Here is a 138,287-nt window from a genome sequence, read left to right on the forward strand (position 1 = left end):
TTTCTGGGCAGGTGCAAAGGCCTGGGGAGCTGCAAAGACAGAAATGAAGGTGCAACAGAAACCTGAGAAACCACTGGGATTTCTCAGTAGCTGAGTGAGGATGTTCTGAAACCATTCTGGATTCTGATTTACACACCCAGCTCTTTCTTTGGCCATAAGAGGACTTGTGTGGACTCACCCAGGTGTGTCGCCCTCACCCCAGCCACCAAAAACCCCTCCCACTCCTCAAACTTAATCCAGACTGACACCTTTAGGGCCTCAAAAAGAACAGCAGGAGCTGCCAGGGACAGACTGTGACTTTATTCTGTCTTTCAATATAGCAAATGGCATCTTCTCTACTATCACTGCAAAAATACTTTGCCTGGGTTAAAATAGTATGTATATACTGTACAAAGACATAAGTTTAATATCTCTTCCTATAAGTACATTTATACACATAAAACAGCATAAATTAGAAAAGGGACAAACGGGTATATAAAATTCTGGTTACATACAAATCTGATTAAATTAGCATTTACACTGTGGTTCTAACATAAGAGTTTGTTAAATAGAGCCATGTGCATACAGTACATTGACACCCCACCCAGACACAAATTAAAACAGGAGCTAACAGGGCCAGGTGTTCACTTACTCGGAGGAAAAAGTGTGGCCCGCCTTAATTTATATTTTTTTCTCATCTCGGGGACTCACAGATCTGTTCTTCGAAACTCCTGGCTTTTCCAAAGCACCTCCCAGCAGCTGTGCTAAGCGTGGAAGTTTTGCTTCTCCTCATGACCTCTTCGCCTTACCCGGCTGACCTCCACGGCACAAGATTATCTACCAAAATCAAAACAGAAGTGCCTTACTTTTCCCAGCACCAGGGAGTGCTTCCAGTTGGTTTTACTCACAAGGGAGGAGCAGGGGGAGGGATGTCCCGCAGTGTTTTACTTTCCATTCAAAGGCAGATTGGTCAGAGGTTTATTTATTTGCTCTCCCCCTCCCCAAATTTACAGTCCTGGGAACAGGAACCATCTGGCTCGGTGATAAGTGTGGCTGGGGCTGAGCAGAGCCAGGCTTTGGGGAGTGCAGCTCCTGGAGGTGAAGTGCATTTGCCTCACTCACACAGTGCTCCCAAAAAGCTCAGCTCTGGTGTGGCTGGAGGGAAAGGTTTGTGCTGGGCATCCCTGCATCACTCCAGGGTCTCCAGATGGATCCCAGAGTTAAACTCCAGCATGTTAGACAGGAAGGGAAAGCCCAGCCTAAACACCAGCAAAGCTTCTGAGTGAGAGAGTAAAGCAGGAGCAGAGAAGAACAGGCAGCAGCAGGACCCTGATTCACCTCCCATCAGCTACTCCTGCCACAGAGACCGTGGGTAAAATGTGCCCCTGCTCCTGGATGAGGCGTGGGCAGCCCTGGCACAGATCTGCCCCAGCTCTAGCCTTGTCAGACCTGACCTGGAAGGGATGTGAACCCCACAGCTCCTGCTGCAGAGGGTCTCTGCCAGCTCCTCCTCCCAGGTCAGTCTCTCCACGAACTGCAGGACCATCACTGGCCAGGTTTCCAGAAACAAGCACTGACACTGGATGGCACAATTCCCAAGGGACCTCAGATAATGTACTGATAAGCTGGGCTTAATCCTGCAAGCTCCAGCTGCCCAAAATGCCGATCTGAGCTACAAGGGCAGGAGCCAGGTTCTGCCAAATTCCCTCATCTCCTATGGAACATAGTTGCAAATAGAGTCTCACTGGAAAGTCTGTGGCCTTTCCTCTGCTACAATCCAGCAGTTAAAAAATAATCACTTAAAATAATTAAGTGTCCATATCCATGCAACAGAATGAGGGAAACACCATTCAGCAAACAGCCAGGAAGAATCTGGGCCAATATGAGTTCCACAGAGCCAGAGATGTATCTGCAACCTGGTTTCTTGTATCAAGATCTGTGGTCTGGAGCAGCAGAGGGGTGTGTGGACCATATGATAGGGCACTGATTTCTACCCTGTTGTAGACAGATCCCATGTATTTTTTCCCTCCTACAGGAGGGAGCAGCAGCAGCAGCAGCCTCCTTTGGCAGCACAGGAAACTGCCCAAACTGTTTTGGGCAGCCAAAAACTGATAGGAAAGAGATGGCTTTTAAATATGATGGAGTATCAGTGAGGGGAAGCTGCCTTTGAAGAGCTGATTGCAGTCCCACTTGACTTAATGAAATGGCTCTCCTGATAAAACCTTCACCTCTGGGCCCTTCAGCCAAATGCAGGATGCATCACCTATGCCTGGAAAGCACTGACCAATCTGCTGGAAGAAATCATCCTTCCTACTGAGTCCCAGAAGTTTTGGGAAGATCCTCTGCTTGCACTCCCAGTTGCACACAGGCTGTGCTGCTTGCAGAATCCTGTAGGATTTTTTTCCCCCAAACCTCACAACACTACCCCAAAACTGCAGTGCCCTGCCTGGCCCAAAACACACCCCAGGAGCTCCCAGCACCACTGGAAACCTCATTCCCTGCTACACCCACATAACAGGGGTGGCTGCTCGGGCAGGTGACCAGAAAACAGCCTGAATTGCCACAGTTTTGCAGTCAGAGCTGGATTTGTTCTTCCCACCCTGTAAAATCCCCTGATCCTGCAGGGTGAGGGTTCTACAGCCTCCTCCCTGCACATCCAGCACAGCACCCATGGCTTCAGCCCCCTGTCCCCCTCAGTAACACCTGAGTCCTTCCTGCCCCAGATCAGCAGTGATTTGGGAGTGCTTAATCCACCCCAACCATGCAGGAATTGCCACTGAACTGGTTTAACCTCCTTCTGCAATCCTGGCACCAGCAGCAGCAACATCCATGTTCCCTCTTGTGAGGCCACTTTTTACGAGTCCTCCTTGGGCTCCTCATCTCTGATCTGTCCCTCCTTCCACTTAATGAACAGGCAGTGTCTGATAGGTTTTATGTCAGGCTGAAGCTGGTTTTCCTCAGTCTTTAACAGCTGAGCCTCTGAAATCTTGCTTGAGGTCAAGGGAAGACAAGAGGTTTCAAAATGGGGAGAAACTGTGGGGTTTGAGCACTGCTGTTTCTCCAGAACCATGTCTGAGTTCAAAGCCAAACCGTGGGCTGCGGGTGAATATTCCATTTTGTCACAAGTTTTGAGGTTTTTAAAAGTCTTTTTGTTGCAAACTGGAAAACAAACAAAACCCTTCCCATGTTTCCGCAAAGCTGAACGCTGTCAAAACATTTTTGTTGGATAAGGTCAGGTTTTCTCTCCCTCCTTCTCTGCACAGGAGTGACCGATGCCTGAAACCCCCTTCACTGAGACTGGAGATCTCAAGTGCTGAGAAAACAGCCAAGTTCAGTGAAATCCAGAGCATCCAAACATCCTGAGTGCTCCCACTGTGAGGGGCAAACCCCAAACCCAAGAGTGGAGCCTTTATCTGGAAGCTCCATTTGCTCCCTGTCATCAAGGAGTATTTTTGGAAAGCACCTTCCCTTCCCACACCACCTCCTCCCTAACAATACACGTGTCACTGCTCTGTCAGGTTAATGACAGGATTTGGAGGGATCAAAGTTCATTTCATAAAGCACCTGCTGTGGTACAGCAGGGGTTTGGGGCTGCTTTCATCCAGCACAGTTCCAGCAGGAAGCCTCATTCAGGAGCAGCGTGATTCCTGCCTGCTGGCATTTGTTTGTCCCCAAACCACGAGTTCAAGAGCAGGTTTAGCAGAAGGAAACAAAGGATTTCTCTCTGTCCCTGCTGCTCCTTCCAGGGGCCTGGGCCATCACCTTCTTCATGGGCACACAGAGGGAGACATTTTAAATATCCTTCTTGAGTTATGGAGTTGGACAACTGGGAAATTCCTGCTCCCAGTTTGCAGCATGGAAAGCTGCAGGTAAGGAAAGAAATAATCTGAGGGTTGTGTGAGTTGAGCTGGGTTTAGGTGGTGCTGGCTCAAAGAGAGTCATGAGCCAACCTCCCTTTATCTAAGTAACACTTTGCCTCAGCTCAGAGGAAGGTGCCTCACAGAGGTCAGCTCAGCACATGGAACGAATCCTGGGTAAGGTTTGTACTTCCTCCTTTTCAGGCAAAACTCCAACAGCAGGATATGTAAAAATGAAGTAAGGAATTCCAAAAGCCTGCCAAGGCTGCAACCTGAAATCCATTACAATACTCTGCTGCATTATGGCTATGAAGACACCACTGATTACAACCAGATCATAGCACAGAGCAACATTTGTCCAATTAGGGGTCAGATAATTAATAAGCGTGGAATAGGAAAAGGAGCCAGAAAGACACTGCCAGGCTGAAGTTAGATTGAAAAATCTAGTAGCTCCTTCCAATGGGAACTGAGAAAGTGCCACATAAAAATCATAAAATGGTTTAAAACTCTTGTTATTCCTTTCATCTTTGTACTTGGAAAAGGAGTTTCCTTCTCAGTTACCTTGGAAATGAAGAGACTGCTGAGGTTCAGGTATGTTCCAGTTGCATTCCATGAACTAACACAACTGACTGAAAATGCAACGGAGTATTAAGTTTTTATTTCTAAATTGTTCCAATTAAAACTATTCCTGGTAATATCAGAAATCTGCTTAAGGCACAAAGGTTAGATCTGGATCTGAGCACCATTCAGCAGGTTTATTCAGATCTATCTCTGCTTAGGTTTGATCATTTTTGCCCCATCCCCAGCTGCTGTTTAGTGGGGCTGTCATTTTCCTGGCACTGTCCCTAGAACCCATTCAGTTATTTTAGGCTTCACAGTGAGCTAGGACAAGGAGGGGGCAATGGAATCTCTTCTGGGAGAGGTTACTATTTCCTTCTTAGCCTGAGGGCTGCACTGCAGGTTTAAGGGTCCCGAATGCTCACAGGAGGGAACTCATTCTCATCATCCAGACAGACTGGTCCAGTTGCAAACTCGTGCTCTGGGATAACCTCCCCCCGCAGGGCTCCGCCATCCTCCGAGTAACCTGGCCAGGGGAAAACACAAAACCACACAAAGTGTTACTGCAGGAAGGGATGGAAGCAGGCTGCAAACAAGCAGCAGACACTGTTACCACCTTTTTAGCAATGAGCTGCTTCCTCTGGCTTCATGAACTGAGGAAGAGAAAGGTGTCTCCATGGACACTAAGGATTATGGAGGAACTACATGGTCAGCTCCCGTGGCAGCAGCTTTCCCCCTGCTGCCATGAACCTAAGCACCAATTTCAGAGTAAGACCTGCATTTGTATGTGCATCTTACACCTGGGAGTATAATGACAGTCACCCAGTCCTTTTCTGCAGCAGTTTAGTGGAAGGTGCACCAGCTTCAGAGACTCTGAGGCAATCTCACCACAAAAACAGTGAGCCCTGACTTCTACACCCATGGTTACAGCTCCTGGAAACCATCTGGCAGCAGGTGCTGTCTGCCAAAGAGTGGTTCCTGCTCTGCCATGGGCCTGTCTGTGGCACAGCCTGGCACAGGGAGCAGAGCTGGCAGAGCAAAAAACTTGTGCCCTGTTTTTGTGGCTAGGGATGTACCAGGTGAGCTCCACAGTCCTGCTGCCCCAATGTGCAGCGCACATTTGGGGATCCTGGATGAATCCTTGGAATGTGGGACACTTTCCACTTTGCCCCAGGTGTTTTTCTGCCCAAGGAAGGGCAGATGTGGTGCTTACCTGGCATGGTTGAAGTTGAAGGCACTGTACTTTGTCTAGCTACAGTTGCTGCATAAGATTGAGGTACTGGAGGCTGAAGGTTGTTTTCTTTGTTCTCCTCCATCTTTCCTGAGCCAAGCAGACTAATTGTACGGATCAAGAGAGGGGACAACAGTTAGTTTTGATCCCAGCTGTTCCTCCCCAGCTCCTGCTAAGACAAGCCCATGCATCCACATCTCCTTGAAGCACATCACCCATTCCCATCACTGCATGCAGCAGCCCCAGCAGTGCTGTGGACAGGGGAGCATTGTGCTCCACAAGGAAAGCAGGGGGTGAAGAAGGAGATAGGGAAAGCACCACTTCGGCTGGAGGACAATGCTGGCATGGGAACAGAAGGGAACAGACTGACCACAAAAGCTTTAGGTTACAAAGACAAACAGCGTTTCTAATCACAGAGGGGGCTCCGAAGGGCTTCCAACAGGAGCAGACTAGATGGGAAAAGCAGCCCTGGCTAGTTTAGGACGGAGTTTGAGCGGAGATATCGTATGATGTAATGTAACTCATGACCCAAGGGCCCTTTTCAGCCCTCTGATGCTCAGAGGAGCCCACATGACAAGGCTGGGGGCTGTGGGCGGCGCGCGCTGGACAGCGCAGCTTTGAAGTGCCTTTGTTTTGTGGCTTTTCCAAAGGCTGCTGGCACTTTCCTGGCTGGCAGCCACCTCCCGGCCTGGAGCACATGTTACATCTCACCCCACCCCAAAGGCTTCACATCTGGAGCCAAGCAGCCCAGATGTGTGCGGGGGGGTGGGGTGGGGGGTTATGTGCTTAATGGGATTTGCATATGGACTGAGCAGCGGCGGGGAGGCTCTATTTTCACAGAATCCCAGAATGATTTTGGTTGGAAAAGACCTCTGAGATCACTGAGCACAACGTTTGACTGATCACCACCAGCTTGTCACCCAGACCAGAGCACTGAGGGACACATCCAGTCATTCCCTGAACAACTCCAAGAATGGTGACCCCCACCATCTCCCTGGGCAGCCCTTCCAATGCTTAACAACCCTTCCCATGAAGAAATTCCTCTGCTTTGGCACTGGGTTTTTGTTCACGGAAGCTCATGGTGTCACTCCACACCATCCTACCCCCAGCCAGCTCTCCAGCACCCACTCCAATCTGGAGAAGGTGCTCTGCTCTCCTGCCACCATGGTGGTCAGAGCTCTGCTGCTGGGGGCATGTCCTAAAGCACAGCTGCCTAGTTTAAGCTGGGATGTCCCACAGCTGCCAAGGCATCTGAGATCTCCCTGGTTTCTCCTGCAAGAAGCCCTGTGTCCCTGCCTGCTGATGTGCTTTCCAGCCACATATGTCAGATCAGGTAGCTCCTGACAAACTCAGTTCTAAATTTCTTGTTCCTACAGCTCCATTTTGTGCTGTCAGGTGAGATGTTTTAAAACACCAGCCTCTGTATGAGGTGTGAGTGGAGGCAGTTACCTGTGATTTTTAATTAAGACACACTCCCCTCCATCCTGCGGGTCCAGGTTATAGATGTAGAGATGTCCATCCGATGTCGTCACCAACAGCCGAGGCAGCTTCTGAATCCTGCTAGGAAAAGCATCCTGAGGCCAAAACACTCACACACACAGACACAGCAGCACCCACACCACGTTCTCTGCAGGCAGAGGAATGAGATAAGGCTGGCCTGGCCCAGGGGGCAGAGGCCAGTAGGGTCAGTACATACGTGGAGAGGGCACAGATGTTCCTCTGGCCGGAGATGTTCAGCCGGACGGTGGCAAAGGCTCGGTCCTGGCTCATCATACCCGACACCTGGGCAGGGAGGTAGTTGGTAGCAGCCTGGAACATCTTTCCCATGTAACCACTCCAAGTTGGAGGCTCCTCTGGCCGGCTGAGGGGGTCACAAAACAGCATCAGTAGGGTTACCATGATCAGCGTGACAGAACATCAGGAACAGACTTGATCCCACGCGGGTGAAGGGCTTTTGGAGCACCTGTACATTGTGCACCAGCCTGGCAGGAGAAGCCAGAGAGACCTGGAGGGCCTGACAGCAGGGGTGCAGTGTGTGGCTTTTCCAAGGAGTGAGCCCCTCAGGACACACTTTGCAGCTGGTATTGCTCATGGAGAGTATGTGGTGAGGACATGGAGAGTGGCTGTGCAAACACAGACCTTTGAAGCAGAGACAGCCCTGGGGCAGGCAGGTTCAGCCAGGCTAATCCCTCACCTGTCTGTGAGATGCTCCAGTTTGAAGATGTGCACAGTCTCCGTGTTGCTGGAAGCACAGAGGAACTGGGAATCCATGCTGAACACCAGGGAGCTGATGTTCACATACCTAGAGCCAAACAAGGACAGCACTGGTCACTCCACAGCAATCATTCAAGGGGAACTGCCAGGTCTGGCTCACAGAGGAGTGGATGGGCAGGAAGGAGACCCAACCATGGTGAGGATCACCCTGCACAGCTGCTGCTGAGCCTGTGGGCTCACTGATGAGCAATTCCCTAATCCCTTTGCTCAGCAGGGCTGGGAGTAGCCTCAAGCTAGTGACAACCAGCCAGAGACGTGGAAATGTCCTTGCTCACAGAGCTGCCTGTGGAGAGAACATCTGTGCCAGCCTCACTGCAGCTTCTGGTGCTGCAGAGACCAGGGAGGATATCCAAAGTGCTGAACAGTGGGATACAAACAGCATCTCCTGCACAGGTTCAGCAAGAATGAGGTCCCTGATAATTTTGGGGACTTCATTATTTCAAAGAAGAAAAAAGAAAGGACAGAGTAAGTGGAGTGACTCCATGTGTGTTCCCTGCCATCGCCCTGTTCTGTGACACACTGAAGGGAATCAATGAGCTGGGCACAGCCTGGCACAGTGACATTTTGAGCTGATACGTTTGCTCTTGTTTTCCTTCTGCAAAAGATGCCAAAGCCACCAGGATCTGACGTTGCCCTGTGTCCCTGTGTTTACATTTCGGCTCCGGGAGCCCTCCTGTCACTGCCAGAAGAATGAACTGACCTTTTCATCCCTCGCCGGAATTCATAGAGTTTTTGCCCCCCAGGAATGGAAAATACACGAATGACTGTGCCCTGCAAAAAATGCAAATGGAAATATCAAGTGGGAACAGGCCAAGGAGCCTGAGCCCTTTCCCTGACACACCCAGGAAACTCAGGACATGCAAAGGCTCCTCCTGTTTGCCAGCTGGGCTCAATCTGATCCTGATACACTGACCAGTCAGCAGCCCTTCGGCGCTGGCTGTGTTTAAGGGGCAGCTCAGGGGTGCTGATGCAGCCCTGGGCAGAGGGAGGGTACTTGCAGCCACACTCACTTTTTCAGAAGCACTGGCCAACTTGGAGCCAGTGGAGTTGAAGGCGAGAGCGGCCAGAGGCCCATCATGGGCAGGAATGGTGCAGGCTGTTTTCTGTAAGGCACAAGGGAACATGAGCGCAAAGGGACACGCTGCTCCTCGCACTGTGTGAGGGCAGGGCGTTCCTGCCTCGCACCCTATCCACACCTGCTGATATGGACTCACAGGATCGTCCTGTGCTGATGGTATTCTGTCAACATCCTCAGCAGTTTATCTCTGCCCTGCCTTGAGCTCATTCCCCACCTGTCACGGCCACTGTGATTACAGAAAGCTCACCTCAGGACAGAGAACCTCAGCTCCCCACCTCCCCAGGGTTCAGGACTGTGTGTGGCCCTTCTCTACCAGGATGAGAGCTGGCTTCTCTGCAATTCTCTGTGCTGCACAGCAAGTCCTGCTGCAGTGACACCACCCTGGTACCTGCAGGAAGCCCCAGCCCTTGCAGCACCTCTTGCAGCAGCAGCATTTTCCCTGTGCTCTGCTCCTCCCCTGCTGCAGATCCTCAGCTCTTGCTGCACGTACAGAGCCACCAGCCTTATGTAACCCAAAGCCCTGGCATAAACAGCAGATAATCATGACCCTGCATCCAGCCAGTGACAGATTTCCTAAGGGGACTCTGGACACTCTGCCCTCCCTGTGACTTTGGGTCTAGCATCCCTTCCAGCCCATGGTGTGGCAAAGTGGCTGCTCCAGGTCCTGTACTGTGCCTGGAGCAGCTCCAATGCCCCTGACCCACGCTGGTCAGATCATTCCCATGGGATACACTGCTGACGCTCCCACAGCAACCCCAGTGTCAGCCTGGCAGTGGCCCTGGGGCTGCAGGGCAGTGGGTCACGTTTCCCTGAATATCCTGTGCTGGGAGATGCATGTCCTGATCTCAGAGCTATCCGCTCCAAGCAAGGGGGGTACGTCCAGATGTGCCTCCCAGGCAATTCCCTGCACTCCAGCTCGGTGAAGTGTATTTATTCATCCTTTCCAAGGGCCCCGTTGGCTTTGCTGTGGCTCTGTTTGTTTTCAGCCCCTGCCGGTATCCAAAGGCTGAGCTTCGCACTTACCAAAGTATTTCCGTCGTAAAGCGCGATCTCTCCGCTGGTTGCGCTGCCGGGATAAGCCAAGTAGGAGTTGGCGTGGTTGATGGAGAGAGCACACAGACCTGGCAGGGGAACAGGGACACGGCTGAGGCTGTGACTGAAGTGGGGGAGACAGCACGGGGCACGGCGGGGGGTTCAGGCTCTGGCTCATTCTGGGACTGCTCGGCCGGGGAGCGCTGGGAACACCTCGGCCGTGGGGACATCTGCTGGTGCGGGACAGAACGGCGGCTCTGCCCTGCCACCCTCCCCGGTCCCCCAGCACAAGGAACCCTGGGCTTTTCCCCTGCAGTATCTCCCTGGAGAAGGCAGGAATAGGTGCATGAAACAGCAAAGGAAACGTGGGTCTGAGGGCTGGCAGCACTCCTGTCCGGCCACGTCTGGACACGTCCAGATGTGCACAGGGTGTGGGTACCGGGTAGGAAGCTCAGAGGAGCAGCTCAGTGTGGGTGCAGCCTGGCTGAAGGCAATACCATTTCCTTCTGCTCTGAATGGAAAAGGGAAGCACAGAAAGACAAAGGAAATGCGCCAGCTGTGCAGGGAGTTTCCGGCCGACAAGGAAATTGAACACAGCGAAATTTTAAGCAACAGGGGGAATTCTTCCCCGTAAGAGCTACATGGTTTTGTGCCAACATGAGCACAAAGGGTCCCAAACGCTCCTTTCAAAGCAGGCAGGAATTACAGGATGAGACAGGGATGGATGGATACGTGTGTGAGTACATCCACCCGCCTGTCCCCCAGGTGACCTCGGAAAAGAGCATCTCTTCCTGCCTCTGGCTCCTGCTGCTGCCTGAGGATGCAGCCCGGTGAATCCTGTCACACACAAAACGTGCCTTGCTCGCTTCCTGCCCCACATCCGTGTGCTCGCAGCCCTCCCAAACCCACCTCAAGGCTCCAGCACGACCTGAGCTTCCTGACCCGCGGCGGGGGTCCCACCAAACCCCGGGAGCAGAGGAAGCCGTGGGGTTAAAGGCAGCAGGACTGCTGCAGGACAGCCACACACCACACGTAGAGCTGGGACGTGCAGTGCCGTGCAAGCCCCGTGTCAGGACACGGCCCTGGCCCCTGCCCAGCAGCAGCGGGGAAGGATCGGCCAGAGTTCTCGTTTTAGGTCATTGTTTATAACCAAACAAAGAGACCGAAGTGGAGCCAGGAGCTGCAGGATCAGCTAGAGGCCCCAGGGATCCTCTCCCCATCCATCCAGAGGCGTGCATGTCGTGCCAGGGATGGCGCACTGGGGAGGCACGAGGAGCACGGCAGCAGCAAAGTGTGGGAAATAAAAAGGCAATTAAAGAGGGAGGGACAGGAGGAAGGTAAAGAGCCCAGAGAATGGTGCTGTGATGAGCATCCTGCCTTCTCCTGATAGTGATCCCCCCGGCCCAGGCAGCACGGGGGGATCAGCACAGCCCTTTCAGAGAGGATCAGGGAAGGCTGGAGCTGAACAAAGCGAGCTCTGAGCGCCGGGGTGAGTCACCCGCTCCCTCTGCTCCTCTGGCCGGGAGAGGCGGCCGCAGGGAAGCCAGGCCAGGGGAAAACACAGATGTGAGTGTACTGGGCTGACCTCAGGGACACACAAAGAACAAGGATCAAAGCCCCACGGGCAGCCTTGGAAGATGCTCCTCTGCCCTCAGCAGCCCCCCAGCCGTGGTGAGGGTTGGTGCTTGCAGTGGTGGGCTCAGGAGGAGGCAGGCTGGCACCGCGCAGATGGCACCTCTGGGAGTGCCACGTCACAGGTGGCTACCGTGTCCAGGAAGCCTGGCCTTGCCCTCAGGCAGGCAGGTCCAGGCACATCCAGGGCTTGGGGGGAGCCACATGAGGTGGTTTCCAAAGCTGCAGTTGGTCCCCCAGGATGTGCCCCCACAGCACACGTCACCCCAAGCACCGTGACCTCCTTGCTTCAAATCCTGCCACCGATGTGAATCACATGAAAACAACTGTCTTGGACACCATGGGCATTTTCCTCTCCTACGTGGAGGAGGCTGGATCAGGAGCCAGGTGCTGGCCAGGAACAGCCAGAGATCTCACTGTGACTGGCCAGTGTGGCTGCAGCAAGTCCTGGTCCTGCCTATGCTGGTGTCACTGTGCCCAGGGAACACACTTTAGGGGGGGTTGCACATTTTCCATGTGCTCCTACATCCCCACTCCCAAACAAGTTGCACAAAGAGCAGTGAGGCTGGACTGCCCTGACCTACTGGACACACTGTACTTGGGGTCAAGCTTGGGACCAGATGGCCCAGGGCCAAGAGGGGCACTGCATTTGTCACTCGGCTCATTTCAATGACAGCTGCTACAGTAAAACGGGTTTAAAACACTAAGTCCATACGAAGCCTGTGATCCCAGTCCTGCCCTGGCTGATTGCTGCTGCTCTTAAACCATGACCTGATCCTCCAGCCCCTCTGCAGAACAGCTCCAGGCCTGGGTATCCCTGCCCATCCTGCTGCTGGGCCTTCCCAGGAAGGTTTTAAAAAACTTTAATTATATTTACAGCATTTAGCATGTTTAATCCACACAGAAAGCCCATCTGGTGAGACCCAAAGTAGGTCAGGGGAGCTGCTGGAAGAGCATCCCTTGAAAGCCCTGAGGCCAAGCGTGAGCACATCAGCAACTTCCCAAGCACCCAGCCATGAAAGGATGCTGTGCTGAGCAGGACAGCACAGCAACGCGGGCACCCGGCCAAGCTTCTCTCTGCTGCTAAAAATAGCTCCTCTCCCAGCAGCAGGAAAGCCGGATTCACCCTGTGCCACACACACAGGATCTGTGCTGCAGCCACCTGCCCTGCCCCTTGGGTTTGCAGCCTGCATGGAATAATATCAGGTGGCAGCTCCTGGGAACTCCCTGGCAGGGACTGGTGCTGTGCCTGGCTGTGTGCTCTGTCCCCAGCGATCACTTTGGGAGGTGGAAAAGTCAGGAATAGTCAGACCCTTCTGCCTATCTCTGCTCTCCTCTGATGCATCTGCTCTGCACAGAACAGGGGTTTGCTCCAGGCTGGGCAGGGTTTTGCTCGGGACAGAGCTGGGTCACAGCATCAGGCCTGACAGAGGTCAAGGAGAGTTTGGACAATTCTCTGGGCAGAGCTGAATTGTTGGGACGGTTCTGTGCAGGGTAAGGAGCTGGATTCAGTGATCCTTGCAGGTCCCTTCCAACTCAGTTTATCCTGTGATTCTCCCAAGCCTGCCTGACTGCCTCCATGCATTTCTGACTTGCCAGTGCTGGATTAGTATGCACAGGCCACAGGCTGGTTCAAATTCTAACACAATGCTGGGGCTCTACAAAGCTCCCTCTCACACAGTTCTCCCATGCTCACCTGTTGTGTTGGGAGGTGTATCCAGAATAGTCTTCAAAAGCTTCATATCCTTGATGTTATGGATGTAAATGGACTCTTCCAGGCAGACCACCAGCCTCTGAAAGGACACAGGGCACATGAACAGAACTTCACCAGCAGTGCCTCTGGCTGCTGCTCCCACACTTCTCAAACCCAAACTTTTGCTGTCTGACAGACTCAACAGGAATTTCCCACACACTGAAATGTAACAGAATCGTGATCTCTTCTGCTTCTCCATCCCCTCTCACATTTGGGTTTGTAGGACTCCTGTTTTGAGAGTTCTTGCATCTGGTCTTGCTTTAGAGAGAAGACAAAACATCAGGTCTTCTCTGCTCCCCTACATCTTCCACATCCCCAGGAACAGGAGGACCCACCAGGGTTACAACCCACCACAGGCCTTGACTGCCATCTATCCCTATCCCAACTTTTCTTTGCAGTTTAAAACAAATTACTTTTTGATCCAAAGACCTGGCAGCAGAGAGGCTGCAATCCTGCTTGTCAATGTGCCTCCAGATGGGAATACAGGCCCTTTGCCCTGATTTCTTCCTGATTTGGAGACAACATGGTGGTGCTGGGTCTGCCACTGCTGCTAAACTTAATGAATCTTAACACATTAATGTTTCTTTTACCATTTGGTGTCAGCAGGGAAGACTCTGCTTTATGTGCCCTGCAGATCTGCATGAACACAGAGCTGAGATACATTTGTTCAGGGACAGTCACCCTTGCACCATCTTGGCTGAGGGGCTGGGAATTCCCAAGTTCAGGTGCTAGTACCTCTTCTGCAGACCCTGCCAGGAACATCCACCCAGCCACGAGGGGGCAAGGCAGAAAGGCAAAGGCAAGCCTGATGCTGTAACCTTTGCCCTGGGCCACTATCTCTGTGGCCACTCAGCTTTGTGTCTCAGCTTGGTCCAGATCCCTACGTGTCACCACGGAGGCTTTTTTTGGGACCAGGCTTTGGGTCTGGCTGAAGGGCTGAGCCCTGCAAGTCCAGCAAGTGCACAGCTTCACCTCCCTTAGTGCCAAGAGTCCAGAAGGACTAAAAACATCCCAATAAAAGCCTAAGCCCAGACCCCATCCATCCTGAAGTTGGAGCACCCGAATCCATGTCCAGGAAGCCTCCACCTCTTCAGAAATGAGGCCACTTATTTAGTATCTAAATGTGGAGCTTAGTCACTAACTTCAAACACCCACATTAAAAATCTCTGCCTTGCTCCACCATTACTCTCAGATCAAACTCTTTCCCACTTCTATTCCTGCTAACCACAGCATCTGGGGCTGTGTCAGAGCCATTTTGCATTTCCAGGAAGACTTTGTCTTTTCTACAGTAAGAGCCATCCACTTGCAAGCAGAGGAATATTTATACAGCTGATTTGGGCAAAGCCACCATGTGCTTTCCCAGAACGGGCTGCTCTTGATGTCCAGGTGAAGGGAGGTTTCCAGATGATGGCAAAGCAACAGCCAGAGATGCTAGCACCCACAGGGACAAAATCCAGGAAAGCTTGGGGGGTGAAGAGGCAGAGGAGGTCTGGACAAGCTCAGCAGGAACTGGAGGGGGCTGGTTCACCCCTCCTGGCCTCCATGCAGCCCTGTGGCCATGTGAGGGTCAGTGGGATGGGGTTTATCCTCACTGTGCACACAGACAAGAGCCTCAGAGAAGGTGCTGTGATTGCTACACAGGGTCAAGGCACTGCTAATTGTCCAAAATGTTACTGCTCACCAGCTTATTCTGTAGTTTGAATGGATCAGGTCAGATAACTGAGCTGCATTTGGGGGCTGAAATGGGTTTGGACACAGCCAGAGAAACACCTCAAACCTCTCCAAAGAGCTCAGCAGGGTTTCAGCAGTGAATGAAAACCCAGCAGTCCCAGAGCACAGCTTGATTCCCCACTTTGAGACAAATCAGAATTCATCTTCATACACTTCAGAGTTATCATGGAGCCTGGAACTAAGAATTCCCACAACAACAACTGAAGGATTTGCCTGTTTGCACAATGAGGACTTTTTCACAGAGAGATCAGATTGAAACATGCACCTTTTGTTTGAGACCTGATCTTGGTTAATTTGTCACCATCTTCCTAAGTTAATGCTTTGTCTGGGATTTGTCCTCCTGTGAACTTCCAATGGACTGCAGCTTTCCTACAGAAGCTCAGGCAAGAATTCAAGTGTCACATGCAGAATCTGATGGCCACCAGTTTAAATCCTGAATGTACACTGAAAAAATGATTTCTCTTCACCCTACTCAAAGTGGGAAGGTTTAGATGGGACTTGAGGAAAAATTTCTTTGTGGAAAGGGTTATTAAGCATTGAACAGGCTGTTCAAGGCAGTGCTGAGGTCACCATCACAGGAGGGATTTTAAAAATGTAGGGATGTGGCACTTTGGAGCAGGGTTTAGAAGTGGCTTTGTCAGTTCTGGGGAATGGTTGGACTTGATGCTCTTATTGGTCTTTTCCAACTTAAATAACTTCATGATTCTGTGTTTCTAAACATCTGTAGCATCTTCAAAGCCCTCCAGGTGTGCCCATGGCACAGCCAGAGGATGAGCTCAGCCCAGGATTTGAACCCCAGCTCATAATGCAGCCAAGAAATGTGGATGCAAGGCTGGGACTGTGCATCACCTTCAGGCAGCTCCAGAGCAGCACATGTGGAGTAGCCTGAACTTATTTTATTCATACCAATCTCCTACAGCTGCTCAGCAGAACCTCCCAGTTTATTTTTACACATACATCTATCTGCAATTCAAAGAAGTCTCTCCTTTGCCAGTTTCACTGTAAGCTTAAGTGAAAAAATCAATTTAGGACAGATTTAATTGTAGTACAATTGTCCTGGTCAAAGACAACTTTACTGGAAGCTCAGCCTAGACAGCCTCACTGCAGGTCTCACTGTTGCTAACTGAGGAGAGGCTGATTATATACAATTACCCAGACTGCTTATTTCTTCATTGTAAAATGTCCTCTGCTTCTAAGGGCATATACTTGGAAAATAATTATGGACAAAAAGAAAAGATGACTTAAAATCCTCCAGAAGAGCTCAGGCTGCATGAGGCTGTGTCACATCAGAAAATAACACTCTAAAAGTCTAAAAGCCTCACTGTAAAGTGGCCTGAGTGGGTTTTATACCTTTAAAGGTATTACAAGGCTGCTAGCAGTACTTGGAAAGCAGCTTTTTGCCTTATCCACAGAGTTCAAGTTACTCTTGGGTTTTTGTGACCAACTTTGAAGGTCTCATTTGCAACCAAGATGGCAGAGGTGAAGTCAGGATGTGGAATCGAAGGGAAGGAGGAACATGAAAAGGTGTTTTTTTGGCAGAGCTGTGTCCTGAACAGGCAAGAAGGCAGACAACAAAAAGCCTTCGTGTAAGTGCCACCAAAACAAAGCCTTGGCTTAATTTTCCTGAAGGAAAGAGAGGTGGCAGGTGATACCACAGCCCTGCAGCTCCTGTCACAGACCTCTCCTGTGGGGCTGGAAGGACAGCAGAGGCACCCACCCCTCCAATCCCACTCACAGCCACCCTGCAAACCTCCCCAGGCTGCTCCCAGCTGGAAAGGCAAAAGCAGCAAAGAGCCAGAGTGGGATAACTCTGGATAACCCCTCTCACCTGCCGGTTCAGCCGGATGGACAGGATTTTACTGGAATAGCTGTAGTTGCAGATCTCTGTCCCTTTCTTGAAGTGGTAGACATTCATTTGCTGTGGCTTGGTATGGCTGACCACAACCACAAGGCTGCTGGAGAACAGACGCTCCACGATGTAAACATCTGGGATTTCATCTGGGCACACATGGAGAGCAAAGCAGAGCCCTCAGCTTGGTCTGACTGCAGCAGCAAGACTCAGCTCAAGAGGGGATTGGGTTGGGACCCTCTGTGCTAAGGTGCTCAACATAATTTTTGTGGAAAAATTTCTCATTCCTGGCACAAAGCAACTAGGTCAGAGCAGGAAGGGGTTAAAGAACCTTCCCCTGAAGGCAGAAATTAAGCCAGTTCTCTTTGACAGTGCTGCTGTGCCTCTCTCTCCTGGGCATGGCCCAGCTGAAGCTAATGCTCAGGCCCTCCAGCTGCACTAGCTCCTTGGGAAAGGGAATATAAAGGGGGGAGCGCCCTTGCTTTATTCAGGGAGTTTCCTGTGGGGTTTGTTGTGGGAAGGCAGGAGCTGATGGTGTCTTCTGTGTGGTGCCTGGTTTCTCCCAGCCTCCCTGGGGAAGCAAACAGTGGCTGCTGTGTCTTGCAGTGCCTGCGTTTGGGATGGCTCCTGCTGTGTTGACAAGGCACCAGTGCAATGGTCCTGGTGGCTCTGCCACCAAAATCCCCAGGGATTGCAATTTCCAGTGTGCCCAGCCCTGACTGATGCTCAGTTTTGGGTGGCCTGTGTTGGAGGAACAAAGGTTGCCCCATGGCTGTCATGTGGGACTGGTTGTGCCTTAGCCCATCACCCTGAGTGTGTCACCAGCAGGGACCTGTTTCCCTCTGCCTGACTCTGGGAAAGGAGCCTGGACTCTGCTGCAGATGAGGCAGCTGTGTCTGATTGCTGAGACTCCTTCTGCAGCCACTAAAGAACATATCCAGCTGGGAAGTGTTATCTTCAGTGCATCTCATCTGAAGCACTTCTGGCCTGCAGCAGCCTGGAATCCCTGCTCCATGAGGCCAGGATTGTTTTGGGCTCTTCAGTGTGTGTTGCATGCTGCTGTGAGCACAGCTAAGAGCTGCAGGCCTGCTGGGAATGACCTTCGTTACATGGAAAACCTGTTAAAAACATCTTGCTTGTAAATACCACACTGGATTAAAAGCCTGGGAGTTATCCAGCAGCTGTGCTGGAAGCCTGCAGGCTGCTGCCCATGTACCTGAAACATTCTAGTGGGGAACTGCCTCTGAATGCTGGGCTGCAGCACAAACTGCTGCTGTCAGGATGACAGCAGAGGAAAAGAAGCTGGAGTCTAACAAAGGTGAAGGGCTCCCACAAATTTAAGGTACTGCTGGTCACTATTCCTCCCCAGGGTAACAGGACACTTACTGCTTTCATGGACCTGGTCCAGTTGTTCCACAGAACTTAAGGAGAAAAGTCTGTATCCAGTTGTGGTTCCAATTGCCAGGGAGCTGCAAAGACAAAGCAAAACCCTTCTGGTTCAGGGCTGAAGCCCTCCAGGTGACAGCAAGGGTCCCTGCAGGGATGGTGTACTGTTTTTGACTGGGATGGGAAATTTTTGCTCATATTAGCTTGTATGGGGGTGTCTTTCAGCTTTGTGCTGAACACAGGTTTGATAACCTAGGGATGTTTTTGTTATTGCTGAGCCGTGCTTGTACAGTCAAGGCTTTTTCTGCTCCTCATTCTTCCAGTGAGGAGGCTGGGGGGTGGGGCACAAGGAGCTGGGAAGGGGACACAGCCAGGACAGCTGACCCCAGGGACATCCCAGGCCATCCAGTGTTGGGCTCAGGGGATGAAGAAGGAAGAAGGGGAGGACATTTGGAGTGCTGGCCTTTGTTCTCCCTGTTGTGTGATGCAGCCCTGCTGTCCCGGAGATGGCTGAGCCCCTGCCTGCCATGGGAAGTGGGAAATGAATTCCTTGTTCTGCTTTGCTTGCATGTGTGGCTTTTGCTTTAATTATTAAACTGCCTTTATCTCAGTCTGTACATTTTCTCACTTTTACCCTTTTGGTTCTCTTTCCACCCGACTGAGCAAGGAGCTGGCTGGGGTTAAACCCTGACACAGAGGAAGAGTAGTTCCACAGTGGTCTGTGAAGGCAAAACTTCAGTGTCCAACCTAGATAATACAGAGTGACAAACTCAGGAATCCAGTTTTCCATCTGAGGCTGTTGCAGCCTACAGAAGGCAAGTATCCCTCTGAGAGAGCAAACTCATCCTCTCCTATGTTCCTGTGGCTACTGGAGGAGCCAATAGGTACAGCTCTACGTGGGAGGATGCAGGCAGGACCCGTGGGACACAGAAGGGGCTGCTTCCTCAGCCGGGGGCTGATCCACCTGTACTGACACAGTGACTTAACTGGGATGTGGAAGCTTTGCTCTCACTGTTTAGAGTAGTGGGCAGAGTCTTGTCAAGTGCTGTCTCTGCCCAGTTCTGATGTAGCAAGCAGCAAGATCTAGGTCTTAAACTAACAGCCAGCCCATAATAGCAATGCACAGGTTTGTACCGGTGCCGGTGGATCAGCAGGTTCACGTCAGCAGCACATCCACATCCCTCAAAGCGCCCTTTGTTCGGGCACACCAATGCAAAGCAGGGCTACAAAGGAAATGGCATTTCCAGGTGTGAGTGAGGCTGATATCTCTGATTGTTATCTCGATCCTCACGACCTGGGCCGATCCTGGGCTCCGGCTGCCACATCTGTGTGTGGCTCGCTGCTTCGGGAGGTTTTGGTTATCCCGCCTGGGAACGGTTCTTAAACTGGAGCAGGTAAACCACAGGTTAGCGAGAGAGCGAGGCTGAGAGGCTGCGAGGAACGCGGGTGTCCTCCCGAGCTGGGGCGGTGCTCTGGCACGGGCTGCTCGCCCACAGCCTCCGGGGGGGGGGGGGGTTTGGTGGCCCGGGGCAACGCCGCCACCTCCCAAGTGGCCACGTACCTCTCCGCAGACAAAGGCCTGGGAGAGCGCCGCTGTCCCGACCATGCCCGAGCTGCGGGGGAGGCGAAGCCCGGCGCTCGCTCCGAATTCCGCCTCGCCCGGGCTCGCAGAGCCCCCGCCGCGGCCTCGGTGGGTGGTGTCACGGGCAGGGGCCGGAGGAGCTGCGGTGGGGATGGAGCACCCCGAGCACGGCCCGTGTGTGCGCGCGGTGAAGGGGATTCCACCGGGGCCATCCCTGAGGGGACCTGTCGCGCTCCGGGGGCGCCGGGACCCGTCCCGCTCCGGGCCGCGGGACCGGACCAACCCCGCCCGGCGCGGCCCGGCCGCCGTCGCCCCCCGCCCCGCGGCGGCCGCCCCGCTTACGTGCAGTCCTGGTTGTAGGAGAAGCAGCTGAGCGCCGCGGGCGCCCCCGGGGCCTCGGCCGCGGCCTCCATGGAGCGGGCGCGGCGCCTCGGCCGCTGCGGCCCCCGCGCCCGCCCCGGCCCCGCTCCTCCGCCGCACGGGCGGTGCCGCCGCCCATTGGCTCGCTAGGCGTTGATGGACGCGCGGAGTGACCTGTCGGGCGAGGAGCGGGCGGGACGGGCCCGCCCCCGGAGTGGCGGAACCGCGTCCCATTGGCCGGCGGTGCGGAACAGCTGCGCGTGGCCACGTGGTGATGTTGTGGTTGCATCAGACGGGCGCGGGCAGATGTTGGGGAGCGCGGCGGCAGCGGTGCTGCGGGGGGGACGCGGCGACAAGGGCTGCTGGAGGGGCCGGGGGTGGCCTTAGGGAAGGCGTGAGCGAGGGGCTGGGGCGGGGAAAGGTGATGGTGACACCGTGGTGACACCGCTGACCGAAAAACAAGTCAGTCCGCCTCTCCACTTCCTTGGCTAAACAGTGCTTCGGAGAGTTGTTTTTCCCTCTTTACAGCGTTGACACCCTAAACCTAACGGCATTTGTGCATCATTCGTGTGCTTAACATCGCTGCTGTCAAATCTACCGGGGAAAACACAAAGGAAAACAAACCTCCGAGCCAGGCACTAAATGACAAATATTCCAGGAGCCAGTGCAATGACATTACCAGTGCACAGAAACGCCGGGGCAGAGCCTGCAAACCCCCTAATTAGATGAGTAAGCCTCATGTGAGCGCTGAAGTCACTGGCCCTGGATCACTTGACGTGCACCACAGGACTTTTGGAAAAAGAGCCACATGCAATACCATCTCCGTGAGACAGATTCCATGTGGACACGTGTATGTGCCTGGATTAATCCCCCTCTGCAGCACAGGGGCCTTGGAGTGCCCATAACGTTCCCCTACGAAGAAGTTTGAAGACTGTAGCAGTGAAGAGGATTGATTTTGGGAAGGAAGTAGGAAAACACGCATCTTCAAAACACCATTTTGGAGGGAGGTGGATGGTGGATCATTCCTAGCAGTCAAAGCACATGAGTGACACTTCAGGGGAATAATTTTAGAAGATATCATGTTTTGGGGGAAAAACATGTTTTCCAAGGGGCCTAGTGGGAAGTTCTAATAAAATCCAAATGTGAAATACAAAAGCTGTTTTTGTATGTCCTGAAACTGTCCCTGTGGATCAGCATAGTTTGATTTTGAAACAGGGATGTCAGACAGGAAGTGGAGTTGTGGAGCAGGAAAAAATTCAAAAACAAAACAAAGTCCTCCAACAACAACGACAACAACAACAACAAAACAACCAAATAGTAACAACACCAAAAAAACCCAAAACAACAACAACAACAAAAAATAAAACAAAACAAGGAGACAGTGCCTTGTGTTTAAAAAAAAAAAAACAACAAAAAAAACCCGTTTCTGAGCAACAGCAACAGCTGGATGTTTGCTGCTTGGGCAGTCACCATAGTTTTAAAATGAAACCTTGATAAAGCACCCGAGACTTGGGTAATACAATTATTTTTGCAGCTTGACTGATGCAACCATGTTGGTCAATCCTCCTTTGAGCTCACTGCCTGCAATGGCTGTTTGATCAGCAGAGGTGGGAGAAACAGGGAGTTCTTGTCCTCTGCTGTAGCGAGAAAAGCTGGTGGCCTTTGGAGCAGGTTTGGTACAGCCATATCACCACGATGGATGTAAGGTCAGGGCAAGCTTCCTCAGGCTGGAAGAGCTTCTGTGTGTTGGTGAAGCCCTTGGAAATCTCAGGATCTGTGCTCTGGAACGTTGGAGCAGTTGGGTGCTGGGTGTGAAATAGAAGCTGGGGTGCTCTGTGTGGAAATGGTGAATCTTTCTGGTAAAGAGATGAGGTATCTGGTGTCTCAAACATAAGGAAATAGCTGAAGTGATTTTTCAGGAATACAGCTTTGGAGGGAGGTGGTAATTATGGTAGTAGTCAAATCTCAAGATATTTCTTGAGATCTCAATATATGTCACACCTGGGGAAAATGGTCTGGCAAGGCCAGCAGAAAGCCCTGCCAGACACCAGAAGGACAGTCCTCGTGCTGATGCATGTTTGCTGGGAAGAATATATCAGGAATTGGCCTCCCTTTCCTGACAATCCTGTGACTGCAGTAACTATTGACAGTAACAACCTCAACTCAGTCATTAACTCTTAACCCAGTCCAGAGTGTGACCATTTGATCTGAAATGTTTTCCAGTGGAGAAAACATGGTGTGAGGGATGTTGGTTTGTGATCTCCACCCTGGGTGTTTGTACTGAAGTCTTAAAGAGGAAACAGAGGTGAAGAAGCTGGGAAACCAGTGCTGTGCCCAGAAGGGCCTCTCCCAGCCATGGCATCCTGTGTGCTGCCATTCCACATAGGAAGGCTTTAGTACTTTTTGAGAGCTTTTAGGCTTTTCCCTGGCTCAGAGTTGAAATTCCATCTAAGTTCTTGCCTCTCAGATAAAGCTTGCTCCCACTGAAAGGTCTTGTATTTTAAACTGGAAGATAAAAAGGTCTTGGTATAGCTAAATCTGTTAAATATCTTTATATCCTTCACTGGAATTCCTGATAACCAGAAGCCTGTTCAGGGACTACAGCCTTCCAGGGGAAAAACAGGCAAAAGGTGAATGTGTAATAAGGAGAGCAAGTGTTTCTAAGAGCAAAGGAAACCACTTTTTTCTGTGGAAGGGGTGGGAAGAGGTGGCACAGACATTGCTTTGCTCTTTTTTGTTACCCTTCTCGAGTGTATTGAACAGGTAAAGGAGTAAGGAGCTGCATCCCGACCTTTAGGAGCTTTAATACATGAAGTGTCGAGCACTGAAGGGCCAGTGTCAGCTGGTTTAAGATCTCAGACACAATAAATGCTGCCATCTGGTGCCCCGAGCAGGCTGCACACAGCGTCACCGGGCCAGCATCACATCACATCACATCACATCACATCACATCACATCACATCACATCACATCACATCACATCACATCACATCAGTCACACACAGCGGTGCCTCCACACCGGGCTTGTTACATCCTGCTCTTTGCATTATCCCACGGGTTATCTGCACCTCTGCCAGCAGGAGGAAGTGCTGGCATCAGAGAGAGTCGAGCAGCCCTGCTAATGGAATGCCGGAGAAGGGAAAGTGGGATTTATACCTGCACTCTCCTCGTGCTTTGATGAGTTACTTGCTGTTTCTGTTAGGGCAGATAAGGAGATTTTTCCTCTTGGGCAATGGAAAAGAGAATAAAACAGAGAGCTGGATTGATTGCCAGAGGCTGTTCTGAGTTTGGAAGAATCCTGATCACAAGATGCAGGTACCACAGAAGTCATCACTTCAAAGCCTTTTAAAAAATGATACTTGTATTAAATATAAAAACGTGGGAAAGTAAAAAGCAATGGACAGAACACATTTGTGAGAGTCACCAGCAGACTGGCATGTCTTGCTAAATTGTCTGGACAGGTTCTAACGTGGAGTGGGGACAGGAAGGGGAACACAGGGGAGATATGTGTGCCATGTGCACAGGGAAGTGTCATTGCCCTCTGTTTAAGGTACAGAAATTGGGAAAGATTCGTGGAGACCGAGAGCCATGTGCTGGCACTGGCATCAGTCAGGGCGAGGGAAGAACAGGAGCAGTCAGGGAAGACTCCACAGCCAGTCTGGATGTCATGGAGGCTTTGTGAGCTTTGCTTTTGGTACTTGTTCCTTTTCTGCTTTCAGTGCTGACCCTGTCCCAGATCCTGCCAGGGAGAGAACTGCTCAAGAGCAGCCCTTGCAGATGTGCTTGACGAGGTCAAGGGAGAGCTTGCAACTGGATCTTGCATTTCTTTGTAAGTTGGATTATTGTTCCTTATCTTATCCTCACTCTGGCAAATGCTCCATTTCCCTAAGTAGCATTAGGACATCACACTTGCCCTGGTCATGGATTATCTCAGTGGGGGCCTGAGACTTCTCACAGGAGTGACACAAGCCAAGGGTAGCTCATCTTCCTGGCTCTTTGGGGTGCACACTGGACTCTTTAAAGTCTTGGAGTGTTTTCAGCTGAGAATTACAAGACCTGTACCACAGAAAGCAAAGGGGTTAAAAGCGGAACTTTTGCTTTCCTTTAACTCTTGGATACAGCACTAATTGTAATTCCTCTGTAATTATCTGAAGATCAAGAAATGTTCTGACGTGAGAGATCAGAACAAATTTCATTGTGAGAGGGAGGCTGGGAACACACAGAGGTCCTGACAGCCAGAGGACGGTTGGGTTCCCACACAGCCTGGTGTGACCAGAGCAGGGAGCAGCTGGGAGGGAGCACTTTGGCAGAGGTAGGCTGACTGGCCAAGCTCTTAGCACGGAAGATTTATCACCTGGGGAACTTTCTTCTCTGCCATGCTAGAGGAGACAAGGGGAGGTTTGGAGAAGTGGCACAGAATGGTGGTGTAATAAGTGCATTAATAGCAGAGTTCAAACAGAGAATGCAGGGCAGCATCAACACTGCCCACAGCACTGTGGTGTCCACAGAGCCAAGGGAACCTCCATCCACCTGGATGCAATGTCCTGACTTCTTTTGCCAGTGACACTGGATCAGTCCTGTGTCTGGCTTGAAGCTTGTTCAAGTAGTTCAATTACTGATCCCCATTACTGGAGCATGCAAACCTCTCATGAGCTTGGATTCATGCTCAGCCCAGAAAGTGCTTTTATCCTCATTGTGCTGGAGATGGAGCGAGGCTAAATGACTTCCAAAGGAGTGGCTGGAAATCAGTAGGAGAGCAGGAATCTAGAGCTGTATCTCTTAATCATCTTGCTGCTTCAGATGTAAGTGTTACAGCTGGAGAATGAAAAAAGGCTCTATCATTTTCCTGTGGGTACAGAGCACGGGCCAAGCGAGCCTGAGCTGACATTTCAAAGACCTTTTGTTTTTCAAGTGGGTTCCTTCCATCTGGGAAAATGCTCTGTTATCTTGGGGGGAGGGAGGCAGAACTTGCCTCAGAAATGGCTCGATTCTGTAGCCAGTTTGTTAGATGTCAGTCCAGACATTGTTTGGATGTCAGTCCAGACCAAGGAGAGTGGATCTGACCAATGTGTTTACTTTGCCACCTGCTTTCACAGAAAAGCACATAAGCAAATTCAAATGTTTGGAATGCTTTTATGTGTGCATTTATCTTGCAGGAGAACTGTGTCCCAGATGATACCCAGAGAGCGAGCTCTCCCCAGACTGTGTTAAAAGCACAAGAACTGAGGATTCTTTTCAATGGGGGTATTTACATTATGTTACAAAAGAAACACTGGGAGTATTTCACAGGCATTCTCGGAAAAGAAGACGGCAGTAGCCGCACACTATCTCAGTGCTCTTTAATTTGGTTTGTGTCAGAGAGATCTCAAAGTCAGGAATCACATTTGCAGATGCTTGGGCAGTTCATGAACTGCTCGAGCTGCCCAGAGGTTGTATAAAGTTAATGATGCAGAACAAAGCCTGTTCACATCCAAACTGCAGGAGGCACAGACCTGCTGCTCTCCCATCTCCTTCCTTCTCTCTGGAGGCATGAGCCTTGCAGCAGCTTTTGTTGCCCCACTTCAGATGCTGTTTTCTATCCCCCAGGTCTTGTGGGGCAGCCTAACCCTGACCTGGAACCACTGCATTAATACCTGTCCTCATCTGGAGCTGAGGAGAGGGAGGGTCCTTGAAGTGCAGAGACACCTGAGCAAGGAGCTCCCAACAAGTATTGTCAGGACTGTGCTTAGAGATTTCTTGCCCTGCTGTTGAGGTGGAGGTTAATCACTGATCTAGGACAGAACCCCCTAAGCTAGAAAAGAGAATCCTGAGTTCAAGTTCAACACGGCTGGGTGGCAGGAAGAGCACCATTATCAATTAATTTAACTAGGGTATCCTGGCTTTTTCCAAATGCCATGGAACCTGTGGTTCAGCCAACACAGGAGAGCTGTGTGACATAGCTCTGATAATCACAGCCTCCCTCACGCTGAGCTCGTCAGCACTGACTCAAGAGGTAAAATGTTCCCAGTGCTGCCCCTTGGGTGTTGGGAGCCTTCCAGCTGGGAACCACGCTGGGAGTCTGAAAGGCTGTGCTGCAGCAGGCATGTCTGGCAGATGGATTCCCCAACTGGTCTATCTGTTAGATCTGGGCACTTCAGGGCATTTTTTTTCTTGGCACTTGCTTCCTCTGTTTTGAGTCTTACCAGTCATTTTCTTCTTCAAAGTAACATATGGAAATGGTTTGGGATGTGTCCATTGCAAACTGGTTCTGCACTGGGGACTATTTCACACAGCTGACGTCAGCCAGACCAAAACCTCCACACACCACCTCTCAGGATCCACAGGGGTTCTGAGCCCATGAGTCATGGTGGGGTTCGAGCAGGAAGTTCAAGCATTGTCAATACCAATTCCTTGTTCTGTTTATCACCTTTCATGTGGCAAAATTACAGATCTGACACTGTAAAACTTATCCAGAAGCTCAGACTCCCTGGCAAACACTGCATTGCTGAGGGATGAGTGTCCTTCTGTCCCTGCATGTCACATATTTCCCTGCATGTTTTCAGTGTCACACTGAAAGCTGTCAGGATCCAGAGTTTGACCTGGAACCCAGATGTCCTCAAATTGTTAAAAGAGAATATATTTTTATGTGTATTGGTTTCTAATCTATGGATCTTCCTATGAATCACTGTGGGGTGCTGTGAGCCAAGGTGTGCAGCAGTAAGAGAGGGTTATTTTCAGTGCTAGTTAAAGCTTAAGTGAAATAAAAGGAGCCATGCCCAAAGGATACAGTGTGAACTCTACCTCTGGCACCTCATGGTCCACAGTGAGTGCACAGGTTTTAATTGCACTGATTTTCTGGTGTAGATTTCAGGCTGTTTGGGATAACAGCAGCTTCTGTTTGTAGATGAAACATTTCTGTACCACTAAAACAACTTCTTTCCTCATTCACTGCACCCCAAGACAGCACACATGTTGCAGTCACTGTGATCAGGAGTGTTCCAGGTTGTGCTCTGCCCCTTTGAAACCCCATTTTTACCTCAAGGATGATGGGCATACACGATTTAACACCTAAAACTGTGTGTGTGTCTGTGTGTGTGTGTCAAAACAATCGGCTGCATCAATCTGCCACTCATTTGATTCATTTGGCTTCAACCCCAGAGGCTGTTCCAGGACTGTGGCACCTCACAGAACACGGTCCTAAGCTGGGTGGAACCTTCAGTGGAAGCCCCTGGCCCTCCAGCTCCTGTGCAGCACCCCAGCTCCCCACAGGCATGGTTAATTTGGCTGTCACTGTCAAGCAGCTCCTTCTGTTCCATGCACACAGCAGGGGTGGGTGACATCTGTGCTCTTATTTCCCACTTTGGCTCACACACTCTTTCCCGTGAGCTCTCCTCTGCTCTCCAGCAGCCACAGCCCTGGGCAGCAGATTGCTCCATGAAAAACTGATGCATAAAGCTGTTTGAAATGAAAGTTGTGGGAATAGCGCTGACGGTAATGCGAGTTACTTGCTCAGGAATGTTTAATTAGATGGTTAAGACCGGGATCTGACCATAATTCAAACCAGACCAAATGGAACAGGGCTTTGTTTTAATTTCCCTCACATCTTTGGTGCTGCAAGAATTAACACGTGGGGATGCAAGAGCATCGTCTTATGGGAGTGTGATTTAACTTTGAGAGATCAACCAGTGCTGACTCACTGTATCCAGTGAACCTGGGCTGGCTCCACAAGACTCCTCCTGAAAGCTGGTTCTGTTCCCCTCCTCGTTCTCCTGGCTCCAGGACTCCAGCAGGGATTGCATCAAGTACAATGGAATACTTGTTTCCCTAAGAAAGAGGAGTTGCAGAACAGGTTTTACACACTGGACCGAGCTTTGTTCCAGATGGGATCTATCCCAAAACACTGGGACTTGTCCAAACAAGGAGGAGCAAGATGTGACACTAGCAGGCAGCTTGTAAAGAAAAAAAGGGGAGGTAAAAAGCCCAAAAAGACATGCGTAGGTAGGAATGCAGATGACTTTTTGTGGTGTTCAGAAAGTCCCAGTAGTTTTGAGTTACAGAAGGAACTGTTCTATAACTGGATGAGCAACGCTTAATGCTGTACGCTGACAGTGTTTCACAAATACTAATTACTCTTATTCTTATTTTTCATAAAAGCACCAGCTTTGAGTTTAACGTAAGAAAATACCAGGTCCTGGTTTCTAATTAACCCAGATCAGACAGAAGTTATCAAAGATCTGGGGAATGTGAGCTCAGGGGTTGGACTGGGTTTGTTGGAATTGCAGGTCCAAGATCTACACCCAAGTTCTTATTCTTTATTTCTTTAATGTAAGAGCTAATAAACAAGAAACCCCACAGCAGGTAGGGCCTGATGGCTTGTGTGTCACTACACAAACACCACTATCTTCTTATATCAAAATCTACATTAAACTGTTGCTATTGAGAGTAATTTTCACTGTACATTATGTGATTCTCCCATATGCTTGAAGCAGGAATAAGTGCTGGCTGAAATGATGTAACACTGGACCAAAAAGCTGAGTTATGTTTTATGTTGCAAGATCAGCAAATGTACAATTCAGGGTTCATTTTTCGGGATAATTTCTCCTTCCCAAGCCCAGAGATGGGCTATGCTCGGATATTTGATGACTTCAAACTTTAAATGATTTCTTACAGCTTGGAGCAGACAAAGTGAAGGGAGTCAAAGGGCTCATCTCAGCTGGAAGGACACAATAAATAATCCACCACGTGCATTTACATTGATTATAGCAAAATCTTTGCCAAACTTAAATATCGATTCAACGATCTCTGATCTTTTAACCAGGTCCCTTCCAGCCCGGGGATCGCCAGCACCCGCAGCCGTGTGGAATTGATGACCTGGTGGGTCCTGCTCTCCTCAGGGTATCCCTCTCCTCCCGACCACTCCCGTTCTATTCTGAGGGATTCCATCTCCTCTCGGCCATCCCTGATCTCCTCAGGGTTTCCCACTCCTCTCTCCGTCCCCTTTGCCCTCAGGGTTTCCCACTCCTCTCTCCGTCCCCTTTCCCCTCAGGGTTCCCCACTCCTCTCTCCGTCCCCTTTCCCCTCAGGGTTCCCCACTCCTCTCTCCGTCCCCTTTCCCCTCAGGGTTCCGCACTCCTCTCACCTTTCCCTCTCCCCTCAAGGGATTCCCCCCAACCTCGTTCCCGCCAGCCCCGCGCGCCTTAAAGCCGCAGGCTCCTCCCGCTCTGCTCCCCCGCCCGTGCCCGCGCCGCGCCCACCGTTGCCCCTTTAAGGTTACCGCGGCGACGGGCCCGGGCGAGAGCGAGGCGCATTGACGTCACGGCGGGCGGGGCCCGTCCGGCCGGTCGGTTTCCGGTGCCGCCGCTGCAGCGAGGCCGGGGCCGGGCCGGGCCAGGCGGGGGTCCCGGCGGAGCCGCCGCAGGTGAGCGGGGCGGGGGCGGGGGCCGGGCGGCCCCGGGGCGGCGGCGGGGCCGAGGGCCATGAGAACCGGGTGGGACGGGCGCGGAGCGGGACGCTGCGGCCTTGGGGCGGGGCCGGCCCGGCCCGGCTGAGGGAGCGGAGCCGGGGCCGCGGCTCACGGGGCTGCTGCGGCGGCAGCGGCGCCTTCTCGGGCCAGCGTCCGAGGGGGCCCCGCGGGTTGTGGGGCCGCGCCCGGCGATGGTTCTGGGCCTTTGGGCCGGTTGTGCCCCCGCGGCTCCGTGTCCCCCGGCCCGGGGGTACCGGCTCCGTGCAGCCCCGGTGGCCCCGGCTCTGAAGCGGCCGCAGCCCCGCGCTGCGTGAGGGGCGGGCTGGGATGGGCTGGGCTGGGCTGGGCGGGGCAGCCACGCCTTGGGGAGCTGGGGAAAGCTTTGGGAACGAACAGAAAAAACGGCTCGTAGAAATACCGGAGTTTTCGTTTTGCCCGTGATATCGCATTTCCTGCACCGGTCTTGCCCTTTTCGCCTGGCCCGTGCCCGTGTCTGCTCACGGATTGTAATTTGCGGGCGGTCACGGAGCCGCCAGGGTTCTCCGGGGCTGCTTAATTAGCGCTGACCTTCACCGTGCGGGCTGGCAAAACAAAAGGAGTAACTGGAGAACTTCTCGGAGCTTTTTCAGCCCGTGGGAAGGCCACGCTTTGTGTTTATGCAATGCACAGTACACGTGTGTTTGTGTGTGCGTCCTTGAGCTGGGATTAAGTGTAATAAGAACGACACCTGGATGAAGCGTTAGTAACTCCATATTAACTCGAAGCCTTCTGTAATCTCCATCAGAAGAATTCAGATGGGCACGTTGTTGTGTTGTCTCTGTGCCCTGGGTTTTCCCGCTGCTGTCTCAGCAGGATAAAACCCATGATGTGACTTCAGTGACTTGTCATTTTTCAAAATTATTTTGACTGAATCCGTTTTTTCCCTTTCAAAAGCTGATCCTGGGATCAACATATCTTACTGAATATTAATAAGCTGTTGCCACACTCCCTGTACCAGGTAACTTTCTTTATATTTCATCCAAAAATGCCCTGAGAAATTATTTCCTGTTTCTTTACCTCTCACAATGTTAATTTTATAAGAAAAAAGTGGCATTAAATGTATGTCTATATACATGCATTCATAAAAATGTATTTAAAAATGGTTTTATAACCTTGTGGTGGGCTCAGCCAAGGTAGATGCTAAGCACCCACCAAAACTGCTCCATCACTGCCCTCCTCAACTTAACAACAGAAGGAAAATATAAGGAAAGGATCCTGGACTGAGATAAGGGAGAGATCACTTACCACTTGCCATCATGGGCAAAACAGACTCCACTCGGGGAAATTGGTGATAAATTAAACTAATTAAATTTGAATAGGATAATGAGAAATAAAGCCAAATCTTACAAGCATCTTCCTGGCCCTCTCCCTTCTTTCCAGCCTTAACTTTACTCTTGATTTTCTGTGCCTCCCCTCACCATAGAGGATGGGGGTTGCAGTTAGTTTGTTACATGTTGTCTCTGCTGCTCCATCCTGCTCAGGGGAAGACTCCTCTTCCTCACACCCTCCCCATGGGAAACAGTCCTCCATGGGCTTCTCCAGTATAGTCCTTCCTGCAGGCTGCTCTCCAGCCTGATTTCCCTTCCATGGCCACAACTCCTGCTAGAAAACCACTCCAGCATGGGATTCCCATGGGGTCACACTGTGCCTTGCCTTGCTCCAGTGTGGGGTCTTCCACAGGATGTAGGTGGATCTCTGCTTCCCCTTAGATCTCCAGGGGTTGCAGGTGGATCTCTGTTCCCCATGGATCTCCAGGGGTTGCAGGTGGATCTCTTCCCCATGGACCTCCCTGGGCTGCAGGGCAGAGCTGCCTCCCCATGGGCTGTATCACAGGCTGCCAGGGAATCCATGCTGCAAGGCTGGTGTCTCTCCTGCACTGACCCTGGCTGCAGGGCTGTTTTTCCCATATATTACCACTCCTCTGTCTGTCTGAAGTGGCCATTTCTCCTCCCTCCTTAAACACATTGTCCAAAAGGCTCTGTCACTGTCACCCATGAGCCCAGCCTTGGCCAGTGGCAGTTTTGTGTTGGAGCTGTCTGCCATGGGCTCCGTTGGACATGGAGGAAGCAGCCAGCAGCTTCTCACCCCATACCCCCTGCTACCAAAATCTGGAGGTGGAAACCCAGTACAAACTTGAAAGGGGAGAAAAAAATCTGCTTAAGAACATTTTGGAAGTGTTGTAGCTGAAGTATTTTGAAAACCTGGCATCATAACAGATGTTTAAAGCTGTGCTCTTCATTATTTACAGTTGAAGAGGTATTTTTGGGATTGCAGTGTATCCATGAAATAAGTGATGAGGTATGAACAGGTTTAAATTACACAGGAGCTTTTTAGGAGCGATGCCTGTAATCCATAACTTCCGTTAGCAGATGCTGCCTTGACATTTTGGCTTTGGCTTCAACCTGAACTTGTTTCCCTTCCGAATACTGGCCATGCTTGGCCTCTCACGTTTCCAGCTTCCACCCACCTCTCTCCTGGCCATCGTCCATCCCCATGACCCCGCACAGCTCCTGACGGGAGCCTCCAGTCCTACAAAACCCTCAGTTTAAGCAGCAGGAAGTTCAGGTGGAATCTTCCCTGACTTGGAGCACTCACAAGGGCTTGAGTTGCTGAAGCTTTTTCAGCCCAACCAAATGCTTTTCCTTTTCTGCCTGTGGCTGTAGAGCCCCCAGAGTTTTGATTTCTGATTTCTTTCCAGGTGCTAAATAAGTTCACAGCATTTTAGCTTAGTTAGTACTCTGGCAGGTAAAAGTTTTTATTTTTTTTTCTGTGTTATTGGTAAGATAATGCAGCATAACTTTGTTTTAGGCAGCAGCATCTTTGTTTTCAGTAGTTATTTTTTATTTAACCTTCTCCTCCTTCTCTTCCCTTCAGCAATGGCAGCTTCCAGCAGCAGCAGCAGCGAGGAGGAGCGGAGCCTCCGGGAATGTGAACTTTACATCCAAAAACACAACATCCAGCAGCTGCTGAAGGATTGCATTGTACAGTTATGCACAGTGAGACCTGAAAGACCCATGGGATTCATCAGAGAGTACTTCGAGAGATTGGAGAAGGTAAAAATACAGAATGGAAGGAGGGTGGAACAACTTATATTTAAATGTATCTTTGTCATTTAGGGGCTGAGCTGCAGATTTGACCAGTTGTGTTAACTGTTTGAGATTGGAAGTGGTGCTTTTGGAGAACAGATCCTGTTTTCCAGTAGTTTGTGCACCTGGGTCATACCAAAGCCTGTAGGACAGAACATAAGGTGATGAGGAGACTTACCCAGCTGGGATCCAGGTATGATCCCAGCCCAGTGCTGACCGTGGAAGCTGATACACAGCGTACATGGGTGGGTGTAGAGCTGGAGAGCTCTGGAGTTTGACCTTGCTGGATGCTGATGAAGACATTTGGATTCTTGTATTGATTTCCAGTCATATGGGCAGAGCACAGAAGTGGTCCAGTGGTATGATCCAGGCCTAGTTGAAGACAAATGGAAGTATTTACATTGCAGATCTCTGAAAGGGTGACCCTGTTTCTGCCTTCACTTGAGAGTTCAGTGTTGGTGTCCTCCTGTTTGTCCTGAGGTCCCTTTGGTGTTTTTGTTGTTGGCAGCATTCTGGGATCTTGGGAATGGAAAGCATTCAGAGTTGAACCAGTGATTTCATACTCTTCTACCCTGTTAATTTTGTATATTGATATCTATGCAGGTAGAAAAAGGAGCTGCAGTGGAAATGGGAAGATTAAAGGGTTGTGCAGAGGAAAGGTTGGATGCAACTGTACTCAGAACATGGAATTAGTAAATAATGCATCTGTGACCTTGTGCAGCAGTTGTTTGCAGGTGCTGCTCTCAGTACTTGTATTGGGCAGTTAGATATTTATCTTATTTTTTGTTCTAGTGGGTTACTAATTGCTGATATAAAGAAGAAGGAAATTAACACTGGACATCATAAATATGTCTGGTGGAAATTGTATTTTAATGGAAGTGTTCAGAGTAAATAGTAGAAAATGACCAAGGGGCGCAGACTACCTGCTATAACTCATAATTTATTTGGGGAACATTTTGCTTATTAAATGAAGAGATCTGACTTTTTTTTGGTGTGTGTATCAGCAACAAACCAGTGAATAATGAGGTTCTTAAAAATCCTTTGTCCCTGCCTGTTGCAAGGACTCTTTTCCCTTCTTGGATTCTGGAGTTTTGAAGTACTGCTAGGCTGGTAATTTTAAAATATCACCACAGGTATCTGTAGGCAAAATTTTACAGAGTAAACTGCATTACTGTGCTTAGAAAGAAATCCTTAATCAATCCAAAAGTGGGGATGTAAAATGGGATTATTTGGGTGCTTTGTGCATTGGATTTATGGTCAACATGCAACATTTAGGAACTTAATTTGTTTTTTAGCCAGGATAAGTCCAGCTCTGAATTTAATGACATGAATGTTGGAATTGAGTAAGTTGATGATTTTATTCTGGTGCACATTGGCTCTCTGTGTACTCGGTCAGCCTACACTGAAGCTGAAAATAAAACTGGTTAGGTAATGTTTTTTTCCACTTAAATTACTCTCACAGTTTTGGTCAGGGTCTTTTCTCATGGGTTCCAAGTGCCCTCTAGTGCAGCTGTAGCTACAAGTGAAACTGGAGCATTTTTTTCTTGCCTCCTAGGATTTAAAACTTGCTTCCTCTGTGTGGTTTCCGCAGTCAGCCTGGGCTGAGTTTACCCAGGTGATGTGCTACCTCCACAGCTCTCAGGTAACAGAGCAGTGAACATCCTGTGCTGGGCAGGAAACTCCTGATGTCCTTCTCTGGAGAGCTCAAATGCTCAGTAATGTTATTAACCAGCTCCAGCCCAGTCCTCAGCTCAGCTGCAGCAAATATGCCTGAAACTCACTGCTTCACCTCCCCAAAACCTGTCTTGTACTTCTCTAATAAAACAGAGCAACTTTTCAATGTGCTTTCTAAATTTTCCTCTCTCTGACTGTATCTCAACCTCAGGTTTTTTTTTATAAAAGATGGATTTTTGAAGGAAGGAACATCATTGAAAACTGAAGTGAGGTTGCTATTTTCTCTCTCATTCTCTTGACAAGTCATCTCTTCCACTGCACACAAACAGAGCTGATTCACTGGCATGTTATTAAAATATGTTGTAAAAATTTAAACATGCTTTAGAATTTCTGTTCAGAAACATCAAAATTGCTGCCTCCGAGATGTTACAGCTACTATAGGAATTCAAATGTCCTCCTCTGGGTTATGAAAGCTGTTAGATTAATCTAATTACTACTCATTGATTGTATAAATGGTTTTATTTTATCTGTTTGTGGTGTGCTAAGGCCTCTGTTCTCTTTGCTGTGCAAACATGTCTGATAATACCAATACCTGCTAAAAGCTGTAGTAGCTCTCCAGTGCTGGGCTGGGCTGTGTAATGCAGCTTGAGCTATGGAAATTTAATGTAGAGATCATTATTGCAGCCTGCCAGATGAATCCTGGCTGTTGGACATGACTGTCCTCTGGAGTAAGTGCGTGCTTGAAATACTGTGTGTGAGGCAGTTATTTTATAGAAAGCTGGAATGAGGAGGTGTGATGGACAGTAGTCACTGTCCCTGTTCCCCACCACCTACCCTGCTCAGATATTTTCCCATTTTCTTTAAGTGTTTCTTTTGCAAAACAAGCTAGTTTTATTTTATAGAAAGCTGGAATGAGGAGGTGTGATGGACAGTAGTCACTGTCCCTGTTCCCCACCACCTACCCTGCTCAGATATTTTCCCATTTTCTTTAAGTGTTTCTTTTGCAAAACAAGCTAGTTTTATTTTATAGAAAGCTGGAATGAGGAGGTGTGATGGACAGTAGTCACTGTCCCTGTTCCCCACCACCTACCCTGCTCAGATATTTTCCCATTTTCTTTAAGTGTTTCTTTTGCAAAACAAGCTAGTTTAGGAGGATATACTGTGGAATTGTGAACTCTTTAAAAAATGCTTTTATGGCTTCTGAATGTTTGGGGTTTTTAAAATACTATATAAATGATATACTAATTAACCAGAGGAAGTTGAGACTGTATCTGGTGCAATGACAATTAGCAGGTTTTACAGTGTACACCATAATTCTGAAATTGTGAAGGTCTTCTTCAGTAGCTGATAGACTTAAATCTGAATATGTGAAGTGTCATCACTTCAGTATTACTTGTAATAATTGAAATGGACTGAATAAATATTTGTTATTTGTCAGGGAAAATAAGACTTACAGTTCAAGACTGACCCTGAAAACTGTGAACTGCCTCGTCAGCTGGAAGACCAGGATCAACACTTGGGTGTAATAAATAGATTATTCCTAAATCTGTTTCAATTCCTGGGAATGTTTATACTGATGAGTACAGAGCAAACTGAGTGTCTTTACCCATTATACGTTTGATGTGAGGAGCTTCTAGGCTTGAACAAACATATTTTCCTCATAAACACTGGCTAAATTCAAAGGTGTCTGAGAATAGCAGCTGCCACTCTTTCTTTAGGTCCTACTGTAATTTTTCTCTGATCTATTGGTTTAATAAATGGGGTTGAAATTGTAAAAGGTGTCTATTAAAAAGATGGAAACCGATTATAGGATGTCATGGCACAGGATTGTCTGGCAGTGTGTAATATGAATATCTGGACATTTTTGGTTTAGCTGACACAGTGATGTTTGGAATTGATGATCTTGGAGGTCTTTTTTAACATCATTCTGTGGTTCTATTCTATGATTTGTCTCAGGCAGAATCTTGGTAAGTGTGTGTATGGACTATTTAGAATAACTGGTGTATTTTAAATTATTATTTTACCCACTTGTAACTTGTTTCTGTGTCCATCCCCTACCTTACTATACTATTAAAAAAAAAAGTTGATATTAAATTTTGAGTCAGACAGAAGTTACCAGTTACATTTTTTGTGTTATTACAGTTTCCTTCTCTCTGAGGTGGGGCATTGCCCTGAGGAGTCTCTTGAAGAGTGTTTTGATAACAACTCCCTCACTAAATGCTGTTGAAGTGCTTTAATCTCTGATCACGATATTTAATATTTTATGTGATACTGGAAAAACCCCAGCAGCTGGTGTTCACTTATTTAAAAAGTGTCTTTTTTAATGGGTTAAGTATTTTGTACATGAACAAGCATGTTCTGTGGTTGATGGTGAATTTACACCAAACGCTTATTACTGCTCAGACTATTTTTAATTTCATCTCTGTTGAGACTTGTTCCTCTAAAATCAGAGGACAGAAACGAGTTTTAAATACATTTTGCTCCCATGGCTGGGAAATGTGGCACCATTTTATCAATGGGCAGAGAGCAGGAAGTGAAATGTGAGGCAGTGGAGCTCCTTGGCTCTGGGAGAAGGGGAATGGAAACTCCCAGGAATGGTTATTCCATGGCCCTTCCCTCAGGCTGGTGTTGTTATCCAGAGCCTCCCTGCCCAGATGGGATCAAGGGCACTGGGACAAACCCAGCTTTTATAAGGGCTGGAGCTCTGGGAGAACAGATGAGTCCTTGTTCTTTTACAGAATGTCCCAAACCCGTTTCCTAATGCTGGGAAAGTCATTTGAGCTATTATGATGTCAATGTTCTGACTCCAGGGTGGGCTGTTTTGTTTTTAATCTGATTTTAGTTAATTGAGGTGAATCTTTCGAAGAATTGAATTTCTGTGTGTCAAGTTAATTAGAATTCGTGTTATTGTAAGTACCCTGGTCTTCTACAGTATCATTACAACACAGTAAGTAACTGAAGGAAATAAGGAAAACATGTAACCTTGTGCAAGGTTTGCATGTGGTTTGCATAAAAAAATCCCACTTTAGCCTCCAGCATCCTTCCTCCAGCTCTTTTGAAAGCAGTGTTCATGTTTCTTTCTCCTAAAATAAATGTTGGTAAATGAGTATCAAGTTGGGCCATGACTCAACCTCTTTCAAAAGCTTCTCATGTAACATGGATTTCTGAGGAATTGCTCCTGTGTCTTTCAACTCCAAAAAGGTTTTAACACCTCGCAGCTGAGGGGAGGAACTCCCTCCTTGCAGCTGGGGAAGCACCTTCAGCATTTGAAGAATGTCCTCATCACCTGTTGAATACACTGCAAAAACCAGAATCAACTTATTCACACCAACAGTTTAATAAATGAAAAATAACTCGATCAAAAAAACCACCACTGTGGTGTGACTGGTAGGAATGAAAGGCACATCTACCATGTGTTTTGAGAAGCCTTTGATCTCAGATGCTGCAGTCTCCTGTTTGCCTTAATGTGGGAATAATGGTACACAGGAAGCTCCCTGGTGTTGGCAGGCTGGGCTGGAACATGATGCATGACTGCTTTTTTTTTTTTTCCCTTTGGATTATGTGACACAAACATATCTTCCTTCCTGTTTAGGAGGAAACAAAGCAGTTGTTGAATCAGCTGAAGTCTGGTTCTCGCTCTGACTCCCGGGAGGATGAGATCTCCCCTCCTCCTCCCCTCAACCCTGTGGTTAAATATCGGTCACGACGAGGGGCCATCAGTGCAGAAGTCTACACAGAAGAGGATGCTGCCTCTTATGTTAGAAAGGTGCTCTGACTCTTCAACCTTGCTCAAAATTACATCCACAATCCAGGAGTTTATCTGAACCCACCTTCTGTCCAGGGTATTAAATAACACCCAGCTCCTGGAGCCTGTTATATCATAATTGCTGTAAAAAGCAGACCTGTGTGTGTGGCTGTTTAACTGAGAACAGAATAACCTGTCATGCAATTAAACCATTCATGCATTACTTAGACCTGTTCCCTTTGAAGTCATGTATATTTAAACGTGTATATATTTAGATATATTATTATATGTAACGTGCTTCCAGTTATTTGGCAGCTGCAACAACATTTGCCCTAATGGCAGAGCAGGCTTGCTGCTGTTCCCAGGAAAACACAGGTTGAACAGATATTTGTCCTCTTGCAAAAAAAAACTTATAACTGAGCATGGAATTATGCTTTTCAGTTGTATAAAGTAATGCAAGATTATATTTTCCTTGTGTTCAAACTGTCTGTAAACATTGACTGTATTTGGGGTTGTATTTATAGCGCTCGAAAGAAAATGGAAAAACTCAGCCAGTGTTTTGTAGCAATTTGAGTTATTTATTTACCATGGGAAATGCAGAAATTTTTCATGAGAAAAATTAACCATTTGCTTTCTCTGATTCTCTCCTAGGTTATTCCAAAAGATTATAAAACCATGGCTGCTTTGGCAAAAGCAATTGAGAAGAATGTGCTTTTTACCCATCTTGATGATAATGAGAGGAGGTAAGAGGAAATCTTTGTGGGGTTAAGGTTTGTGGAAGGGCAGAGTTCAGAACTAAATATGTCACAAATGTGCAGTGGTCAGTGGAAGCAGAGAGCTCCAGGAGCAGCATTGGTGGGCTGGGGGTACAGATGTGTGGAGTTGTGCAGGTTTTTATCTGATTTTGGTGTCCTGTCCTTCAGTGACATCTTCGATGCGATGTTCCCTGTCACTTACATCGCAGGAGAGACTGTCATCCAGCAAGGCAAGTGCCACTGTTTGCTCTGGGGAATCCTTTGGGATGGGGAGCTGGCTCTGCTCTAGTGCTCTCAGTTTGTGTTTATTTTTTAATGTAAAAGCAGGGTCACTGCAGCCACACAACTTCTTGTTGTGTTCCCTGAAGCACTTCATGCTGAAGTGGGGAGTCGGAGCCACGGGAGGAGGATGTGGCTTCCTTGAATAGATTGTCTGTTGGGAATATTGTCCTTTGATGACTCTGTAGAAATGATATGTCAGTTTATGGATTGAGTTTGATTTTCCAGTAATCCTGGAATTGCTGCTGCTCCCCTGGGTACCAGTAGATGTCCCCTTTCATGGGGCTGAGAGGAGTGTGAAAGCAGCAAAATGTGATGTTTCACCCTGCAAACTGCAAAAATTTGCCAGCCTTGTTGGAGTCTAAACATCGAAGTTGGCAGAGATGCCAGTTCTTTCTTAGTGTATTCAGTTTAGTGTATATTCAATTTCTTTTCCTCTTCTTCAGGTGATGAAGGTGATAACTTCTATGTTGTTGATCAAGGAGAAATGGATGTAAGCATTCCTGGTAGTTCATTGATGATATGTTCATTCCCAGCAGAAGAGTACTCTGATATTTGTAGGCCTCTTCTACAGACCCTGCCTTTAGCAGCTTTTCCCATTTTAAGTTCTTACTTATAGAAGTTTGTTTTGCTCCTTAACAGCTCAGTCTGGCTGCACAGACTGAGTTTCAGAATGAATGATTTGGACACAATACAGATGTTTTAGGCATGCAGGGTGGAGTTGAGGTGTGGGGCAGGCTTTAAGAACAGCCATACTTTTTGTTTTCCAGCCCAGCTCAGTCATAGCTTTTTATGACACAGACCTTGTTGAGATGTTATTTCTCAGGAGTCTCTGTGTGTAGAGTCTGTCCATGAGATGCAGAAGAGAATCCCTCTGTTAATGAAAATACAAATTGTGCTGAGGCTGGGAGCATTGATAAAACCCTGAAATGATCAACCTTAGTAGAGATGTGAGAATTTCCTGTTACTCCCAAGGGAACAGAGGGCAGCAGGAAGCTGAGGTGTGTCTGACCATGCTCTGCCTTCCAGGTTTACGTGAACAGTGAGTGGGCCACCAGTGTGGGTGAGGGTGGGAGCTTTGGAGAGCTCGCCCTCATCTACGGCACCCCCCGAGCTGCCACCGTCAAAGCCAAGACCAACGTCAAGTTGTGGGGCATTGACAGGGACAGCTACAGAAGGATCCTGATGGCAAGTATCCCCCAAAACCTGGGTATGTGCTTTGGGGGTTGTGTATCCTGGGTGTCTGTCCTTCCTCCTGTCCTTTGCTGGAGTTATTTATTCCAAATCCTGCTGTCTGCTCAGTGGTCAGAAAGCTGTTTACTCAACGTGCATCTCTCGGGCACAGGGCAAGGGGGAATCTTGCATTAGTGAGAAAAACAATCCCACCATTAAACTAAGCTGAGAGTGTAATAAGGCTGCAATAAATGCTGAGTGTTTTAGGAATGTTGCTCAACTGGAATATTACTGAGAGAACTCAGTTTCAAAACGTTTCATCTTGTGGGTTTGGGGTCTGTGAGACAGACCACTGTGTGTCTGGTTAAATTTGTTTGTGTCTGGAGTTTTATTTAGAGTAGAAGGAAAACTTACTTTGTGTCCTTTCCTTTTTTTTTAATAGGGAAATACTTTGAGAAAGAGAAATATGTATGAGAAATTCCTCAGTAAAGTATCTATATTGGGTAAGTGAGAAGATTTTTGTTCTGGAGTGGAATCAATTGCCACATTGTAATGAAGCTGTTACCCAGCATTATGGTGATTGCAGGCTGTTGTGGTAATTCATCACAACTGCTTCTCTGCATCAATCCAGAATAACTCTAATTCAAGCCTTGATCACTGATGCACAAATGCAGCCAGAAATACACTGACCTGTGTATAAATGCAGAGCAAAAGGTGGGATTTGTGCCTTGAGAGGACACTCCAGTAATGAGCTCTTAACTCTGTAGAATCTCTGGACAAGTGGGAGCGTCTCACTGTGGCTGATGCTTTGGAACCAGTACTGTTTGAGGATGGCCAGAAGATTGTGGTCCAGGGAGAGCCAGGAGATGAGTTCTTCATTATCTTGGAGGTAAGCAAGCTCAAAATTAAAAGCGCAGAACTTGACTTTTTTTTTTTTTTTTTTTTTTTACTTTTATGGTGTCCCTAAGCAGACACTTGGAGAAGAGCAAAACATAAGAATATACTTCCAGAGAATCCCTAAAAGAAGCATCATCTTTCTGGACATCCAGTAACTTGGATTTAATTTTGCTGTTTTCACAAATAACTTCCAGGAAAAATAAATAACAAGTTTTTGACTGAAAGGACTTTATGTTTTTGAGATTAGAGGCCTGTTCTAGATAGCTGGTAATGCCTTACTAGTGATGTCATTGACTTCTTTCTGGTGGTTTGTGTTTTTTCTGGGTATTTTGCTAGTCATACTGTAATATTGCTACTGTTATGAGGAAAACCAGGAAGAAATCACTGCTGTGGTTATGTAAATATTCAAGATGTTTAATGCTTGGAGAGGAGAGGAGCAGTTGTTCTTCTACAGCAGTTAGGTGAACTGTGCAAGGACTGTGAAGTGCTTTTTTAACTGAGGCATCATAACAGTTATTTCTGCAAAGCAGCTGATTCTGTGGAAATGCAGTGTTTGGAATGATGCTGGAAATTGTTTGACTGCTGTCATTTATTGAAGGGCACAGCTGCAGTGTTACAGCGCCGGTCAGAAAATGAGGAATTTGTTGAAGTGGGCAGACTGGGACCTTCTGATTACTTTGGTGAGTTATGTTGTGACAACTATGGCTACACCACTGTCACCATTTTGTCTGTGCTGTGTCAATGGTAGAGATAAACTGGATTTGTTTAATTACTGTTTTGGACTCCCGTGGTTGCTGTCAGCATCGGGTGAGTACCAGAGTCACTTGGCACTCAGGTGTGCACACAGGATGTGATTGTTCCACACTGCTTTACTGTAAAAGATGATTTGACCTGACCTCCCTGCTCTGAGTAGAGCTAAATTTGAAATGATTTCATATTCCTCAGGGCTGTGTCCAGTTGAGCTTCCCGTGTCTCCAGGGATGGAGATCAGACAGCCTCTCTGGGCAGTTTCTTTCTCTGTCTAACCAGCCTTGTTGTGGAGAGGTTTTTTCCTTCATGCCTGACAAGAATTTCCTGTTCTGCAGCCTGTTGCTTTCTCTCTGTCTTTCCCTGTGCAGCCTGGGTTTGTCTTTGTAGTCACTCATTACACAGCTGAAGAAAGCAGGAGGATAAGAAAATTCCTTCCTTGGCCTTCTGTTCTCCAGGTCAGAAAGGAACCTGGTCAGACCTTGCTGTTTAATGGTTAAATACAGCCCTCTCTGTCTCAAAATCCCTAACATTTTCCACATTTTTTAGGTAGTTCCTCTCTTTCCTCTTGCTAAAAGCTTTTGGTTGTCCAGGATTTCAGCTCTGTAGATGATGTAAGCAGCAAATCCTCTGTTGCAAGGCCTGAACTGGGATGGACTTGAGTGCCCAGGCTCTGCCCAAAGGCCTGCTTGGCTCAGGATCTAGGACTAGACTTCATTCTGTGTCATTTCATATTTTCTAGTATTTCCCTCAGTGTTCTCTTGAGTTTCCCACTCTAAAACTCAATATCACAGTCACTGTGTTTAGGTGCTGTAGACCTTTACTTCAGGGGTTTAACTCTCCCTTAAAACCTTATTCTTTAGCAAGCCTCTCTTTTGGGGGCTGCTCAGTTCACAAGCTTTAATTGGGCACAGAGGAAAAGTTTTCCTCATTTCTTTTGAACATGCAGGCAAAACTGTTCTCCAAGGAACACAGAGTTCTTTCCTCTGTCCTGAACATGGAAAGAACTCAAGTCCAAACCAAGCAAACAAAACCCCAGAGTTGCTGCTGTGGTTTCTTCCATGCTTGTTGTAGGAATGTTAGGGGGCTGTTTTCTGTTGGTGATAACAGGGGCTTGTTGAAAACTTCATTTCCAAATATCTTGTTGAGCAATTGACACAAAGCTTTTGACATGTTTATACAAAACTTAAGAAATGGGGATCCAGTGGGACTTCAAAATGCTCCTTTTCCACAGCCCCCATGACAAAGTCAGAGTCTTGATTCTGGCCAGCAATGGGTCAAAGGCTTCTGGCTGGTGCATGGACGTTTTATTTGTTTGTTTACTTCAAAACCATGCTCTTGTTGTCCTGAGTTTCCTAGAAACACCAGAATTGAGCAGTGCAATTAGAAAAATAACTCCTTGTTGGAGGAAAATTGCACAGTAAATTGAAACATGACCTTTCTTCAAACAGACAGAAGTACTGAGAATTTTTTGGGCTTTTTTTTTTTTTCAGAGGGATTTGACTGTGGACAGGGTTTTCAATTACAAAACCATCAAGTAGTTTTATTTTTTTTGAACTGTCTTCACCGTTGCTTTTAATGTAATTACTAGGTACAGGTTCTGAGCGGTGCTAAAGCCTGAATTACCTTCTCTGCAGTTTGAAGTGGAGGAGGGTCATTTCTTTGCCTCTTTTCCCCACTGATTGGTAACTCTGCTGCCTGTCTCTGCTGTCCCTCCCAGGTGAGATTGCTCTGCTGATGAACCGTCCTCGTGCTGCCACCGTCGTGGCTCGTGGTCCCTTGAAATGTGTGAAGCTGGACCGGCCCCGGTTCGAGCGTGTGCTGGGTCCCTGCTCTGATATCCTCAAGAGGAACATCCAGCAGTACAACAGTTTTGTATCACTGTCTGTCTGAAACCTTCCTTCCTGTCCAAGCCATGCTTTCACAAATGCAGACTGCTTTCTTCCCCTTGTGCAGAGCCACATTGCCACTGGCATTTGCAGCTTCCTGTCCAGTTAAAAAAAAAAAAAAACAAAAAAGAAAAAAAAAACCTGCTTATCATGGCACTGTCATTAATTTAGAGCATATTATTTCTGTGCTCTCTGTCCTATTAAATTAATAGAAAAAATTCAGTGGAGACATTTGCTTCTCTCTGTGCACCAGTGTCCAACTCAGGCCAGTGCAGCCTTGCTTCAGCAAGGGAGAGACCTCCTGGCAGCACACCATTGCCATAGGGTGAGGAGGTGACAGTAAAGGGGGAAAATTCTTTTAAAGGTGTTTCTCAAATTATTGGACAGATTTTTAAGGCTGTGGTCACCACCTGCTGTATTTCTTTTCACATGAGAGCTACCCTTGTAACTGAGCTTCTTGGGGCTTGGGGTTTTCTGGGTTTTGTTTCCATTTTTTGGGTACTGTAATCCTGGGTTCAATCGTGAGGCATCAGCTGCTAAGAAAGCCACAGTTGGAATTTACCAGTATAATTGTTCCTGTGTCTGCTGGTTTAAGATTGCATAGTTCTGTTCTTGTCAAGTGTGAATCAAAAGCTTTCCAGGTTAATAGTTCTGGTGAACTACTGCAGTTGTTGATCCATTTGCTGACTTGCTGCAACTGATCTTTTCCACTTGTTCTTTCTCCAGCCATAGATTTGCCATTTCAAACTCTTCCTGTTCCAAGTGGCAAGAACCAAATGCTACATGAAATAAATGCCTGACTTTGTTCTCTAGATTGGTGTAAGAATGGTGCAGCTGTCCAGCTGTTAGTACTGTTTGAGTGCTTACATTGGTGTAGAAGTGGAAAGCAAACATTTGATTTTCCCTGTGAATTGTTTTGTTAATCCTCAGTTGACTTGTAAGAAACCACCATCAGTTCAAGTGACCCATTGTTACCAGGGAAAATAAATGCTGAGTGTTTTGGCCAGTATCAGTTTCAGGTGACAAGATTGCTGGTCTGTAAAGCTCCATTATTCTTGGTAGAGAATGTGAGGCAGAAAAATGGAACATTTGAGCTTTCCTACAACACTCAGTTGTTTTTAAGTTTCTATGATCTTTTTAAAAATGGCTCACTGTAAATCTAGCTCAAAGCCAAAAGGTGCATTCTCTTTTCTTGCTTATGGAATTTCCACCACACTCATTTCATTCTTTATTTTTTTTCCCCCCCAAGTTCAATCTGTTGCGAAGTCTTAAATGTATTTCAGTATTTCCCAGCTTTGTGTTCCATTACTCTGTGCTCACCAAGACTTCCCAAAAGTTTTTACTGAATTCCACGGTTCAATAATTGTAGGCAATTTTTAAGGTTTCCTTTAAACTGTAATTTATATCAAGTAGCATAGGTTTGTATTTGGGAGTGACAGCAAGCAGTTTGGCATTTGTTGTGCAACTACTTTAATGATGGAGCCCTTGTTTTATTTCCTTTCTGAGGTGGAGTGGATGCAAATCCAACATTTTCGCAGGTATGGAGAGAATCAGGAAGAATCTGCTAATTCATGCAGGATAATACTGAAGGTATCAAGCCTTTACAAAAGGTTTCAGGGTATTTCTGAAACTGAAATCCCAAGAAGGGGATTGAAATAAATGCTTGTGGTTTGACTTCTCTATTCAAGAGATGTTGAATAGAGGATTTCTCCCAGAGTCCTTAAGGAATAAGCAAATGCTACCTTTTTTGGTCTTTTTTTCCTTACTTTTTTTTTTTTCGTAAAACTTTTTTCTTAAGTTTTGACTCCGCAGGTTTTTTTTTCTTCATATGTGTTCTTTGTGTTACATTAAAGCACCAAAAACTGTGTAAACCAGTTAGAGCTCCACAAAAAAAATGCACATTTTTTTTATATAAGGCTTTCTAATCAAGTTTCACTACTGCATCTTTTTAGCTTGCTGTTTACTCCCTTTTGTAGTTTTACCTACAAGATTTTAAGATAAATCAGCTAAGTCTGAGTTAAACACAGTTATAGCTTTACCTTTGTGTGCAATTTCAGTATGTTTGAAACTACAATTGGCATAGTTTTGCCTTAGCTAACATTCAGGGCTTTAGAAGTAATTTTTTGCTAGTCTATCTTCAGCAAATTGATGAAGTCTATTGCCCTAGGAAGCTATAGTCAACCAGAGGACCATTTTTGTATTGTTATCTGACTCTATAAGTCTGATTTACTGTATGTGCTAATATATTATATTATATTCCTTTTGTTATAGATTGTCCTAATGGCAGGTAAAGCAATAAAATGATTTAAATTCTTAAACGCAATCAGCCTCTTTTATTTTTATCTTGTGTTCTCCTTTGGCATTAGAGGATGTGTTATGAATGAGGCAGCAGAAAATAAGCAGCTTAATGAATTAGCTTGTTGTAAACTCCAGAGGGGTGAGTTCAGGTCCTGGGGAGAGCTTGGTCTCCACATGCCAGCCTGGGAATTCTTCTGCACTTGTGCCTGTGTCCTGTTTGGCTCCTGGCAACTTGTGCTGCTCTGATCTCTCCTAAGGTGTTAATTCCCAGTCCAGCCATGATTTTTTGGAGCTCAGTAGTTTTTCTAAGTTGGCTGCTCCCATCTCTGCAGCCCTTTAGTGAGCATGTGATGGATAATAGTGAATAAGTTGTGGTGGGAAATGGAAAAGGGGGATTTTCAGCTGTGATGAAGTAGGAAAAAAATTTGAAGAATGACCTGAAGCAGTTCAGACTTGGATGTGTTTTACACCCAGGTCCAAGAAAGCTGAACCACCCAGCTTTGAAGGTCCAGTAAAAGGTATTTATCATTTAAAGGAGGATAAAAGTGAGATGAATCCTGTTAGTATCCCAGCCATTTAAATACCTGTGGGTTAGTTTCCTTCACCCTGCCCTCCCCTTCCCAGTCCTCTCCAGGCTGAAACCAGAACTTTTGTTACCTAAAGTGAAACGTTAAACCCTCCACTTCCAGCCTTATAACTAGAAATACATTCTTTATAACTACAACTTTAATTTAAACTTATCTTCTGTTGCCATGTGCTTCCTGTTGAAGCAGCAGACACCATTCCATGACAAATGATGGAATTAATTCTGGGTTTGTCCTGTGTGGGGAGAGCACAAAAAGTCACCGGTAGAGGGAGATAAAACTTTGAGAATTCGTTGTCCTGGACAGAAATAACCAACAGAGTAAACACGCTGAGAGGGAGTCAAATCCTCTTATTTTCATCTGTTCTCTGTCCACAAGAGTAAAAAGGTCTATAAGTCCCAGGAGCAGAGAGATCAAGAATCTGCTTGAGACTGTTGAAAAGTTGGAAATGCAAGAATTTGTCTGAGCCACAATTTGGGAGAGACTAAAGGAGCCTGGAGTGGGGTTTTGGTGGCGTTTGCTGGGTTTATGCTCACCTTTGTGGCCTCAGAATACTGGAGGAATTTCTTCACTAAGAAACACTCCAAACTTCCTCAAACACACAAATGGGCACCTGTAGGACACACTCAGATTAGAGCTGTGCCTCTCTTGTGGTCTTGCAGTTTGGAGCCAAGTGCGTTGTCAGATTTTTGTGGAATTCAATTAAGCACCAGCACAATCCCCTGTGTAAAACAGCTGTGGCCAAATGAACCTGGTTCCTTCCTTACATCATCCAGACACTTGGTGTCCCTGAGCTCTCTGTAGGTCAGACAAATCTCCCCAAAATGTGAAAATGAGCTGCTGGTGGTGCAGCAGCCTGCTGGGATCCTGTTAAAATGCTGCCTGGCAGCTTTGTACAGGGATTTGGGGATCCTCTGGCAGGTCTGCAGTGCTGTAGGTGGGTTTTATTTAACTTAAATGTTAATTAAATGTTTAGAATGAGTTCCTGGTAGATTGGTTGTGGTGTGGGGTTTTTTGTTGGCTTTTTAAAAAAAATTATTAGTTTTTATTTTATTCATTTTTTTAACTTATCCCCTTAAGGATGATAAGTTATCCACAGAGTTCTTAACTACTTTCCCCAAGGTGCCAAAAAGACTCAGTGTAATAATTCCTAATAGTTAAAGGAAAAGCTATTAAAAGAGAGCTTCACTAATCCAGTTATTCTTAAACCTTGTTGTTGGGAGGTGAAGGGTGAACTGGGAATTTAAATACCCACGATAACTCCCTCCCCAAGCCTTTTTGGTCTCCAGTTTCTGTTGCATCTCCTCAAAATGCACAGACATGGAGAGGGGGGAGAGACTGGGATACCATTTCTATTTTCCAGCTAATTATGACAACCTAAATGATTTTTAAAAGATAGGAGGAAATGACCTGAAATAGGTTCCCCCCACTCTGGCAAAATGTTTTCCCCAGAAATGGGTGGGTTCTTGAGTTGTAAATACAATCCTGTGTTTATTGTGTTAATGTCTCAGCGTGGCTTCATTTTCAGGGTGTTTTTTTAGTTTGTGTTTTTTGTCTTGGAGTCTAAGGCAGCACTGACCTGCCTGTGCTCTGTATCCAAACTGGCTCTTCAGGCAGGGAAGAGAAGTGGTTTTCCTGGCTGTGAGGCTTTGTGTGAGGTGCACAGGTCAGTGTGGGCTGGGGTGACACTGCTGCAGCACAGCCCTGACAGGGAGCACGTGTAGGTGCCCTCTGCTCTGACCAAGCTGGACCAATGTCCTGTCCTGTGCCAGTGGCAGGTGCTGCTCTTGTGAAGTAGGATATTTTATTAGATATTTTCTCAAATATCCACTCCTGACAGCAGAACAAAGACTTACCAAGAAGAAAATGCTCTTGGCATCTCTTTATTCAACCCTTATCCTCGGGTCGAGTTCATGTCCTTCTCTAGCAAGACCAAGCCCTGTGGAGGTTGAGCAAACCAAGGTCAGGTGTTCCCTCACCCTCCCAACTCCAGATGTGGAGATCACAGCTTTTCCACCCCAGAGCTGTGCTTGGGGTGTAAAGATCTGCTGCAGTCACACCAGCACAGGGGCCGAGCACAGGAGCTCTGGTTAACCACCAGCAGAGGAACCCAGTGTGATTCTCAATCTTCTGACAATTCCCCTCTGATTTTGGGGAGTGTTTGTAGGTGGCACTGAGCAGGAGCTGCCACTTGCCCTGCAGGGCTGTCCCTGGCCCTGAGCTCTGTTTAGGTGTCCAGCCTGGCTCTGTGCTCCGCAGGGCTCTGGGGCTGCGTGGTGTCGTTGGCCACCACCGTGGCTTCTCCAAAGGTGTCAATGCACTTCCCCACGGCGTCCAGGATGAGCTGGAGCCTCCTGTCCAGGGCCAGGAGGTGAGGCTCGGTGAGCACAGGGGCCAGGGGGTCCTGCAGGAGGGATTCCCTCATCACCTCGCTGAGCCGGTACTCGGGCTCCGCCAAGAGCTGCAGCCGCAGCAAGGTCGTTCTCTTTATTCTGGGAAAAAATAAAAAACAAATCAGCAACTTAATGCCTCCCAGCAAGAGCAGCTGGGCTCCTTGACAGCAGGAGGGCAGAGATGGGTGAAGAAATTTAAAGAAGTTTGGAAGAAAAGTTCTTTAATGTTAATTTTGGAGGGTAATGATTTTTTATTTTTTTCTGAAAAACCCCTAATTCTTCCTTTGTTTTTCCAGACTATTTGTACTGCAAGTTTTTGTCGGCAGAGAGACAGACATGACTGAAGTTCTCAGTAGTGAGTGAGTCAGAGATGACCCAGTTCCCCAGGTTCCTGCAGGGTGGTGCCATCTCCCCAAGGATGACATTCATGAGATGGGAGCAGAGGGGGAGGAAAATGAAAAGGCATGAATGAGAAAATATGTTCTGTCAAAACTGAGCAAAAAGAGGGGATATTTCCTGGAACTGATGTAACTGTGACTTTTCACCTTAAGGGGTACTGAGATTCAAAAATTATTTGCTTTGACAGAAAATGGGATGAAGAGCTGCAATCTTGGAATTCTTCTGGGCATGAAATAAAGTATTCTGAAATCATTTGTTTAATCCTCGTCAGAAACGTGTTGACTTCAGCACTTATAATACTGAAATGAAACAGTGGTTGTAGTTACTGCCCTTTAAATCTTGGAAACAACGTGGTCCATGTTTATGGAACCATTTGGAATTAGCAAAGATGGAATTTTCAGGTGGAAAAAAGCATAGTCAGATCTATTTTTGACAGCTCAAGAATTTGTATTTGTAGGCTGTTGTTTACCCAAGGCATCCATTGGGAATGTCAGTCTGGATCTCTGCAGCTCCAACAGGCCAAGTGCTGTTTGGGAAAGGGCTGTTCCAGGTGCTGGGGACAATCACTCAGGTTAGAAAACACCTTTAGGATCATGAATTAACTGCTGCCCCAGCACCATCAAACCATGTCCTCAAGTGCCACATCTGCACATTCTTTGAAGTGTTCCAGGGATGATGACTCCATGATTTCCCTGGGCAGCCTGTGTCAGTGTTTTCCAACCCTTTCCAGGAAACAGTTTTGCTAATACCCAGTCTAAATCAGGAGTGCACATGGAGTGAGGTGTGTGTGGGCAGTGTGCCTGTGGCACAAGGGAAGGAGGATGCTGCTGCCACAGGGGCAGGCATCACCTTCCTGCATTAATATTCCTAAAAAAAAAAAAAAATAATAAAATAAGCAATTGATGGAGTGTGAGGGCTGACAAGGAGGCTCTAAACCCCAGCTGTGAGCTGCTGCTGCTGCTGCCAGGGAAAGCTGTGCCCAGAGCAGATGTGAACGAGCATCTGTGCGCTGTCCTTCGAGGCAGGGCTGGCCCAGGAGCTGCTGTGGGTAAACACCAGCTGTGTTTGCTCTGGTCCCAACAGTGCTTGGAGGTGGAGAGTGGGCTGGTGTGACCCGTGGGGAGCAGCTGATTGAGTGCTGGAACAGTTCCACAACAAACAGGCAGAGCACAGAGAGGCTGGGATGGAAACGCTGCCACCAGCCCTGCTCCGGTCCCATGGGGGGCTGTGACCCCAGGACTGTGCTGAACTGCTGAACATTTCACCCTGAGCCTCCCAGGACTTCAGCAGGCTGACTGGAGCTGCTTTCAGGCCTGGCTGTGCCTCCAGGAGGGTTTTGGTGTTTTCAGGACCATCTCATGGCACGGCTGTATTTGTGCCACTCGCTGTTTGGGAGAGGACAACTGCAGGCTTCAGTGTGTGGGTCAGGGGCTGGGCTGTGAAAGGCAGCTAAAACCAGACTCAAGGCTGCTGGAAGCCAGACTTGGAGCAGAGCTCAGCTGGGAAGGAGGTGGATGTGTTGAACAGGGAAGGAAGCAGCCTGCTCTCAGCATCCCTGTGGCTGCAGGAGCTTTCCTGCTCACATGGCTCAGCTTGGAGCAAGGAGGTGACTTGGTGGACTGAGCCCAGGTTGTTGGCCAGGGTAGGCTGAAATTCGTGACCTCTGTGTGCTCACTCAAGTAAAACCTCTTCCCTTCCTTCCAAGTGGTTTTAGATGCTCTCCCACTCTAAATGGATCAGCTCTTGTGGGAAATGAGGGTTTGTGTGTCTCCCTCAGGCAGCACAGGTTGTTTTTATGCTGTTTCTGGCCCTAGTTTGCTTATGACAAGGTGTTCAGGCCCTCTTCCCATTGCCTTTCACAAGAATTAAATTAAAAGGAGTTTCTGGGAGGGTGATCTGGAAGAATAGGAATGATGTGACCTGAGTTAATTTCAAACTGCACGAAATTTCAACAGAAGGATTCCCTGTGTGGCTGCAATTAGAAATGAAAATACTTGCTGAGTGCAAGTAACAGTTCTTGAAATTAAAGGTGGGTGTGGGGAGAGTGCAGTTACCACCCCAAGGGGGAGGAGGATCAAGTGGAGCAAGGAAAAAGGCTCCACTTCTCCTGAAGAGAAACCCTAGGAAAAAGCAGCTGCTTCTGCTTCTTAAATTTAACTTTCAGCTGCTGATTTATGCGGATTAATGAAGGGGGAACATAGGGTTACATTTATGAGCTTCTCCTCTGTGCCATGACAAGAGGAAACTTGATTAAATGCTTCAAAGTTCCACCAGGATTCTGGATGGAGATTTCTGTGCTTCCCTCATGTTGATGGGCTGGGAAAAGCTGTTAGGGCTTTCTGGAAGGGTTTGATCCATTGGACAGTGTCTGCTGGTCTATCAGGGAATGCTTTTCCTCTTATGATTCCCAGGCTGCAGCATCCAGCCCACCCCTTGGCTGGGATTAGCAGGGTGCTCCTTGAGCTGCAGGATGGAGACGTTCCTGGGAAGGAAGGTGAGCTGGAACTTACATGCAGCACTGGGAGAGTGGAGCCAGGATGGAGATTTCATCGTGGGAATGCCGCCCAAACCTGGGGGGTGAAGCAGATTTCAGAGCCTGCCCTCTCCTCCTGGCCCCCTCCCCACCTCCTCCCGGGGTCTCACCCTCTGGCATTGTCCAGGTGCAGGAGGAAGCCATCGTCCCCAAACTTGGTGAACATCTCGTAGTGATGCCGGTCCATGTTCCCTGGAAAAGGGCAGACAAGAGTTTCCCTTGCAGGGAATTTTCTAAATTATTCAAGCTTGCTTTCAGGTCTGCATGGAATGTTTGTTGCCATGCTGGAAGTGCCCAAGGTGCTGCTTTCCCCTTGCTGGGGTGAGCCTGGGGGCTCCCCTGTGTCCCCACACTGGAGGGGCTGTGCTGGCTGTGGGAGACAGCAGCTCTGAAATGTCTCGGGAAAAGGGAAAAAAAAGGGAAAAGGGAAAAGGACCCTTTCCCCTCCATCATTACCAATTAGGAAGTCGAATATGGCCATGTCCACGATGTTGAGCAGCCGGTTGCTGTTGCTGTAGGGGTAGATCTCCCTCACTGTGTTGCAGTAGTGTGGATTCACTTCCCACCTGTAGGAGATGGAGAAGGGGAGGCACCCTCAGCTGCTTCTGCCATATCCCAAAAGCTCCCCAAAACCCATCTTCCACGTGAACATGTACAGGAGGAGGAAATAAATCTCCTCTTGTGCATGCAGGAGACTGGAATTCAAATGCAGCCAATCAATGCTCAGGCTTTAAGGGTTATTACACTAATCATTCCACTAATTATGGACTCTCTGATTCCTCTGCCTGCCTTGTTCCTGCAGGTCTGTACCTTGCAGTGCAGACATGGGAAGCAGCTTCATTTCCCCACTTACTCCTCTTTTCCATCGAAGGAGTAGGAGCGGATCCACGGGTTGGGGATGGAGAGCCGTGGGGCCAGGTTGAGGGAGGGCAGGAAGGCAGAGAGGGAGCCCTCCAGGAGGTGAGGGTTCCCACACACGGCGTACTCTGTCTTGCACATGTACGGGCACTTGGCGAAGAAGCAGACGTTGCTGGCTGGGAGGAGAGCAGAACACAGGGAAAAAGGGGCTGTGATCTCCAGGAGGATGCAAGGTGGCCTGGGCTGAGCCCTTCCCCACCGTGGGACAGTGATTATTTCTTGTGGCAGGGAGAGTTAAGTGAGGGGAACAGATGGGAAGTCCCAGGGAGCTGCAGATGAATGCAGAGCAATTTAAATCCCCTTTTTGATGGCTGTTTCATGGAAACACTCTAGGGAATCCAAGGAAAAACAAGGTAAAACCCAAAACGCCCATGGCATGGATGTCAACCTGCCAAATCACAGGTCTGGGTCCTGTGCTAGAGGGAAGGTTAAGAAAAAAGGCCAAGTGAGTAGATCTGGTAGATGACTCCAGCTGGAGGCTGGGAGAGGGAGCCCCTGCTGTAACCACACCCTTGTGCACGTTCAACCCAAGAATTTCCTTTCTGCACCACAGCACGAGTCCTGCAGCCCCTTTTCCTTCAGCCCCTGCCCTTGCCCCCCCCCCCCCCCCCCCCCCATGGAACACCACAGGTTTGGGTTAGGTGTGAGGGAACCTTGAAGAGAACTGTGCCCATGATTTGCCTGATCCCCAGCCGAGCCCTCGCCCACCTGGCGACACGAAGAAGACACTCTGCAGGACCTCGTTCTTGGTGACCTCCAGGATCTCCTTGGTCACATTGATCAACCTCCCCACTGTGGGTGGCACCCTCCGGAAATCCAGGATCCTGCACAGAGGGGACAGGCCGTGGTGCCAAGGGATATTGCTGCCCACTGGGGTGGCAGGTGCTGCCCTTGCCCGTCCCATCAGTGAACCAGGAGCCTTTGGGTCACTGCACCCAGGCTCTTTCCAGCAAAAAGCCACTCTGGGCTAAAATGTGGCTCCGTTTGGGCTTTGTTTAAATAGCTGCTGCCTGGAACAATCTGGATGTTCTCCAGCATTCCTGTCTCTTTCCCTAACATTGCCTTGGTTTCTCCCATCCCCTTGCACACAAACAGGTTCTCCAAGGGCCAAGGCAGCCCTTCAGGCTCTTCTACAATGTTGGTTTGACACGGAGCAAAGATGTTGATCCTGGTACAAGGTGGCTGAGGAGGCACCCCCTCCTCTAGAGGCACTCATGCCCAACATTCCTCAAAAATACTCTTAAAAACCTCAGGGCCTGGGGCAGGAAAGCATTCTTGGCAGTCAATGGGAAGCTGCTGCTGATTGCTGAGTCAGTAACACGGGGTGAACTGGCTAATGCTCCTTGGGTAATGCCCTCTGCTCCTGGGAATTGGGCACAGAACAGGATTTAGCCTGTTACTTATTGAGCAATGTTTAGAGAGAAAAAAATACTTGCTTTTATCCAGCATCTTTCAGCTCTAAAAACCACAAAGCACTTCACAAAAGCAGTCTGGCCTCATTTTTGTGGCGGTGGAGCTGCAGGGGTGAGGTGGTGGTGGCTGAGTCAAGCAGTCACTGTGAAGATGTTGGGGCAGAACTGGGAAGGGAATTCAGCTCCCTTTGTTCCCTTTCTCAGAGTCTGAGCTACATGACTTAATTTAGTCCTGCTTATCCTATGGAAACTGGAGACCCTCACCCACCCTGACCATCAGGGATCACCTTCCCCTGGTGTTCAGTGTTCCTCCACCAAGGATAGAGAGGCCGCTGCCCTCATCTTCTGAGAACGGTATTTTTGATTTTATTAAACACACACCCTGCTGGGAAGAGGTGCCAGGTTAATTGCTCATTATCTGAGGGCTTAAAACTGCATTGCTGCAGTTTATCAACCCAAAGCACACCTTGATTGCTGATTGAGTGTGTGCCTCCCTCACCAGGAGGGCACCCAGGCTGTGCCCAGAGCTCAGCTCTGCACTTGGATGCAGGGGAGGGACGATGTGTGACAGCCAGGTGAGAATCTGACCTGTGCCAACCTGGATTTCACCTGTTCTCATGCAGTGCCCAAGGCAAAGCTGACTGTGGGGTGTAAGCTGAGATTCCTTCCCTGAATAACCCCTCAGCTCCTGGAGGATACTGCAGAGCAATCCCTTCTCTGAGCTCTGCAGAGCTCTGCTGCCTTTTCCCCAAGCTCTCGTGGGCAGAGGAGGAGGCAGGGCTGGGACAGGTCCTACCTGTCCAGGTGGAAGGCAGCGATCTCTGCGTTGTGCCGCTGGAAATCCACGAAGTAGAAAAAGTCCTCAGGAGTCTCCTCCTCACGTTTCTGCCTGGGAGAAGCAGGGGGTGAGCCTCACCAGGCTGCTGGGCAGCCTGGGCACTGGGGACAGTGCACCTGGGGACAGCAGCGGTGTGGCCACAGCGGGGACAAGGTCAGAGCCAAAGGGCTCAGTGCCGAGTTGGAGCCATCGCTGTGCCAAGGAGCAGCACCTGCACCCAGGTGGTGCCAGGTGGTTGAGGGAGGCAGAAGAGCTGCCTGGGGGCTTTAGATCTGCTTGAGCAAGAGCTTAGAACCCACTTAGGGCAAAGTCTCAGGTGGGTGTCTGTCACATCCCCCTGGAGGCAGAGGAGAGCTCAGGTCTGATGCTCTTCTATCCCTGAGGTGGGAGCTCCATTTAATTCGATTTTCTGGTTGTCACACAGTGCCCCAGTATGTGCAGAATGAGGATTTGGTGCTCAGCCTCCCAGGCAGCTGCAGGATATAGGAAAACCCTCCTGGCTCAGCATCCCTCATGGATGCTTTCCTTCCCCTCCAGGACCTGATGGACGCCTGGCAGAGGTGGACAGATGGCCATGGGAGAGGAGCTGGCTGCTTTCTGGGTGAGGATATTGTCTCAGTCCATGTGCTGCCAGCTGCTCAGCTCGCACATGGACAGTCAAGCAAGAGGAAATAGAGTGAAGAGTCCCAAGGGGCTGCAAATAAGTGCAGAAGCAATTTAAATTCCGTTTGATGGCTGTTTCTTGGGAACACTCTGGGAAATCCAAGGAAAAACAAGGTGAACCCCAAAGTCTGCTGGGGAAGAGGAGGCAATGAGCAGTCCCTCACGGCAAAGATCCCAGGAGAACAAGTGTCCCAAGGTCCTCCTCCACCTGGCACCCATGAACCAGGAAATTTCCAACATCAACAGCAGTGTGGGAATGCTGGTGTTTATCCACGTGTGCTCCTGGGGCGGTGTGAGCAGCCAAGAATAATGAAAAATAATGGAACCTTTTCAGCTGCCCAGGTAGCTGAGGGCAGGAGAGGGAAGGTGTGGCTGTGGCCAAGGAAGGGCACAGCCCTCCCTGCAGGGGCTCAGGGGGGGTTCTGCTGGCCTTACCTCATGGGCTTGAACATGGCTTTCCCAAAATCCTGGAACCTGAGGACCAGCTTCAGGTGCACACCGCTGGGCTTCACAACTTGGGGAGGAAAGGGGGTGTTAACTCTGGGAAATGGGATGTGTAACACCTGGGAAAGGGGGTGTTAACTCTGGGAAATGGGATGTGTAACACCTGGGAAAGGGGGTGTTAACTCTGGGAAATGGGATCATAACTGCCTGGAAACACCCCAGTTACACACCCCAGCACAACCTGGCTTTCCAACCCCATGAGTGCATCCCATCACTCCTTCCAGCTATGCCTCCTCTCTCTTTCCATTTATTTTCCTTCTCTCCCTTGTGCCATAGAGAAGATTTCCCTTCAGCCCCTCTCCCAAGAGCCCTCTTTTACATCCCTGTGGGGACTTTTTCCTCCCTCCCCAGTAGAAACCAGTGTTACTGGTGTCCTGATACCCACATTGAACAGGCTGCTCATGGAAGTGGTGGAATTATCACCCCTGGGTGTTAAAAAAAAAGTGTGGATGTGCCCCTTGGGTTGGACTCCCATAATTTTAGACTTTTCCAAATGAAATAATTTCATGCTCTATGACCCCAGCCTCTGCTGGGGTGGTGGGGGTTAAAGGGAGAGAGCAGAGCCTGGCTTGGCATTTCCCTGGCCGAGGTGAGGATGGAGGAGCTGGGGACTGGGGCCAGCCCAGGCGATGGCAGGTGGGGACCCCAAGTGCCACACTCACTCTGGCTGCAGTCACAGGCTCCCAGCAGCGCCTTCTCGTCCTGGCTGTAGTCTGCAAGGGCAGGAGGAGCAGTGAGACCCTGCCAGGCTCCATCTTTTGCTGCCGACCCCCCTCCCAGGCTGCAGGAAGGGAGGAGTGGAGCCTTGCAGCCCCACGCAGCTGCTCCCATCCCAGTATCCCATTATCCCAGTGTCCCATTATCCCAGTGTCCCATTATCCCAGTGTCCCAGTATCCCATTATCGCAGTATCCCATTGTCCCATTATCCCAGTATTCCAGTGTCCCAGTATCCCAGTGTCCCAGTATCCCATTATCCCATTGTCCCAGTATCCCATTGTCCCAGTGTCCCCGTATCCCATTGTCCCCGTATCCCATTGTCCCATTATCCCATTGTCCCAGTATCCCAGTGTCCCAGTATCCCATTGTCCCAGTATCCCAGTATCCCATTGTCCCAGTATCCCATTATCCCAGTGTCCCAGTATCCCATTGTCCCATTGTCCCAGTATCCCATTATCCCATTATCCCAGTGTCCCAGTATCCCATTATCCCATTGTCCCATTGTCCCAGTATCCCATTATCCCAGTGTCCCAGTATCCCAGTGTCCCAGTATCCCATTATCCCATTGTCCCAGTGTCCCAGTATCCCAGTATCCCATTATCCCATTGTCCCAGTGTCCCAGTATCCCATTATCCCATTGTCCCAGTGTCCCAGTATCCCATCCCCGCGGCAGGAGGATGCTCACCGGCGCTGATGGTGGGGAGTTCCCGCATGTCCCGGAGCAGGCGGGTGACGGCGGGGCTGGAGCGGGGGTAGAGCCCATCCCGGCTGATGCCCAGGTGGAATTGGAGCCAGCTGGCCTCGGGCCGCAGCGGCAGAGGTGCCGCAGGGGAGGTCAGGTTCAGCTCCTCCCGGTACAGCTTGTGTCTCCTGGAAGAGAGAGGTTCTGGGGATGAGGATGAGCCACGGTGTGGAAAAACTCCCTTCTCCAAGCCTGGAGTGTGCTGGGCAGTGCCAGGAGCAGAGCAAGGGGTGGATAAGGGGAAACTGAGGCAGGAGGAAATGACTGAGATGGTCAGAGTCCCTGACCGCACCTGAGAGAGTTTTTTGCCTGCAGCTGGAAGTCCCAGGAACTGGGGGGAGGGAAATCACTAAAAGCTACAAATTGCCTCTGTGATCAAATTCACAATGAGCAGGGATGCTATGAGGTCATCTGGCAGCATCCTGCCCATGATCTCTAAAAATCAAGATTCAACCCCATCCTTTTTTGGTAGGTGGAGCTGCAGGAGCCTCCCAAATTCAGTAATAACCCCAAACCATCCCCCCACTCAATCAGTATTTTCCTGCACCTCGAGACCCCCAAGGCTGGGACTGTGGAACTGAAAAGTCACTTATTCCAGCTAGCAGAGGACAGAGCTTTAGTTTCTCATTAACATTGTCCTGCCCATGTATGGAGCAGCCAGTCCTGATAAAGGGAAAATAAAGTTCAGTTTACACTGAAAGTGCCAGGATCCATCCACGAAAGCAAACAGGAGCTGGGGGCTGATAAGAAGTAGGGCATTAACTGAGGCTGGGATGGAGTGGCTGGAGAGGGGGAAGTGCCACATGCCCAACCAGACCCCATCCAGAGCCTGAACAAGTGAGTGCTCACCATGCACCGAGGCACTTATCAGCCAGTAGTGGCACTGGGGGCTGGAAAGGGCTCCTGGGTGGTGGTGGTGATGCTTTTCCATTTCCCTGCTCAGCCCAGCAGCTGAGCTTTGGGTGGGATTTTTCCATCACCCTTCTCCATCCAAGCAGGCTCATGAGCAGTGTGGTGAATCTGGCTGTGAGCAGGGCATGAACCCTCCCAGAGGTGTTCCAGTGGTATCCTGGGAGACATGTAGGAACTGGAGAGACAGGTTGGATGTGCAGCTCACGGGAGCCTGTTCCCTCTCCCAGTTTGTTTGTCTTTCCACTGGACTGGGTCAGCCACAGCGTGAAGTCCACGTGTGCATGGTCAGAGGAGCAATTCCCTCCCAGACCTGCTCTTTGCTCAGGCTGCCTGTAAAGGAGGCAGAAAATTCCCTGTGCACAAGGATGTGGGCCTGGAATGCTGTCAGCTCCAGCAGAAGTGCCTTGACCCCCAGCCTGCTGCCCTGCACCAGGTTTCCCATGGATAAGTGAGGCACAACCTGAACCCTGCCACAGCCAGGGACAAAAACCCCAGCTCAATGGACAGGAATGACTCAGGATTTTTCCCTAGGGAAGCTGCCCAAATATTTTACCATATTTGCTCTCCTGCCTGCCATACACACAGGCTGCTCCTCCGGGGTGGCAGCAAGCAAGGGATTACTGAGAGGGAAAAAACTGCAGTGGTTATGCAAGGGGAGGCAGATCCCAGCCCTGCATCCACATGGTCCCTGCCCAGGCTGAGCCAGTCCCTTCCCAACCTTTGAACCCAAAATACAGCTCTCTCTGCCTCCCTGCTTCCTTCAGGATTCCTGAAATATTTCCCTGGAAAAAAACAGATCTCTGCAAAAGGCATAATGATATAAAAACAGGGTTCATTTCTACCCTGCTATAAATAGCTCTGGGGTTGCCCTGGCTTTCAACTCTCTGCTGGGCTGGGAGGGAGGCACAGCATGGGGCGACACTGCTCAGGCCACCAGTATCCTGAGTTTGGGGTTTTGAAGCTGCTCCTTCAAGGATAATAATAAACTCTGGAGTTTTTAAAGTATTTTTTTCCTTTTCGTTTTGAAGAGGTGTGGATGTTTTGAATTTTTTTTCTGTTTCCTTCTTGCATCCCCATCAGTCTCTCCAGCTGGTTCTGCATCCTGTAATCAAACTGCTGGTCCTGACTGAAGTGCTGGGAGCAGACAGGGATGGGCAGCAGGCAGTTTGCAGGAGGAGGACACGCTCTGGCTTGGGTATCCCAACAGGACGTGTCCTGGGGCCGCTCCAGCTGGCAGAGTTCCTGTCCAGCTGATGTCCATCTGGCCACAGAAAGGAAGGCAGACACGCTGTGCTGGAGGAACGGGGTTAAACTGCAGCTTGTTCCACTCAAGAAGAGCGTCCTGCTGCTCCCAAAGCTGCTCTGCCTACAGTCACATCCACGATCGATGGAGAAATGTGCTGTCACCCTGTCGTGCTGAGGAGAGGATGTCCATGGACACCCAGCCCTGAGCCTCTGCTGCCTGGCTCTGGATGTGGAGCTGCTGTGGACTTTTTGCTCTTCAGTCTTTGACAGCAGCAGCAGCTTTGTTGAGAGAGAAAGCAGTGAGAAAAGAGCAGAGAGAAAGCCATGGACTGCTGAGTCCCACGAGGACCCTGCCCTGGCCACATCAGAGAGGACACGGGCTATGCAGTGCTCCTGGGGAGGCAGAAATTCCTCCGTGCCCCAGGCAAATCAACGATCTTATAAAATCCACCAGCTCTGGCAAGTGCCACCTGATTATACATTCAATTTGCAGCTCTGATGGTTGTTGGCAGGTTTTTGCAGGAGAGGTTGTGTCACCTCAGCCTGTGCTCTCTGGAGGTTTCACCCACTTATGAGCATCATATATTTTATTTCAGAGTGACTGAGGAATAATCAATACTCTGCCTTCCTTTCCTTCCTGGAGGTGCAAAGCGAAGTCAGTCAAGGACAAATGGCATCACTGTGTTCCTCCCAGTCACACCACAGCCAAACCTTGGGGCAGAAGGCAAAGTGCTTCATCACAAATTCCAATTTTTAACAGCATGGTGAATAAAAGTGGGGAGTGCAGACTTCTCACTGTCCTGCAAGTGAGGCTGCAGCAAGTGCTCAGGGCTTCTGATGGTGCCATCAAGCTGTGAGCTGCTTTGGTTTAAATCCCCTGTTCCCACAGGGACTTTTTTTGGGAAACATCCACCTTGGTACCCAAATCCTGATGTCTTCAGAAGGTGCTGCTCAGCTCTGAGAAAATGCACCCAAGGCAGGTCTATGGCACAGCCAGGGATACTCAAACCCACCATCCATGGATTTCAAGTGCTGTGACAAAGGATTCAACATCCAGACTGACTGGAGCAAGGGAACAGCCTTGCAGGGATGACCCTGGCTGGGCACAAAGGTGGTTCCAGACCCTGGTGCTGCTCCATGAAGGTCATTCTCTGTTCGCTCCCCATCATTTCCTCCAGCAAATCTTGCATGGAACCAGCACTGGGTGAGTCCCACAGAAACAGGAGGAATGGGCTTGGAAGTGGAGAGAGCAGGAACTTGGGAATCCTGCCTGTGCAGCTCAGCAAACACCACACAGGTGACAGGAGGAGTGGGGGCTGTCCAGTGCTGGAAACCAAACCTTGGCAGTGGGGAAGGGCCAGCACAGGGATCCCTGGGGTGGTCCCAGGACATGCTGTCACCCCCTTGCAGGTGTCCTATCCCACAGAGGGGACAATGAGGTGATGCCATGAGCTTAGCAGGCCGGGAGCTCTGTGCTCTGCGGTATCCGAGTTTGTGCAGGAATGGAAAAGTTCCTGGGGTGCAGGATGCAGCTGTGGGGTGCTGTATAATTCCAGCTCGGCCCCAGCCCTCGTGGAAGGGGGGGTTCGATCAGGGATTCAAGGTACAGATAATCGGTGCTTGCAGCTGGTGCAGAGGGTCCCTGTCCCCCCCAGGGCAGTGACCACAGGGCAGTGACAGTCCCACACCAGGAGCAGGGGACGAGGGAGTTTTCTTTTGCTGGGGCTGGGAGAGGGAGCAGGAAGAGGGTTCTGAGCTGGGGGCCCCTTTCTCTGGGGGTCTGTCAGTGGAGCAGGGTGGGGGACACCCCAGGAAGGAGCACCCCAGCAGAGCCCCCCAGCCCAGCCTGGCCTGCCCATGTGGGGCTGGGGGAGTGAGTGAGGGCACAGAGCCACAATGGGGTGAAAAGCTGGACTGGGGATGCCAGGGGACACCCCAGGGGGTGTTTAAGCAGGGCAGGGGTGCCCAGGAGAGCTGCCCACACAGGGAATACCTGTGGGGTACCTGAGAGAGGGTGCCCAGAGACAGGGTGCCCAGGAGATGCCCATGCAGGACGTGCACTCACAGAGGGTGCCTGGGAATGGGGTGATCTCCAATACATGAGGGGTCCAAAAAATGGGTGCCCAGGTGATGCCAGGGAAGGGGGTGACCATGCAGGGCGTGCCAGAAAAATGTGTCCCCATGCAAGGGGCACCCAGGAAAGAGGTGTCCAGGAGATATCCAGGAAAGGGGTGCCCATTCAGGGGGTGCTCCGAAGACACCCGGGAAGGGGGTGGCCAGGAGATGCCGGTGCAGTGGGTGCTCAAGAAATGGGTGCCCAGGAGATGCCCAGGAAGCCAGGGATCATGCAAAGGGTGCCCGGTAGGAGGGTGCCCAGAAACTGCCCGCACAGGGATTGTCCGGGAAGGGAGTACCCAGGACGTGCCCAGGAAAAGGGTATCCAGGAAATACCCGGGAATGGGGTGCCGGGGAAGGAGGTGCCCAGGAGATAACCGGGAATGGGGTGCCGGGAAAGGAGGTGCCCAGGAGATAACCAGGAGTGGGGTGCCGGGGAAGGAGGTGCCCAGGAGATAACCGGGAATGGGGTGCCGGGAAAGGAGGTGCCTAGGAGATACCCTTGAAGGGGGTGCCAGCAGACACTGGTGCACGGGTTACTCAGGAAAGAGACGCCCAGGAAATACCCAGGATAGGGGTGCCGGGGATGGAAGTGCGCCGGAGACGCCCGGAAAGGGCTGTCCAGGCGATGCGCGGTGCGGGGGTACCCAAGATCTGCCCTCTCGGGGGATGCGCGGTGCGGAGCGCGGGGCTGCGGGACGCACCTGTTCCAGCGAGCCGCCTTCCGCCGGTAGTAGCGCAGGGCTTCGCGGGCGCCCAGCAGCGGCTCGGCGGGGCCCGGCGGGGCGGTGCGGTACAGCGGGTGGGCGAAGAGGCGGCGCAGAGCGGGGGCGGCGCGGGGGGTGCGGGAGGGCGGCGGGCGCGGAGCAGCGAGGGGCGCGGGGCATGGGCAGCCCGGGGAGATCCTGCCCAGCTCCCGCCGCGCCCGCGGCCAGAGGTGGAAGTAGAGGTCGGCGGCCAGCAGCGCCCCGAGCAGCAGCAGAACGACCGGGCGGTCCCGCCGCGGGCCCGGCATGGCCGGTGCGGGGTGCGGGGTGCGGGGTGCGGGTGGGGACGGGGACGGGGACAGCGCCGGGCGCGCCGCCGGCGGCTCCCGGGGCAGAGCGCACGGGGGAGCTCGAGCGGCGGAGCCGGGGGGTGCGGGCACCTCGGGGCGGGGACCGGGCAGGGCGCTCGGGGCCCGGGGAGGGGGAGCGGGGCTGGGGGGACGGCAGAGTGCGTGGCAGCCTGTCCCGGACAGCGTCCCGGTGCCGGTGCCGGTGCCGGGCTCTGCCGCCCGCCCCCCGAGCGCCGCCCGCTCGCCCAGCGCAGCCCCCGCTCGGGTGGCGAGTCCCCCGCCCGCCCTCGTCGGCAGCTCCTTCGAGGGGCTTGTTCCCCTCTCCCGAAGGCGGAAAGTCGGCACGGCGAGCTGAGCAGGAGCTGAGGGGTGCTGGGTGCGGTGGGGCGGGGATGGGGTGCCGGGGAGAGGGTGCTCGAACCCCTCTGGGTGTCTGCGGGTGGGCTCTGTCCCCCCTCTGCTGGGCTGGCTGGCAGATGGTTCACACGCCGCTTCTGTTTTATTTAATTCCTAAAAAAAAAAAACCCAGTAGTTGAGGGAAGTCCTCCCTGCAGTTGGCTGGGAGCGGCTGGGCCGTGGGGATGTGCTGGGATCCATCGCGCTCATCCTGGGGGGATGCAGAGCCCAGATGGATGGGCAGGCAGCGGGGCGAGCAGCCCAGCCAGGCTCAGGTTGGAGAGCACCGGGCCAAGGGAGGGCAGCGGAGGAGAAACTGGCTGAGCACTGGGAAAGCGTGACCAGACTGGCCTGGCTCCGGCGCTGTGCTGAAGGGAGAACAGAAAATAAACTGCAGAAAGAGGGGAAAGTCGGGGGTGTTTTCAGCTGGCTGGAGCAGGGCGCGGTTCTGTGCGCAGCACGGAGAGGGGAGGCTCTGGGAAATGCGCTGGGATGGGGAGGTTGGACTGAGCAAAACGGCATCGCAGGGGCTGCTGGCAGAGCATCTGCCCTGAGCTCCGGGATGCTCCTTTGATCCAGAAGGAGAGAAAAAACCAAAGCCCTGGCTGGGCTGCGGCTGCGGGGAGCTGGGGCACACCAGTCCTCGTGGTCTTCTGATTTTTGGGAGACGGTTCTTTAGAAATGCAATTTCAAAATTCAGTCTTTTGATATTTGAAGAGTTTGGGTTTCAGGTTTGGGGTTTTTTTTCTCTGAACTTCCTTTTTCTGTAATGCCAAATTTTATGTGTTTTCTACAGAAGATTTATAAGCACAAACTGCAGCTGGAGCTGCTGTGGCCAGCAACGATCAGTAGGAGGAAAGGACGTGCTCCCCACAATGGTTGGCTTTTGGGGACAGCAAAATTGGTAAAATTATCGCACTTGGATCCCTTTAGGCTCTAGACCAAACATGAGGTACCAAGAAGGGAAATTTTATGGTGCTGTCTGTACTGGAAAGGCTTGAGGGGCATGGGGCTCTGCCCAGAGGTGCTGGGTTGGGGTCTGCAGGATGGGAAGACACAGAGCTGATCCTTCTCAGGAGGAGAGAAGGAGCTTTCAGGACATGAAATTGGATGTAAACAGGGGGAAATGAGTGCCAGCTCGCTGGTCAGGTGGCTTAGGGGGCAGCTAAGAGGAGTGTGCTGCAGCTGCAAATCTGCCTAGGGACACCCTGGTCCTCAGCCCCTCCAAGGCCAGGTGACCTGACAGCTCCCCCAGACAGTGACATCATGAACCCAATATGAAGGAACAGCCTGGGAATAACAATAGCATTTTTTTTTTAAAACATATTTTAAAAAAGATTGCCCAGATGATGTTAACCCCAGAATTCAGCAAACCTGGATGAATCCCCAGGAGCAAGCCCTGCTCTGTGGCTGCCAGCCCATTGAAGGACACTCATGGATTCACTTCAAACTCAAAGAGCAACTTTTGACAAACACTCCCTCAAAAACTGGCTGATACTTGCTTGGTTCCTAATCCTCTCTGAGCTGTTTCCCTGTTGCTAATCTCCCCCAGGAACCATTAATAAATCTTTGCTGGTTTGCAACGCTAATTCTGGACAAAGGCACCAGGAACCAGCAGTGCCTGGGCCTGTGTCCCTGTTGTTTGCATGTTCTGCAGGAAGATTGTTTGGCTTTTAATGTGGCTAATTAAAAAGAAACAAAAAAATAATAAATCAATCCCATTAATCTGTACTAAGTTGAAGTGCTACAATTCTTCCCACAGTAGTTGGGACTGCCAGCTCCCAACAGGCTGCAATGCAAAATCACTGTTGTTATTTAGAACAGCTCACTGGTGCTCCACAGTGCCAGAGTGATGCTTCCCTGCTCATCCATGGCTTGGAGTCCCTTGGAGCAGAGGGATCCTGCTGGACCTTGTCCCACACACATCCCTGGGTATCTCCTCGTGTTCTGCATTCTTGGTTTGTGGCTCTTTCTGCCCAGCCAGGGTCCCTGGGCTGCAGGTGAGCATCACTTCCCACCCCAGGGCTCAGCAGAACTCATCCCAGCCTGCTGGAAGGGGTGGATGTGTTCCTAAAATTAACCTGGAAACACTATTTTGATAGGCCACTGACAGCTCCAGCGGAACCAAATTACCATTTGGAATTACCATGAGATAATTGTCCTCATTTGCTATTTAAAGATGGGGGGGAGGGGGGGGAAGCTCCTTCTTCCAGACAACTGCAGTGGAGAAATGTTCAGGCGTAGATGATGTCCCAAAACATGTCATTAAAGCTTTAAATAAATGTATGATGACATCTCAGAGTAAGAAATACTTCCTTTGTATTTCAGATAGGAGCCAGCCAGGTCCTTTTCAAAGTCATTTTTTAATAAACAAAGGGTATTCCTCTTGTTTTTCCAGACATGTGACTTACAATATTTGGAGTTGAAAGTATGCAATTTAAATTCTTTCACACAGTATGGATTTAAAACCCATCTTCCTTAGAGATGCCTTTTACTTGCCAAAAGGTGAATGCCTCTGTCTGCTGCTTTTTGTCTTTTCAACTTGAAATGCTGCAGAGCTGCCCTGGTCCCACCCTGCAGATTGTAATGTTTGCAAAGAGGAGGAGATGAGAATTATCCCTTTCTCACTGCTGTTAATTACGAGGATTAAACACCAAGGCAGCTACACAACTCTACAAAGGAAAGTAAAATATGAGTTGGAGGAGCCAAGTTCTCCACTTGCTGCTTCCCTGACAGGAGCACAGACATTCCAGGAGCACATCCTGCAGCTCTGTCCTGCTCCTGCTGCAGCTGGGACTCAGAGCAGCAGGTGCAGGTTCTCCCTGCATCGTGCTGGTGGTGATGGGGATGGTGGTCATAGTGGTCATGGTGGTGATAGTGGTGGTTGTTTCGGTTGTCATCCTGGTGCCCAAAGAACATCTCCCACCCCGGGCACAGCCTGATACCAGGGCTGGGGTTGATTTCCCAGGAAGGTGGCACCTCTCTCAGGGGGGTTCCCCTGTGCCTGAACCCCCAGGACGGTGTGGGATCCCTTCCCAGTCTCTGCTGCTTTGGTGGGAGAAGCTCTCGCTGTTGCTCTGGGCTGTGTCACGCTCTGTCTCAGCTTGTAATTAAAAATGAAACATTTGGGCCAGGTGCTTAAATTAAGAGCACGTCTTTGATAGCTAACAGAACCGAGGAGGGCCCTGGAGACCCTGCCAGGGCAATAAGTGCCTCTCCACTCACATGGGAGACGAGCCTTGAGACAAGAAGCCTGTTCACTCCAGAGGGTTTTTTTGGTACAAAAATGAAATTATAGGGTATAAAAGGAAATGTTTAGAAACACGCAGAGTGGGAATGAATCAGGAACCTCCTTCACCACAGGATGGGGAGGCAGAAGGGAAGAGGTGCCCCAGGAATGACACTTCTAACACTTCCCCATCCCTGGCTGCAGCTCCCATCAGTGGTTTCATTTCCCTCCTCCCGTCTACCTCTCCTGGCTGCTGTTCCAGGAGAGGAACATCCCCTGGACTCAGCGAGCTCCCAGCTGCTCAGGGCTCGGGAATCTGGGTGGGTCCTCTCCCTCTTGGCAATGAACTTGCACAGCTAAGCACAAACAAGAGGAAAGCACCTTCACGGTCCAAGCGAGCAGCTCTTGTGTTGGGGCCTCCAGCACGGATTTACTTCCCCCTCCCTCCCTCCCTCTGAGCATCCCTGGAGCTGGCTTAGAGCAAAATCCTGGGGAGCTGTGGCAGCTTTCCATGGTCAATCCCAACCCCAAACCATCCTCTTCCAGGAAAGTGGGGTGGGTCATAATCCTTGTGTGGTGTGTGGGGGCTGAGACAGCTCCGCCACGCTCCCAGCGCTCCTGTCCCAAATCCAAGGGAGGGACGCCAGCCCTGGGAGCCTGCAGAAGCTCTGTGCAGGCAGAGCTGGTGGAGAAGGGTGACCTGCATGTCCCCGAAGAGCTGGGATGACACAGAGCCCAGCTGACACGGGCCTGTTTGTCTTGGACACGCTGGGATTGACCGGAAAACGGCGCCGACCTCTTGAGCAACACCAGGGGATTTTGGCCGGCCGGGCAGGGGCTCAGCCTGTGCTGAGTTTGTAGGATCTGATTGCCAAGATAGCAAAACCAAAACAATCCCTCTCCAGTGGACTGGCTGCCTGGAGCTACCCCTGCCATGGAGACAGGAACAGCCCGCTGGTGTCATTAAAGGTTAAATCACAGCAAATCACGTTCCTCGTCTGCGCACGCGTTATTTAATGAGTATTTAGTTTGTGGAATTGCTTTTATTGGTAGTTAACTGTGTAGTGGTCTCCGTGGGACATCTGGTGCACCGTTTGAAAGGAATATTCCTCAACCCTTGCTGAGTGAAATTGTTTTTGTAGACAAGTGGAGGCTTTGGGGCCATTAAGAAGATAAAATGCAGATTGTTAGCAGAGGGTTTTTATTTTATTTTAATGGCTTTCGAAGAGAGGAGCTTGTATTATTTTATTTGTCTATTGTTAGCAGGCAACAGGACTGGGAAGAGGCACAGATGTTCCCTTTGCTGTTGGCTGGGCCAGGCCCCAAACCCAGGGCAGAGGGTTTCAACCTCTCTCTGAAGCTGCCGTAGCATTTTCCAAATCTTGAAACAGCTCCTCTGCCCATCAGTTTCTCAGTAAAAGCACTGAGGGCTGGGGTGGGACTCCCTGTGTAACAATTTAAAAGCTGTACAGTGGATGAGACAAGGATTGTGTACAAACCAGAGAAAATGAAGGGCTTTGTGCTTCCTTCCAGTGATGGGAAAATCACAGATGGATCCCAAACTTCCAGCTCTCAGCCCAGCACCATTTCATGCAGACCACAAAAAAAAAAAAAAACCAGCCCATCTCCAGTTTTGGGGCATGGTAGGCTGTGATGGATGTTGGGACACCTTTGTCCTCAAAAGCAAATCCTCTAAAGAAAAGAGCAGGATTAATTTCCAGTAGCTAATGGGTTGCTTCAGGAATTAATTGAACGTTGTGTCCCTCCATGGAGGAGGCTGCCTGACTCCTCTGTGTCTGCAGGAACACTGATTCCAATTATTTAGAGGGAATTCTACAATCCTGGGTGCTGTTTGCCTTTACAATGGCACATCTGGTCCCAGGGAAACCCACAGGCACAGGCAGGCTGGGAAATGAGGGTTTTAGTGGGAAGAAAGAAAAGTGAACTGCTAAGGCTGGTAGGGAAGGATGCTTGTGTATCCTGGGGGAAAGTTATGGGTGAGATCAGGATTTGGGAAAGACCTTGGATGTGCCAAGGCGTCAGTTATGAGATGAAGGAAAAAACACTTTCCCTCTCCCTCTCCCTCTCCCTCTCCCTCTCCCTCTCCCTCTCCCTCTCCCTCTCCCTCTCCCTCTCCCTCTGCCTCTCCCTCTCCCTCTCCTTCCTCCTCCCCTTTCCCTTTCCCTTTCCCTTTCCCTTTCCCTTTCCCTTTCCCTTTCCCTTTCCCTTTCCCTTTCCCTTTCCCTTTCCCTTTCCCTTTCCCTCTTCCCCTTCTTCCTCCTCCTCCTATGCTGTTTTATTCCAGCTCCTTTCTACACCTTGATTTCTGGGAAATGCCCTCATGTATCAGAAGTGCCAGGGGAAGAAAAGGAAGGGGAATTAACGTGTCAATCCCAAAGTGTTTTTCAGTGTTTGTTGTACTGAGGGGAGGGGGGAAAGCCCTTTCATCCTCAATCCAGAGTGGAAATGGTTAATTAACAAGCACAGATAAATTGTGATGGTCAAAAGCAAACTGCAGAGGGGTCAGGTGTGTGAGAGCACAATGTCAGCCAGTGGGGAAGATCCTTCCACTTCCCAGGCAGCTTTTGGGATACCACTGCCCTGCTCAGCTTTTCCAGAGGTTTTTTTTTTTAGTGTGTTTGGTTTTCCCTTTCCTGATCATATTAATCTCTGCTGTCACCAGGGTCATTTTAACCTTGGCTCTGTGCTGGCCACAGAACTGGTGGCAATAACTCTTCTGGGGGATGTGTCTGTGGACACAGGATTGGGTAATAAAAGTAACGATTTTGGAACACAGCGCTCGTGTAGGGATTTGCTCAGTGGCTTATTCTGCAATAAATGTGGCATAAATTAAGAAAGAAAACAACAACAAAAAAATGGAGGAGCTGGGAAGGATCTCGAGAGAGCAACAGTTCCATTCCGAAGGGTGCCAGGCTGGATGTGGCTGCAGGATGGGAGTGATCACACCCAGACTGATCACCTGCCACCTCCTCTGGCTTTCTGACCACCAAACCGTTTAGACCTTAAGTGCTCATCAACTTTGCTTCCTGTTTTCTCACTTCACTGGAAAGCAGCACCAATATTGAGGGGTTTTTTTTACTAGTAGAACATAAACCAAGGAGAATCTGTGATTCCCTTGCAGTAACAGAGCTCCTGCTGAGCCTGGGAGTGTTCTCTATCTGTTTTCATCACAATCATGTGTCCAGACCAAATTAAAGTAGAATTATGGCCCTTGCACCCCATGTAGGTTCGAATATCTCAGTGTAAAATGCCCCCAGCATTTTAAACATGAATTCCTGTGCCAGAGCACTGATCTTGGACTGAAGCTGCTCTGCAGTGCTGCTGTAGGGGTCAGTTCCACTTGGTCCATCTCGTTTCACTCCAGAAAACTCCCTGTCCTGCTGAAGAACCAGCAGTAAGGTATTTTTTGAAGCAAGAAAATAGTCAGGATAATTTTAATGGGGCTCAGAAGGAGGAGGTCTCTTATCAGCAGAAAATTCAGCTGTTTTTAACCTCTGTCCTTCCTTGACTTCCTTACTGACCCTTTGCCACCAACGAGTGGGACCAGGGGGAACCTGGGCTGCAGGTTCTGGTGTCTAATTCCTGTTCTCCTCTCCTGGCACCTCCAGGAGTGGAAAACATCTCTGACCTTGTTTCTCTCCATATTTTCAAGCTGTATTTTCAAGCCAAACATGCTGGATGGAGAAAGCCTTGGAGAGAGCTGGTGCCAATTTTAGCACCAGTTCCTGCAGCAGAAATAGATCTTCCTGAGCTCGCATTTAAATCTTAGTAAGTTATATCTCAGGTTAAAGTATTTATCCAAGTGCCGTGGGGGAATTTCAGGCTGGCTGCGTGCCTCATCACAGGAGATGGGCTGGAAATTACAGTCATTTGGAAAGAACATGGATTTGAATCCCAGGCCCGTGGTGAAAGTCAGTGCACAGTGAATTATTCCACTCAATTCCTGTTCACACATGGATTCAGCTGGAGCCAAAGCCATTTCCAGAGAATCCCATTTCTGCAGTGATCCACAAGGGCTCTTGGGGGGTTTTGTGCTTGTCCTTGTGTTTTTCATTCCTCTGCCCTTGCTGCTGATCCAGAGGCAAATGCCAAGGAGGTGCATTTGTTCATCTGCTGTGTGCAATAACCACAGAGAAGGATTTTTTCGTGCTGCCCTTGATGGCTGGGCAGCAAACAGCTGAGGATCACTTGTGTCCTGCCTGGTGGAACCCTTGATGTGTGGGGCTGTCTAATATTATTTATACAAGAATCTGTCAGGGAAACTCTTTAATTGGCAGTGAGAGAAGGCCCAGCTGTTCCTGCAAACGGCTGGAATTGTCTCTTTGCTTTCTGTTGCTCCAGATGTTCCCCTAGGTCACCCTGCAGCCACCTCTGGAGGTCACAGAGCGGTGGCAGAGGGACACTTTGGGCTCACAGGGGTGAGGGACCTGCCCCTGGCAGGGTCACAATGAGGTCACCTCCCCTCGCTCTCTCCCGTGCTCCAAATCCCTTCAAGAAAGTGGGATCCTGTCCCTGACACAGAAAATGTCCCTTTGGGGTACAGAGGTTGCTCCGCACCTCCCTCATGGGATTTGCAGCTGCCTCAGCTCAGGGAAGGCACCAGCTGGCTCCATCACCTCGAGAGTCAAAAATAAATCCCAAAGGGAAGCAACTGATGAGCAAAAATCTGTTTGGTAGCTGGAAATTATCACCTTCTCCATCAGATCTGGGGGTACCAGAGGTGTTTGCTCTCCTCCTTCAACCTGGCACTGCCCTCTGTGTCTTGGATGGGGCCTCTTGCAGTTTCCAAATCACTATTTTCAGTGTTTTTCACTGCACAAAACATGACCATTCAGTCCATGAACCCAAAATGAGCTCAGGACAGCAAGTTTTCCCCTTAGCTGTGGTATGGGTGCCCTGTTGGCTTTGACTGCCACACTCTGAGAGTTCTTAAAAACATCTGTGAACCAAATGGCTCAAAGAACAGGAGGAGAAAACCTTCTATTTTAGTTGTGGTTCAAGTTTTATCTAATTTTCTGAATTACCCACCTTTCTTCCCAGCCCAGCTGATGAGTGCAGAAGTTTTGGGGGGTGCAGAAGAAAGGCCCTGCACTCCATCCCTCTTTATGTTGTGTGGGTTCTCCTCGGGACAAACGTGAAGGGTCTGTTGTCAGGAAAAGGTCAAAAATGAATATTCACCCAGCACTCAATGGCTGCCCATCTTCTCCATCAAACTGTGAGCAGTGATTGCAGCCCTTGCTGAATTCCCAGGTTGTTCATGACATGCAGATTGCAGGGCAGTAATTACAGCTGAGGTTGCTGTCACTCTGCAGGATCCCTGAGGATCCACATCTCCTAAGGGCTGGAACTCTTTGCTCATATGAACACGTTTGGTTTTAGCTGGAGGCACAGTTAAGTAGGGGAAGCTCAGCTGCAAAATGTCCTCGAACACAAGGTGACAACTGAGCTCTTTCTTTGCCTGGACTGAGTTTGTCCCATTATGTTCTGGATGTTCCTGTGGGAGCTGGCACAAGCATCAGCAATGCAAAAATAGCTCTGGGCTTGGCCACAGCCCTGTCGTTGTTTAGGAGCCTGCTGGAATGTGGGTGATGGTGGAGAGGAAGGGCTGGACATGGCCAGAGTGGGAGGCTGGGAATTCCTTCATTTCTACCCATTGTGGGAGCTCACATCAGCAGCTTCTCGTGTTAATAATGACAGGAAAGGCACAGTGCAGAACGGGACATTAGAAGGGCAGGACAAGAGGAAATGGCCTCGAGCTACACCAGGGGATGTTCAGCTGGACATCAGGAGGAATTTCTCCATGGAATGGGTGGTCAGGCATTGGAAGGGGCTGCCCATGGAGGTGATGGAGTCCAGTGTCTGGGGGTGCCCAAGGAAGGCCTGGACATGGCACTCAGTTCTTCCCTTCCCTTCCCTTCCCTTCCCTTCCCTTCCCTTCCCTTCCCTTCCCTTCCCTTCCCTTCCCTTCCCTTCCCTTCCCTTCCCTTCCCTTCCCTTCCCTTCCCTTCCCTTCCCTTCCCTTCCCTTCCCTTCCCTTCCCTTCCCTTCCCTTCCCTTCCCTTCCCTTCCCTTCCCTTCCCTTCCCTTCCCTTCCCTTCCCTTCCCTTCCCTTCCCTTCCCTTCCCTTCCCTTCCCTTCCCTTCCCTTCCCTTCCCTTCCCTTCCCTTCCCTTCCCTTCCCTTCCCTTCCCTTCCCTTCCCTTCCCTTCCCTTCCCCCAAAATCCCTTCCCTCTGTCCCTGCATTAATCAATTAAATATTTACACACCCTTTCAGAGTCAGATATTGCACACGAACTTGATTTTATCTGAAGTCATTAAATTCATACTTTGAAGCCCATTTTTAATGTGTCCCAGTGGGAACATTAAAAGAACATTTTGTGGAGCTGATGGAGTTGTAGCTCTGTGCTACAAGCAATAGAAGGGGGACTCAGGCCAGGAGCTGGGGACACAAACAGGCAGATTTTAAGCACAAAAAGGGTCAAAGTTAAAGGTTTAAGAAGAAAAGCAGCAGCTGTTTAAAAGGAATAAGGTGAATTTGACTCCAAATATAATTAAAAAAAAAAAAGCTTTGTCTTTCACATAAGCTATGACCCAGAATGATGGCTTCCCAGCCCCTAAGATGTTCCAAACAAGAAATATTAATCCCTGGCAAAAAAACCCCAAACCATTCCCCTTTCTCACAGGTGTCCTCTGCAAATTGAATTCACAGCCTTGAAAACCCAGAGCTGATGCCAAGCATTTTAATCCTACCAGAAGTAAACAGTGAGCAGGAATTTACATAAAAATCGATGTGTAAAATAATTTCAGAGTTAACATTGTGACAGTCTGAGTGGGCTGGGTGACTTTGGGGCTGCTCGGGGCTCTTCAGGTGGATGCTGCTGCCACAGGAGATCCCCATTGTGGTTCTTTTCAGAGGTCTGTAGGAAATTTCTTGGGGAGAAAAAAGCTCTGCTTCAGGAAAAACCCCAAAGGAAAATGGAATAGGAAGAAGGAGCAGATTCTCCAAAGAGAGCTCTGGAAGAGTTTGATTTGAGCAGGGTGGGAGGTTTGGGGAGTTTCCAGGTCCCAGTGAGTGACATTTGCTGGCCCTGAGGGTCCCCAGTGACTTTTCTTCACGCTGTCCTCCCTCAGCTCATCTTCCCAGTGTTGTCTGAGAAATCTCTGAGAAGAAAAATGGGAGTGGAACTCGTTTGTGAGGGCAGAGAGGCAATTAAAGAGCAGCCTTTGTGGGAAAGGGCCCTGGCAGCAGGAACAGCTGGAGCTCAGCTGGCCCTGGCCTGGGGAGTGCCACTCACTGCACAGCTCTGAATTATCAAACCTCCAACCCCCTCCAGCTATTGGATGAAATATTTTAGCTTGTGGTGAAAAGAAGCTCAGGGAAGATGCTTTAATGGCTGCTTCTGATCTGAAAACCAAATATTCCCTGAACTGCTGCCCACACTGAGGAAAACATCCCTGAGCTGTGCTGGCATTTACTGCATGAAGAGGTACTGAAGTTTATCCAAGCACAGAGTCTGCATTTTTCAGACCTTTGGAGATTACTTTTATCTTCTTTCCACTCTTAAATATAGCTCAGCTCTGCTGCATTTCCCCACGAATAAAGTTTGCTGGCGATTACTTCTAGGAATCATCCATGGAGCATTTTTAAGGAGCTGCTCAGCCGTGTGTTTGTGCTAGATGGGATCAGTGTTGTGTAATCCACAGTGTTCCCTCTGCACTGTGATTATTTTTTGGCTGGTTTATGTAGGAAGAAACCTTCCCTGCTTCATCACTTTGCCTGTCTTTTAAAGCTGAAACTGTGGATTTTTTGGAGAGGAGGTGGCTGTGTGGAGACTGCAGGCATTCTTCATCAGGAATTGCAGGGACAGCAATGGGCTCAAAGGGGGAATGGGCTCAAACTGAAAGGGATCATGTTTAGATGGGATATTAGGAATAAATTCTCCCTGTGAGGGTGGTGAGGGGCTGGAATGGAATTCCCAGAGCAGCTGTGGCTGTCCCTGGATCCCTGGCAGTGTCCCAGGCCAGGCTGGACAGGGCTGGGAGCAGCCTGGGACAGTGGGAGGTGTCCCTGCCATGGCAGGGGTAGCACTGGGTGAGCTTTGAGATCTCTTCCAACCCAAACCCTTCCATGACTCTTTGATTCTCTTATCTGGAGCTGTGGAGCTTTTCCCAGGGAGCATGGAGGGACGAGGTCAGAGGTGGGGAGAAGGGCTCACCTGGTGATGTGTCAGGTGCTGCTGGGTGCTGTCAAGTGTTGATTTGTGTCTGGGGGAGCTGATGGGGTTGGGGGAACAGCACCAGGTACCTGTACCAGCAGAGAAAAGGCAGGGGAAGGGGAGCAGCTCCTCATCCCTGCTGGGGGAAGGAGCTCAGCTCAGCTCAGCTCAGCTCGGCTCAGCTCAGCTCAGCTCATCTCCTCCCAAGGAAAACCACCAAGGGAGGAGGACTCACCCATACCCAGTGCCAAACAGCAGATGATGACTCAAGGGAAAAAAAAAAAAAATCACACTTCTTTATTACCCAGATTCATCTCCCTGTGCCTGACAAGCACCACCAGATGCTCCTCTTCTCAGTTGCTTTATTGGATTCTGGGACACCCTCTATTTGCTGTAAGTGGGAGATGATTCTCCAGTGTCTGGCATGTGTTCACACTGATCCTGGGCGCTTATCAATCCACTTAGTGGGAGCACAGACTTGCTCCCCGTGCTGTCAGAAGCAGCCTGGATGCTCTAAAGCATCATTTGATGCTATTTTTCTTCCTTTGGGTCACTGCTAAATGACTGAGGCCTCACCACTGGAGCTCCTGCAGTCTGGACAGCTGGAGGTGGGGAGGCATTGCCCAGATTTCACCTCTGTTTCCAAGGATGGGCAGGAAAAAGCAGTCCCAGTTCCCCCAGCTTTGCCCCAGGCTGTATTTTGGAATGTTATCCCAGCACAGGTTGTCCCTCAGCTCATGGAAGTGCATTTAAAAGTTAAAGCCCAATATAAAGATTTGAATAGATTAAAATTGCTTCTAATTTTTGGTTTAGGTTCAGAAGGTCTCCTGCTCCCTTTGGGACTGGTGGCAGATATTGAGGAGCAGCTCTTGGGGATCAGTTAATGGAGAAGGGAGTCCTGCCTGGTGGGTTTCCCAGGTGGGTGGGTTTCCTTGGTCAGCTCAGAGTGAGGAAAAGAGAGGAATAAAACCAGCTAAAAGCAAATATTTCAAGAATTGCTCCAAAGCTGCCATTTTCATTCCAGGTAGGAATGAAAAGATAGGATTTAGGCAGTTAAGAAAAAAAAAATTCTTCCCCACTTCTTTCCTCCAAGCAGCCTGGCAGGGCTTGGTCCAACAAGAGTTGATGCTGGCATGTGGCATAGCTTTGGAGCTGGAGCTTTTGGAGGGACACAATGCTGCAAAAGGGTCTGTCTCAATGAGGGAATGAAATATTTCCCAGCTTCAGGAATGCTGCTGGGTGTTGAATAGCAGGGAAAAGGGATTCTCCAGGCCTGCAGGGCTCCAGCAGTGTCTAGACTTGGTAATGCAGGGGTGCAAAACCCACCCTCCTTGAACTCCTGCCACGGCCTCTCAGCGTCCTGGAAATGGAACTGGAGAAAGTTCCTGGTGCCAAAGCCTCAGTCATGTTAATGAGCCCCCAGTTCCTGTCAGATCTGGCAACTCAGCCCTGCAAACCCGTGAACTTGCAGCAGGTGGGAGAAAAGCTCATTTCCTAAAGCCACATCCCTCTGGAAGCAAAAGGCCCCTCCTGGCTCTCCCTCCTGGGTCTCCTGGGTGTGGGGATGGATGTTCCCACAGGGAACACTCAGAACACCACTCCACAGAGGAGATTTGGGTCAGCACATTGCTCTTGGGTCAGTCACTGTCAAGTCATCTCAGAAAGGTGACACTCCCTGCCCAAAGTGCATTGGGTGTGGTGCTGACAGCACCAACATCAGTTTCCAGCCACCAAAATCCATTTTTTTGGTGTTTCTGTCCTCTCTGGCCCATGAGTCTGCTGGCAGAGCTTGGCTCTGCAGAGTTGGTTTGGGTCACCAAGCTGGTTTGGGTTTAGGATTAATTTCCTTCTGCACCCTCCCTTCTCCCCTTTTTGGGATGGAGTTTCTTGCAGCTAAGCACACCCCTGTCCCTCTGTTTCCCACTGAAGGCTCCAGCAGGGCTTGGTCACCTCTGTTTTCCTAAACCCAGCCCAAGTAAGGAGCATCTGCCAGGAGGCAGAGGTTTTCCTAAGCCTGGAATATTCCTGTGGCTGGAATAACTCCTCCTTTGCAGCTTGCTCTGCTCCCAGGCACAATCCCAGGCCAGGAGTGTGGGAAACACAATTCCAAGCCCTGGATGTTTTCTCCTGTGCACCCACAGCCCAGGCTGATGGGAAAGCAGAGCTGGCCAAGTTCAAACCCTCCTCATTTCACTCTTCCTGGAGCTGTGGTCTGACCTTTCCCACGGCATGAGGGGTGGAGAAATGTCCTCCCTGCTTTTACCAGCACAAGAATAATGGAGTGGCTGAGGCAGAAAATGACCCAGCACCTCCCAAATGCCAATTCCTACCTCCCCTGGCTTGCAGACACCTGTACCTGGCACAGCACTGAGCTCACCTGACCAGTTCCCCTCCTGCCAGCCCAGCACCACTGCTCCTCTCAGTAGGAAATTAGGGTCTCACATATATTTTGAAAGAGTCTGAAGTCTCCTGGAGTGTGTTGTGGTTCCCATGCTGGCAGTTTTGCTTGCCTGTGAAGACACTCCTTGGAAAGCATCATTTTCCAGAGGTGCAGGTCAGATCCCTGTTTCTCTGCTCATGGTATCATACCATCTCTGAGGTAGCTCAGATTTTTCATCCTTTTGGTGCAGGTTCCTGCCCTCCATCAAAAGACAGAACCCAGCTGTGCAGAGCTCTTGGCTCTAAGGGAGCAGGCAGGGCTGGAATCAGTGAAAAGCTGCCTGGATCCCAGTGGGAGCTTCATCCCCAGTGGGAATTTGAGTATGGGACTAACAAGGTTTTCAGATCTGCTGAAGCTTCGTGTTCATGGTGTTTTTGCCTCTTGGACTGACACACCATATGTGGGTTATGCATCAGAATAAAATGATCTTGTTTCCCATAGGGTTTCCCATAGGAATGTGCTCCTCTAATCCATCTGGTATTGTCTGTCATCCCAGGAATGGCAGAGGATGGTCAGTGAGGGCCTTGCACCCCGGAGGAAGAGTCACTTCTTAATTTACATGGAGGAAAATGGGCACAGAGACCTTCTGTGCTAAACTCCATAACAAAGGCTGAGAAAACCTGGAAAGTCCTGCTCCCATTTCCTGCTCCAAATCCACAACAGACCCTAATATCCAGGCTGGGAGCCAAACCCTCTTGAGTCAATGGAAAGATTCCCCTTGACTTTAATGGTCTTTGCATGAGTGCCTAATTCCTTCCTGTTCACAGCCTCTCTTGGACTTGGTTGTGGAAACAACTGCAGGTATAAAGTGCTGCAGTGAACTGTAAACCCTTCAAAGCAGCAGATTTCCCTGTCCTCCCAGCCACTTGGAATGGGATTTGTTTGACAAAAAGCCTGATCTGTGTTCTCCTGGCCAGGGCTGCAGTGTGAACGAGTGTTTTGACAAATCTATTCCTGCAGACAGGGTTTGTGGTCAGCCCAGCAGGGCTGGAGCCAAGCTCTTCCCAGCAGGATGGGGAAGGCAGGGAGCCCTGGCAGTGCTGGCTGAGGCTCATCCTCTGTGGCTCTCAGAGCTGTGCTCCTGGATATTCCAGCTTCCAGAGACTGTTTTCCCTGCAAGGACCCTTACACTGACGCTGCCCAAATTTGTCAGGCTGTTCGGAAATGTGTTTTGCCCCAGGTTGGGCCATCCTGGGCCACCTTTGTGCCTCCGTTCCACAAAATTCTGACTAAAAGCTTGAAAAATGCTTAACGTTAAGGATATAGAACTGTTTCACTGGGGGTTAAACACATTTGGCTGAGGAGGGGTCTTGGTGGATCTGACTGTGTGGTGCCAGCAAGAGGCACATGGAATTTTCTCCCAGCACCTGGGATTATCAACTGGCACCTCAAAGGATGAGATCTGCCTGCTCCAACCTCGTCATACAAGCAGAAGCAGCAGAACACAGAGTTTTGAGACTTTATCAAGCCCAGAGGCACACTGACTGTGACAGGGACAGTGATGTTCACAGGGCTCTGTCTGAGGGTCTCAGAATGTTTGACACTCTGGGAGGTTGCTCAGCTGGCTCTGGGGAAGAGGAGGCTGATGGTGACTGCTCTTTCTTCTTTTATGTCCTAAAAACTTCCTAGATCAAGGCTTTAGGTTGTTTTAGCTTCATTGTTCAAACAGATGGGTTTTGCTATTTTTTTTTCTTTTTTTGCCCCAAAGGCAGCTGGGTGTCTGCACCCCCCCATCTGCCCATTCCTCTCATCCTGTGCAACCTGAGTCCAAATGTGATCCCAGAATGTGATCCCAGAATGTGATCCCAGAATGTGATCCCAGAATGTGGCCTCCGTGGCTCGGGCACAAATCCCCACTTCTGGAGCCACGTCCTGCAAGGGGAGGCTCAGCCTCACTTTCACAGCTGTGCATTCCTGAGATGAAAAGGGCAGCTCAGGCCCGGGATGTTTCTCAGCAGAAAATCCAACTTGGGCAATCCATGGAAAAGTCTGGCAGCTGCTGGAGCTGTCTGGCTGCTGGAAAAATCTGGAGTGAGCTCCCTCCTGCCACCCTGGTTTAGGGAGCTCTGCCCTTCTGGGTTTTGGAGTTTTTGCCCATCAGTCTCCCTAGAAACGTGGCTGCTTGAGGACTCTCAGTCTGGCCATGTGGGAATTGTGCTGGCCTTTGGAAGGATTATTTGCTTTTTAAAGCCCTTGTCTGCAGCCCAAGCTGATTGTTCTTTTGCAGAGGAAAACAGGCAGAAGCCTGAGATGTGGATGAAGTAATGAGTTCATCTCTCTGCAGTCTAGCCAGGTACACATTTTTTTTTTTTGCTCCCAGGACTTAATTAAAATGCAGGCATCTTTCCTCACATTTTTATGAAGTTCAATGGCAAATAACAGTCACCCTCTTGTTACATCACCATTAACTTGTTTTCTTGTCTGGAGAGGACAGGTCCAAGGGTAATATCCCTGCTTGTCCTGCATTTGGTTACTCTGGGATGTGCTGTCTCCAGCAAGCAGCCAGAAACCCAGGGTTTGTGCCTGGACCAGAACTCCTGTGGGCTGGACTCTTCTGGGATTCATCCAGTGGAAAATACCTGCATTAACCTTGGATGGTTGATAAATCCTCACCTGGCTGATGCTCTCCATGCCCTGTTTTGTGGGCTTTGGCACTGACCCCGTGGACATCATCCTGACTGGGGTCTGGAGCCCACTGGCCCTCTCCTTCCTGGATTCCTCCCCAGGGCTCACTGGAGAAAGGGAAAATAAAAATCCAGGCAACCTTGATTTAATAATGAGTTTATTTACTTTACCCAGCCACAAAATAGGGCATATTCACCCAGAAGAAAGTGAAGCAGAGCCCCACTGGTGCAACAGAATCATCTGTCCTACTGGGGAAACCACCAGCTCCTTGTGGGAGGGGTGCAAAGCTGTTGATGGAAATGGTCATGCCATGATCCTGTGGCCTTGCAGTGCTCTGTGATTTTGGTCACTCCAGACTGTGATCAGCACAGCCAGACCAGATCTCATCCCAGCCCAGCTGGCCACTGGCCCCAGGAGCTGCTGGCTGCTGTTCCTCCTGGTTTCTGGGGGAGTTTATACAGTCCCAGAAATGTCTTTGTGCTGCTTTGTAACACCCACCCAGCCTGGTGGCAGCCTGCAGGGTTATTGCTTATGAAACAGCTGGGTCTACAAGGGCATTTTAAAAATTCAGCTCTTTTTAATAGAGAACTGGTGTCTCCTGGTATGAATATTGCAGTGTTCTTGAAATGATGCTGCTCCAACAGGCCAGAGCTCAGCTCTATCTGCTCCATTTTCCTGCCTGAACCTGACCAGTCCCATAAAATCAAAACCTATCCTAAAATACTGTAATTTCTCAGATTACACTTCATGCATGGGGAATGGATGCATTTAGATGATGCTGACATGATGGCTGCACTGGCAGAGAAGGTTTTGCATGTGGAGAGAAGGTTTTGCACTGTAGGTGACTCTGGTGTTCTGGATTTCATCCCAGGTGAGCAGTGAGGGATGCAGGTGGCTCTGGTGTTCTGGATTTTATCCCAGGTGAGCAGTGAGGGATGCAGGTGACTCTGGTGTTCTGGATTTCATCCCAGGTGAGCAGTGAGGGATGCAGGTGGCTCTGGTGTTCTGGATTTCATCCCAGGTGAGCAGTGAGGGATGCAGGTGGCTCTGGTGTTCTGGATTTTATCCCAGGTGAGCAGTGAGGGATGCAGGTGACTCTGGTGTTCTGGATCTCTCCCAGGTGAGCAGTGAGGGATGCAGGTGGCTCTGGTGTTCTGGATTTTATCCCAGGTGAGCAGTGAGGGATGCAGGTGGCTCTGGTGTTCTGGATTTTATCCCAGGTGAGCAGTGAGGGATGCAGGTGGCTCTGGTGTTCTGGATTTTATCCCAGGTGAGCAGTGAGGGATGCAGGTGACTCTGGTGTTCTGGATTTTATCCCAGGTGAGCAGTGAGGGATGCAGGTGACTCTGGTGTTCTGGATTTTATCCCAGGTGAGCAGTGAGGGATGCAGGTGGCTCTGGTGTTCTGGATTTCATCCCAGGTGAGCAGTGAGGGATGCAGGTGGCTCTGACCACCTGCAGGGAGGAGGAAGAGTTGAAGAGGTGCCATCCCTCAGCCACCCCCCAATTGCCCACGTGCCTGGGAAGGTTCTGGAAGGTGCTGTTGGTATAAAGTGGGATCAGGATGACAAATGGCTCATCCCTGGGGATTTCCTTTGTGGCTGGAGTGATGGGAGCAGCAGCAGAGGGTTCAGAGGGCTGAGCTCGTTCCAGGGCTGAGTCAATCAGCTGGAACACAGCAGGGCTGCACGAGCAGGAGCACGCCAAGGCTGTGGAGCTAGAAGAGCGATGGGGAAAGCACAGAAATCCTCCTGGCAATGTGATTTATTGAGCTGTGAGGGTGACTCTCACTTCCAGTGGCAGATGCCTCATCCTACGTGACATTTTAGCAGGGTGAGAGAGAGAGGTTTCATGCAGGAAACCAGGGGGGCACTGGGCTGAGCTGGTTTGTGGTGGCTGCTCTCGCAGCTGGGGAGGGAATTTTCTAAATCTGATTTTTATGAGGTGTCTAATTGACTCATCATCCCTGCCCCCCCCTCCATGCACAAACATTTGCTCTGCCCTGAAATGTGAGATGAGCAAGGCTGGCGAGAAACGTCTGAATACAGCAGGGGAGCAGAGGAGGGTGAGGAAAGAGCAAATTCCTCCCTTGCCAATCTTTAAAACAAGATTGTAAAAAATCCCGCATAAAAAAAAAATAAAATAACAACAACACAAAGATCTTGTGGTTTCCTATGCCAGTTTTCCTTTCCAGTTTTCAATTCTGGAAGTTGATGACCCCCTGGATTACTGTTGTTTTTTTTAGATGTCTTGCAATTTATTTTAGGATGGTTTGCCTGCAGTGTGGCTGTGTGTGGGTAGGGAACTGGAGAATATGCAGAGGAAAAGAAAAAAAAGCTAAAAATGGGCAGGAAAAGGAGGACTGCATATGTTTTTTTCCCTCCTTATATATATAAAAAAAGCTTTAAAAAGAGCTTGAAGTTGTTAAAGATTTGGGTTTGTAGGGGTGGAGCACAGGCAATTGAAGTTGATCCTGAAGACCATGTCCAATACAGGATTTTTTTGCGTCCCTCCTCGACTGCAGCGAGCTGCGTCTCAGTTTGCAGAATAACCTCTCCAAACTTCTGATTTCCGTCCCTTGGAAGCTGCAGAGAGCAGAGGGGATGCAGCCAAGCCATCCCAGGGAGCAGGATGCTGTGGTGGACCTGCAGGTCTTGTTCTGCTGCCACCAGGAAATTGGTTTCTTTTTTTTTTTTGCTGCTCAGTTTTTGGTGTCACACCTCATTTGGGTGTTTTTGCTCAGCAAACAGTCTGATCCTCCAGAAATATTTCTCTTTTCTCTGTGATGCTCGTGCACGTGCTGAGCTGAGCCCTGCTGGTCTCCGTGGGGTGTGGCTGCTTCGCAGGAATTCCAAAAAAAAGGAGTTCTGTCCCTGAGTGGGACAGAGGGAAAGTGGGATCTAAGGCCAAGGTCTGCTCCCACCTCTGTGAGCAGCAGCCAGAGCACGTCCTGCCCATTCTGCTGCTTTCCTGCTCTGGATTTTCATTGCTTGCACTGCAAGAGGGTCCAGAAGGGACCCGTGGAGGGAAATCAGAGCAAAAAACCAGTTGTTGCATCCTTGTGTGGAGGTGCTAAATGCCATTTCCCACCCTGGGGACATTGCTCTGTGCTGGCAGGCCTTGGCTCCAGTACCAGTGCCCATTAAATTTTCACTCCCAGCCCTTCTCCATCCCGAAGCTCTGGAGGCATGCCAACAAAGCATTTTTTTGTTTGTTTTATTTTTTCCCAGTTACCAAAGCAGAGCCTGCCATTTCCAGCCAGAGCATCCACCTGCTTTATTCTGTTCCCATTCTCCTTTCCAGCACAAAAAAAAGTTTTATTTGAAAAGTTCAGCTTAGCTCTCTCCCTTTGTTTCCCTCAGCTGGAAGCTTCCCTTTAAAACATTAATATCCCTATTATTTTTTTTCCCCCAGCAGGTTAATGAATACTTGATTCATCACCTTGAAATCTAATGGGTGTTTATGCAGATCCTGAAGGCAATGAATGCCTGCTATAAATAAATACCCACAGCACTGACAGCCCATCTTTATTTATTCTCCTTCAGGAAGCCATCTCTGTTTGGCTCTAAAGGAGTTAATCCCAAACTTCTCCCAGGCTTGTTTTTGGGATTGGCCTGGCTCCACGTTTTCCTGCCTGAGCTTTACTTTACAAACATGGCCTTTTAATGAGGGAAAGAAAACAGCAGCTTTTGTGGAGAGAGACCCAGACAGCTCAGCAGGATCCCTCCAGCCTGGGTCAGCAAAAGCCACTGGAGATTGTGGGTGTTTTTATGGGCTGCTCTCTCTGAATTTTTATTTAGTTTTGGCTCTTGGAGAGCCTTTTCCAAGTTCTCATCTGCTTCAAATAAATGTTGTTTATCATCTTTGTCTCCAGCCATTGTCATCGGTGACCTTAATTAGGTGCATATTAAACATAATGTTGATTTTGTCACTCATGCAAAATTTAAAAAATCATTATTTACTTCTGCTGTTAACTCACATGTTCCTCCTGGGTGCTGCTGTGTCCCCACGAGAGCTCCTGGCTGCTGTCACCTCAGCAGTGACACTTGTCCTGGGGCAGGATTAGAGGAGCCAAACGAGCTCATCCCTCCCCTGTGGCACAGAATTTGGGTTTTCCTCATCAAATGAGGCCATTTTTGGGGCTGGCCCCAGGAAAATCCAGCCTCTGGACTTCCATGATTGTGTAACATTCTCCGTTTTTGTACATATTCCCACCCCTCATGGAAGTGTCAAACCCAAAGGACCAGCCAGACATTTTTCATTATTATTTTAAAAATCTGTGCTTCTCTGGATGATGAACTTACTTCTTTTTTTTTTTTCTCCCAGGAACATTGGCTCATCAATTTTTAATTCTTGATCTTGGCAGCACTGGTTGAATTAGAAACAGAACAACTGATTTTAATGAGTGCAAGATTGATGCAGATGAACTTGGCTGGGACAGCTGAAGAGAGGAGGTTGTCTCCCCCCAGCTCCCTCCTTAGTGGGCTGGAGCATCACTGGAGCAGAGAATATTCTCATCTCAGCATCACTGGAGAAGGGAATATTCTCATCTCAGCTCTTCACCTGCAGGATAGATGCTCATTAACCAGCCTGCTCCACTCAGGATATTTTGCTCATTAACCCCTGGCAGCTGGACCCTCCCCAGCCCTGCAAGGTGTAAGGGGAGGAAGCTGAGGGTGATGTGCATGGACAGAGGAGAAGCCTCCCTCTGGTGCCAGCTGGATGGAAAAGAGAAGATTTTGGCTGTTGTGTGAGGCCACCACAGCTCCAGGAATGGTTGTGATTCACACCTATTGCCTGCCCCTCTGTGCAGAGATGTTGTTTTATTTTTGGGTCATATCAACAGCAGTTACTGATAAGAGAGAGCCCAGGACATCCCTCACCAGGCTGAGCTCTCCCACTGCCCCACCTGAGCTCAAGGACCTGTTTTCCTACACACCTGAAATTCCATATTTGTGGAGTGAGTGGTTTTATTACCGAGGAAAAATGGGGGAGGTTGAGCTGAACTAATTCAATTTGATTCTGTGGACAACTGGCAGTTTTATATCCCTGTTTTATTTTTTTATGTGTTTTAATCAGGTGGTGCTTGCAGTGATCACAGCACTGTGGGTTTAACCTGCTTGGGCTGTCGGGTGGATTGGGCAGGAGCTGAGTGGGATAAACAATGAGGATTCTCTCAGGAAAGCAGCAGGGAACTGAGGAGGAAAAGGCTGGAACAGCAGCTGGTGAGGTCACCCAGTGACTGTGATCAGTTTTCCAGGGACCTGCCTGACCCAGGGCATTGTGACCATGGAAAAGCCGTGGATGGCATCGTGTCCTGCTTCAACATCCCACCCTCAGAGTGGAGGGAGGAGCTGTGACAGATGTGTTGGTGTCCCCAAACCCAAGGGTTTCGTGGTGTCTGCAGGACCCTGCATCCTGTGGGGATTAAAGGATGGGACCAAGCAGTGGGAAGTGGATGCAGATGGAGAGGATGTTCCTATGGGTCTGTTTAACATCCACAGTTGTTCAGATCCTGCAAGTCCAGTGGGGAAATCTGTGGGGCAAAAGGGGTACCTGGGGTAAAAGGCATCTTGCTGGGTCTGAGTGCTGGCCCTGAGTAGGAGCAGCAGTGTTGGGATGGGGAGAATCCATCTCAGAATGCTGTGATTCCATCTCAGAGTGCTGTGATTCCATCTCAGAGTGGTTCTATCTCAGAGTGCTGTGGCTCCATCTCAGAATGCTGTGGTTCCATCTCAGAGTGCTGTGGTTCCATCTCAGAATGCTGTGGCTCCATCTCAGAATGCTGTGGTTCCATCTCAGAGTGCTGTGGTTCCATCTCAGAGTGCTGTGGTTCCATCTCACAATGCTGTGGTTCCATCATCTCAGAGTGCTGTGGCTCCATCTCAGAGTGCTGTGGTTCCATCTCACAATGCTGTGGTTCCATCATCTCAGAGTGCTGTGGCTCCATCTCAGAGTGGTTCCATCTCAGAGTGCTGTGGTTCCATCTCACAATGCTGTGGTTCCATCATCTCAGAGTGCTGTGGTTCCATCATCTCAGAGTGCTGTGGCTCCATCTCAGAGTGCTGTGGTTCCATCTCACAATGCTGTGGTTCCATCATCTCAGAGTGCTGTGGCTCCATCTCAGAGTGCTGTGGTTCCATCTCACAATGCTGTGGTTCCATCATCTCAGAGTGCTGTGGCTCCATCTCAGAGTGCTGTGGTTCCATCTCACAATGCTGTGGTTCCATCATCTCAGAGTGCTGTGGCTCCATCTCAGAGTGCTGTGGTTCCATCTCACAATGCTGTGGTTCCATCATCTCAGAGTGCTGTGGTTCCATCTCAGAGTGCTGTGGTTCCATCTCACAATGCTGTGGTTCCATCATCTCAGAGTGCTGTGGTTCCATCATCTCAGAGTGCTGTGGTTCCATCTCAGAGTGCTGTGGTTCCATCTGGGCCTTTGGGAGACCTGATTCCCAAATATCAGCTTCTCTTCTGTGTTCACAGCCGGGACACCCAGAGATGTCCAGTGCTGGGGGCAGCACTTGGATGAGATGGCTCTGCTGCCTTGGGCTCCACCCCTGTGCACCCCAAAAATGCCTGGGCAGGGGGCACTGTCAGGCTCTCCCAGGGGTGCCTGGCACAATCTCCTTCCCATGGATGGAAGATCCAGGCTCTGGCATCACCAACCCCAAACTTTTCCTCGGGTGTGTCCTACCCACCAGTGCCCTCAGCATCTCCCCAGCCTGGCTGGGGCCAGTTCTGTGCAGGTGGAGATGTCAAGAGAAATATTTTGATTTGTTTTTTTTTTTTTTATTTTTTTTTAAATTTTTCTCCATTTTCAGCTTGCTCAAACTGTTGTTACCTTCCCATCTGCCAGCTCAGGACAGACAGGAGTGCTGCTTTAGCTCGGTGTCACCAAGGAGAGCTTAAATATTGTCATTAAAAAATTCCAGTCTTGCATCATCTTCTCAGACACGCAGGAAGAAACCTTTGCAATTAAATTCCCTGTGCTCCAGCAGGAGGGCAGAAGTTCCTCCTTTTTCCCCATTTTTCTATGATGATGATATTCTGGGATTTTAGAGCAGCAGGGGGAAAAAAAAAGCCTGTTTGATTTTCCTCATTATGTTAAGCCTGGTTTTACTTTCTGATTGCCAAAGCATGATAAATGGAACACAGATTACCTAGAGATTTTCAAAGATTTGCTTTAAATTTGATTTTTCCTGAGCCTCATTAAGCCTGCAGGTTTTATCTACACTTTGTTCTTCCAATGAAGTAACATTACCATATATTAATAGCCATTTTCTTTCCCCATTTGAAATTAAAACCAGATAGAGGCTTCTCATGCTTTGCTTTCAAATCCTATTTTAAAAAATATTGATCATGTGTGTGTGTTGTTTTTCCTTTCCCTCTGACCCTGCTGGCTCTGTAAAGGACATTCCCCAGGGAAATGCTTCCAGTCGTGGGTCTCTGGGCTTTGCTGGGTGCAGTTTTGTGGATTAAGGAATGCTTTTTAGAAGGGATAATGTATAGATAATAAAAAAAGAAAGTGGCTTCCAACAGAAAGGCAGGCAAGAAAAGTAAGATTTAAAAGCAGGAGCTGTACAATAAGGGAGTATAGATGAGCTTAGGCAGGGTAAGGTAACCCTTGATGTGCTCAGGTGCATCTTGCAGGAGTTAATGTCATTGGAAGGGCTCGTCCTCCATGATTTTAGGAGAAATGGCCCAAAATCCATGGCTTTAAGGGAAATGGCTGAGAGCCCCCGGGGCACAGCCTGAGTGCTGCTCTCTGGGAAAGGCTTGGAGGGTGACAGGAACATGGGGACAGCACAGGACACACACAGAAGGCACCCTGACACACCTGGTGTGTTCCTTCTGATGCAGCCAGGGAACCTGACCCACCTTCGGGGCTTTCCAGGCTGGGTTTCAGTCCAGGGAGAATTCCAGTGCATCCTCCTCTTTCTGTGCCCATCCTGAGGTCCCAGGGCAGCTTGGAGAGGTGATGGAAAGGTCTCCCTGCTCCTGGTGAGGGAAGCAGCTTCCTCATGTGCATCAGGACAGGGTGACAGGAGCTGTCCTGGGGAGGGTGCTGCGGATAAAACATCCAAGGCAAGCTGCTCTGTTGATGCCCTGACCAGGAAACAGAGTGGGGTGAGAACAGAACATCCTTGGGGTGTCCCTGCAGCACCCCCAGCCATGGAGCTGGTGCAGAGGTGACCCCCCTCATTCCCAGAGCTGTCTCCAGGAGCTGAGGTGCTTCTCAGGATGCTCTCCAGACACGACCCTGGGAGCTGTGCTTGAACTGGAGACAGCTCCTTTGGAGAGGTTCCCTGTCCTTCCTCCAGCCCCACTCGAGGAACTTTAATTATAACTCACTGCTTTCTATTTATAACGAGAGCAGCACCGGGGAGCTGAGGCCACCACGGCCCCGGTGCTCCCAGCCCAGCCCACGCTCTCCCCCTCTGCCATGGAGCTCTTCATCCCCACTGCCCTTCCAGAGCCTCATCCTGCATTGGAAAGGGCATTTCCCACTCCTCTGTCCTTTGGATACACCCACGTGGGTTTTTTTTCCCCCAGTTGTTTACAAGAGAATGTTTTCTTTTTAAGAACAGGGATTGTTTTTGCAGCAGCTCCAGCCCCACCTCATAAACCAAACATTTCCCAAGCGCTCCATGGCTCAGGATGATGTAGTTGTTTCTGGAATGCCAGTGTGAATATCCAGAATGTGTTTCTTGGTGCAGCCTGGGGGGTTCTGTGCTCTGTGTCCCCAGATGTGACACAGAGTTGTGGCTGAGCCAGGGGGTTGTGGCTGGGGTTGGGGAAGGATTTGTGTTTATTTTATCGTGCTGGAGCCCAAGGCCAGCTGCAGCAGGGAAGCATCCCCTCCACTTGTGCTGGTTCAGCTCAGGCTGAAGGTACCTTTGCTGGTTCCAGTGTGACAGGGACTGGACTTTGCTGCTGGTTCTACTTTTACCCCAGTGTTGCCTCTGCCCCCTTTCCAACAGCATCAAGCACCTGCACTTCTGAGAGAATCCAGAGAGTTCCCCCCAGGCACATCCTCTCACTATCACCACTCCATGCAGGATACCAGATTTGATGAAAATGCTCTGATCTCTTCTGACAAATCCTCTGTTCCTAAGTAGATAATAACCAGAAAATCTTCCTAAATAAATCCTGGTTCCGGATCTGTGCCCACACTTAGTTATTCTTGCTGTACCAGTTCACTGCCCCTTCTTGCCCTGAACTGGGACCATCCTCAGCCCCTCCAAGGGGAAAGGAGACACAGATCTATGGAACTCAGTTTGGGACTGGGAGGAGAGTTATGACTGCAAAAAATGAGAGTCTGACTTGGCAGCATGGAGGCATGACTGAGCAGAACCTTTCCTCAGCTGAACAGGGATTAAAGGTAGCAGATAGCCATAATCCCAAACTGCAGCAGGAAGTGCTGGGATACCCTCCCAAGATAGAGAATTATGATTATGAATGGCTTGGGTTTGGATAAAAAACACTTAATTCCAACCATAGCAGCATTTCATGGAAGCTGGCACTGGAGGGGAGAGAGGGATATATTGGAATAACACCCATTAGTTTTCCTCTCTCTTCCTTCAGTATCATGTGGATATATTTGATATTGAGATGTCTCTTTAGGCAAAGGGAATCCCAGGATCCATCTGCCCCCAAAACTCTGACCCCACTGATGAGGTCAGAGCTTCAGCAGGGGCAGGTTGAAGAAGCGAAGATCCCTGCTGGAGGTGGCTGCTGCACTCCCGTGGCCACCAGCCACATCACAGCACGGAGGTGCAGATATCTGACCTCCTCCCTCCATCGAACTGGGTCCAGAGCCACCCGAGCTGCAGAACAAAGGGCTGGGGAAGGAAAGCTGGGCTGGCTCAGCTGGGAAATAAAACCAGAAAATCCTGGCGGTGCAGAACTGAGGGTGGATGAGTTTGGGCATGGATGTGGGGATAAAGGGATGAAGGAGTGAAGGGATGCAGGGATGCAGGGATGCAGGAATGCAGGGACGCAGGGATGCAGGGATGCAGGGATGAGGGGATGCAGGGATGCAGGGATGCAGGGATGAAGGGATGAGGGGATGCAGGGATGCAGGGATGCAGGGATGCAGGGATGAGGGGATGCAGGGATGCAGGGATGCAGGGATGAAGGGATGAGGGGATGCAGGGATGAAGGGATGCAGGGATGCAGGGATGCAGGGACGCAGGGATGCAGGGATGCAGGGATGCAGGGATGCAGGGATGCAGGGATGAGGGGATGCAGGGATGCAGGGATGCAGGGACGCAGGGATGCAGGGATGCAGGGATGAGGGGATGCAGGGATGCAGGGATGAGGGGATGCAGGGATGCAGGGATGCGGGGATGCAGGGATGCAGGGATGCAGGGATGAAGGGATGCAGGGATGCAGGGATGCAGGGACGCAGGGATGCAGGGATGAAGGGATGCAGGGATGCAGGGATGCAGGGACGCAGGGATGCAGGGATGCAGGGATGAGGGGATGCAGGGATGCAGGGATGCAGGGATGCAGGGATGAAGGGATGCAGGGATGCAGGGATGCAGGGACGCAGGGATGCAGGGATGCAGGGATGAGGGGATGCAGGGATGCAGGGATGAGGGGACGCAGGGATGCAGGGACGCAGGGATGCAGGGATGCAGGGATGAGGGGACGCAGGGATGCAGGGACGCAGGGATGCAGGGATGCAGGGATGCAGGGATGCAGGGATGCAGGGATGCAGGGATGAGGGGATGCAGGGATGCAGGGATGCAGGGATGAAGGGATGAGGGGATGCAGGGATGCAGGGATGCAGGGATGCAGGGATGAGGGGATGCAGGGATGCAGGGATGCAGGGATGAAGGGATGAGGGGATGCAGGGATGAAGGGATGCAGGGATGCAGGGATGCAGGGACGCAGGGATGAGGGGATGCAGGGATGCAGGGATGCAGGGATGAAGGGATGAGGGGATGCAGGGATGCAGGGATGCAGGGATGCAGGGATGAGGGGATGCAGGGATGCAGGGATGCAGGGATGAAGGGATGAGGGGATGCAGGGATGAAGGGATGCAGGGATGCAGGGATGCAGGGACGCAGGGATGCAGGGATGCAGGGATGCAGGGATGCAGGGATGCAGGGATGAGGGGATGCAGGGATGCAGGGATGCAGGGACGCAGGGATGCAGGGATGCAGGGATGAGGGGATGCAGGGATGCAGGGATGAGGGGATGCAGGGATGCAGGGATGCGGGGATGCAGGGATGCAGGGATGCAGGGATGAAGGGATGCAGGGATGCAGGGATGCAGGGACGCAGGGATGCAGGGATGAAGGGATGCAGGGATGCAGGGATGCAGGGACGCAGGGATGCAGGGATGCAGGGATGAGGGGATGCAGGGATGCAGGGATGCAGGGATGCAGGGATGAAGGGATGCAGGGATGCAGGGATGCAGGGACGCAGGGATGCAGGGATGCAGGGATGAGGGGATGCAGGGATGCAGGGATGAGGGGACGCAGGGATGCAGGGACGCAGGGATGCAGGGATGCAGGGATGAGGGGACGCAGGGATGCAGGGACGCAGGGATGCAGGGATGCAGGGATGCACCGCGCGCTGTCACCAGGAGATGGCACAGCCCGAGCGCGGATGTCGCACCGGGTCGCGCCCCCCTCGCCGCCGGGACCCCCCAGGAAAGGAGCGAGGCGATTCATCGCTTCCAGGAAAGCCAAGAAAAAGTCTCGCATCATTTTTCTGGCAAAGCCTTTGTGCGGAATTACTTCCGCGTGGAAAACAAAGGCACAAGAAAGGGGCACAAACTCTGTCTCCCTCGGAGAGAAGGGAAAAACGAGCCCGCGGCTGTCGGGACAGCTCTGTCTGTGTCCCCATGGCCTTCCCGCATGGGCAGAGCCTCTGCTGGTTCCCGTTCCCTCACTCCTTGCTCCCACATCCCAGCTCTCTGGATTTTCCCTATGGAAGCTTCATCCCCGGCTCGTGCCAGCAGCAGCGGCAGCTCGCAGAGGTTTTTCCTTCAGGAACAGATCCAGCAGCAGCACAACACGCAGGAGGGATCCGTGGCAGAGCAAGGACAAGGTGTCTTGTGGCCCTGAGCATCCCACCTGCAGTCTCCATCTATTCCCAGGTGGGATCAGGTGCATTTTCCCCACAGGACACCCTCAGCCCACCTGCCCATGAGGGAGTGCTCCATAGGCAGCTTTGGCTGAGGTGAGACAGCTGCAAATGGCAAATCAAATATTTCTTTTCCTCAAAAATGGCAATTTTCCCTTTCTAACAAAGAAGAGGCTGCAAAAGGAAGAAAACAGCAGTAACGTTTGGGGTTGATCTTAGAGGCTTTTTCCAATCTTATGATGACAGAGCAAAGTGTTTGCTTGGGAGGAAACACGGAGCTGCAGCCCTGCTGCTGGAAAGGCTGCAGTTCAAGAAAATTATTGTCTGTGTTTCACTTGAAGGGATAATTTTGAAGAGCATTGCTATCTCTGGTAAAACACAGAATCCCAGAATGATTTGGGTAGCAAAGGACCTTAAAATTCATCTCAGTCCACCCCCTGCCATGGGCAGGGGTATCTTCCACTATCTCAGGTTGCTCAGAGCCACATCCAGCCTGGCCTTGGTCACTTGGCCATCCAAAGTTAACCAAAATCTGCTAATCCCCATCTGTTCACTCACGAACTGCTCTCCCTCAGCTTCCAGGAAAGCCCCAGGACAGGGGATGGATGTTCTGCAAACACAAGGGATCAGATGGAGGAGATGTTGTGCAATCATTTCCTCACCAGAGCCCATTTCTCGCTCCTCAGTCCTCTGTGAGAGGCAATCACAAATTCTTGTGTGAAATGTGGTGGAGCCCTTGATGCGATGTTGGCAGGAAGCTTCTGTCCTCTCCTGTGAAGGAAACAAACAGCAGATTCAGAGCCAGTTATTTCTCAAATTAGAACAAAAAATAATTAAACAAAACCTCCATCTTTTGCTTCTTTTTTTTTTATTCTTTCTGAATTCCTCCTTAGCATCCTGAGAACCCTTGAGAGGATTTGCATTTGGAACATGAAATGAGCTCTCACAATGAAACCAAAGAAGACCAAGGTCTGTGGGTGAAGGAAGCTCTGGCTGTGCCAGCAGCCAGTGCCAGCAAGGAGAAATCATCAGCTGCCCACAGGGATAAAATGGATGGATGGGAGAGAAGAGAAGAGAAGAGAAGAGAAGAGAAGAGAAGAGAAGAGAAGAGAAGAGAAGAGAAGAGAAGAGAAGAGAAGAGAAGAGAAGAGAAGAGAAGAGAAGAGAAGAAGAAGAGAAGAGAAGAGAAGAGAAGAGAAGAGAAGAGAAGAGAAGAGAAGAGACTTTCAAAGCAAGAGCCAAGCTGCTGTAGCCACCTTGAAAAACTGATAATTTACAGATATTTTAATTTCCTAAAGCTGCATCCATTTACCTGGGAGAGATGTGACAGCACTGACAGCTCCTGCAGCAAACCTGTGATATTTCACAGGCACAATTACCCAGGAGAACCTGTCCCAGCAAGCCCCAAATCCAGGGAATGCTTTGCTTTTGGCACTCATTCCCCTGCTGACATCCATCCACCAACCCAGCACCTCTCCAGGGAAATTGCTGCCCAGATGGATATTTTTAAATAGCCAAAACTACTCCTGAAAAGCACAAAGCCCTGCAGGAGGGGTGGATTCCATCCTCATGCCAGTGTTATCCACCAGGATCATGGACACCTGGGGGTGTTTCTGGCTCTGCTGGTGCACAGCCCAAGTCCTCCCTTACCTGTCCTGAGGTCTGTGCCAGGATGGAGATGCACAGGAACAAATCAAACATCTCCACTCTGCCTGGAACACGAGTTCATGAACTGATATTCTCTAATTGAAACATCATGTCTTACACAATCATCTCCTTCTCCATCCCCTTCTTTCACTCTTTTAGAAACCACTTCCTGCTTTTCCCAGCTGGACACGCTGTCCTTCCTCCTGCTTTGAAGTAAATATTTTGTTGGGTTTGGCTGCTGCCACAGCCACACGTCATCTTCTGCTTGATATTTGAGCCATCTGCTGCTAAAGAGAATATTTGGGGCTGTCAGTCTCCAAAGGGTTGTGAGGTGCTGAGATGAATCAGGAAGCAGCAGAGCAGGAGCAAAATCCTTCTCAGCTTCACCTGCAGAGTAATTCAAGCTGAAATGTTTTAAATATTAAACCCTGAGAGATGCCTGTTCCAGCAGCCTGGTACTCCAGATACTGAGGCTGATCCACCCTGCTCCTCTCCACACGTGGCATCCAACCCCCATTTCCTCTTTTGTCTCAAGTGAGTGGAAAAAGAGAATTGGCCTCCTGAGTTGTTGAGGTTGCCAGCATCTGCCTTGCCTCATTTTTGCTGCTTGGAGAACATCTGGTTCTGCTCTGGGACAGCCACCAGGGCCAGAGGTGCTGCAGGGACAGGAGCTGTGTGCTGAAGTGGCCGGAGGTACCCAGAGCAGGTGACACCCCCCTGTCCATGGTGTCTTTCCTTCCAGGACACACACAGAGAGCTTTCTCTTTGATGTTGCTCCTATCTCCTTCCTCTCTCTATTTTTTTATTTTTTTTTTTTTTGCCTGGGTTGTTTTGTCCAGCTGAGCTCCAAGTTCAAGAGGTGCCTGCCCAGGGGGACTGCAGGGGGATGCAGGAGGGGCTGTGAGGGCTGGGGGATGTGACAGGCACCTGTGACAGGACACAGTGTCACAGCCCTGGGCTGGGTATCCCCCAGCCTCCCCCTCCTCCCACCCTGCACAGTTCTGTCTCAGCTGCTTTGGATCTCACATCACTGCTTTTGGGAAGCTCCTTGGAATTCTCAGAAATTGCACTTTTTGTTGGGTTTGCTTCCTTGCACTTCAGGGGAGTTGTTTCTTTAGCATTTCATGTTTATGTCCCCCACAGCTTTGAGGATGTATCAATATATCAAATACCAATCCATCAAACACCCCTTTGCTCCCTCCCCCAGATCCTGCAGGGTGAAACACTGTCCCCAAACTCCCAGACCTTGCACACACGCCTGGCTCCCTTGGTCCTCAACACTCAGCAAAACCCCACAAAAAACCTGCAGGATGAGTTTTGCTCACCCAACCTGAAAGGCTGGGGCTGCCCCTCGCTGTCACTCCGGGGGGACGATTTGGGGCACGGTGCCTGGGGATTGGAGCTGGAGGCACTGCTGAATGGCCCTTTGTGTGCTTTGTCCCATTGCTGGATAAAGAGGGCATTATTAAATGGAGGAAATGAGACTCTCCCTGTTCCTCAGACCGAGCTCTCGATGGGTTCATCTGCCTCGCCCATCCCGTGCTGGGGGGATGGATTCACCCCCAGGTTTATCAGCAAGGGAAGGCTCGTGTGTGCTGGGAAATGGGGAGAATAATCAGTACTGGGGCAGTTCTGGGGCTGCTTTTGTGCTGGAGCAGGGAACATCCCAGCGGATCTGTCAGCCCCTGCTCTCACAGGTAGAGCCATTGCAGCTCCTGGGGATGTTTCTCCTCTCTCAGCCCTTCAGATCAGGAGGAGAGGCAAATTCCAAAGGGAATGTTTAAGGAGTCAGTTAATTTCCAGGAAATCCTTCTCTTTTTTTTTTTTTTTTTTTTTTTTTTTTTTTTTTTTTTGAGCACTTTTGTTTATTCCCTCTTGCCAGCTAAACTCCGCTTTGTGCTGGTGACAGAACCCCTTTCTCCCAGTGCTGGCCATGGGCCAGGACCTGGAACTGTCCCCTCTGTGCTGGCAGTGCCACCAGCCCTGTCCCCGTTCCCTCCAGGTTGAGGCAAAACCCCAGCTCCTCTTTGGGGACTTTCTGGGGGCCTTTTCCCTTCTTCTCCTTGTGGATGAGGTGGAAGGTGCTTCACCTTCCTCTGCAATGGAAAATATGAAATATCGGGGCAATAAGCAGTCAGACCTGTGGAACAGGAGGGTGGTGGCTCCTTGGACAAAACAACAGCACGAGCAGCGTCAGAAGGAATTCCTCTTTCCCTCCCCAGCTCCAGGGATGCTCTCTCTGGGACAGGACTTGTTTTCTGGGGCTTTTAGTGCTGTTTGAATCTTTACATCATGCCAAGATCTGCAAAGGGAGCAGGTCCCATCATGCTGGGTGGCAAAGGGAAGATTTCTCAGAGTTTCTGTGTGGCAGAGCAGGACACAGAGGGCAGAGCAGAGGGGAGCCAGTGGATTTCACAGACCCACTCAAATCCCCATCACCAGCAGCATCTGCGGAGGCACAAACCACAAAATGCTGAGGGAAAAAAATCCAACAACAAGGGATGATACAAATGGTATTTATCTCTGGAGGCTCGTGGCTTGAGTTCTCCACTGCTACTGACACCCCCAGAGCACCAAATAAATCCTCTGCCCTTTCAGAGAATCTCCTTTTCCCGGAGCTGAGTGTGTGAACAGGTGACACAAATGTTTGGTGACTTCAGTTACCCATTTCTCAGGGGTGCAGAGTAGGAAGGGAGCTGTTGTGCAAGCAGGAGGGAAACAAGAAGGGTGTCTCTAAAGATGTGCTCTCCAACTGCCAAAATATGTTTTGAAGCCGAGTGTGGGACGTGCACAAGTAGTGATTGCAACACAGCCACCACTGGGACTGTGTGGAGAGAACTGAGTATTTTCTGTGAGAGTTTTAACCTTTGCAAATTAACTGGGTACAGGGATAAAAGGAAGTCATTGAATAATTTGGGCTGGAAGGGACCATTAAAGGTCATCCAATCCAACCCCTCTGCAGTGGGCAGGGTCACTTTTAACTAGACCAGGTTATTCCAAACCAAATCCAACCTGGTTTTGAATGTTTCCAGGGATGGGGCAGCCACAGCTTCTCTGGGCACCCTGTGCCTCCCTCTCAGGGAAGAATTTTTTCCCCAATATCCAATTTAAACCTGCTCTCTGTCAGTTTGAAACCATTCCCCCTTGTCCTATCACTCCATACCCTTGTGAAAAGCCCCTCTCCAGCTCTCTTTAGCTACTGGAAGGGGCTCTTAGGAATCCCTGGAACCTTCTCTTCTCCAGCTGGGTGGTTTCCAGGGGAAGGACTGACAACTACTCACCCCAGAGTGGAGGGAGGGCAGGGCTGAGCATTTGCTGAGCCAGGTAAACACCTTCCTGCCCTCTGCAGCATCCCATCCCCAGGGGAGGGAGTTGGAGCTGTTCCTGAGGGTCCCAGCAATGATGACAGATGAGGATGGAACTTCAGTTTCTATAGAGACATTTATTGGAAGGGTATAAAAATAGAGTGCAAATTCCAGTAAGGACATGTTGTAGGCACATAGTCCCAGACATTGGTGGGAGAGGAACCCAGGAGGTGGCAACGTGCCCGGATTCCCTGGTGCACCCAGATCCAGAGATCTGATCTCCAGAGAAGGATTCCTTCTTTCTGCAAAGCTTTCAGTCCTTCTGCTTCATCCTGCCTGGCTTGACAAGGACTCTCACCAGAGCAGGCACTATTTTATCAACCAGCCTTTGGAAGTGCAGCTTGGAGCAGGGCTGAGGCCCCTGCAGAGTGCAGGTGGAACATCTGCATCACAGAGGAGCCTGTTCCCCTCTCCCTGGTACACTGAGAGTGGCAGTAAATATGTGCAGTTTGGTTAATACAGAGCACTGCATAAATGAGCATTTAACAGTCCTCCTGCTGCAGCTGTTTCCAGTCGAAAGTCCCATCCAAAGTCAGATCAAAATTATCTTTTTCGTGCTCTCGGGAGAGCTCCAGAAACACCTGAAAGGGCCAAGTTAATGCTTGGGTTATTTCTCTGTGATGCTCCTTTGCAGGAGGCACAACTCTGCAGCCCTGGGAGTGGTGTGGAGAGGCTTTTTTGGGGGAGCAGGGCAGCAGGAGCTGAGCCTCCTGTGCTCTCTGGAGTAACCAGACAGGCATCACCTGCCTGTAGGTATTTCCATACAGGTTTTCCCCACCAATGGATTGACTTAAACATTCCTCATCTTTGCCACCAGCCTTGTACAAGCAGCAATAAATAATCTGCTGTTTCCAGGGCACCCAGAGGGGCTGGGCACGGGCAGCTCCGTGCTTGGCTGTGCTGTGTGCCTTTCTCAACCAAGTGGGGTCTGAGATTTCATCCAGACTTGCTCCCACCGGGAAAAATCCCAGCAGTAAAAAAACCCAAACCATTTTCTACCACTTCACCAATAGAGAACCCCTCACCCCCCACCCTCAGGCAGTTTTTTGGTGGAACTGCCTTTTGCCACTGTGCCAGCCTGGATTTGGCTGCAGCTTTTTTCCCTGCTCCTGCCTTTACAGCACAAATCAAATTCACCTGAGTCAGAGTATTCAAGGAGAAGCTGTACTCCTCGAGGCTGCAGTTTTGTTTGGCTGTGGAGAAATGGGAAGGGGGTTGGAAACGAGCAGTTGCTGTTCTGTCTTTTCAAAAAGTCCCCCGGCTTTGCTCTTACCTTCCTCTAGCTTGGAGAAGGATTGGGACAGGGGCAGTGCATCTTTCATTGGGACCTTGTAGACAAGCAAAGAGGGGAACCTTGAGGAAACAGAAGCAAAGGTGATTTTTTTTTTTGTTGCTCTGTGTTGAGGTTCTGGAGTGAAACCTTTATGGATGTCTGGGTGTCCTGCTGCTGGGATCACGGGAGGGCTGGATGTGGTGACAGGATGAAATCCCATCCCCCTGCAGGGAGCTGTTCATCCCTCTCCAGCTGAGATCCTGTGTCTGGCCATCACACCAGGCATGTTTTCAGCCATGAGGCAGTATTGAAACCACCCCTCATCCCATATTTTATAGTTACCTCTCCTGGCGGGCTGCACCCGGGAAAATCTTCAGAACCTCAGCGTGCAGAACATCAGTGCTCTCTGGATCCTTGACCTTGATTTCCAGGAGATATCCTTTACCAAACTTGTTCTTCAGGTACTGGATGGAGCCAATGCACCTGCAGGGCAGGTAGGAACAGAGATGACAGTGAAATCATTGTCACCTCTGCTCCTTCCTGAGAAGGAAACCATGGGACACTTCATAAAACCCGTGGCAGGTGAGGCTGGAGGAGCAGCCTGGATCAGTTCCAGCCCAGCCAGGGGCTGTCACCCACCGGAGCTGCCCGGACACCAGGATGGCCACACGGTCACACACGGCCTCTGCCTCCTCCATGTGGTGTGTGGTCAGGATGGCTCCTGACTCCTTGGTTTTCAGGGCATCCCGGATTGTTTTCCTGAGGATCAGAGTGAAAAAAATATATATAAAATAAAATCTAATGCTCCCTAGAAATGTCAGACATTGTTCTTGTATCTTTATCCATCCAAATGCTTTCCCCCTAAAATCAGAATAAAATGTTCACATGCAGCAACTTTAGATTAATGAGCAAACGGCAATGCTTTGAAATAATGACAAAAACCACTTTTGACCCGAGTCTCTTTATGAATTCTCCCAAATCCCATTCAGGACTGTCCTAAATATTGCAAAAAGGATGAAGGTAAAATAGTTTTTCTGTCTTCTTGCTCATCCCTGAGTGAGAGGGAGACAAGAAACGTATTTTCCAACAGAACCATTGTAACGTGAGGGACAGCACCTCCTGTGGATGGGGTAAAACCCTTCTCATGTGACTTCCAACATCTCCTTTTGCCTTCCCAGCCCTTCCCCACCGTGGTGGCCCCGTGCCCGGGTTCCTGCTCACCAGACACGGCGCTGCCCGTTGGGATCCATGCCAGTGCAGGGCTCATCCAGGAGCAGCACGGAGGGGTTGCCCAGCATGGACAGTGCCACACACAGCTGTGACACGGAGAAAGGGCTCAGCCAAAGCTCCTGCACACCCTGATGCTGTGTCCACACACAGCTCCTCATTTATGGGAGCTCTGCTTTATGGGAAATGCAGGTTTGGGAAAGGCTCATTTCCACCACCCCACCCAATGTGAGGCTCTCCCTTGTGGCTCAGGGCACAGGTTGGTCTCTCCACTCAGGAAGGAAAGTTTTAATTAGTGCTTCATCATCACAGTGCCCATTATAGGTGAACCAAAACACACCTTTCTGGTTATCCCAGCAGGTAATTTTCTGACTTTTTTGTTTAAGTAGTCTTGAAGCTGCAGAGCATTCACAATTCTGCAGGGAAAATGAAAAAAAGAACATTTTTATTATTCCAAATCAATTCTCTCATCAAGGGTTCCCAAAATGACAAGAAAGAGGAACTTTTCTCCCCTTGCTCTTGGCTCCTGCTTGTTTTCATTAAACATTTATTGTGTTATTAAAGTGTAAGTGGCTATTTGAAGCAGAGTGTACTGAATAAGCCACAAGCTCTTTTCTAAACCCACCATCAGTGTCAACAGCATTAGGAATCCATTCCTCCTTGCCAGTGTCAGCTAAGCACTCTCTCTTGTGGTGCCAAACTCTAACATCAGAGATTTCAGAAGAACTGCCTAAAGATAACATTCTTAAAAGGGCATTAGTGGCAAATTTATCCCCACCAAGTGCACTTAGGAAAATGGGAGGTTTTCTTAATGCACTCACTAAATCACAGCATTGAGCACAAAAGCACTTCTGCAGCTGAGTTTCCTGAGTTTCTTTCCAGGTTTCCTCTGTGAATTTTGACTCCCTGGTGCCCTCCCCATGGCTGAGGGGTGGACCATGGACCATGCCAGCCCTCCCTCTGTACCTGTGGACAGCAGCAGCCGTGTCCTCCTTGTGCAGCCCCTTCACGGCCGCGTAGACCCTCAGGTGCTGCTGCAGGGTGAGGTCCAGCCACAGGGGGTTCTCCTGGGGGCAGTACCCCAGGAATGCAGGAGCCTGGTCCTGGGAGCCTCCTCCATCTCCCCTCTTCATCAGCACCTGCACAACCAGGCTGGGCATTGTCCTCTCACACGGCCTTGCCCAGTACCAGGGGTGGCTCAGGGGAAGATTATGGGGTTTAGGTGAGGACAGCCGCAGTGAGGGAGTGATTTCACACTGTTCTTAAATATAAACATGGAAACCAGGAAAGATTGGGCAAATAAATACGGCAATTAGGGCAGTTGCAACAGCTTATCAAATTTAGAAGTCACCATCGCCATCCCCTCCATCTTATTAATACATTGTTTAATTTAATAGAGCGATGAACTCGATTAAAACCACGATCACTAATAATGCTCTGACAAAATCTGCAACCTCGATGAAAACGATAGCTTAGCCTAGGTGCAAGGTTTGGATTTTTGTCATGGATCCATCCCTTGTCTCCAGGTGTCTCCTACCTGCCCAGCAGTCAGGGCTGTCTCTCCAGTGATCATTTTGATAGCTGTGCTTTTCCCAGCTCTGTTGGGCCCCAGAAGCCCAAACACTTCTCCTGCAATCAATACACAGAATTTCTTAGTGGCTATTCCCCATTCAAGAAATATATCATGCACAGTCCCACAAAAGAAAAAATACACAGCATACTAATCTCAAAGATTATATAAAATAAATGGTGTTATTGTATAAAATTCATGCCCAGAGAGCACATAAGATTTCCACTTAATCTGATACCGTGAATTATTCCCAGGAGCCACTGCTAAAGTGGTCTCTTCTCCCCAGGATCTTTTTTTATCTTTATTTTAGATAATGGACAATCACAAGTCATTAATAGGATGCACCATTGAAACATAAAGACCAGACTGAAGGTGCTTTAGCAACAGAACCAATAGATTTGATTTTCCTGCCCTTGCTCAGGAGAATGTTCAGGGGATTAACTCGGGGTTCAACACAGGTCTGGGAGAACAGTCCCAGTTCTCACCTTTTTTAACACAGAAGGAAAGGTTTTTGGTGGCTGTTTTCTTCTTTATCTTCTTCTTAAAAAATGAGCCAGCTTGCTTTATTTTATATTCCTTGCACAGATTGCTGACTATAATGACTGATTTCTGAAAGCGAGGAGGAAGAAAAAAGATTAATTTATTATCTTGGACAGCGTGAATCCTTCAGTTATATTTTTCCATTATAAAGGCAGGAAACCTTCTGAAGATCTTTGTTTTATGGAATATGAGGTGCAACAGGACACTTTATTGTCCAGGTTCCTCTTAAGAGCTTTCTTCTCCTCATGGAACCCACGCTTTTAAAATTTTGAATTTCCCAGCGAGAAGAAGCCAGCAGGAGCACTGACCTGCAGTGGTTTGTGTTTTACCAGGTAGAAAATCAAACAAAACAAGAGGGACAACACTCAGGGGTACCTCCTCCTGACTCGGAGCCACCATGGCATTTCTCACTGCTTCCCTTTCAGCTCTGACATCTTCATCTTCCTCCTCCAGCTCCTTGGGGTGCTGCTGGCTGCTTTCTCTTCTTGGGGAAATCCTGAAAGAACACCAGATTTCGCTTAGGATTTTGTTCTTTACCTTTGTTCTCCACCAGTGCCTTTTGGATAGACCAAGAGTGAATTTCCCTGGGACTGAATTTATACTATATTATAATGTTTACCATTAATATCACCATCATTATTGATATTGTAGGGGGTGATGATGATAATGATGACATTTATAATCTTTGTTTTGTACCAAAAAAGAAGCTGGTACATCCCACAACACAGACAACATTCTGTGGAAACACTAAATAACTTAAAAGCTGTTTTATATTATCACACCACTGCAGTATTTAAGAGACTATTTAAGTAATAAGAAAACACCAGTTCTAAAAAATATATATTTAAAAATAGAGACACAAACGCAATTATGTTTTCAAGGAGAGGCAGTGGGGTAGGAGTTTTTATCTCACATGTGCATGAGTGTTTATACAAACCTAAATACTGGGTCCTGTCTCAGCACTGCTTTTCCATATTTTAACTCCAGAAAGCGAAGAAGAAGAATGAACACCACAGAATGGATGTAAGGCTGAAAAGCAGAGGTTGCCACATTAACAACCTTGCCTTTCCTCCCACCACAGCTGGCACTGAGGTGGGGGGGAAACAGAATATGTAAAAATTTAGCCCATTAGCATTGAAACTCAGGGTAATCAACACTGCAGAAAGCACTAAGGGCAGAGAAACCCCAACTCATAAAATAACAGGACAGCATGAAGTGATCTGGGCTTCTTTTGTTTTGCTTTCCCCATTTCAAAGGTGTGAAATTGTTTTAGCACAGCAGGTGAAATGTCATCTAGACTCACCCAGGTCCTCCTCCTGCTTCCTCATACCTGAGGAGGGGCTTTAGGAGACCCACAAAATAGTCCAAAATAAATAAATTTTATTCCTAAATAAAAGCAATGTTAAATGTTTTCTTACTGCAAAGACAGCAATCAGGATACGACTGTCTGAAGCCACACTAAGTGTCTTAGTGTCCTCCATGAAAATCTGTAAGAATAAAAAAAAAAAACAAAACCACTCAATGAAGACATGTAATTCTTTAGTATCATTCTGGTTAATGCAGTAAGGTTCAAAAATGCCTTGAAAATCTGCAAAACCTCTGATTTCCCCCAAACATTCAGCACACAGATGAACAGATACAGATGTTTGGCTTTGGGAACCCTGGTCCTACACCAGAACGTGTCACAGCTCTCAGTATATGGAGCAGACTCTCCTTCCAGATGTCCTGTCCCAGGAAAACATCTCTGCAGAGCAGAAGAGGTGAGTGGGACAGGACAGAGGAGGAGTCCCACCTCCTTGGACTTCAGCCCTCAGTGATTTATCATTTATCAACGGTGTTGCATGTAGCTGGGGGTTTTTGAATTTATTCTCAGCTGACTTCCCACCACCCCCCTCAGTCAGCCCCTTGTGAGTATTCTCAATTCTCACTCTTTTTTTTTTTTTTTTTTTTTTTTTTTCCCATGCAAAGACAAACCCGTGGCTTCATATTTTCTCTCAGGATTGATCAAGCCAAGTTGTTTGACTTTATGGCTGCTCCGTCCTTGGCATTGTCCAAGGCCAGCTTGGATGTGGCTTGGAGCAGCCTGGTCTAGTGGAAGGTGTCCCCTTCCCATGGCAGGGGGCGGAATGAGATGAGCTTTAAGGTCCCTTCCAAGCCAAACCATTCCATGATTCCATTCTACGACTCTGCACGGAAAGAATTAAGAGTTTTTTCACATAATCCACAGTCACAGCTGCACAAGGAGTCACCCCCAGCCCTAATGAGCAGCTGGAAAAATGAGATCTGAGCTGAAACTGTCACCTAAAGATGCACTCTGGAAAATCTCACCCTAGGAAGGATGAGCCTTCCCAGACTGTAGAATGCAGTTAACCCCAGACTTTGGTGCAGTTTCCCTCAGACTTTGGTGCAGTTTCCCCCAGATTTTGGTCATAAGGACCCAGGGTTGTGTTTTGGGTGTCTCCTTGCTCAGAACCACCACTGACCTGCCGGGAGCTGAACACTAAACCCATCAGAGGGTACAGGGGAACCAGGAGGGACAAAATGTAGAAGGAGGTGTTGGAGTAGTCCAGGTGATCGATGATTCTGTCGATGAAAAGAGAAATAAAGCACACCTGAAAAAAAAAACAAGAGAACTCAGCTGATGGGAAGGGTTACTCACTGCTCATTAAAACTGTGAGTCTAGCTCTGCAATTCCCTGTTGAATTTATAAAAACAGACCAAAAAATGAGAAAGATGAGGCAGAGAGGGCTCAGGAGATCCTCAACTCTCTCTGTCTGAGGGTTAGCTGCTGCTTTGGACCAGTGGGGGAGACTTCTTCCCAGGGACAGGGCTGCTTCAGGCAGAAAAATCAAACATGGGATCCCATCCTGTTCATTCCCATCCCAATCCGTGCCGATAATCCACCTCCTTCCAGGTCAGGCTTGGATGATCAGTGTCTAGCCTGATGGCTCCTGTCTCAACACTTCACATCTCTTGGATGTGGGGTGTCCAGCAGAGTGATAAATTCAGTTTTTGCCTCCATTCATGCACCAATTCTGGTTGGATTCAGGTACTTTCCCATGTCACAGCAGGATTGTGGCAATAGAACACAGTGACAGAAATTTAATACAGAATTGGCTGCTATTAAACACTCCCAGATTTATTCTCCACATCTCTGCTTGGTGTTTTGACATCTATCTGAAGATCCCAAAATGTCTGTAAACCCAGGAGAGCATTATCCAACCACGTGCTCACCACTATCAGGATAAAAGACCAAAGATCACAGCTCCATCCTTTGCGAGAGTTGAAGGAGATCAGATACATTAAGAGAACGAGGGAAATTCCATAACCCAACATTCCTGTGACCTACAGGGAAAAAAGGCTTTTGTTGGAGAAAATGGAGTGAGGTAAATCACCAGACACTCATCTACAGCCATGGGGAGAAGTGGAAATGATTACACAGGGCATTTAGAAGTTACCACAATTTTACTCTGAGGTGTAAAAGAATATATTAAGGCAAGATTCATTGCCTTTTATTTCCAGCTGGAGAAACCCAAAGGATAGGAGGTGAAACAAAAAGGTTTGTAAGAGGATCAAGAGTGTTCCAGCACCATCTGCACCCACAGTGTCTCAGCTGCCCCCACACAAAATATTTTCCCCCAGTCCCTTCCAAGCAAACCAGCAAGGACCAGAATGGCACCTACCAGCAAGAAGAAGGTGCTGGCATTGCCAGAGATCTTGTTGCTCATGGCAAACTGGAGCCCAAACATGGAGAAGAGCAGGATCCAGCAGAGTGGGATGTCCACCAGGGCCTGGCCACACCAGTAGGCTGAGGGAAAGAGCCCTGAGATCCGCAGCTGGGCACGAGCTCCTGCCTGGGGAGGCACAATTTTAAAGGGTAATTTAATTGTCTGTGCCTGCTTGGCCAACTGCACCCATGGGAATGGCCCCAGGAAATGAAAAGGGAATAAAATCTGTCACCGTCGTGATTCTGGGGTAAAATTCGACCTCTTTTTTTTTCCTTTTAATATTTGGTGTTGGCTGCAAAACATCTCATGGATATCCAAACACTCCCAAGCTGCCAATCACAGGGCTGGACTCAGTTATCTCAGAGGTGTTTCCCATCCTAAATGACTCCGTGGCTCTGTACTCATACATCCTTCTGGCAGTGCAGTTGTAATCCCTTCTGCCCACCCCAAACCTGCTCCCTTTCAAGGCATTTACCTTGCAATCCTGCGTGTAGCCCATTGCAAAGTGAGGAGGAAAGCCAGGGAATAACAGCAGCATGTAAATGAGGTAAAAGGACATAAAATAATCCCAGTATCCTGGTTGGAACAGCTGAAAACACAAGAAAAAAACATTTGTGGAAAATGTCTACAATTCATTTCACCATTCATCTTAGTGCATTTCTCATGGATTACAGGGCACTGTGAATAAAAAAATAAGGAGGGATTTGAAGGTTTTCTCAAACCAGAGCCATGCAAAGTGCTTGCTGGTGAGGAGAGTTGGGTGGTGCAGGTCCCACTCTTCCATCCCAGATTTGTGGGGGGCTCTCTCTTCCATCAACTGACGAACCAAAGCTTGAATAATGTGCTGGAGAGAACAAGGAACCCCCTGGAGAAATCCTCCCAGCCACCCTCTCCATGCAGCAGCCCTTGAGATCCACACGGGAAAAAATCAGATCTGTTTTTCCTGAAGTCAGACGTGGCGGCTCCAGAGGCACCGTGGAGGAAGGTGGATTTACACGTTCAGACAGCCCTACGAGGCTTCCCATTAAAACCTGATTAATTAGTGAGACCTTAAATGGCTTTCTGACACCCTCTGGCTTCACTTACAGAGAAGAAAGGGTGGCTCCAGACCTGGATGTGCCTGGTGGAATTGAGGGTTCTCAGCAGGGCGTTGCTGATGATGTTCACCAGCACTGGGAAGCAGTTGATGGCCTCCAAGTGACACAGCACCGTGAACCTGTAGCTCTTCAAAGAGCAGGGAAACAAGGTGAGAAAAACAAGGTGAGAACTCCTGGCTTTCCTCATCTGCAGGGAAGCAGTAGGAAAGGAGCACACCAGGAAAATCTGGGTCTGAGGTGCTTTGCTTATGCCTCGTTTGCTAAAAAACAAATTATGAGGTATCAGAAGTCCAGGTTGTGGTAAAAATGTACATTTTGAGGTGGAAGCTCAGGGAGATAAGGTCTCCTCTAGCATGGACTTCACTGCTTGAAACACTTCCTATTTTTTATACCTGCATTACAAAAAGTCAACAGGGCCATCCCACAGGGAGGGCTGATGGAGGCACCTTGCTTAAGTATTCAATTGTTGTGCGGAAATAGAAGGGAAAGGAAAAAAAATCCTCACCTGACCTTTGCGGGACACTTTTATAGCCCCATTGTGTTGTAGTTCCTCTGTTATATTTTCCTCCTTTGCTATTTCCACTGTAAGATCCTGGCTCTGGAGCACATGGATGAAGTCGTCAATGACTGTGCCTGGCATGAGGACCAAAAAGAGGAATTATAACACTGGGAAACAAAAGAGTCTTTGACGGTTTGATTTTTATTTTTATTTTTAAATCCATGACCACCAAACAAAAACAGAGGAAATCTAATAACTCTGGACATCAGCCAGCACATGTGGGCTGGATCGCTGCACACTAGTTTTTGGGAAGTGAATGGATTTCAGTCTGAATTTTTTTCCCTAGCCTTTTCTGAAGTGCTACAGAATTAATTTTCTTTTGGGACCATCTGATGAAGATACCGGTGTCATTCTCTGGTTAAACAACATGAAATATCCACTCATGGGAGTGTTGAAGGTGAAACTCTGGAAGCAGCCCATTAATTTGACTCATCATGAGTGAGCCTGGAGTGTGGCGTCTGCTTAGAAAATCCCACACTCTGAAATTGCTTGGATAGAGACGTGGATTTGTGGCAGGGACAGAACCCTGTCCCCATCTTATCTCACCTGCTCTGGTACCCTCCTTTTGCACATCTCTCACCATCCGCTGAAGCCCACAGCAGGTTTCCTTCACCACCCTTTAAAGACAATCCCTACTGTGGTCCCTCATTAAAGCCTTTATCCCCCCTTGGATCCTCTACATCTCACCCATCTGCTGTGCCCTGTGTTTTCCTTCGGAGTAGCAAGAGCCCAGAACTGGGAATGATGAGGAAAAGCTCCTTCCCCTCACCTGTGTGGTTGTAGACCAGAAGGGTGGTGGTCTCCAGGTGGGATCTCTTCCCCAGGGGCAAGAAGTACCGTGCAGGAGAGAGCTGCCAGGCACTCACACTCTGCCAGCCAGCCACCACACACAGTTGCAACACCAGAGGAAGCAGAAAAACCACATAGAGCAGCAGACTGTGTTAAGAAAGAGTTGAATAAACATTCTGAAAAGAGGTGTTCAGCAGAAATGTGTTCAGAATGAATTTGTGTGTTGGAAATGGTGGATTATATTTAGATTACCCAACGGTCTGTTAAAAACTTTTGGCAATTTTTATAGAGTCATGGAATATCCTGACTTCGAAGGGACCCACAAGGATCATGGATCCAACTTGTGGATCCAACACCCCAACTATCCCCCCTGTCCATCCTTGGAGCAGTGTCCAAACTCTCCTGGAGCCTCTCCTCTGGCAGCCTCGGGGCCCTGGGGAGCCTGGGCAGCGCCCAGCACCCTCTGGCTGAGGGAAGATCCTTTCCCTAAAATCCCACCTAAACCTCCCATGGCACAGCTCCAGCCATTCCCTCAGGCCTTGTCACTGATGGTCAGAGAGAATTTTATTTCCAGAAGTCTCAAACCCTGATCTTTCACCAAATGATTCAAAATGTAGCAGGGAGGGAACCTCAGTTCCAGACTGCTCAGCTTTTTAGGGCCATGAAATGCCCTTCAGACGTCCTTTCGATACAAGTTTCTCATAAATCAGCATCTTCCTTTAGTTCCTTGTGCCCCATCAGGAAACTCCAGCTTGAACACCAGCAAGGCAAAATGAGTTCAAACACTGGCAACACGAAAGAAATTTAAAAAAAAACCCAAAAGAACAGAGGAAGCCTGAAAGTACTCTCTGTACACACTGACTTATTTTAAAACTTCTTCCATTTGATATGAAAGTAATTCTAAATGATTCTATTCTTTTGAAAGAAAATGGATTTCTTTTGCATAAATTATTCAGCATAGAAATGAAAATGCACAAAAGGGAGATTCTGTATTACTGGCACTGGAAAGGAAAAAAGCTTTCCCTTCCTCTGAGTGCAGATGACCAAGATCATTCCTAGTCAAACCTCGCATCAATTAATGCCAGCTCACCGAAACAGGAGTGTGGAAATTGTCCCTCCTTGGTGTGACCCACTTCCAGCGCTCCAGGAGAAAACCCCTTTGGTACTTACATGGACCGCAGGTTCTTGACCGAGCTCTTGAGCTTCAAGAAGTGCACCCATGCCATGGCAGAGCCCTGCTGCCTCCAGAGGTGCAGGCTCTGGCTCGGCGCCGTGCCGGTGTCCGCGAGCAGCAGCGAGCGCGGCCGCACCTCCTCGGGGCACCCCGCTCCTGCTGCTCCCCACTCCTCCCCGGGGACGTGCTCACCTGCAGAGAGTCCCCACGTTCACGTTTAGGTCTGATCCCAGCTCCTAGGCTGGGATTTGTAAAAGTTGAAGAGCCGCCTTTGGAGGTTACGGCTGAGGAGGTGATGTGTTGGGTGTGGATTGGAAACGGTACCTTCTGGATCGGCCGTGGCTTCCCCCTCCAGCCTCAGGAACACGTCCTCCAGGGTTGTCATGCTGATTCCATAGTTGATGATTCCCTGCTCAGAGCAGCTGTCGAGGCCGCTGAACAGATCTGCAGGACAGAGATAAAATGAAGACAAAAGCACGGAGACCACTCTGGCTCAGCTGAGCCTGACTGGAGCATCCCCAGTGACAGAGAACACAGCAAATAATGAACTGCCAGGACACAAAGGTGTGGAGGAGAACAAAACTGCCAGAGCCATCGCTCATGGAAGGTGTTTCCCTGCTTAGCACCAACATTTCAGACTGTTTTCATCCTCTGTGGGATGGTCAGGCTGAAGGGATGGGCACGGGAGGTGAGAAATGGGCATGGAGCAGAGTAGGTTGTGTGGGGTTTTCTCTTGTCTCTGTCTTCTCATTTAACAGAAAGAACTGAACTCTCGGTAACCCAGTTTAGCCTGCAGGGTTTGTCACTGCAAACAGTAGAAAAGCATTTGTTGCACAGTTTGATCTGAAATGTGTGATAAAATTGTGGGGAATACCCAAACTGCGATGGTTTTGAAGTCCTCATGAGACTCCTGTAAAAAAAATCTCCCTTTTCATTTCTCCTTCCCCACATTTTCTTTTTTTTTTTTTTTTCTCTCTGGATAATCCTCAATTATTTTCATATACATTACCTGGGAATTTATTCACATTTTCGAAGGGCAGTTTATATCTCAGCTCATATTGGGTGTGTCCTGAGAAGGTGGCACTGGGGATGTACCCTTTCACCAGGGATGTCAGAGTCTCCAGGTCACAGGACTCACTGACATGGATCCTGTAGTGTTGAAAAAAACACAGACATTAAGGTTTGGAATAAAAACAACCCAAACCCACCCAGACAAACAACATCCACCATTTTATCAATGCAAAAAAGGAAAACTCTGATGTTTTTAATTCATTCCCTACTCCAGATTTACTAACCCTAACCCTGAACCTTACTGCAGTTTCAGTTAATGGGGCTGGATTTTAATGCAGGTAATTTGTTTGTTTTGATGACATCTGCTCGAGGGTCTCATTAATTCTGGTGTCCCCTTGTACCTGCGTGTTGTTGGGGCTTAAGGAGATACCTCAAATGATAGCAAATCCCCCATTTTTTCTTCAGGAACAGAGAAGAGCCAACACACTTCAGGCTCCCGTGCGAGATAAAAGCCTTGCGATCTGAAGAAAAGAAAAGCCAAAGGAATTTCTAGTGCAGAGCAGTCATTGCCATCTTTTGGGGCTTTGTGCTCCAGAGTTATCCCATGGGGATGCTCTGGACTGAGCCCGTGCTCACCTGCCAGGATATCGGCCTCGTCCATGAACTGGGTGCTGAACAGGATCACGCGCCCTGCCCGCTGCTCCCGCAGCACAGCCCACACCTGGTGCCTGGAGAGAGGATCCAGCCCCGCCGTGGGCTCGTCCAGGAGCAGAACCTGCAAGGAGGATGGAGTCAGACATTCCTCGTGGCCGGAGCGTTGTGCGTCTTTGGGGTTTGGTGTTCTGCAGGCAGGTGAGCCAGAGCATCTTTTAGACCCAGCTCTGCTGGGGCGTGTGAGAGCTCAGGGAGCTCTGTCAGCTTCCAAACTCACCTGGCAAGGTGGGTCATTAATTAAAAAAAAAAAAAAAATGAAATTTACTCATTCTAATTATAAGCACTTTAAAGAAGTCGGAAATCTTAGGGCCAAATATACATCCAACATTTTAGGTTTTAGTTATATCGAACTGGAATATTCCCAGTATTACAGAGCCATGCCTGCTGCTTTACCTGGGGGTTTCCAAGCATGGCTATTCCAATGGATAACTTCCTTTTCTGTCCACCACTCAGTTTTTCAGCTTGAGTGTCTTGAATGTTGCTGATATCCAGCAGTTCCAGAATGTTTTGCACCTAAAACAGCACAAGGATGTCAATTCTTAGCAGCCATTTTCCTTCCATCCTTTATTAGGGTGGATTTAGATTTAAATCAGACATCAGAAGGAAATTGTTCCCTGTGAGGGTGGAAGGTCCTGGCACAGGGTGCCCAGAGAAGCTGTGGCTGCCCCTGCATCCTTGGAAGTGTCCAAGGCCAGGTTGGACAGGGCTTGGTTCTTCAATTTTCAGAAGATCCAGGTGGGTTCTTTGAGCTTCCCAGTGCAGAAGGAGCCTCTGTGGAATGGTGAGGAACACATGCTCACCTCTTGCTCCACCTCTTTGGACTTGATGCCCTTGATTTCCGCAAAGGTTTTCAGGTTTTCTCTCACTGTCAAGACCTCAAAGTGCGTGTTGAACTGCGGGCAAATCCCAACCATGCCCCTGATCTCCTCCCTGTCTCCCATTTCAGAGAGTTTGTAGCTGTATATGGTGGCAGAGCCTGGGGATAAATGGGATGGGGGGAATGAGTTGATCTTTAGAGTTTTTGGATCAAGGCCACCCCATGCCAGCCTTGTCCCACCTTCTGAAGGGAAGCTGAGCCCACTGAGCACGTTCAGCAGCGTTGTCTTTCCAGCCCCACTGTGGCCCAGCAAGGCAGTGATCTGACCCTCATAAATGTTTAAAGACAGACCTACAACGATATTTAACACCAGGCTGGAGAGAAACGAGGTTTGAATTGCCCCCACTCACTGTCAAAGGCAAGAGATGTCAAAAAGTACAAGAATTAAGTGATAATAATTAACCAAAAGAGCACTGATTGAGTGGGGCAAAGCTCTGCTAACCTTTAACTAACGGTATAAAGAGCTGGTCTGTATTTAGCAAAAAAGACAGAAATAAAAGTATTTTTAAAAAATTAAAGTCTTTCTTCTCTTTTGTCTTATTAAAAACAGCAAATCAGTAAAAACTGTACAAAACAGTGATCAGTCGCATCAATTAATATTTGACATAAATTTTCAAGCAATGCAAATTTTTTTTTCATTGTCTGAGAACCGTGTTTCCTTGTCTTTCACAGGAATCAGTCTCACAGCTTTCATACCTCTTAAAGCTTCTGTCTTCTTGTCTTTCTTCTTATAGGCTTTTTTAATATTGTGGAGCCTAAAAGGAAAGTAAGGAGGTTATTATCTGGGAATTTCTGTAAACACTTCTCCCTGCTGCCTTTTATATTTTTTATGGACCTTAAGTTGCCATGACAGAAATGGCATGGAAAAAAATAAGAGGTGCTGGGAAACAAAGCTGAGATTCACTGGTTTGACATATTTTGTAGCCAGGTATGAACATCACAACCTGGCACCAAAAACAGGGCACCAAGACTGGAAAAGACAAGGCCAAGTCCATTGCAACAGAAAACAATTGTACAGGAAAAACAAACAAACAAAAAAAAAACCCCAAAAAACAACAACAAAAAAACCCCTGTTATTTTTAAATCTAAATTTACCTAAATGTCTTCATTAGTGACCAGCCTGAGCTATCTTTTTATCTCTGATTTTTCTCTGTGAAACATTTTTATCTCTAATTTTTCCCTGTGAAACAAAAAAAATGTTTTGCTGATGGAGGGAGTGGGGAGCACTAAACCAGACACAAGCAAATCCTTTCTCTCTTAACCTGATGGCCTCTTTCCCCAGGAATTCGGGGGGCACAGGTTCTGCATCATCCCCAGGGAGCTCCTCAGGGTTTGCTGTGGCTCTGGGCACGTCCCTGGAGGAGCCTCTCCTGCTCCTCATCCAGTACGAGGCCTTCAGGAAGAACAGGGGAGGGTCTGGGATCCCATATTTGCCTGCCAGGAAAACAAAAAAAGATGTTCTGTCATTAACCAAAGGCACAGCCAAGACACCATCCTAGACTAAACTCTAAGGAGTTTCAAATAAGTACAAAATTTGCTGCTTTTTTCCAGTCAAAACTTCCAGGTTTGGAGCAGAGGCAAAGGAGACAGGAAGGTTGGATTCGGGGTTTATGTAATGAATTCAGTGTTTTTCGTGAATGAATTAAAGTATTGTCCTACATATTATTGCACTATAATCTCATAATTAGAAAGAAAAAATATTAAATACTTTGTTATCATTGGTGTGTACCACAAACAGAAAAGTCACTCCATGATGTAATAAATTTATTTTAGTCCAAACCTTATTTTGGTTGAGTCCAAGAGAGGAACAGCCCATAATTTCCTTTATATATATCCCATCAATCCTTACAAATAGAAATAAATCGTTCCCACCTGGAAGAATTTTGTCGAAATACAGAGCCAGCAGCATGTACAAGACTGAGTCAAACACCAGCAGTATGTATGTTGAAAATAAAAAGTATGCTTCGTCCATAAGGTTGGAAAAGGAGAAACCTATTTCATATTTCTCCAAATGGAAAATCTGAAATAAAAGTGAAAGGAGAATAAATTTTAGGCTGGAAAAATATGCACATGCCACGGACAAAACTCTGCTTGTTAACCCAGAAATCATCTGCAGCACTGACCAACTGTTATTTTCTTTATAAAGGGGAAGGGGAATGAATTTACTCCATGCAGAGATCTTCATGCTTTAATCCAGAACTTTCCAGAACAATCCAGTAACAGAAGAAAAGGTCTGAGTTTTAGAGGAGATCAATTCAAAACACCTGATATTGGCACCCTTGATGCGAGAGAGTTAAAAATGTTATAATTTACATAATGACTGATTTAACCATATGGGGAATCAGGGAAATGCAGACACAGAAAATTCCCAAGGCCTTGTGCATACAGGCTCAGAGAAAGAGATGGATACAAGGTTTGACCTGGCTTGGAGAATTAGAGCATTAAAAGTAAAATCAACACAAAAAAAAGAATATACATTTGTAGTTTAAGTAGAAATACGCTTTAAGCAAAGAGAAATACGTATTACGTAAGCAAAGCAGTGTGTTAAGTAAGATAGTAAAAAGTTTTAAAAGTTTAGCAATAGAATCTGTTATAAAGTTAGAAGTTTAAGATGAATCAATTTTATAAAGTGTTACATCATTGGTCAAAAAATGACACATTGTGGTAAAGCCACGCTAGCAAATTTTGCAGAAGTATTTGATTTAAAAACTACCATAAGGCATTGTAAGTGAGAATGAGAGTGGTTTCTGAGGCTATGGCATTGGATGTGACACCTTTAATGCCTCACCCTTCCATGAGACTGATCAATAAACCATCTTTTGCAGTGTCTCTCAGTAGTCCTGTCTCTCCTAAAAATTATCCTGAGAGCGAATTAACAAAGTCACTCTCTTTTTTTTTTTTTCTGCTAGTGCAGAATTGTCCTCTCCCAGGCATATTTTTAAAATATATATCAAGAAATCAAATATTAGATTACCAGAGCTAGAAAGAGCTGTGGAGATACGACTGATGGGAAACTGGGAAACTGCAGGGATTTATCCAGGGTGGGGATGGAGCAAGGGCAGCAGCAGCAGGAATCCAGAGCTGGATTTGCACAGTCCCTGCTGCCAGGAGCAGGGGAGTGACTGGGCAGCCAAGGATGCTGTCCAGGATGTTCCTGAGGATAATGGGGCTGTTGTGTGCAGGGATGGGGTTTCCTCGGGGTCATGGGCGAGCTGCAGACGTGCACAACTGCAGATTTTCTGTGCCAAGGGCCCTGCTTGTCTCTGCATTCCTCCGCTTTTAAAGCAGGGGAATAGGATGGGGGTGCTGGAGCCCAGCATAGCCCAACTCACATGGGGGTCTCAAACAGGCCATGGAGAGGAGGGAAGAATGCCTGGGTGTTTCAGAGCTGGATTTTTGAGCTAAGGGTAGGAATTCCTGTGCCTTTCTCTCCCAGCTGCAGGCGTGGTGCCCCCCTACCTTGGCAATGCCAGTGTTGAATGCAAAAGGACACAGGAGACCAAGAAACCACTTCAGTGGCTCGGGGACATCTTCAATCAGCACTGCCAGGCTCAAGAACCCGAAGATAAAGATGATGAGGAAGCCCATGGAGCTGACAAGCTTGGAGGTCTTTAAGAGGGAGCAGAGCATGAAAACCAGGTGGATCTGTAAGAACAGAACTTTCCTTCAGCCACTGAAGGAAATAAATATCTTAACAGCAGCACTTTCATCTGCCAGGGACCAGACCTCTGCTGAGCCTAGTCTGTACAATAAAATCCACTAAAGCCCTTCTCAGTGGGTTGATCTGAGTTTCAAACTGGGCCTTTAGTAGCCAAACAAGAGCCTGCCAGCCCTACAGGCTGCAAATCAAATCTCTGCTGCTGACCTAGAAAAGCCAGTCAGATGTTTGAGCCAGGACCACAGAGGTCCTGAGTACTGTGCAAAAGGCTCTGGAGCAACGCTCAGGCTCACCAACATGGTAATAAATCATGTGGGGAGGAAATCTGGCTTTAAATGCTGACTTACACACGCCAGGCCATAGAGGAAGAACAGGAGTGAGACTGCAGGGAAGCTGCTGGTGTAGAAGGGCTCCTGCAGCACGAGGGCTGTCAGCAGGCAGGAGAAGAGCAGCACATAAAGAGAGTACAGCAAACTCCAGGACAGCCTGGGGAGGGAAAGCTGCCATCAGCCTTGGGGGCAGTTAACAGCTCTGGTTATAGAAGTGCTTAAATCTAAGTGTTTCATTATTTCCTGTGGCAATAATTTCTCTTTAACATCCTCAGAAGAGACAGGTGATCCAGTTTAGGAGGAAGTACCCGGGGGAGCAGAGGACACCACTCATGCTCAACCCTCTGGTTGAGAAACTGAACAAAAACAGTGATCAGCTGCATCAATTAATATTTGACATACATTTTCGAGCAATGCAAGTGGGTTTTTTTTTCATTGACTGACTGAAATGTTTGTACAATGAGGTTTCCTTTCTTTACCAGGAATCCATCTCACAGCTCTGAGGGCTGGAGAAAAGTTATGAACCCATTTAACTCATTAATTGGCTTCTCAAGTGCCCAGGAACAGACTGATATTGGGAAACATATTCCACTTTAGAAAGAACTCACCAAAATGCAATGTCCTGCAGCCCCATGGTCCTCATCAATACTTTGAGCTGCTTCTTTTCTCGTGTGACATTCCTTGATAAGAAATACATGAAGGGTAAGAAACACATCACAATGACAATCATGAAGTAGCTGTACTCCAGGCTGATGGAGAAGAGGATGCTCTGGGACTTCATCCTGACGCCAGCAATGGATTTCATTTCTTCCCAAACAGAATGATTTGTCACCATCTAAAGGAATGCAAGGTCAATAGATCATTGTTTTCTGCAGTGAGATGCATGTGTATAAATAATATTCTGCTTCATCCTCCCTGGATTAATTTTTTAAAGTAGCTTTATTTTCTGAAAAACCCATCCCTTGCCATTCCCACAGCAGAGTTTGCCTTTCCTATATTGTATTTAAAATAAAATGCCTCCATCAGTTCCTAAATTAGATTTACCTCTATAATGGCAGCATCAATGCTGGACTGCAGGGACAGGAAGCCTTTGTACCAGTACCTTGGACTGTCACAGTGCCACCAGGAGAACTCATAGCAGCTGTCTGCAATGCAAAGGGCATCACATGAATCAAAAGTAATTAATTTTCACTATGAAATGGAATGACAAGAGCACACGGTGGGAAACTCTTCAACTCTTGGACAGCAACAAGAAAAAATCCCCCAAAACACCTAAACTCACAATTTATTCCATCACTTAACAAATACGGAATAATCCCACCCTGCCCACACCAGGCAATCACCCTGAAATTCCCATTTTGTATTACCTATGTATCCAATGACTTCATTGGGAATAACCACGTGCGAGGAAGGAAACCTGAGGTGGTAGGAGAAGTTGTCCTTAAATACAACTCCTATCATTTCCTCATTTGAAATCCAGGCTTTCTCCATGGCTCTCTCATCATCCACTTCCTCTAGTGTTACACCTGTGGAGCATCAGAAAAATATTGCCATGAGCTTTTTGTGGGTCTGGAAATGTGTCCACAGGCATTGAGGGAACGTTCTTCTTTCTTAGCACTACAACTCCTCCTTTTCCAGTTCTCACTGGCCAGGAAAGCAGCTCTAAATGCTTCAGACTTTACTAGTTGAGGAGAAATGAACCTCAAAAGAAAGTTTTAAAATGTGTTTTAAAAATACTAGCTAAGGCAGAGCTTTCCAGTTCAGAAGGGCACATTGGCCTCACAAGTAGTTTAAATCCTAGAGAAGAAATATTTGTGAAAACTGAGGATGTGGGATGAATTTTCTCTCCTGATCAAAGACGTCGGAGAACCGCTACAACACAGCACACAAACAGCAGCTTAAATAATGACAAAAATCAACGTTTAAAAGGCAAAACCCACCCTTCAAGACAGAGCTGGAGGCCACTCTGCTCATGATGTGCCTGGTGGTGGCAGTGACGGGGGTGAAGGTGACGGTGACCCCGGTGGTGTTGAAGGCAGGGTCATCCAGGTGGCCCAGGTGGCTGAAGGGCACCTCGGGGTGGTGGCTCTGGTGCATGAAGGAGGACACGATGAACACCAAGGGCAGGAAGAGCAGGGACAGAATCCACTCCTACAGCAGGGAGAGCAGGGAGGAGAATTTCACGGCAGTATTAAAAACACATTCTTTGCGGGATTCAAAGGTAAACAAGAGGAATTCAGTCTCTGTGGGATTAAAGTGTCAATAAGAGGAACTCAGTCACACCCATTTCTTAGGTGTGGGTGAAGGGACTCTCTGCATTGTGGCCATCACCTGCTCCAAGAGTCCATCTGTGCCCTCATTTGTCACAAACCAGACATAAATATCATCATTTTTAAAAAATGCAAATCTCCAAGTGTTCATTACCAGCCAGGCTTCTCAAAAGTACTTTAAGTTCTAATTTTACCCAAAGAAGTTGGCGTCCAGGAGCAGGCAGGGATTGGCCACGCTCAGTAGTTAGCTACTATTTTGGTTATATTTTAATTTTTTTCTTACCTGAAAGCTCTGCATCTTCATCCTCCATTTGATCAGGACATTTTTCCACAAGAGAATTTTAGTTTGCTGGAATACACTTATATTCCTCTGGAGTGTCTTCATCTTCAAACCTAGAGACAATTTCTTTTTGAAAATTGCATTCAAATACAACAAAAGCCAAACCAGCAGCAACTGGTTTTATTCGCACAGTCCTTGCAGATGTGCAGTGAAACTTTTTCTCCCTTTTTGCAGCAAGAATGAGCTGAAGAAGTTCAGATGTTGAGTGCTGAGCACAACCACCCCCGCAGCACAGGGTCCAAGAGACCTCATCACCTTCAAAACACTCCAGCCCTCACAGCTCAGCAGCAAACACTGACAAAAATCAGAATTTCAGGCTTCCATGCTGCAGCATGGGAGGTTTGGGAGGAGTTATTGATGAAATAAAAAAGGGACTATCACATTACATGACCTAATCTGCTGGGGTGGGCTCCATATCCAAGAAACAACAACAATACAGTCAATTAAAATCCCTAAAATCCTTTTACTTGTAATTTTAATGTGCTATAGGCTCAACTCCAAGAAGTGTTGAGCAACTCCTGGCTGTGGTGTGCGCTGAGCTCTTGTGGAAAACAGCATCTGCTGAAGGAAACTCAGAGCCATGGGAGAACACATTCTTGGAAGTGCGTGGGAGAGATGTCACTGGCAGGTTATTAATGAGAAATGAGAGAAAACTCAGTGGCCACGAGCATGCACTGATGAGTTACTCCAAAAGACAGGGAAGGATCCTCAAAATGACATGGTGAAAGCAAAGCAAGGGTTATTTTGCGTGGTTAATGCTGGTGGTGGGAAGGAAATAAAGCATAAAGCTGCCTGTCAGATTTTTGCAGATGAGGTATGCGTTTATTAACCATACATTAAATAACCATGAGGATCTTTAATGAGCAAAAGGATTCAGTACCTCTGTGCAAAAGAGCTTTACTCACATGGCCAAACTGCTCTGCTGTCACATCTGGAAATAAAATCTGCTTTTACACAAAATCCTGATCTTCTCTAAGTGATTCTCAGGTAGAGCAATCAGAGCTTTTACAGACTTTTAATCTTTTCACAGCTTTTTAATCCCTTCATGCTTTCCTGTCATAGGGAAGGAAGATGTTGTCCTGTTCCCCTGGGGGACAATGCCTCATGGTGCTGACAGGCAAGACAGATTTTATCTTCCTCCAAATATTTCTATTCAGCCCTCAGGGGTTGAGTCTCCTGTGATGGGACAGCAGGCACTGGAATCCTGGAAAAGCAGCTGCAATAAATGGGCTGCCCACTGCAAACACTTGCCCTGGCTTTTGCCATCATCTCTAAACAGATTTCTTTTCCTCGCTGATGATCTCGCTAAACCCAGGTATATAAAAATTTGAATTAAGCCTGCGTAACAACCTCTAGACTTCCTTGTGGATTTAACCTGCTATTACTTGGTTTGTTTTTCACCCCACAGAAGTGAGGATTAGGATGTTTCGTGTCACTTCTACCACGGGGTTTCTGTCACAGCTAATAAAGCCACTTGCCAGAGCCCCCTGGAGTAACCTCGGCAGATCCTGGCTGGGGTGGAGGGGTGGCACACCGGGAGCTCACCCCGGACATCCCACATGTCCCTCGTGTGTCACCCCGGCCGTGCTGCCGCAGAGTTTGGGCAGCTGGGGGAAATGTGATTTCTCTGCTCCTGTGGTATTTCAGCTGGGATTTTTTACAGCGTTTGATGGGCAGAACTTTTAAATTCAAACTTTAGCTTTCGCTGGAGGGTAGGGAAAGAAATCTGCTCCTCGTACATCCTGGATCACTTAAAATACAGAGGTGAAACTATTGCTTCTTTATAGTGCTGAGAAACACTGGAAATAAACCTCTGCCAGAATCTGAGCTCCATTTGTGTGTTATTTCACCTCAAAGTAAAGTTTAAAAGATTCTGTTGCCTTTAAACACCCCTAAGCTTAATCACAAACTTGACTCAACCTATTAGAAAGATGCCCCGTTCCCCACCCACACATTTGTACCCTCACCCTGTGTTATTAACAGCATTATAATTTACTGGGGGTTTTTATACCTTCAAAATAACAGTTTTTATTTAGGCTTAGGAAGAGTGCTTAAGCCTTACCTCAACAGGATGGTTTGAGAGGAGCCCAGAGCTTGTCCTGGAGGAACAGAGATGCTGAACCTCCCTGGGACGCACTGGCCGACTGTCCTGGAGAAACCCAGCTCTCCTTTGTCGTTGTTTTCCCTTCAGGCACTTCTGCAAAAGGCATTCCTCACACCATGGCTTTTTTTTTTTTTTTTTTTTCCCCTGCCTTCCTTCCCCTTCCTCCCTGGCAGAGCTCCAGCTTTATTTGTGTCAGAAAAAGCAAACAGAGCACATCGCTGTTGAGGCGCTGGAGCACAACTGTCCAAAAAGTTCACTCAGGACGTTCTTGAGACATGGCCAAGAGAAGAAAAACAAGCCCCGCAACAAACCACACAAAAATCCTTCCTCTGGCAAACTCTGCTGTGTTTCTCAGTGCAGCAAGAGGGGCTGAAGTCAACAGCGATGCCACAGCCCAGGCAGGGGAGGACAAAAGGTGACAAACGCCTGTGGCATCAGGCACAGAGCAGGAGCAGCAGAGAAGTGCTGCCTCCCGGATAGCAACAGCTCTTCCAGCTAAAAAACATCCTGGAAAGGTTGAAATAAACTTCTCCTGCTAAATCTGCACTTCTGAAGGGGATGGGTTTGGTTTCGTCCCAGGCCGTGGAGCGTGGCTGGGTTTGAGCAAAGCTGGATTTGCTTCCTTCTGCTCTGCCTAGCAGGAAAAACGCCACCCCTAACACCTAAATCCCATTCAGATGTTTCAGAGCGAGGCAGGCAGCAGAGGTGCAGGAAATCAGGGCACAGGATGAAGTTAAAACCTGGCCCCAGAACATCTCCTGGGTGTCCAAACCTTCTCCTCCTCTCCTTGCAAAAGGAAGAAAAACCAACCCTGACGTGAAGAGGTTGGAGATGCCACGTCCCAGGCAGTGAATCGGAGTCTCCTCCCTGCCCAGCTCCTCGGCAGAGCCCTGCTGCTCAGAGATCCACACGGAAAGCAGAAGTCGGGCGTGGGTGGCTGCTCTGGGAGCTCTCCTGGCAGGAGCTGCCCATCCCTGAGCCACGGCAGCCACCTGCCGGTACCTGCTCTCCCACACCCCTGCCTGCATTGCCCACACACGCATCCCTGCCTGCTTAAAGCACCGGCAGGATTCTCCTTGCCTGTGTCCCAGCCCAGCGCCATCCCTGCCTGCATCCCCAGCATCACCCACAGGAGCCAGGGCAGCTCAGGGCATGGGTGAGGGCTGTGCTGCTGTGTCCATCCCAGGGGATGGCGCTGCCCTGGTGCTGGACTCAGAAAATCAAGGGTCTCTCTGACTTCTGCAGAGAGAAATCAGAGTGTGGGGATTGAATTAAAGCCTTTGGGCGGATTGAAGTAGGTTAAGCCACTCACACATAAAGTAGAGGTGTAAGTTTAAGTTTTAGAATAGGTAAGCAAGCAAGTAAGCAATTAAATATAAGCTTTATGTGCTTTTCGTGGATAAAATGTCTCAGATGTCAGAGTAGAAGTGTTTCCAGTGAAGGCTGAAAAACAAAATCCTAGATACTAGTGTTTCTGTGGAAGCTCCAGGAACACATCTTTAGGCATAACAAAACTATAGTAAGGATATTGCTTACATTTTTCAGATAAAACAAGACTGTCCATATGTGTAGTTTGTACATAACCTGGTGTGCTAAGAAACTAGAATTCTAATAGGGTAAGGAGTGGTTCGAGTTTGTGTCTTAGCTTGTTGGGAAGTCTCTATATAGGAACGTGCATTAGGGACAGCTGGTGCTTTTGCCATTTGCTTTTTGCTTTGCTTTGCTTTTGGCTTTTGTTACTGCTCTTTTGTCACCATCATCAACACCCAAGAAGAAGACAGGAGCTGCCCAGCAATGTCAGCCCTGCCAACACCTCCAGGAGCAGCCTCTGCTTCTATTTGGGACTTTATACCAAAACTTAGCATGGACTTTAGTGCCTGTGACTTTTTTGCCTTTTGAGACTGATGTGCTTCTGCAATAAACAACTTTATAGCAACTATTAGCTGCTTGGCTCATTAAAGAAGGCAACCCAACAAATGGTGCCTAGAGCATCAGAAATTAACCCCACACCCCATCCAGTGGGGCTCCAGCCCAGCCTTTGCCAGAGGCTGCTGGGGGACAGGGCAGCAGGGCACAAGGGGAAACACCTGGATGCAGGGACTTCCTGTTTTATTTAGTTGTAGGGGCTTTTTTTTGTGTGTGTTTTTTTTTTTTGCTTTTTTTTAAATTTACTTTTGATCTGCTCAAACAGAGTCAGGGTGCTGGTGCTTGCCTCCAGCTCCCCCTCAGTTGCCCCATCCCTCCCAGAAACCCACAGGGGGGGTGCTGGTGAGGAGCCCCCCTCTCTTCCCAATGACCAAAACCCTGCTTCAGCATAGTTTTGGGGCAAAGCACACCTTATTTTGACTCGAAATAATAACTGGGTTTTATAGATGATAAGAGCTGACAATTTTTATCATATTTATCCAGCTACTGTTGAGTCCTTTCCTCTGCCCCTGGCCCCAGTGGTGGAGATGAGATGTGCCAAGTTGGCCTGAGCTGGAACTCACAGCAAGAGCAGTTTTTTGGGTCAAAATACAGACCCATGGTGCTCTCTCCCAGGAGCCAGCACCTTTGCTGGCCACATTCCACCAGCCAGAGGGGTGATTCTCAGGGCTGAGCAAGGCAAAGACCTGCTGTCCTCCTGCAATGGATGGACGAGGTGTCAGAGCCTTCCTTGGGTTTGCTCCTGATTCTCTCCAGGCCCCCTTTGCCAGCCACAGTCTCCCTCACAGCCTCGGGATCAGGAATTCCAATCTCCATCAGCCAGTCTGAGCAGGGGCACAGATGAGCGTCAGGCATCAATTTGTGAAAGGATAAAGGCTTTATTTATTAAAATAACAACTCTTTTCTCCTCTGTGAGGCAGAGCACCTGCAGGGCTGTGTGTGCGACGTGGGTAGCCGCGTGCTGGGGCTGCAGCTGATCACAGCTCTCAGCGACCCTGAGGAGATCCAGGAGCACTGGTGAAACACATGGAATATTTCCCACTGTGGCTCCAAGACTCAGGGGTGAAGGGGTCTCTGCTCCACAGCCCCGTTGGATGCCACCTCCGGGTCGTGCTCCTCTGCATCCCTGGTGAGGTCTACAAACACCTGCAATGGGACACAGTGGGAGCCACCCCATCATTGCCACGGACTGGCTGCATTTGTGCTGGTCACAGGTTATTTCTTCCTTTCCCAACCTGCAGCCCCTGCATCAGCCTACCTGGTGCAAAGTGCTCAGTGACAAGCTGTACTCCTCAAGCTTGAAATTCCGTTTAGCTGTAGAGGGATGGAGAAAACATCCTTAAAAACCAAATACATGTAAAAAGTTTGAAAGTGATTCCCTTATTTAACCAGTTGTTTCCTTTTACCTGCTTCTAGCTTGGAGAAAGACCTGGAGAGAGGTAGTGCATCTGCCACAGGAATCTTGTAGGTGAGCAAGGAAGAAGTCCTGAAAAAGTAATAAAAAACCTGAATTCTTTATCTTGTGACTCAATATTGCAGTTCTGGGGGGTTTGTAGGATAACCCTGCTCCAGGTAAATCACTGAGCAAGGTCAGTAGGAGGAAAAGGGCATCCCAGCCCAAATCCAGGCCGTGGGCAGCCCCCGGACACTGACCTTTCCTGCCGAGCTGCATGGGGGAAGAGGTTCAGGATTTCGGTGTGGAGAGCATTGCTTTGCCCCATGTCTGCCATTTTGAGTTCCAGGTGGTAACTTGTGCCAAACTTACTTTTGAGATCCTCAAGGGAACCAATGTACCTGCAGAGGGGGGAAAACATTGCTCAAACCACCACAACCCCCAAATAAATGAATGGCTTGAGGGAGCTGAGGAGTAGAAGTACATCCCCTCACTCATCAGCTCTTTTCGCCATGCTACCTCCTCACAAAACTGTTACATACATGGGAGCATCCAAAACAGTAGTTCCCATTAGATTAAGAGTTTAAAAAACCAAAACAAACTAACCCCAAGAAGCCCCCAGACCAAACCCCCTACTCCTGGTGCCCACCGGAGCCGGCCGGACACCAGGATGGCCACACGGTCACACATCGCTGCCACCTCCTCCAGGGACTGCGTGCACAGGACAGCTGCTCTCTCCTTGCTCTTCATGGAGGCCTGAATCATCCTCCTGGCAACAGAGGGATCACAGTCACTTCCTGGGAACAGCCACAAGAAAACTGCTAGTCTGTGTCTGCCTCCCTAGAAACAACCTTTAAAAAAATTATCAAAAAGCAGACAACTATTTAAAAGACTTCAGTTTTCTCGTTTAAAGATGACCTGGATGCCACTACTGTGTTGGAATTTGTCAGCATCCCTCCAAATTTTGCACTGATGGTGTAAACTGGTGATGAAAAGCTACAGCAAACACCAATGCTAATAGCTAAAGGTAGGATTTCCTACAATTTTTTTCCCTTGACCCGAAGAAAACAGAAATATGCATCTTTTGTACCAAATGCATGGGTTCAGCTGTTGTCTACTGAGAATTTTTTGGGCTGTATTAATGACCATTATATTACAGGGCTTGCTGCCAAATCAGTGAGGAGCTCAGCAAGTTCTCCCCATCCCCTGGGCATTAGGAAAAAGGGAAAAGAGAGATCTACTCTGTCACCAGGGCAGAACCTCAGCCTGCCCAAGCGTTCCTGCAGTGGGGAGGGTGAGGCCCAGCCTGTCAGACCTGTCCCAGGTTCCCATTTCTGCCACCGTTCCCATTTCAGGGCTGCTCACCACATGCAGCGCTGCCCTTTGGGGTCCACGCTCACGGAGGGCTCATCCCAAAGCATCACTGCTGGGTCTCCCAGGATGCTCAGAGCAAAGGACAGCTGGAATGGCAACCACATGAGGTCAGGGCTCCTTTATTTACCTGCAAAACTGGTGCACCTTAATCCCCGTGAATTTTTCAGAGCTGTAGCTCTTGATTCCAAAAGACAAGAGGAACAGCGATTTAAAGAAAATCCCACTTCAGGTGATCTCAGTTAACGTTTTAATCTCTCAAAATCAGATTTCCCCAGAACTCCTGAGCCTGCCAAAGATGTGGAAGTGGTTTTCCATCCCGTTTGCTGGCAGATGTAGGTGGTGGGGCGTGAAGAGGTGATTGTAAATCCAATTTGTGGTTAGCGCTTATTAAACACACGGTGCAGGAGAGTGGGAAAAGGGATGAGGAGGAGGGAGGGAATCCTGCCAGGCTGGATTCAGAAGGTATTGATGAAAATGATTGATGCCAGGAACCCACTCAGCTGAAGGTTTCCTCTACACCACGTCCAAGAAAGAGCAAGCAGGGTTTGGTTAAGTAGTGAAGACAAATCCAGCTGTACCTTTCTGGCTTCTCCAGCAGATAAACTCCTCGCTGGGGTCTTGAAATGCTTCAGGAGATCTAAGGCCCTTCCCATGCTGTGAGGAATAGAAAAGGAAAAGCCCCAAATGACCATCTTGGTGTGCAGCCTCTGTGGTCAAGGGTGCTGAGGAACCAGACTCTGATGTGGTTTGGTTGATATCCATCAGCTTGGGTTAACTGGTGATTCTGCTTCTAACTTGGATGACAAATTGAGGAATTTTTGCAGAAATTCGAGGCAGGGAGTGCAGCTCATGAGATAAGTGAGTTATTCATGCAACTGGCCATGAACTGGGAGAAGTTTAATTTTCTTTTCCGGAATTTTCCCAGCTAAACTTGGGCTACAATCTTCATTGGCAAGGGACTGAGAACAGTACAAAACAGCAGCCCTCATCAGGAGAAGTCACCTCTCTAAGGTGAGAGGCACTGAAGATGTTGTCTCTTAACCACACCAGGCAGTTTTGCTAACAGAGAAACCCTTCCCCACTCTATAAAACCATGGAGTGACTGGGCTGGAAGCTTCCCTGCCTCTGGAGGTGGGGGAGAACCAACAGATGAGATCATTTGGCTTCCTACCAGCTGATGGCAAGAGCAGCATCCTGTTCCCCCATCCCTCTGACGGCAGCGAGAGCCTCCAGGTGCTGCAGCACTGTCAGGTGTGGCCAGAGCGGGTCCTGCTGCGGGCACCAGCCCAGGGCCCCTGGGCACAGGGGGGCTCCATCCCTGCCCCTGAGCAGCACCTGCACAGACACACAGCTTGTGGGGTCACACAGGCACAGGCTGCTGTGGCATCTTAGAGCTCATCCCATCCCACGCCTGCCACGGGCAGGGACATCTTCCACCAGCCCAGGCTGCCCCAAGCCTCATCCAACAGACCAAGCCAAGTTGTGAGGTCAGTAGCCACTTGTGAGTGGTCACTGTGTGGCTCCACGAGCAGGGTGATCCTGCTCCGTCTGCCTTTTCACTTTGGCTAATATTACCAGCATCAGCCTGTCTTTTCCTGGTAATACTTTTCCATTTCCAACCTTCGGTCCCAAATCTGTAAGAGCAATGGCATTTCCCCTCCCCCAGCACATGCCATTAATCATTCTGCACGTAATTAAGTGATGGATTGTTACTGGCCCAACACTGCCCACATTCGTTTTCAATTTCCTGGTTTTGCAAGGCTGTTTATGGAGAGTGTTATTTTTGGGGTTTTTTAGATGTCAACAATTCTTACAGGGCTTGTGACATTTCACAACGGGTTTCCAATGCCAGCTGAAGATTTCCTGTTGCTCAAACTCTTAAATCTGTAACGCTAACTTTGATGAACGCTGGAATTTATGCTTGGCAGAAATCAATACCTTCTTCTCAGTTCTGTAAATATCCAGGACACATAAATTGTACATAAACGTCCATAAATCCCCTGACTGTAAGGAAATGTTGCTGGTTTGCTTTATCACATCCTTAATTTTTAAAGGCATCAAGGTCATCTCTGCAGCTGCTCCAAGGAGACACCTACCTCCCCAGCAGTCACTGCTACACCTCCAGAAATCGTGTTTAGAGTTGTGCTTTTCCCAGCCCCGTTGGGTCCTAACAGACCTAAGACTTCTCCTGGAACAAATATGCAACAACTGTTAATAATATTTATTGGTAATACAACTTCTCCTCTGTATTCTATGCAATATTTAAAAGTACAATTGGAGAAAGGGTTGTTTTATCCCAATAAATTAAAACTTCAAATGCAGGAGACCAGAGCATCAAGCCTCAATGCCCACAAGAAAATTCTAACAAAAATATTGCCTCCAAATGAGACCTTCCCTTTAGATTTTAATCATTTATATTATAGGGAGTGCAGCAAAGTACTTGAACCTTTTTTAACAGCAAAAGAGAGGTTTTTGACAGCAAGTTTCTTCTTTTTCTTAAAGATGGAAGTGGCTGTCCTGACTCTGTATTCCTTGCACAAGCTGTTGACAACAACCAAGTCCTGTGAAGAGACAGAGAGGGAAATAAAAATTCTCCTCCCACCCCACGAGACAGCTGAGCTGTTCTTACCATTAAGCAGGACTTCGAAAAAGAGAAAATTTCTGTGTTAAAAAGCCATGAAACAGAGCGAGGAAAAAAAAAAAAAAGGAAAATATGCAGAACGGGAATAAAAATAATGGTGCCAGCTAAAATCCTTGTGGTGCCAGGGTGGCCGTGGGCTGGACGGTGAGATCACAGCAGAAGATGTGAGTGCATGAGCTAAGAAAGCAGAGGCAGAGGAGAGAATGAAAACAATGCAGAATGGAAAGCAAAGCAATCCAGAGGGCTGGGGTTGGATTCACCTCGTCCTGCTGCAGCGAGGTCACGGCTCTCCTCACCCTGTCCCTCTCCCCCTGCACCTCGGGGGGCTCCTCTCCAGGGAGCTCCTTGTTCTGCTGGGTGACCCCTCTCCTCTGCTGGATCCTGTCCGTGGAGGAGGAGAGATGCTTTCACTGGAAATCGCTTCCATAAAGGTTTGAAAGTTTTTTCCCAGGGCAGTGCCAACAAAACCTAAAATTTATTTGCCCTCACAGAGTTGGAAGGGACACACCAGCATCACTGAGCTGTTCCACAGACTGTGTTTGCTCAACTGTTTATTCCTGAGGACGAAAAGCTAAGCTTCACTGGCATGGCTGAGAAAACAGAAGGCAGTTCTAGCTTTTCCTTCATCTTTAATTATTGACTGGTTGCCTGCTCCACACACACCAATCATCTGTTCAAGGAGAATTAAAATATAAGCAGCAGGTTTGCAAGCCCATTTAATTCCCACACTTGATAATGTTTGATAATTAAATACTTTCTATAAATCTTCTCCCACATGACTCAGGTGGATGGTCACTTGTTGTTGGTGACAGTTAAGAAGAGAGCGCTTAGACAGCCCCAACCTGGTGAAGATTTAGGGGAAGCCTCCATCCTATTTGGAGCAATACTTTGAAAAGGAGCTAAAATTTTTCTGTTTCAATTTGGAACTATAATTTAGCCCCCTGTAGGGAAATGTCCTGAAATCTCAGCTATGAACCTTAAAGATAAAACAAACTGAAATCACAATTTTAATCCTCTCAAGGACGTAGAAAAAATTAAAAATACTATCTTTATCCACACATTGAAAAACATTTTTCACATATGATGTTTTTCCCTCCTGCCTCCAGGGTCCTGCCTGGCTGTGCAGCTCCAAGGCCACGCTGCAGACTGGGATATCTGTGGCTCACAGGGAATCCCTGGGACACACCTGAAGATGGGATCAAACCCTGGGACTGCTTCTCCATATTTCATCTCCAAACAGCGCAGGAGGAAAGCGAAAATCACACCGTGGATGTATGGCTGAGAAACAGACACTAGTTAGCTTTGTATGGAGACAAGGTAACAACACACTCCGCTAATTTTAATTATAAAGGGATGCAGTAACCTATCTCATTAATTTCAGCTGCTGAAGAAGTCTGCAAGGGGAAGGAGCTAAATTGATGCTTTGCAGACATTCCTCTCTGATATGCAGATTATTTGCAGAAGCCTTGATTTCTTACAGCAGCTCTAGCCCAGATAATCCACCTGCACCCCAACAGACATCCTATGGGACGGGAGATCAGCTCATCCTTTTGTAGAGGCAGCATTGGGATGATCAGTTTATTCATAACATCTCTGCCTTCTACGTGAGCTCCACTTAACCCCCTGCCCCATTTTTGCAGCATCCAAGGGCCACGTGAGGCACAAGCCCAGGATTACTTGGAATTTGACTCCCTTGCCAACACTAAATTGGAAATTTTTCCTACAAAACCCATCCTTCCTGGGATGGGTTTACAAGCCCAGTGCATCAGTGACAGTCATCCCTGCCCAAGCAACCGTCTCCAGGTCCCTCCTTACTGCAAGGACAGGCATGTAGATGTAATTCCACGTCTCAAAAATCGTGTGATCGTTGTACATGAGGAAATTCTGGAAGAAAAGGAGATCAGTCCATTAGAAAATTCCTCAGCACGGTGCACCTCAGGGCAGGGTCAGAGCGAGTGTTGCAGGTAGGGATGTTTAGCTTTTCTTTTATCCTTTAGGATGAGATAAAGGAGCTTTATCTGCCTTTTTTTTCTTTGGTTCTCACTGCCTCAAGGGGTCGTGGCTTCCTTGGCTGCAGTAATTCAGAGGCCTCAAATCAGGTTAAGTTGACCTTTTCTACCATTGCTTCTCACTTCCCAGTTCTTTGGCCTTCTCCCAGCTCATTTCTGCTTTCTGGTTTTCCCACTCCATCACTTTCCCCTCCTCTGCCAACCTTGCTGCCAAAATACAGCCACTGTAACAGCTCTTAGTGACTAAACAAACCAAAATTATCCCTACCGAACAAAGGACTAACAGGTCAAATATTGGCCTCTTCTCTCACTCAACAGCCTGGAACTTCTCTTTTCCTGTTTTCTTGTCCCATTCTCTCTTTTTGACTGGGAATTTGGGAAGTGCCCCTTGCTTTGCCAGTTTTCACCATTAGGATAATTACTGAATTTAGTAGGAAGTGTTTTTCTTACTAGTCCAGAAAACATTATCCAGCCCACAGGTGGAAACACAGGAATCAGCATACAGGCATAGTAAAGTACTTCATTATGGTCACTGTTCATAAAAGCAGCGTAATTCATCTGGAATAAAGCAGGAAAACTTTCAAATATTAATGTACTGCTGCTAAAAAAAACCCCCAAGTTGTTTGTCAGTGATTCAGGTTATTTTGCTGAATACTGATACAAATTGAAATTGATTGATGTAAATTTGAAATAAAACCCCAAGTGGCAAGGTGTGCAAATCAAACATTTCAGAGTGAAGATTCTGCTCACTTACCAAAATGAAGGTTAAAGACCAAATGTAACGATTGCTTCGCCCCATGCGAAATTTGAAGGCCATTAAATAAACGAAGAGTACAAGAGATATTCCATAACCAAAGATGCAAATGAGCTGGGGGGAGAGACAGAGAGAGAGAGACATCAGTGACAAGGAGATGCTTGTGGATGTATGAAAACCTGCCCAGAGCACTTCATTGCAAATAAACTCTTTAGAGGCAAATCCTGCTGGGAAATGGTGCAGAACTCACCAGGCTCAGCACAGCATGGGCCTCCAAGGGGCAGATGCGGGTGAAGAGCACCAGGAGCCCAAACATGAGGCACATGAGGCTCCAGAAGAAGGGGATGTCCACCAGAGCCTGCCCACACCAGTAGGCTGAGGGGAAGAGCCCCGCGAGCCGCAGCTGGGAGCGAGCCTGGAGCTGCAAAAGTGACAAAAAAATGAGAAAAGGGAGAGTCTAAAACATCATTCCTGCTCCTTCTCTGTTCCCTTGCTCTTCCCTTCATCTCCTTTCCAAGCACTTCTAATTCTTAGTTCAACCATTGTTTAAAACCATGTTGATCCTGAAAGGAAAAAAAAAATTAAATCATTCTGATCTCAAAAGCTTTATTAGCATCCAAATTACTGTGATCCCCAGCTGGTTCCCTGGGATGCAGGGAAGTGCACTTTGGAACTAACCTGATTGTCTTCTATCATGCTACCTAGAAATCACAGAATGATTGGGGTTGGAAGGAACCTTCAAGATCACCTCTGCCATGGCAGGGACACCTCCCACTGTCCCAGGGTGCTCCAAGTCCTGTCCAACCTGGCCTTGGACATTTCTAGGGATCCAGGGGCAGCCACAGCTGCTCTGGGCACCCTGTGCCTCCCCACTGGTGCTCTCCAGACATTTTACATCGCATTCACTCCTCGTGCATGGCCACAGCTTGTGCTCTTTACCTTGTAATCCTCCACGCTGCTCATCGCAAAGAGAGGAGGCAAACCAGCAGCCAAAACCAGCAGGTAGGTGAATAAGCCATAAAAAATGTAGTTCTTTAGCTCTGTGTTTTCTGCCTGTGAGGAGAAATTCAGTCATCTGTAACTGATGCTGCCCAGGGAAAATCTGGCTGGCTCGATGCTCATGAGATGGTTGAACACATACAAGTGAGCAAGAGCACTAACAAAATGGTAAATTCTGTTTAAGAACAGAAAACAAGGCAAAAAGAACAAAATTATGACATTTAGCATCCTGGAATTTGCAGAAAGAATTTGGATTACTGTAGGTTGCTGAGGATGGAGACCAACTTTTTGTTGCTGAGGAAAGGTGGGGTTTGCAAATAGCACTGTTGTATTTCCCCCATATTCACCAGCACAGCCTGGTTGGAAAGGACCTTAAAGCTCATCTCATTCCACTCCCTGCCATGGCAGGGACCCCTTCCACTGTCCCAGGCTGCTCCCAGCCCCGTCCAGCCTGGCCTGGGACACTGCCAGGGATCCAGGGACAGCCACAGCTGCTCTGTGCCAGGGCCTGCCCGCCCTCCCAGGGAACAATTCCCTCCTAATATCCAACCTAAACCAATGTGGCTCAGTGGGAAACCATTCCCCTCTATCCTGTCACTCGGGGCTCTGATAGAGAGTCTGTCTCCATCTTTCCGTCAGGGGCTGGAAAGCCACCCTGAAACTTCTCTTTTCCAAGAACAATCCCCATTCCCTCCAAACAGCACAAACTCAAACACCTTACGGTACCAAAACCCTACAGAACCCTTGGACACTGCAGGAAAAATCACCATGGAATACCCCAGGAACCACCAGCGGTGGCACCACTGCCCTCAACCCTTGGAACCTGCTCCCCCAGCCATGCTCCCGAGCTGGGCAGCCCTCATCCCTTCAGCTCTCCCAGGTGATTCTGGCAGCAGGGCAAGACCCTCACCGTGTAGAAGAGCTGGCTCCAGACTCGGAAACGCGCGGTGGAATTGAGGAGCCTCAGGAAGGTGTTGCTGAGGATGTTCATGAGCACAGGGAAGCAGTTGATGGGTTCTGGGCTGCACATGACTGTGAACTGGTGGCTCTGAGGATGCCAAAACAAAAATCATTCATGTCCCTGAGAGGTGTGAGCAGCACTGCTGGAATTGTTTCTTGCGAAAAAAAAAAATATATATATATATTGTCCCTTTTCTGGTGTGTTTATTTCTTTCATTTAAATAGTTCTTAGGAAATCTTGTTGATGTACGGGATGAAAGAAGGAAAAATTATCCCTCACCTTGCCTTCCAGGGATATTTTTATAGCTCCATTATAATTTGGAAGGCTTGTGATGTTTTCCTCCAGAGTTATTTCTGGGATTATGTTTTGAGTCTTCAAAGCAGCAATGAAGTCCTCGATTTCTGATCCTGAAATCAAGTCAAGGACAGAAATTACAGTCATTAGAGGGATTTTTTCTTTAAATAGAAACAGTTGCATATAAACAAGTTCCTACTTGCAAAGCAGAGGTATGCTAAAAACCCCGAACACTGGGATTCTAAGCAAACACGTATTTCCTGTATCTTTTCTATTTATTTAAACTGGTTAAACAAAATACACGTTTCAAACTTGGTGTATTTATCGCTTTTAATTTTTTTTAAACTTGCCTCTTCATTACTCTTTTACACATCATCTATATCGTTAGAACTGCATTTGCTTTTGCTCAAAAGAAAACACCTGTCAATGCACATTCCTTTATGCATTTGTGGCATTTGCAAGGTTGCTCTGTCAATTCTAACAAAATTCATATTGATGCAGAAAGTGAGTCACCCTCACATGCTGTTCCTCACCTGTGTCATTGAAGATGAGGAGGTTTGTAGACCTATTTTGAATTTTCTCTTTTGTGGGAAGAAAATACGGGCTAGATGTGATTTCCCAGCTGCTGGAGTTGTGCCACAGTTGAAACAGCATTAAAACCATCAGTGGTGGAAGGATAAATGCTCCAAATAGCAGCAATCTAGAGGGAAAACCAGACCATAAGTGAGGCCAGGGGAAACCCACCGGTAAATAATTGTGTGATTTATGGGGGAAATTTTAAACTTAAGCAAGCCAGAGCTCTCCCACTAAGTCCATCCTGTCCCTATTTTTTGCAGCTTTGAAACATTTCCCACCTAATTCTCTGCTTCCAAACATCTCCAGCAGTATTTGAGCCTCCCTTCAGCTGCCCCAGGGCTGCAGGGTAGTTGGGAGTTTCTGTACTTACATGCCCCTGAGGAATTTTCCTTCGTGCTTCAGTCTTAGCAGGTGAATTCTCAGCACAGCACACACCTGCTGCCTCCAGAGCATCATCCCGCTCATGGCCAGGATCCCCTGCTTGGACAACCCTGGGAGGTTCTGCTCCCTCTCCTCAAGGTCTCCATCTCCTGCGTGTTCACCATGAGAAATGTCATCACCCACAAGGACCCTTCAAAGGACACCTCTTAATCCCAAACTATCAGCAAGGATCTTCTGCTCTGGGCAGAAGGATGCTTTGATTTTTTATATTTATTTTTTTTAGAGAGAAGAGTTAGAAGGGCAGAGAAAAGAGGCCATAATTCATCCAGAACAGAATTTATATTGGTGGATTCAGACTGGCTGGCATGGCAACACATCCAAGATCTTTACCAGCCTTGGGAAGTGCCTTCTGCCAGCTTTATCCCTTCCCACCTCCTGGTCTGGGCTGTACAACCCTTCAAAGGTAAATTCCAATACAAGCCTTAATTCTTGTGCTTGAAAGCCTTTGGGAAGCCAAGATGGAATAATTTGGGCTTCTCCAAGATGATAATTCCTTACTGAAGGCAAGTGGGATACAACTGCCACTCTAGGTCCATCAATACTCACATTTAGCAGAAATTGATTAGATATTCAATTAAAACACATGTTTAGATGGAGATTTAAGGGTACCACGCTTGCAAGAGGGAGTCAAAGTTTTACCTTGGGGATCGATGGCTTCCTCACCCTGCAGCTTCAGGAAAACATCTTCCAGGGTTGTCCTGGTCACCTCATAATGAACAAGCCCCTGCAAGGGGATGCTCTCGAGGTGGCTGAACAGATCTGCACGGGAGAAACCACCAGACTCAGCCCAGGCACTGCAAACTCAGCCAAGTAACATCGGGTGTTCCAGCATTCACATCATTAATCCCCATGACCTAAAAGTCATCACAAAGTCATTGTGTTTTTTAGAAGTAACTAGCGGAAAATTCAGTGGTTTTTGGTTTTCACGGGCCATCCTGAAAACAGAAGAATCGATACAGAGGATTTAGGGGGATTTACAAGAGTGCAGCAGACTGACCTCACTCTGCTCCTTCTGAACTCAGCAGACATTTTAATAATAAATTAAGAGGAGCAAAACCAGTGGATTTTAGTTTGTAGATTAATTGGTGGATTTTCCTTTTTTTTTTTTTCATCCTCAATATTACCATGTGCATTAGTTTCTGTAAAACTGATATTTATGCAGCTTCCTAATACCACACATTATGGACCAAGGAACATAATTGTCCCCTTCACAGTAACTTCAATTTCTGTTTTGCCCACCGGAGGGTTTCCCTTTTAAAACCCTGGTACAGGGGCAGGTTTCTTACCTGGGAAGCTGTCAGTGTTTTCCAGAGGCAGCCTAAAACACAGCTCATCCCTCTTCTGTCCCTTGAGCACAGCATCAGGGATGTACTGCCTGACCACGGATGACACAAGCTCTGGGTCACACAGGTCATTAATGTGCATCCTGTAAAAAACAAACAAACAACAACAACGCTGTTATAATGTTAAATAAGAGAAAAAAAATGCGTGCATGATCTCGTTAGAGTACAGAACCAGAGGGGATTCTTCCACAGGGAAACCTTCAAAACTGGAAGAACTCCAGTGGGAATTTTTTACAGCCATCTGCATGTTTTTGCCATGCATGCCCAAAATTGTTGAGGTTAAGAATAATGATCTTGGACAATGCTGCTAAATCAAAAACTCAGGAATCAAACCCCTAAGAAAAACAACTTTGCATCAAAGCCCCTGTAAGTCACTGTGGCACCACAGATCACTTCACTCTGGTCCCCTTTCAGCTGCAAAGGAGGTTGTGAAGTCATGTTAGCTGTGTGCTCAGAGCTTTCAGGGTTGGGCTCCAAAGAAAGGCAGCTTCTTGTCCAAAGCAGGGAAATTTTGGCAGCCTTAAAGGTCTTCTAAAATGAATTGTCAGAATTTCTATTATTGTCTATATAAACTATACAAAAACACAGATTCTACAAGTAAACACGAGAATGAGAAGATTTTCACATAAAGAATGATGGTCAAACCAAAAAGTTTTACCTTAAGTGATAGCCAATCCCCCACTTTCTCTTCAAGTAGAGAGATGAGCCAACACTCTGTAATCTCCCACAGGAGAGGAAAGCTTTCCGATCTAAGGAGGAGGGAATACAAAGGATTTAGGGGGATTTACAAGAGTGCAGCAGACTGACCTCACTCTGCTCCTTCTGAACTCAGCAGACATTTTAATAATAAATTGAGAGGAGTAAAACCAGGCCAGTCCTGAAGGTCTTTAAAACAAAATAAATAAATCAATGACTTTCTCCCCAAGATCATGGTTAATTATTTTAGTTCAGCATTCTTGTGGGCTTGTGGAGAATTTCCCACACAGCACAGGAATAATATGGAAATGGGAATAGTGACAAGTGAAATCCAGGAAAATAAATCAAGCTTTACTGACATAGAGACAAATCCAGATATTGTGGAAGTGCTTTATCCTGAAGAAGACTGCTTTATCCTGGAAAGGAACATGAGCAAAGCCTTGGAAGGACACAGCCCAGTTTTAGGTTTGCCCAGCTCAGCTTGGGTGGTCACGGTCAGACAAAACATTGTCCAGCGAGCACCAAGCGTGCCACGTGTGGGCTGTGCCCTGGAATCCCCTCATTTTCACTCCCAAAAATGCCATTCTGGGCTCACCAGCTTGAGCATCAGCTTCCTCCATGGACTGGGTGGCGAAGAGCGTGACGCGCCCGGCACGGCGCTCCCGCAGGACGCTCCACACGTGGTGCCTGGAGCAGGGATCCAGCCCCGCCGTGGGCTCGTCCAGCAGCAAAACCTGCAAAGGACAACGAGGTCAGAGCTTCCCGCAGCCCAGCTGTGTTCCTGTGGCTCAGTTCCACGCTGGCATCCCTGCTTTCCGCTCTTCGTTCCGTTCTCTCTCACGCGGAGGAGGGGATGCATCCCGAAGCACCGCTCGTTTTTATTGCTCCTCCTCCTGCTGCAATATTACCACCCTTCCAATTAAAAGCATGGCTCTGATCGAACCTCGTTCCCCAGTCCAAGTGAATTAGTCGCCTGCAATGGCAGGGGAAAAGCACGACAGCCTCTGTGCCAAAATGCAAAGCCATGTCCCAAAGCAGTACGTGTTGTGTGTGCGTAAACACGACCGCTCCTACCTGGGGGTTCCCTAAAACTGCAATTCCAAGAGACAGTTTTCGTTTTTGTCCCCCACTCAGGGCATCAGCACAAACATTCTGAACGTCGGTGAGGTCCATCATGACGAGAATTTTCTGCACCTTGGAGGCACACCAAGACAAGAGTCACATTTCCAAAGCACGTCTGAATTCCTGAATGCCTGCAAACATTACAGCTTCAAGATTTCAAACTTACCTACTCCTAATGGCTTTGCTTGGAGATAAATAAGACAAATCTGAGTTTTAACTCGTGACATGAGGATAAGAAAGAATTGGAAAACCACTTTGCCACTAAATTAGGTATGTTCTTATTTCCACAGAACAAGATGCAGGTGATCATCTTTTATAAATAAAACACAAAATGCCCAAGATGCCATAAAAGAGAAGTCAGTGGCTGAGAAGCACATACCAACCTCTTCATCTACTTCCTTCCACTGAATCCCCTTGATGTGAGCAAAAATCCTCAGGTTTTCCTTCACTGTTAAGGCTTCAAAATGCAAATTAACTTGGGGGCAAATCCCAACCTTTTCCTGCATTCCTTCCATATTCCACATTTCAGAAGCATTGTAGCTGTAGATCATTGCAGAACCTGCACATGGAGGGAGGTCAATGAAACATTTGACATTAATTCCAGCACCATGGATGTTTCTCAAGTGTTAAGTAAAAAATTCAAAAAACACCAAAATAACTGGAGAGCCCAAAGATTTAATACCTTTCAAAAATATTTCAGAGCACCAAAACCCTCCCTTAAAAATAAAAAAACCATATTTCCTATAGGAGCCCATCTCATGGAAAGCACCAGGTCATGTAGATGGACAAATGACCATGGTGCACAACACAGGAGGGATCCATTATCCCTGGAGCTCGTGCTGAAGGGGAAATCTGCACTGAAAACAACACAGCATGAATGACTGAGGGAAAACTTGTAGGGTTTTTCATATTTCCCCTTTACACTTGAAAAAACCGAACATCTTCGGCTCCCAGACCCATCATCTCACCTGCTGAAGGCTTGGCAAACCCACTGAGCACGTTCAACAGAGCAGTTTTCCCAGATCCACTGTGACCCAGCAGTGCAGTGATCTGGCCTTCATATATATCTAAAGACAAACCTGGAATAAAAATAGGCCAAC

At 48.6% G+C, this 138,287-nt stretch overlaps 6 protein-coding genes across 9 annotated transcripts in view; 1 reads left to right on the plus strand and 5 right to left on the minus strand.

Moving 5' to 3' along the window:
• Positions 1-285: 285 nt before the first annotated feature.
• On the minus strand, positions 286-20,411 carry WIPI1 (WD repeat domain, phosphoinositide interacting 1). Of its 2 annotated transcripts, none has more exons than XM_062505967.1 (13): positions 20,285-20,411; positions 18,361-18,443; positions 16,954-17,123; positions 13,338-13,434; positions 10,001-10,098; positions 8,910-9,002; positions 8,600-8,670; positions 7,820-7,927; positions 7,322-7,486; positions 7,075-7,182; positions 5,608-5,729; positions 4,820-4,920; positions 286-816 (listed from the first exon to the last, which is right to left on the minus strand). In XM_062505967.1, exons 1-13 carry the CDS (start codon positions 20,353-20,355, stop codon positions 769-771), a joined length of 1,335 nt encoding a protein of 444 aa, XP_062361951.1. In that variant the 5' UTR covers positions 20,356-20,411; the 3' UTR covers positions 286-768. The 2 variants fall into 2 exon arrangements, with proteins under 2 accessions (XP_062361951.1, XP_062361953.1); XM_062505969.1 differs by lacking the exon at positions 20,285-20,411 and adding an exon at positions 19,922-19,989.
• A 9,215-nt stretch (positions 20,412-29,626) lies between these two features.
• Positions 29,627-46,363, plus strand: PRKAR1A (protein kinase cAMP-dependent type I regulatory subunit alpha). 3 transcript variants are annotated; one of them, XM_062505993.1, is made up of 12 exons: positions 29,659-29,699; positions 30,678-30,741; positions 32,658-32,836; positions 38,136-38,309; positions 38,940-39,031; positions 39,212-39,273; positions 39,769-39,815; positions 40,352-40,510; positions 40,938-40,998; positions 41,263-41,384; positions 41,991-42,072; positions 43,860-46,363. In XM_062505993.1, the coding sequence occupies exons 3-12, from the start codon at positions 32,660-32,662 to the stop codon at positions 44,030-44,032; spliced, it is 1,149 nt and encodes a 382-aa protein (XP_062361977.1). In that variant the 5' UTR covers positions 29,659-29,699; positions 30,678-30,741; positions 32,658-32,659; the 3' UTR covers positions 44,033-46,363. The 3 variants fall into 3 exon arrangements, with proteins under 3 accessions (XP_062361978.1, XP_062361977.1, XP_062361976.1); XM_062505994.1 differs by lacking the exon at positions 30,678-30,741 and having other exon boundaries at positions 29,627-29,699; XM_062505992.1 differs by lacking the exons at positions 29,659-29,699; positions 30,678-30,741 and having other exon boundaries at positions 32,449-32,836.
• Positions 46,364-49,036: 2,673 nt separating this feature from the next.
• FAM20A (FAM20A golgi associated secretory pathway pseudokinase) lies at positions 49,037-63,317 on the minus strand. Its single transcript, XM_062506253.1, has 11 exons — positions 63,007-63,317; positions 57,974-58,158; positions 57,233-57,283; positions 56,502-56,580; positions 55,362-55,454; positions 53,862-53,977; positions 53,089-53,269; positions 52,692-52,801; positions 52,346-52,427; positions 52,213-52,272; positions 49,037-49,402 (listed from the first exon to the last, which is right to left on the minus strand). Exons 1-11 carry the CDS (start codon positions 63,315-63,317, stop codon positions 49,138-49,140), a joined length of 1,533 nt encoding a protein of 510 aa, XP_062362237.1. The 3' UTR covers positions 49,037-49,137.
• Positions 63,318-90,154: 26,837 nt separating this feature from the next.
• Positions 90,155-92,415, minus strand: LOC134052183 (guanine nucleotide exchange factor subunit RIC1-like). Its single transcript, XM_062506495.1, is given in 6 exon segments — positions 90,155-90,223; positions 90,704-91,046; positions 91,775-92,068; positions 92,070-92,114; positions 92,116-92,178; positions 92,180-92,415. Coding segments are annotated over 6 exon segments (1,050 nt in total).
• Positions 92,416-97,880: 5,465 nt separating this feature from the next.
• Positions 97,881-118,599, minus strand: LOC134052191 (ATP-binding cassette sub-family A member 10-like). The gene is made up of 38 exons (XM_062506513.1): positions 118,498-118,599; positions 117,885-118,095; positions 117,312-117,470; positions 116,989-117,089; positions 116,553-116,779; positions 115,963-116,101; positions 115,417-115,602; positions 113,830-113,977; positions 113,220-113,391; positions 112,654-112,712; positions 112,138-112,248; positions 111,881-112,056; positions 111,474-111,593; positions 111,003-111,141; positions 110,797-110,887; positions 110,365-110,504; positions 109,680-109,799; positions 109,352-109,547; positions 108,162-108,328; positions 107,339-107,466; positions 106,823-106,960; positions 106,212-106,325; positions 105,692-105,862; positions 105,243-105,353; positions 104,492-104,620; positions 103,427-103,495; positions 102,946-103,037; positions 102,384-102,504; positions 101,954-102,077; positions 101,436-101,527; positions 100,865-101,037; positions 100,239-100,314; positions 99,893-99,987; positions 99,311-99,430; positions 99,014-99,154; positions 98,672-98,751; positions 98,536-98,591; positions 97,881-97,979 (listed from the first exon to the last, which is right to left on the minus strand). Exons 1-38 carry the CDS (start codon positions 118,597-118,599, stop codon positions 97,881-97,883), a joined length of 4,893 nt encoding a protein of 1,630 aa, XP_062362497.1.
• A 5,041-nt stretch (positions 118,600-123,640) lies between these two features.
• The window catches only part of LOC134052198 (ATP-binding cassette sub-family A member 9-like), a 25,586-nt gene continuing 10,939 nt past the window's right edge, over positions 123,641-138,287 (minus strand). Inside the window, exons 12-39 of the mRNA XM_062506527.1 lie at positions 138,156-138,266; positions 137,571-137,746; positions 137,140-137,259; positions 136,661-136,799; positions 136,028-136,118; positions 135,313-135,452; positions 134,666-134,785; positions 133,956-134,115; positions 133,543-133,709; positions 132,995-133,122; positions 132,665-132,802; positions 131,695-131,808; positions 131,006-131,176; positions 130,756-130,869; positions 130,452-130,559; positions 129,808-129,876; positions 129,179-129,270; positions 128,253-128,373; positions 127,798-127,912; positions 127,448-127,539; positions 126,523-126,686; positions 125,930-126,005; positions 125,343-125,437; positions 124,627-124,746; positions 124,238-124,378; positions 123,991-124,070; positions 123,843-123,898; positions 123,641-123,730 (exon numbers count right to left, since the gene is read on the minus strand). Coding sequence (XP_062362511.1) covers positions 123,641-123,730; positions 123,843-123,898; positions 123,991-124,070; positions 124,238-124,378; positions 124,627-124,746; positions 125,343-125,437; positions 125,930-126,005; positions 126,523-126,686; positions 127,448-127,539; positions 127,798-127,912; positions 128,253-128,373; positions 129,179-129,270; positions 129,808-129,876; positions 130,452-130,559; positions 130,756-130,869; positions 131,006-131,176; positions 131,695-131,808; positions 132,665-132,802; positions 132,995-133,122; positions 133,543-133,709; positions 133,956-134,115; positions 134,666-134,785; positions 135,313-135,452; positions 136,028-136,118; positions 136,661-136,799; positions 137,140-137,259; positions 137,571-137,746; positions 138,156-138,266 — 3,308 coding nt within the window. The remainder of the gene's footprint in view (positions 123,731-123,842; positions 123,899-123,990; positions 124,071-124,237; positions 124,379-124,626; positions 124,747-125,342; positions 125,438-125,929; positions 126,006-126,522; positions 126,687-127,447; positions 127,540-127,797; positions 127,913-128,252; positions 128,374-129,178; positions 129,271-129,807; positions 129,877-130,451; positions 130,560-130,755; positions 130,870-131,005; positions 131,177-131,694; positions 131,809-132,664; positions 132,803-132,994; positions 133,123-133,542; positions 133,710-133,955; positions 134,116-134,665; positions 134,786-135,312; positions 135,453-136,027; positions 136,119-136,660; positions 136,800-137,139; positions 137,260-137,570; positions 137,747-138,155; positions 138,267-138,287) is intronic.

The sequence above is a fragment of the Cinclus cinclus genome, chromosome 20 (assembly GCF_963662255.1).
Source record: "Cinclus cinclus chromosome 20, bCinCin1.1, whole genome shotgun sequence".
Classification (NCBI taxonomy): Eukaryota; Metazoa; Chordata; class Aves; order Passeriformes; family Cinclidae; genus Cinclus; species Cinclus cinclus.

Bases quoted from the DNA above. Each gene is read 5' to 3' on its own strand.
- WIPI1 (XM_062505967.1), bottom strand. From the start codon at position 20,355: ATGGAGGCCGCGGCCGAGGCCCCGGGGGCGCCCGCGGCGCTCAGCTGC. The intron at 7,928-8,599 runs GTCAGTTCATTC...GTTTGGCTCTAG, and splicing joins TTCCGGCGAGGGATGAAAAG to GTATGTGAACATCAGCTCCC. The intron at 4,921-5,607 runs GTAAGCACCACA...TCCCCTGGCCAG, and splicing joins TTCAACTTCAACCATGCCAG to GTTACTCGGAGGATGGCGGA.
- PRKAR1A (XM_062505992.1), top strand. From the start codon at position 32,570: ATGCAGCATAACTTTGTTTTAGGCAGCAGCATCTTTGTTTTCAGTAGT. The intron at 32,837-38,135 runs GTAAAAATACAG...CTTCCTGTTTAG, and splicing joins ACTTCGAGAGATTGGAGAAG to GAGGAAACAAAGCAGTTGTT. The intron at 40,511-40,937 runs GCAAGTATCCCC...TTTTTTTAATAG, and splicing joins GCTACAGAAGGATCCTGATG to GGAAATACTTTGAGAAAGAG.
- FAM20A (XM_062506253.1), bottom strand. From the start codon at position 63,317: ATGCCGGGCCCGCGGCGGGACCGCCCGGTCGTTCTGCTGCTGCTCGGG. The intron at 55,455-56,501 runs GTAAGGCCAGCA...TGCTTCTCCCAG, and splicing joins GCCATGTTCAAGCCCATGAG to GCAGAAACGTGAGGAGGAGA. The intron at 53,978-55,361 runs GTAGGACCTGTC...CCCTCTGTGCAG, and splicing joins GCTGCCTTCCACCTGGACAG to GATCCTGGATTTCCGGAGGG.
- LOC134052191 (XM_062506513.1), bottom strand. From the start codon at position 118,599: ATGAAGACACTCCAGAGGAATATAAGTGTATTCCAGCAAACTAAAATT. The intron at 111,142-111,473 runs GTAAAGCAGCAG...TCCTCCTTGCAG, and splicing joins CCATGCTTGGAAACCCCCAG to GTTCTGCTCCTGGACGAGCC. The intron at 100,315-100,864 runs GTACAGAGGGAG...TTTTCCCTGCAG, and splicing joins ACGGCTGCTGCTGTCCACAG to AATTGTGAATGCTCTGCAGC.